Source organism: Scomber scombrus, chromosome 15 (assembly GCF_963691925.1).
Source record: "Scomber scombrus chromosome 15, fScoSco1.1, whole genome shotgun sequence".
In the NCBI taxonomy this organism is placed as follows: Eukaryota; Metazoa; Chordata; class Actinopteri; order Scombriformes; family Scombridae; genus Scomber; species Scomber scombrus.
The window spans coordinates 15,446,000-15,569,757 of NC_084984.1; the positions used below are offsets into that span (position 1 = coordinate 15,446,000).

A 123,758-nucleotide genomic window follows, 5' to 3' on the forward strand; every position below is an offset into this window, starting at 1 on the left:
TGACTAATAAATCAAAATTGTGACACAGAAAGTCAAAACTCTGAGATCATAAAACAAGATTATTGTGTCATAGCATAATTTTGTATTTTCATCATGTCAAACTTTTCATCTTTTTTTTGTTTGTTTTTGGCACAAATGGGTTTCCATACATTATCAGAATACTTCATAAATGGTACTGTGAGATCACCGAATTTGGGTCAGTAGAGTTTTCAGCTATATAATATTCTTAAATAATTGTTAAAAAGACACTAGATAATAGATAAGATTTGTTGTCATAGAAGAAGTTATTATTAGAATAACTAACTTAGAAAAACACCAATTAACACTTAAAATGTCCTTATATCTGCTTTCAAATGCATTATAGTGTGTGTTATAATAATTTAATAAGTAAGTAATTCTGTAAAAGTGTTACCATTGCAGGTTTAAGCTGATTACTGAGTCAAAATTATGACATAATAATAATTATGAGATAAGAAGTCAATACTATCTGTGTGTAAATCAACTGTTTTAGTTAGAAAAACACCAATTAACACTTAAAATGTGCTTATATCTGCTTTCAAATGCACTGTAGTGTGTTATAAACCATATTTTCTCTTCAGGTATGTGAAGGCTGACGAGGAGGCGGACAGGAGCGGAGAAGGAATAAGCGGATAATCTAAAAGAGAGTAAATCAGCACTGGGAGAGAGGTACAGGTGGATGGAGGGAAGGGGCGGTGTTTAAAGGAGTCTGAAGATATTTTTGGGATCCTGGTCGTCCTCCTGCAGTCTGCACACACACCTCGCTCTTCTCTCTCTCTTCTCTGTCTCTCTACAACCTGAACAACAGACGATTAACTCCCAACGCTTCACCGAACCAACACAGCAAAGAGGGGCTTATCAGTTATTATTATTTTATTATAAAAAAAAGGAAACTGGACAAACCTCCTTTTAGCCCTCGTCACACCTGGACAACATCTGTCCTCCTCGCCTCCACCTTCACCTCCACCTCCACCTCCATTTACCCGTTTTACTTCTCCTCAAACATAAAAGTTATTGTTACTTCTACTCTTCTTATTATGGCTGCAGTCTGTCGTTGTGCTCTTTCAACTTTGTACAGTATATTTATTAGTCGTTTTAAAACCCCTCTTTTCTTTCTTTCTTTCTGGTATCTTCTTTCTTCGTTCTTGCTTCTTTTTTTCACATTTATGACGAGCATGACTCCTCCTATAACTGTATTCTTATTAGCAAGTGGCTTGTTTCTGCACGACCAATTAAAAAAGGCTGCCTGTGTGAAATGAAACATACAGTTAAGTACCACGTGTCTCTACAAAAGACAGAGAGAAAGAGAGAGAGAGACCAAGTGGGTGTATGTAATTATCGGTTTTGTCATTCAGTGAAGCTTTTTAATTGTTTGTTTTTTGTTTTTGTTTCTCTGGAGTGTAGTTGACCTCCTCATGAACCGACGCCTCCGTGTTTTTCCTCCGGACCCTCTTGAGCCGTGCGAAAAAAAACCCCATGCAGCATGCTAAAAGACCTTACTGTCGTTCTTAATTGATTCTCCTTCTATGTACTGAACATTGCAAGTTAACTACTGAAAATGATGACAATGGTTTGAAATCATAGTATCATGCTGTTAATGTAACATTTTTCCAGTTTCATCGTGGTGACTTGACTACAATTATGCTGTAGATGGTATTTAATTGCATGATATTCCAAGTTAATACATTGGTAAGTTGGGTGTTATCGTGCGTTTTATTGATTTTTCTCTTTTTTGGACTGAGCTGCTGGTGAAATATAATCTATTGCCTCTTTTTTCCGGGCTTTGTAAGTGCATAAACTATTTTTTTTGTATTAATAATTAATATGATAGTGTAGTATAATGAGGATGCTGTTGAGGATAATGACAGAATATGCCTTTTTTTGGATCCAGATCAGATTTAAAATTGCACAAGAAAAATCCAAGATCCTAATCAATCAGTTTTATTTTATGTTTTTTTTTTTTAAAGGTGTTTGGGGCTTAATTTAGATTATCATTATTTCAAAGTGCAGCGTTTTTACTTCACACTTCTGAAGGAAAGATACAAAAATGCTTTGTATTTCCCAAAAATAAAAAGTTAATTGGTTATCAGGGATGTAAGCCAGCTCTTACATACAGACCAAAAAAGTCACTTTTTTCTTTTCTTTTAACATTTTATTTATTCAGTTAATGGTTCAGTTATTCTTTGTACATTTTATCCCAAAACATAGAGGTCTCAACTTTTCATGAGCTAAGTCAAATTTGTGATTTCACATTATAATTCAACATCTTTCTTCATTGTGTATTTAGCCTAAGGAAAGAGATGTATTTCTAAACCCATAAAGGGCTAATCCTTAAGTTTATCTGAAAAATGTTAAATCACCAAATCTGGAAAAACATGGTTTTAATGGGACCATCAATTCTGCATCCTGCTACAAATACAAATCTGGTGGCGAAATAATACATCTTTTATTTATTTATGTAGTTATTTATTGAATGTAAACTCCCTGATTTCCTTAAATCTTCAGATTCTTAGAAAGAAAAGATTAGATATTTATTTTATAGATTGATATAAAAATATAACCTTAGTGTCTAATTGGTGTAAACTTCAGGTCAGTAACAATCTGTGCAGTACAACAATCTGTCCTCAAGAGGGTGCCAACATCCAACAGCAAAAAAAAAAAACATACACATATATCTGAGTCAGTTTAAGGGTTCAAAATACAAACATGATCAGTGCTGGTGTCTGCATGGAGGGTGGGTGGGTGTGTGTGTGTGTAGGGGGGGGGGGGGGGGGTATGGGTAAGGGGGGGGGGGGGGGGGGAGGGACCTCCTGAACACGATAAGCAGAGTGTAAGAGGACAGAGATAAGACAAACCAGGCCTTGCAGTTACTTCTTTTCAATCAACTTTTGCTTTGGTTCAGTTTGCAGAACTCTTAACACAAAATGCTTCACAATGCCTCAAAACATCTGTATTAAATTATATCATAACTATGCATTCAAGTATTGTGCATGTATAACCCTAAACCCTAATCCATAATGATACATAACAGTAATTTCTTAACCCTTACATACTGTCCAGGGTCAAATTTACCCTTTTTTAACATTTAATAGCAGTAGAAACACCCTAAATACTTTTTCCATTTTAGCCTAAAATATGAGGACTTCTCATAACGTGACAGTGTACACAAAAATGGAAATATTGCAGCTGATATACATATTTTTGTAGATCCACATTTATTCAATTTTGCATTCCTCATCTTTAATGTAATTCATTGAAATTGTGATCATGTTTTATGTAACATTGGACCATTATAAAGTATGATTGTAAACGTTTTTTCTCCATTGACATAAAAACTGAAAAATGTGTTATAGAAGCTAATAATGAAGGGATATCGTGAAGGGTTTGAATATGAACAGTATGTAAGGGTTAACCTATATAGTAGTGTAAGCAAAACAAGGAACAAATAATAAAACAGTATCACAATTAAACAGTGATGTTTTAATGATGACACAGACAGTTCCTCAATAAATGAACAACTAAGTAATTGCAATACTACTAGTGCATATAGACAAATACAGAAACCAGCCTGCTGTTACTGATTATTGAGTAATATGAGCTGTCTGTACTGTGAAGACTGAGTGTGTGATTCAGTGTTTTGCATTACGATTTGCATTTTGTGATTTAATTATTAAATATTAAGAGTTTTGCTCATTAAAACTGAACCAAAGTAGTCGTCAAATATCACAAGTCACCTGTTCTTCTTCTACAAAGGAGCCGGTTCTTTCGTCACACCCATAAACATGGATTATTATACGACTGACACTCTGTGTCAGTCTGACATTGATACATTGTGTTGTTTTTTTGTTTTTTTATACCTTACATGCCATTGAATCTCCTGTATGGCATGAAGCCTTCCTGTCCTCATTCAAACACTAAAAGTATCAGTACTTTAAATAGGATTACTGATCTAATAGAGTCATTGTCCCATTTGGCAACCGCTCCACGTCTACTTAATTAGCATGTGGCAGAATAAGTGTAAGGATGTAGGCTACAACTGCGTTTAGAAGAGCCTCTTTTCCTCAGTTTGATCAGGAGATGATGGACGATGATGCTACTGCGTGTGAAACAATGCATTTCTGATTCTGATTTCTTTTATATTAATATTATACCGATGATGATGATGATGATGATTTCTCTGGTGTGCATTCCAAGTCTTATCAATATAAAAAAAAAGATGTGATCAGATGTACTCAGTGTGTGAACCAATAAAATGAACAATGCAGAGAGCACTTTACTCCTCACTCTCTCTTATCTTGGCTGATGTCCACAGAACTTAGTGTGAATTATTTGTTTATGTGGGTGGGTATCAGTCTGCCTAATGATTTTATTGGTTATTTAATGCACATGTTGATCCTGTCGAGCTGCAATCAGGCTGTAAGAATTAACCAAAGGGCAGAGTTTAACCAGAGGGAGTAGAAACAGCTGAAGTAGCTCAGAAACAGGAAGTGGGGGAGGGGCAGGATTCGATAATAGGAATCATTGGGTCTTGATCCCAGTACTGGTAAAATGGTTATCGACTGAAGAAAAGGAGTCGTGCAGCTGTTCGATCACCCAGAAGAAATCGCTTGAAAAGGTTTGATAGTGATGAAAGGGAAGTTTGTTCATTTACTCTTTACATAAGCAGTCACAGGACAAAGGTCGATATATATTGCTTTGTTTGAGGTGGTGCATGAAGTACATCTGGCACTGAACCAGAGGATATAAATGTACCTGTTGTATAAGTGCACAAATTCTTCTTTGACTGTGTGTGAGTGTTTTTAAAGAGAGGGGCAGCAAGAAAAACTTTAAACATCTCTCGCCCCAATAACAAACAGACTTGGTAACATTAGAAGGCCTTAAACAGTAGCCTATAAACACTGAATTTAAGAAACTACAGTGGTTGGCCAAACTGACTTAATAGGCATTGTCATATGAATACCAAGGCTTACTCAGCAGTCTAACCAGTATCAATGTTTAACTGGTTTAACTAGCCTTCATAGTAGGAAACAATCAATCAATCAGTCTTCATGTGTATAGCGCCAAAGTCATCTCAAGGTACTTTACACATAGAGCAGGTCTAAACCGTACTCTTCAGGTTTAATTTTAAAGAGACCCAACATTCCCACATGAGCAGCACTTGGCGACAGTGGCAAGAAAACACTCCCTTTTAACAGGACAGGACACAGGACGCGCCCTTTACTGGTTCCACTTTCACATTTCAAACAGGCAATTTACTGTTTCAATTAGCTGCTCATCCTCCACACCTGCAAATATTTCACGTGGGGTGCCCCGAGGCTTTGTTTTAGGTCTACGTCTTTTCAGCCTTTACATGCTCCCATTAGGAAGAATCATACAAACTCATAACATCTATGCAGATGATACTCAAATCTACCTCTGCTTTAATTCCCCAAATCAGGCCGATGTCACATGATTACAAAACTGTCTCCATGATATTAAAGACTGGTTGGCTCATAACATCCTTCAGTTAAATAAGGGACAAAACAGAGATCATACTCTTCGGACCCCCTGCATCATACCACTGTCATTGACAGTGATCTAAATTTCAACAAAGAGGTGAATTCCATTGTTAGGTCCAGCTTCTTCCAACTCAGAACCATCTCCATCTGACCAAGAAAGAGTCATTCGTGCACTAATATCATCCAGGTTGGACTAGAATAATTTGCTCTAGTTCGGCATCTCTCAAGCTACTATTTCCCATTAACAACTGATCCAGAACGCTGCTGCCTGGTTATTAACAATCACCCCCATCCTCGCATCATTACACGGACTCCCCCTTCATCCCTCCATGGTCTTGACCCCACATACAGTAAACAATTTTTCAGTAAATATATTTCCAATGAGGCTATTCACATGAAATTGTTACCAGACTTTGGTATTAACTCAAGAAATCAAAACATTAAAGTACATAAATGAAGTTATGTGTAATAACTTCATTTATTTTAAAGGTTCACAGATGTGCAAATATAAGATAATACGATTTTAAGTTATATAATGTGAGAAGCATATTATTTCCACTACTGATAAAAAAAAAAACAGAAGTACCGTTGCTGGAGTTTTCTGTGTCACATTGTTAAATATTAGTTGGTGCAGAGCAACATCAAATATCATTGGATATATTAAAATGAAGCAATTCACAAGTGAGTTATGAAGTAAAAAGTGAAAGTGAAAGTTAATTAAATTTGGATGACTCAGGAATCCCAATATAGAATATATTCATAAAATATTTTGATTAAATACTTTATTATAAGTGAAAGTAACACTCTGACTGAGTCCATTCTGCATACATACCATTTTAATACTTAATTGTTCCTGATAATACAGTTCTTTTACTTTTAACAGTATTTTTACAATGTTGTTTTGCTACTTTCCTCCTCACAGATCTAACTTAACAGGTTTACAGGTCAAAGAGGACACAGTGAATGTAAGTGGCTGCCTAAACTGGGGTAGTGTAAATGTCTTTTTTTATTGCTGTCTTTAGCATCAGAAAGAATTCATTAGCATCACCAACCAAACTGTGCTCCCTAAAGACAAACTACATTAACACACATCAACATAAAAATAAGTGCCAGCAGGATGTGGGCATACAGAACCTAACTTCATTGGGGACAAATGAATCTAAATGAGCAGCATTCAAGATATAAAAGCAGTAGTCACAGTTACTGAGGGGTAGCACAAAATAAGTACAATTAAGAATGATTTTGAAGTGCTTTTGTTGAGTATTTTCCACATTGTAATTCATGAGACATGAGAAAAAATCCTACAGCTTTCACTTCATTCTCATGTTTTACACCACTACTAATTTGTTCATAGTAATATTGTAATCTAGTTGATTTAAATGTAATGTTTCCTTGAGAACTATAAATCTAGATTTCATTATGTGACACATTAATGTATCATTCCAGCAGGGGGGGTTGATGTTTACTTCTTTATTACAGGTAAAGGTGAAGCATTTATATGCAGTATATAAACAGTAGTTGTGAGTAGATATAAGGCCATTTTGTGTGTATGTATGTATTAATTAATAATTATAACTTGTCATATGAAGCATGCATACAAATACACAATCAATGTTTGATTTGATTGATTGATTGATTGATTTCACGGTATAACACAGCTGTAATCATATTTAATTATATATATGATTGATTGATTGATGAGTTATAATTGTTGTTGTTGACAAGTATATTAAATAACATTTTAATATATAATTCTATCTATTAAAATCATAAAGAAAAGAGAAAGGGTTTATTAAAAGTTAAAAGTAAAAACTAGGTTAAATTAAATTAAAACTACTTTATTATGTGTTATACCTTAAATTAGTTGTTTAAACATCACTTATAAACAGTGAATTAGGACAGTGGTTTAGGGGTAAAGAGCTCTGAGTTCAGGTTTGCAGAGTTCTGCTGATGCAACAGCGCTGACGTCATACCCGGCGTGACGCAGATCAGCACCAGAGGTGATTAGACAGTGACCGCGCGCGCGACTCAGCTGCTGCTGCCGCTGCTGCTGCACGCGCTGACTTATCACAAACCCACCCACACTCTCACACACACAAACACACAAACACACTCACACACAACGCATCCTGCTCGCGCTCAGGACAGGACGGTCTGCTCCTCGGTGAAGGTTTACCGGAGAGGAAACCGCAGAAAAGGTAACGACCTGGAAAACAAAAGGAAAACTTTTACTCAGTTAACTTTAAAGAGAGGAGGCATGTTTTACTTGTGTGACCGAAGCACGCGACACTGTTCCGTTTATAACAGTTTGTTGCGCTCGAGCGTGGACGGTTGGTATGTGTGTGTTACGGATCTTGTGGGGACATTATGTCATTGTGGGGACTCCTTTTGGGGGGCTCGGTCCCTACAATGTAACACATACAATTTTACAGTTAATTCTTTAAGGTTTAAGGTTAGAAAAAGGAGATTAAATATGTGTGTAGTGGTTGTTGTTAAGCTTAATGCAACGTCCCCTTAAATGTACATTGTGGGGACTCCTTTTTACTGTCAATACTTTAAAGATTATGGTTAGAAAAATGTGCAGTGGTTGTGGTTTAACTTACCAGAGAATGAATGCAAGTCAATGCCACGTTCCCTTAAGTGATAGTGAATTTGTGTGTTTGTGTTTTTGAGAGGCTTGGGTTTGGGTTACTGTACCCAAATTTTATGGATTTTGTGGGGACGTTATAATAACACAGGTACATTGTGGAGACTCCTTTTTGGGGCTCGGTCCCTACAAAGTATGTATACATGTTTACAGTTAATACTTTAAGGTTTAAGGTTAGAAAAAAGGGGATCACATGTGTGGTGGTTGTTGTTAAGCTTAACAGGGAATTAATGCAACGTCGCCTTAAGTGTACATTGTGGGGACGCTTTTTGGGGCTTGGTCCCTACAATGTAACGTATAAAATGTTACTGTTAATACTTTAAAGTTTAAGGTTAGAAAAGGGTTTAGGATCGGGGTCACATGTGCAGTTGTTGTTAAACTTGCAATGCCCAAATTCTTGTCAATGCCCACATTTTATGGATGTTGTGGGGACGTTATGTTAACACAAGTACATTGTGGGGACTCCTTTTGGGGCCAAAAAGTTAATTATTTAAGGTTTAATGTTAGAAAAAAGGGGATCACATGTGTAGTGGTTATTAAGGTTAACAGGGAAGAAATGCAACGCCCCTTACGTGATAGTGGAGTGTGTGTGAGTGTTTATGGGGGGCGTGGGTTTGGGTTACTGTACCCAAATTTTATGGACCTTCCTTGACTCACTACATGCTATATTTAGGATGTACAGGACCTACTGTACTGAGTTTTATCATCTGACCTGGACATACTGGTAACAAAGATAAAGTTACGACACAAAGTGTGTTCATATCATTTAAGATAAGGTTATGTTTTATATTTTTATATCTAGTACGCATCAAAACTCAACAACAAATTAATCCAACTAACAAGCATTGTCTTTGTAGCCAACTCTGGTTTATTCCTCTATGCCACAAAGCTCCATTGTGTTCCAAAAACACATCAATGAGCCACACCATTGCACTGGTTGATATGTTTACCATCCTTCATTATTACTATCATGGGCACTGTTATTTATTTAGATTTTATCTGCTGCTGAAAGTACTCCCATAGAGTGCCCTACTTACACCTGTTAAGAGTAATGCTTACTCAAAGCTGCAGTGCCCAGTTGTAAGAAATATTTTAGTCTTCTTTAGAAATGAAAGTGAAAGAAGATGAGTTAGTAGGAACCAGCTGAAACAATTAATCAATTAGTTGATTGACAGAAAATACATTCGGCAACTATTTTAATAATGGTTTAATTGTTTAAGTTAGTTTAGGCTTAAGGAAATTGTGATTAGCATTTTTCACTAATATTTCACTGTTAGACACAGACATTAGGGGATTTGTTAACCATGACAAAAATATAAAATGTCTTCAGTATTTGCTCACACTGATGAAGTACAGTGTTTCTGATTGACAGAATTTACATTCTGTCTAAACAGTATCCAGACGACAAACAGTGGACGTGGAGCCGGATCTGTGAGGAATCCAGCCTCACCGGTTCATCCACACAGGAGGGGACGCTTCTGAGAAGCCTGGAGGGTTTCCTTGTCCAGGACACTTCTGCTGCATTCTTCTTCAAGGAAGGGAGGGGGGTGAGGAGCTGTGGCTGATCTGCAGCCATGCATCGCTTAAGGACTACAGTTTCAAGGCTTCGGCCTTTAACGGCTGCACAGACAGCACAGAGCCTCTCACAACCTAGGACATTGGGGGTCGAAGGGGGCTTAAGGACGTTTCAGCCCGCAAGGCGCCAGACCACATCTGTGGTGGCTGAGCCTTTTCTTAATGGCACCAGCTCAAACTATGTAGAGGAGATGTACTATGCATGGTTGGAGAATCCCAGGAATGTGCACAAGGTACAGATCATCTTCAAATTGCCTTCAGGCCTTCATGCTAATTCACCTAATTAAAGCAGGCTCAGAGCTCCCGCATAATGGATGTTATGTTAATTAATGTGATGTCCTTTCCCAAACCTTTTCCATTGAATTTGTGTCACTTTACCCTGAGTGCCCCTCACCTTCTTTCTGAGAACCTGAAAACATAAAAGAAATAGTTCTCAACGGTAACAGATACCTGTTCAAAATGTAACAGGGTAAAGGTTGCACAAATAGACACTATTGATACTTTTGTGTGGATTTTGTGTGTGCTTGTTTGAATAGGAGCGCACCTCAGCAGCAGAGCGTTAGAGATAAAAAGTGAATGACATATAGCACAGTGAACAGAGGTGGTGCTCATAGCATTGAGAAGTTCAGTTTTAAAGCTGAAAGTCTCTCTCCAGACACAGACTGCTCTGGATAATCCATACCTGCTCCTGTGTGTTTGTAGCTGTATATGTATCAGTGAGGGGCTCAGTGGAAGCTGATAAAGATGCAGACTGATTGCTTTAGATGGAAAATGCATTGTTATATGCATTGTAATATTTCAGAGAAGGAAAACATTGCACACGTTTTCAGAGTCTCTCACTATGACCTCCTGCAGCTGATAAATAATACTTATTCATACATACTATACTGTTTCTTATTAATTGAATCTTTTTAAAAGTTGTAACCCATGCTGCCCAGTAATTGTTTGGGCCACACTCATTTCTCATGACTTGCAAGAGCTACCTTTTTGTAGTCTTTAACTTTTTGGCCTAAATTCACCTCCAAACAGTAATTGTACTTTAAGTAAGGGCTCTATTTCTAAATACTGAAAAGGTCCATAATTAAACGGTCAGAATAGTGGTTATAAGTTATGTACCGCCCTGCTGAGTGCACATCCTTGATTGTTTGCAAACAGGAAACTTATCAATAGGATTCATTAGGAGTTACAGTAGCAGTAAACTAATCATTAGTTGCAGTCCTATATAAATTACTTGCTCCATTTCAACCCACTACAACAGTAAAATCTTGCTTTTGCATTATTATATGTCCCAGCAATGGTATTTTTTCCTTAAAGAGGTGTTAAAAAAAGGTTTTAAAGGTCACTAAATGTGTTCTTAAAAATGTGCTGACACCCTGAGGATACCTCTATTATAGCACTGCTTATTATAGCTTTAACACAGTGCTAACATATAATATTAAGATGCCATAGCACAAATTTACCACAGTAAGTACTTTAATGGGAACAAGTCGGGTTTACAGCCACAGTTTGGAGATAACTTCAACTAATGACCCGATTCTTTTTTCTTTTTTTATTTCTTTTGACAATCAGAACAACACTGAATAGGTCTTTTGAATTCAATCTTGTGATTAAAAACCAGCATTTACAAACAAATCACTAGAAAGCCTGATTAAAACCCAGGTTGCCAAACTTGTCTCGAACTTTAAACTTTGCTTTCGGTAAGGGCCAAGTGGAACAACATCAGATTTACTATCAGTAAGCTGATAAACATCATTAAGTGGATTAACCCGGAAACGCTTGGACACAGGCTTTCACATTTTAGAGCTGTCATAAAAATTTTAAAATATTTTTTTTTGTAGAAGATTAAAGGTTTAGGATGTTGTAAATGATCCAACACCTGTTTAAAGACTTTATAGTTTTTGCAAGGTTTTGTTCAGTAGTGTCTTTCGTAATCACAAACCTCCTGCAGTCATTGTTTACTGCTAACGAGTTGTGTTATAAGTGGTGTTAACAGTGGTGTGGTCAAAGCCTCCTCTGTGTTATGTCACATCCCTACCTTCCCTGTAAGCTGGTATCCCAGCTTCGTTTAAGCTGTGACAGCTTCTCACCGCTGTAAGCCAATTACTCTTCTCTGCCGTTAAGGTCAAACACGCGGTTATGAGTGTTTGTAATGACATGACCGACTGAAGACTGAAATATCTCAACAACTATTGGCTGGATTATCTTTTCTTTCTTTTTTTTTACATTTTAATGATCCCCATAGAATGAATTATATTGACTTTGGTGATGCCTTGATTTTTCCTCTAGGGCCACCCTGAGGTTGACCTTTTTGTTTATGAGTGAAATATCTTGACAATTATTAGATGGATTGATGTGACATTTGCTACAGATATTAGGCTGCGTTCAGACTGCAGGCAAATCTGATTCAAATCTGATTCCTTCTCAAATCCAATTTTAGGCGTGACTGTCCACACTGTTTTTAGCAAGTGTCCAAATGGGATTTGGCTCTGTTCAGACTGGGCCACATTAATGACCAATCTGACAGGTTGCTGTGGCAACGTCGTCGGACTGTAGGCGTCATCTAGCGTGTATTGTGTGATGCCATATAATTGCGACAGCAACAACAAACCCTCGAGCTTCGCTTGAACGGAGCCATCTCCCCAAAAATGAATTAAGAATTTGGTTTCGTCCTCTGTCCAAGGACTGATGTTTTCGACGTCCTCCATTGCCTCCATTGATATCATCTAGCAACAACAACTCAAATAAGTGCGGGTCTGGTGTCGCATAGAGTGATGTAGAGTAGCGTAGAGACGTAGAGAGACGTCACGGACAGTCAAATCCGATTTGAGTGTTTGGAGCTGTTCAGACTCAGGCACATCTGTCCAAATGCGATTTGAAACTACCTCCCAAAGGTGGTTTAGATCTGGTTTGCAAAAATCAGATTTCATGTGATTTATGACTGTTCAGACTTCATAAGAGCCACCTGGTTCCAATCTAGATTGGCTAAAAATCTGATTTTGGCTTTCAGTCTGCCTTAAATACATTGAGAGGATAGATTCTAATGACTTTGGTGATCCTCTGATTTTTATTTTAGTATCAATAGCAGGTCAACGTTTTCAATTATTCTTTGAATAGCTTAACATCTATCAGGTGGATTGGCACAAAATATATCAATCAATCAATCAATCAATCAATCAATCTTTATTTATATATTGCCAAATCACAACAAAAGTCATCTCAAGGCACTTTACTCTAATTTAATTATCAATATCATTAATTATTAATTAGAGACCCAACATTCCCACATAGACATTCATGGTTACAGATAAATGATGAATCCCAATGTTACCATTAGGTTGACATTTTTGTTTTTGTTTTATTAAATGGATTAGATACAATTAGATAGATTGTTATAAAACGTGTTACTAGCATTCAAGGTCCCCAAAAGATAAATTCTAATAACTTTGGTGAACCTTTAACTTTTCATGTTGCCCCATCATCAGGTCAAAATTTCAGTTTATGACCCAATTCCCTGCAGAAATAATGACCTCCCCATCGGCCTCAAATGTAGTTTGTGTTCAGTGCTAATTAGGAAATGCTAGCATGATAACACACCAGACTAAGATGGTGAATACGGTAAATAATATGCCACCTTCAGGGTTTCCCACCTTAGGAATTTGCATGTGACAACTCTGTAAAGGTTGTATGATAACTGAGTTAGTAGTATGAGGGTTTAACATAGTGCGCATGGACAAAATTATATTATATGCATTGTATTTGGCTTTTATTACATTGAACGATGGACTTTGGCTGACATGAGGCATCCATGTTTGCTCAGTTTTCAGGCACTTGCGTATTTTCTGTTTTATGTCAGATATATTACAGCTTTTCATGTCAGAAAGTCAATTTGGTGTAATTATGACTTGGAGGTTGATATAATGACTATTTACAAACTGAAAACTCTTAATTGTAATAACTTTGATAAGACACAAACAGCATTACACATTCATGGGATTTAACATTTGACTCGGTGTGACCCAGTTTCCTTACTGGAGCTGAACTACTAAAGCATGATAGTATTTGTTTAAACATATTGAGTAAGTTGTCTCTTCCCTTTCTCTTCTCACCTCCAGTCGTGGGATATATTTTTCCGTAACGCTAACGCCGGGGCTCCACCTGGTGCAGCTTACCAGAGCCCTCCACCTCTTAATGGGACCACTCAGGGACTGGCCAGTGTCCAGGCACTGGTGGGGTCTCAGCCCAATGTGGGGAAGCTGGTGGAGGATCATCTTGCAGTCCAGACACTGATACGAGCATACCAGGTAAACTACAAACACTATGTCTCACAGAAAATGCTTGTTGTGTCATTATTTTAGTGTTAACTTTTTAATTTGTGCGATTCCACACCATCTATACTTTTTTCTGATTGTGACATTTTTCAGAGGGACTGTAGTGCAACCAACCACTCCCTGACATTTATGTTCAGGCCTCTGCTATCAGCACAAGATAATTGAACCACTAAATGATAAGGAGATAAAAAACAACAACCTGAGAATAGTCTGACTTTGCAGTTTACTGTTGGGAAAAGATTTTTCAAGCTTTTTTAGGCTGCACTGGTTGGTCGGATCAGACTTTACTGAGAAAGTAATTGTGATTTGGTTTATTTCACGACTATAAGTGATTTATGGAAGCATTAGATGACATATATGGAATGAAGTCCAGTGATGAAATTTGATCTAAAGCAATGATTTAGATAGAGGGCCATAATTATGTAGGGTTTTTGTTTTGTTTTATATGAGTTTGTCTGCTCTATGACATAATAATGTAGCTATATAACTATAGTTATAACTACAGCTACAGACAGATTATTTTCCTATTAAATGTGGTGAAGTAAATATTTAAATATTCCAGTAAAGTACAAGTTCTTATTATACTACAAATACTGTGCTTATTATAATAAATTCAGTACTTGTAGACATACTTTCCACCATTGCTCAGGTAGCCTACAGCTCTCATGTCGTTTGTTTACTTAACTTATTCTTTATTGGACACTGGACTTAAATCAAAACACTACTGTCCAACAGTGGTTCCTTTTTTTGCAGCTTTTTCACAACCTTTGACCTACATGTGTGTCCAGGATTTGGCTCACATGTGTAGACATATGTTAGGAAATCTTACAGGAAATGGTCAGCAGTTTCCAAGCGACAGACAGACATGAATCTGACAAAGACTGATGACAGACCTGTTAAAGCATAGTCACATATACACTGAGTTGTATTGCCCTGTGCGTAGGTACGAGGGCATCACATAGCGAAGTTGGACCCCCTGGACATCAGCTGTGTAGACTTTGATGATGCACCGTGCACCGTTGGTTTCCAGAATGTCGGTGAGAAATACGAACCTGCTACGTGTCTACTAACGATTTCCTCTCTGTTCCCTTTTCGTCCTTCCATACTTCCTACCATCCTTACTTACTCTTTGGTTTGTCCCACTGGTTTTATTTTATCCCTTCCTTTTTATTACTCCTTTGTTGTCTCCCCACCTTTTATTTTCTCCGTCCCGTGACACACCCAAAACCTCCCACATCATTATCTTGAGTGATCCCCCCTACCATCGGCCTTCCACCTCTTGCCCCCGTTTCCCCCCTAAATATACTGTAGGTCCGCGGTCACCACGTGGCTCAGCTGGACCCTCTGGGCATCACGGATGCCGACCTGAAGCCCACACCTACTGATATCATCACTTCCCACACTGAACTGGGTGAGAAGAGTAGGATAGCAGAGACAGAGAGAAATTAGGAGTTATGAGAAAGAATTTCCCTTATGAACTCCCAAATTTAACAACCCTTATCTGCCTATTAGGGCTGCACAATTAGTTGAAATATGATCACAATCTTGTCAACATGTGACAGTGTCTGCAGGAATAGTGGGGGGAAAGACATCAGGGTAAAATAGAGCTGCGACAACAATGGATTAGTCGATAAAGAGAAAATGAATCAGCAATTGTAATTTTGAGTCATTTTATAAGAAGAAAATGAAGAAAAAAGGCCCAAATTCTCTGGTTACAGATCTTCCAACCTGTAGCTTGTCTTTGTTTTATATCTTAAACTGAATATCTTTAGGTTAGACAAAACAAAACATTTGAAGATGTCACTTTGGGCTTTGAGAAACTGGGATAGATGGGGTTTTTTTGTACTGTTCTCTGATGTTTTATGGACCGAATGATGAAAATAATTAAGAAAAAGCTTCTTAATAAATGTATTTATCCCCAGTTGGAACAAAAACACACAGTGGCTGTGTGGAACTGATTTCAAAGATAATGATGACAGTAAAGAGCACCTTCATTATTTTGCAAGTGAAAGTAATATTGTAAAGTCACAAAAAGCCAGAAAATCTGTCACCCAACCCCTCAAACATGAAGTTAGAGTGTCTTTAACTTCTGTACTGTGATATACTCCCAGTGAAACAGAAACGTTATTCATGTCACATTGGCTAAGTGAGTAGTGTCCTCCATTCCTCACTGTGCACTTCCTGAGTGGAGACTGCAGAAGAATTAAAGGTAAATAACTCTGTCCCCAAACATAATGGCAGTCTGTGTTTTTACAGAAGAGTAGCCCCCACTCTCCAATCCCAGCCCCCGCCCCACGTCTACATTATTATGCTATTATATTATCATTATATCAGTGGTATAAAATGATCTTCAAATGTAAATAATATAGTCTAATAAAGTAGTTATCATGACAGGTCTACATTGTAAACAACTTTAGTATAAAGTCAAGAGGTTGTCATATGTACCACGACGAGCATTCCTGCAAATGTCACCCAGTGTAGCGGTGTGGCTCATTGACGTGTTTTTAGTAGTTTTTGGACAACAATAGAGGTCTACGGCACAGAGGATTAAGATATATCAGGCTTTAAATACACACATAATACTTGTAAGTAGATCAGTTCATTGGTTGTTGTTGATCCTGTTACGACTCCTCCTGTTCTCCTATTGTCAACATGAGATTTGTTGACAATAATCAAATTTTAAAAAAAACACAGACACTGAGAGTGTTGCTTGTTTAGCAAACAGACCCTACTGGTTTGCCTGATTGCAACAAATCCCTTTTGGCTGGTGTTTATCTTCCTCTACTACAATTTGCATTTTCTAATTAACTAGATCTTTAATTCATCATACAGATAAAAAGATAAAACTATATACATTTCTTTATTTTAAAGGCTCTGCTGATTTGGCCACTTTGGATAGTTCTTAACAAATGATTAACATGCAGACTTAAGAGATAATTATAGTGGAAGAACGGTTTGTTAATGATTTACCAACATGTATAATGTCATATTTTATGGCTAACTTACGAGAATGTCGCTGAGACATCTCAACATCTAGATTAATCAAACACTTAGCTAGTAAGAGACAGCAAGTTATCAGCCAAAATCTGATGAGTAAAAATGGTTTTATTGATGACTTATTACTTATTATCTCTAAATTATTGATAAAATGCTCATTATTATATAACACTTTGGGAAGTATGCATTATAAGAAAGTAGTGCCTTTTATTTATTCATTATCGTTTTATTTATGTCTCATTATATTGAACCATTTTACTATTAATAAATACATTTTTCACTTTTGGTCTTCCCACATGTGTATCCTTATCGGCACATATTGCATTATAAGTTAGGGTTTCTGAAGATAAGACAACATGCTTTATGATTGTTAGTTTCAGAGCTGTTGTTGCTACAGATACATTTAGAAACACACCTCATTTCGAAACATGTAGCCTATGGTTCACTCAGTTCCCCGTTCCTCCTCTGTGACACCTAAACATGGACTTGTCAGTTTTGTCACGATTGTGCAAAGAGGTGTAATGAATTGGAAAGAGTGTGTGTGTGTGTGTGTGTGCGTGTGTGTGTGTGTGCATGTGCTTGCTGTGGTTTGTTATGCACGCCTACAGCAAACTGTCATTGTGCCAAATGAAAAGGACGGGCCTCTGACTTCAAAAACAGGTGATTGTTATGAGCTGTAATAGGATGTTTCCACAGTTAATAGCGGCATTGTTGTAGTTTCACCGAGTTCTGCTTTGTCCCGGTGGAGCTGAGTGTCACCGAGGTCAAACAGTGGGTCAGTGCCATACGTTTAGGTTTCGAAGCGGCCTAAAAGAATATGTGAGAAGCTCTGCAATTCTTAACTAGTGTATGTTTGTGTTTTTCTGTGCCACCAGAGCTCTCTCATTATAAAGTACATCTGTGTAATCTGACTGCTAGAGGTAGGACAAGAGACCCTATAACTCTGCTCCTTCTCCACTGGTGTACTGCCCATTAATATTAAAGCTCTAAGGGTTTTCTTTGGGTCTGTTTCCTCCTGGTGAAGTTCAATTTTTAAAACCAGTTTCCTTTGGTTCATCCTTAGCTTTAAAGAGTTATAGTGTTTGTGTTGTCTCATGGTGTAGTCTCCTAGCCAGCATGTCCATGTGGGCCCCACATAGGTTACATGCAGGCTACATGGGTACTGAGTTGGCATGGGCTTGAACTGGGCAGATTTTGCGGGTCCCACATGGTTTCAGTAACATGGACCCCAAATGTGACTGTATGAGCCCCATAAGGGATGTAAGTGGGCTAGGCAGGCATGGGCATAAACAGGACAAATTGTATGGGCCCCATATTGTTTCGGAAACATGTGAAGCCCATATGGGTGGCTAAATGAGCCCAATTTAAGGTCCATTCTGATCCCAATTAGATCCCATATGGGCAAACATAAGAGGTAGGGCTGGGCAATTAATCGAAAAATAATCGAAACCGACCTTTAGAAACTCTAATCGACTTAATCTTGCTCATGTCAATTAATCATGGTGTTCACTCTTGCCATGACAGTAAAGGTTGCATATCTTTAAGGAATTTGAAAACTTGTCTCCAGTGATCATTTTAACCCAAACCATGATCTTTACATAGTTCTAATCAAGTAAACTAGACATTAACCACAGCGTCACACCTTAAAATATCATTATTTTCACTCCCTAAAGATACTCATGTGTGAGGGCAGCAGTGTAAAATACAAAACAAAAGAAACTGTGAAAATACATAATTGTTCGTCAAGGGTGGAGATAATCGTTCATTAATCATAATCGAGGTTAAAAGTTCAAATAATCGTGATTTTTGCCATAATCGCCCAGCCCTGATATGAGGCCTACACGGGTCTCACCATGTTGGGCCCCACCTGAAACCCAATCAGCACCTACTTGAAGCCCATATGGGCAAACACAGGTGGGGTCACCATGGAAACTGTGGACAAATCCACTTGGGACCCATATTTGCAGCCCAAATTGAACCCTTATGGGGCCCACATGGACAGACTGGCTGGGGTATTTCCCATAATTTCAGACACTTCACATTGCTGGTCATCAATTTAACTTAAAAAGGATGCACATCTGAAAGTGCCTTATATTTGTCCTCCCCACTCCTTGAGCAAAACATCCGGGCTGACACTGTGTATTGGACGATAAGCGACCTGCAGGGTGATACTGCTGTCAGGCTAACCTTTGCTCAGCAGTCGGTCAAACAGTGAGGACTTATCTAGGCTTATCTGTGCCTTCTTCATTATAATGTTAATGTGATTAGATTGCAGGCAGACACTACTTGATTACTGTGTTGTATGCTCTTTTTCTTTGAACCATCAAAGAAAAACAAGTTCTGTGTTTTTATATGCAGGGCGGTTCACAAAAGGTGGAGGGGGGGGGGGGTGGAAAGTCTAAAGAACCCTTATGTAACACAGAGAGCTGACTCTGGCATATTGGATTGAAACCCCTCCACCCCTCCACCTCTGTCCAGAGCACAGCGCCCTGCACTAATTTGCTGACAGAAATGTACAAACACTGACATGCATACTGTTTCATTGTCTTATCTCTGTTTGGTGCAACCAGGATGTCACATGACGTAACTTTAGATAAACACAAGCAGCCCTTTAATGTCGACCGCCCCTCTGAATCCAGCCCACCAGTTCAATCCTGTTCGATTGTTTGTTTGCTTTTCAGTCAGAAGCCGATTAATCTTTTCTCATTGATGTTTACATGCACAAAATATTCCAATTTATTGCCCTTCTGCCAAAAAAGATAATATCTACTCAATTTCAGAATTTCTGGTGTTAGCTAATTCAAGTCAATACTGTTAACGTCATCAACTCACAAAGTCAGAGATTAGCAGACAAATTTAGCACAAAATACACAGACATATTTTTGAGCTGCAACTGAAAAGCTACAAATGTCTGAAAGATGCCCAAGATGAAGTCTTCAAAGCTTCAAAGCCCAAAGATATTCAATTTGTGACGACATTAGATAAAGAATCAAGAAAAACTGAGGGGTTAGTACAAGGGAATACTAATTTAAGATTCCAGCTAACAATTATTTTCATTGTTTATCTGTTGGTTATTTTCGCAATTAATCGATCAGTTGTTTGGTCTATAAAATGTCAGCAATGGTCACTACTACCGAAACCCTAAAACCTAAAATGTCTTGTTTTGTCCCATTTAACAGTCCACAACCCAAAGATATCCAGTTTACAGTCACAGACGACTTAAGAAACCATAAAATATTCACATTTAAGAAACTAGAATCAGAGAATTTGGATCAGTTTTTTCTCAAAAAAATGACTCATAACAATTCATTGATTATAAAAGTAGTTAGCGATTAATTTTCTGTCTACTAGCAACTAGTTTTATAATGAAGTCAAGTCGTTTGAAGATGTCACTCTCGACTCTTAAGACAAAATACAACAGGCATTTTTTCACAATTTCATGATATTTTACAAACCAAACAATTAATTTATTGATTACTTGAGAAAATAATTAGAAGAATAACCGATAATGAAAACAATTGTTAGTTGCAGCCTTAATTTAAACAGACAGAAGAAAGATGGTTTGAAGTTGCATTATTGGAGATTCATGATAGATAGATAGATGGATGGATGGACGGACGGACGGACGGACGGACGGACGGACGGACGGACGCATAGATAAATAGATAGATAGATAGATAGATAGATAGATAGATAGATAGATAGATAGATAGATAGATAGATAGATAGATAGATACAAAAAATCACTCAAATTTGATCCATTTTTAGACACAAAGTAGCTCAAAACTGTCACAAATGTATTGTTTCTTGTACACAATGATGTGTATATGACATTCAAAAGATACACAAGTTATTAACAAGCAATAACAAACCCTGACATGTAAGAGTAGAGTAGATTATTAAGGTGTAATTTGGGTAAATAACCCAACAGTAAAATAAAAAATAACACTGAAACTGGGTCAAAATAGTCCCTTTGTTGTCATTGTAAATAAAATACATTGCGTCCCAGTACAGTATGCTGCATCGATTCTGTCCGTTTGTTTTTTAATCTTTCATTTTATGGAATGGCTACACTAAATTCCCAGAGTGCACCTTTAACCCTCCTGTTGTCCCGAGTCAAGGAAGGAAGGGAGGAAGGAGAGAGGAAGGAAGGAAGGGAGGAAGAAGGAAGGAAAGGAGGGAGGAAGGAAGGAAGGAATGGAGGAAGGAAGAAGGAAGGAAAAGAGGGGGTGAGGAAGGAAAGAAGGAAGGAAACGAGGGAGTAAGAAGGAAGGAAAGGAGGGAGGAAGGAAGGAAGGAAGGAAACTAGGAAGAAAGAAGGAAAGGAGGGATGAAGGAAGGAAAGGAGGGGGTGAGGAAGGAAGGGAGGAGGGAAGGAAGGAAAGGAGGAAGAAGGAAGGAAAGGAGGGATGAAGGAAGGAAAGGAGGGGTTGAGGGAGCAAGAAGGAAGGAAAGGAGGGAGGAAGGAAGAAGGAAGGAAAGGAGGAACAGTCAAAACAGACGGGGTCAATTTGACCCGGGACGACACAAAGGTTAATACTGATGTTAAAAAATGTACATTTACATTATACGCCACTGTGTCGCTCAAAAATACAAAAAATAGTCAGGAGCTCAAACCTCACTGTACGATGAGTAAACTGATCTTTATGTATAAGTAGGTGGAGTGCCTTTAAAATGATAAAAGTACATAGATTGATGTCTGTGTTCCTGCCTGCAGCATTTTAGGACTAAAAGTAATCTACCAGAACAGACAGCTGCACCGGGAGTTAAAGTAGTGAGGATGAAATTAAAGCAGGGATCACAGTTTCCTGGAAATCTTGATTTTTTTTCCCTCAGTTATATGTCAATCTCATGCTCTCATTTTTCTTTTTTTCCTCCTGTTCTGCCCTATTTTCCGCCTCTCTTCAACCCCCTGATTACCCCCCCTCACATTGGCCTGGTTTTCATGTCTGTGCTTGTTTTTTCTTCCGCCCCTCGTGTTAATGTGGTTTCAACAGGTTTATACGGGCTGGCTGAATCAGACCTAGACAAAGTGTTCAGGCTTCCCACCACCACTTTTATCGGCGGGAACGAGAGTGCTTTGCCTCTCAGGGAGATCATACGACGCCTTGAGGTAAAAATTCTTTAAAATAGGTCAGTGGTGAAAAAAACATCTATCCCATTAAACACCAAAATCTAACTTCATGATTTATTTACTACATATAATAAAAAATATTGATTTCAAAGAATTAAAAACAGAAATATATGTATTCAGTAACATGTTAAATATTAAAAAATGAGGAAAAAACCCTCCTGAGCAAAATAAATAACAGTAATTTAATGACACATTTTTTCTCAGTAACTGTAACAGATTACACTTATTTATTTATTTTCTAATTAAATTAAGTAATGCCATCACATGTAACTAGTTACTCCCCAACACGAGGATGTTTTCTCCTCATAACAAGAAACTTTGCAATTTTTTATTTAATTTTTTTTGCTGTAGTGGAGAATAATAATTGTTCTATACATCTTAATATACATTTCCCCTTTATTTTTATTTCATATAATACTGTTTATCTTGTCTTGAGTTATTAGAATAGGTGTTTGTAAAAGCTTTTAGTGTCTGCTTTATTTATACAGCACCTCTTTCATACAGGTTAATGTAGTTCAAAGTGCTTCACAGTTGATTGACAAGCTGATAATAAAACAGAACTAGCGACAACATGATGAAAAGGAATAAAAAAACGATGAGGGAACAAATTAAAAAAGAAAAAACTGAGACCAGTGCACGCAACAGAAAATAAGGATGATAAAAATGTTTAAGAGATTTAAATAAGTAAGTAAAATAAATAAGAGAAAAATATAAAAATAGAGTAAGAAATTCATGTATAGTATATATAGGTAAAGTATATGTAGGTAAAAGTCACAAATCAAATCTTCAAATAGATAGAACTCATTTTTGGCCTATCTATACACACTTTAATCTGCCCGTTTTTCTCCTCCAGGCATCGTACTGTCAGCACATCGGAGTGGAGTTCATGTTCATTAATGACGTGGAGCAGTGCCAGTGGATCAGACAGAAGTTTGAGACGCCTGGAGTCATGCAGTTCAGTCTGGAGGAGAAGAAGACTCTGCTGGCCAGAATGATCCGATCCACCAGGTCTGTCTGAGTTTCCTCACATTCCTTAACACACCTCTGTAATTACCTGGAAGTAAAAAAGTACCTGGAGGGTGAATCTGTGTGTGGAGAGGGTGAGGAGGAGGGGGGTTTTTAAGATGTTCTGAGGCCTCAATGTGAAGCAACAGCGCCACCGTGTGTTCACAGGTTTGAAGAGTTTCTGCAGAGGAAGTGGTCATCGGAGAAACGTTTCGGTCTGGAGGGATGCGAGTCGCTGATCCCGGCACTCAAAACCATCATCGACAAATCCAGCCAAAGCGGAGTGGAGAGCGTTATCATGGGAATGCCTCACAGGTACAATATGTGGCTGGATTTACACCGCTACTCATAACCAGACCCAAACAGACTCTGCAGACTTTTCTTGGGGTCTGATTTACTAAAGGTCTGCGTGTGTAAAAACGTGTGCGAACTTGACATCACCCGCAATAAATGTGCAAGCTGATCTACTAACACAGCGCACTGAGGTTTGCGTCTTTCAAATGTGCAAGATAGTACATTCTGTCCATTTAGTATGTTTGCCATAATGAATATGTAATATGAGGCGTTTTAACCCCAGTGTGCAAGATACAGGGAGGAAAAATGCTAATATGTTATTTAGCACACGCATTGAGATTTACCAAACCTGAAGGTATTTTTGCTGACGCTAACTGCGTCTATAAATAATACCTTTTGAAGGGCAGATATTAACCGGCTGTTACCATGGAAACAAGGATATGGATGCATAATGACAGAATACACACAGGACGGATTTTTTCCACCCGTGTTAATAATTTTGGAGTGGAATATTGTTGGTTTTACTAACAGCATTGACTTTGTCACAAATACTCTCCCATATGTGGGTTTTTCTGGTAATATTTGTTTTTGTTATAACTCAATATATTAGTTAACCTCTTCCACTAGAACCTGATTACATTTAATTTTGCGCTTGCAGCTTTCTGCTCGTCCAAACTCTCCATTCAGACACAAAACCCTCATTTAAATCCTGCTGTCTGCACCTATTGCACCTGTTTTCATTTACACAGTTATTCTTAGTAGATCACCCGCAAAACGCACGCAAACGAAATGCCTTCAATTTAGTACCCACTATTTGGGATCTTAATAAATCAGGCCCTTAGAGTTTTCAGCTGTGATCCAGAATGAACATTTAGTTTTTATTGTAATGTGATAGATAACATGCATTTTAGATAAGAAAGATAGTTTTCAGTGAATTGAAGCTCAGCCACATTGTTCTAGGAATGAAATCAAGTTTTTGCCCACTGATATAAAACCATATATCTCTTCCTGTCTCTCTCTGTTAGCTTTTTTTATATGTCCATATGTCACAATTGATTGGGTAAACTTTTATAAATGCCTCTGAGCACATTATGAGCAAACATTTGAGAATATTTGACAGGAAGAGACAAAATCATGTTAGAAAAAAGATTTATGACATATTTGGCATATAATAGAGAGATAAATAAGCAATTAACAAAGAGGCACAGGATTGAAAGTGGGAAAAAGTAATTTTCATTTCACTGGGTCTTAGTAGTAGCATCTTTATTGGTGGAAAATCTCCGAAAATGTGCAGGAGTGTCACTGGGTGCAGATTCTGTGTGGTTCTGCTCATGACAGAGCCAGTTCCTTCAATTTTACTCTGTTAGAGCTGAGACGTTCTCCAAAACCTGATGTTTGTCTTTCCCTCTCTCGTCTCTTCAGAGGGAGGCTCAATGTGCTCGCAAATGTGATCCGGAAAGATCTGGACCAGATCTTCTGCCAGTTCGACTCTAAACTAGAAGCTGCAGATGAGGTTTGAACATTTAAAGTAAAATACATGTTGAAAATCATGAAAATGTAATAGCAAGTCTTTCCTATTGGTTAATCTGTCAGTGGTTTGCTAAATGCTCCACTATGTTCACCAGCTAGTCCACAGCTAACTGTGTCTGATAGCAGGAAGTGTACAGTGGCTTTTTTTTTTTTACAGCTTTTACTCTGAAAACGGCGCTATGAGAGCGCTGAGAGTGAAGCAGAACAGTAAAGTTGCAGCTGGACAGCTAAACAATGAGCTGAAACTCACTATTAGGCTTTTTGTGGCTTTCTCCTACATAATCAAGCTCAACCGGTTCACAATTGCTTATCTGTAAATGTGCTATTATGTGTGCTTGTCTAAATGAGGTTGCTTTATTGTCTATATTCAGGGTTCTGGTGATGTGAAATATCACTTGGGGATGTATCACAAGAGGATGAACCGGGTCAGCAACAGGGAGATCTCGATGTCGCTCATGGCGAACCCGTCCCACCTGGAAGCCGTGGACCCAGTGGTGCAGGGGAAGACCAAAGCTGAGCAGTTCTACTGCGGAGACAACGAGGGCAAGAGGGTGCGCTGATTTATCATTCTAACCTAGATCTAGCTGTGCGGAGCTAAGGATGGCACTTTGATCCAGACTGAAATATCTCAATAATAACTGTTGGATGGATTTATGAACATTTGCACAGATATTTATGGTTCACAAAGGATGAATCCCCCCCGACTTTAGTGATACTCTGACCTTTCTTTTAGCACTAGCAGTTTTCTTTTATTCAGTGAAATATCTTAATATCTTTTCCTCTAGCTACCAGCAGGTTTACGTGTTTGGTTTTGGTTGAAACATCTTAATAACTACGAGGGTGGATTGAAATTAAATTTGGCACAAACATTCATGGAGGATGAACAACGACAACTAAAACGGTGTTAATGTGAGTATCATACATGTAACCTAATTATTGATTTTCCAGGTGATGTCTGTCCTGATTCACGGCGATGCTGCGTTTGCTGGTCAGGGTATCGTGTACGAGACGTTCCACCTGTCCGACCTGCCGTCCTACACCACCTACGGCACCATACATGTGGTGGTCAACAACCAGGTACAAACCTGTAGGATTCATGGCTTCCCTAAGCAAAAAGTAGTATACTTGAAGTTCATTTTATTAAGTATGCTTGAGTGTAAGTATAAGTATAGCAAGTATACTACGGACCATTTACTTTTAGTGTACTAGAAAGTATACTAATTTAATACCTCTTCGGACTAAATTGGAACATTTTTAAGTTTACAAAAGTACACTTTCAAGTATATAACAAGTACACTCATCTATATACTACTAGTGTACTAGGTATATACTTCTAGTCCACATGTTAGTTTATTGAAGTATACTTAAAGTATAGCACAAGTACACTCTTCTATATACTGCCATTGTACTAGTTATATACTATATGATCTTGAACATAAGTTTATAACGGGTAATACCTCAAAGCAAATGTGTGTAGTGAAAAACATTTTTATTCTGCTAAATTAAATGTAAGCACAAGTCAATGACTTGACCTTATTCTGTACTTGGATCAAGATATACTAAGTATTAGTACTTTGTGGCAGAAAGAAGTAAAAAGTATACTAAAGTACAAGTAGAAGCTTTAGTATTAAAGTATAAGCGTAAGTCTTAGTATTAATGTACTTAGTCTCAGACTTTTCTTTATACTTTTCAGTATAAGCCAAGTATACTTCACTATACTATTCTTAAGTATATAAAATATAGTATATAAAAAGTAAACTTCAAGTATACTGCCTCCGTTTTAGTATAAAATAAGTATACTCATAGTACACTTGAATAAACTACTTTTTACTAAGGGTTGTATCGATTTCTTTATCCATAAATGAAATTCCTTTCCTTTACTGTGAGCACTTTTACTTTCATTCACACAGATCGGCTTCACCACTGATCCCAGGATGGCGCGTTCGTCTCCGTATCCAACAGACGTAGCTCGGGTGGTCAACGCTCCCATCTTTCACGTCAATGCCGATGACCCGGAGGCTGTGATGTACGTGTGTAACGTAGCAGCCGAATGGAGGAACACCTTCCATAAAGACGTGGTTGTAGATCTGGTGAGTGTGTAGGAGTTTTAACTAACATGGTCACTACTGTGGCTATAGAAGCTAAGAGTGTCAGGTTTTAGCAAAAGCTTAAATTAATTAATAATTGTTCATAACCATCCATCCATTTTCTGCTGCCTATTCAGTCCAGATGGCATTAATTTAATCAATGATATCATGAGAAAATACTTTAACCCTCCTGTTGTCCTCGAGTCAAGGAAGGAAGGGAGAGAGGAAGGAGGGGAGGAAAGGAAAAGAAAGAGGGAAGGGAGGCAGGAAAGAACGGAAGGAAGGAAGGACGGAGGAAATAAGGAAGGAAGGAAAGTAGGAGGGAGGGAGGAAAGAAGGAAGGAGGGAGTGAGGGAGAAAGGAAAAGAGGAAGGGAGGAAAGTAGGAAGGTAGGGGGGAGGAAAGAAAGAGAGAAGGAGGAAGGGAGGAAGGAAGGGAGGAAGGAAAGGAAAGAAGGAAGGAGGGAAGGAAAGAAGGAGGGAGGGAGGAAGGAAGGACAGACGGAAGGAATGAAGGGAGAAAAGAAAGAACAGTCAAAACAGACGGGGTCAATTTGACTCGGGAGGACGACACGAAGGATAAATACTGTTGAGAAGTACTTATAAAAAATGTTCTAGTTCTGGTTTTCCAACATACTTTTCCTACTTTGGCAGGTATAATTGTGAAATAGACATTCAGTTTTATTGTATGTGGTGTTAAAAATGTCTCAAAAGGCCTTTAATTTAATTTTGTGAAACCCTGTAGACACTGAATGTGTGGAAATTAGCAGATGCTGTTAATTTAATCAATGATATCATGAGTACTGTTAAATACTGCTGGGAAGTACTAAAGAAATGTTCTAGTTCTGGCTTTCTAACATACTTTTCTTACTTTGGCTGGTATAATTGTGGAATAGGCATTAAATTGTATTCTATGTGATGTTAAAAAGGTCTCAACCAATCTTAAATTTAACTTTGTAAAACCCTGTAGACACTGAATTTGTGGGAATTAGCAAACTATAGATCTGCATCTAAGGAAACTAAGCAATACAATTCAGAGTGACATCAATGTTTTACATAATAATGAATAAAAATGCAATATCAGCATGTGAAATCAAAGAAATTAAACACAAAAAAACACATTTTCTTGATTGTGTCAATGAGAGAGAAGAATATCTAAACATTTGCCTCTCCCCTTTCAGGTGTGTTACAGGCGAAACGGCCACAACGAGATGGACGAGCCCATGTTCACACAGCCGCTGATGTACAAGCAGATCAAGAAGCAGAAAGGCGTCCTGCAGAAGTTTGCAGAAAAAGTCATCGCAGAGGGAGTCGTCACAGTTCAGGACTACGAGGTAAAGCAAACTTACTTACAATATAAGTGAATGAATAACGAGGACCAAGAAAAGGCCTTCGATGTTAAGCTGTTATCAGATTAATTTGCTTTGTGGTTCTTCAGATGCACCAAAATGCAAACAGGAATGTGCACAGGGAATTTAACCCTGCTGTCGTCCTCCCGGGTCAAATTGACCCCATCTCTTTTGACTGTTCCTTCTTTCCTTCCTTCCTCCCTCTTTCTTTAATTTTTCCTTCGTTCTTCCCCTCCTTCCCTCTTTCTTTGCTCCCTCCTCCTTCCATACTTCTTTCCTCGCTTCCTCACTTCCTTCCTTCCTTCCTTCCTCCCTTCCTTCTCTCCTTACTTCCTTCCTCTTTTCCTCCCTCCCTCCCTCCTTACTCATTTCCTTCCTCATTCCTTCCTTCTTCTTTCCTTCCTTCCTTCCTGCCTTTTTTCCTTCCTTCCTGCCTTCCTCCTGTCCCTCCTTCTACATTTCCTTCCTCCCTTCCTTCTTTCCTCCCTTCCTTCCTTCCTTCCTTCCTTCCTTCCTTCCTTCCTTCCTACCTTCCTTACTCATTTCCTTCCTCCCTTCCTTCTCTCCTTCCTTCCCTCTTCTTGTCCTCCCTCCCTCCTTACTCCTTTCCTTCCTCATTCCTTCCTTCCTTCCTTCCTTCCTTCCTTCCTTCCTTCCTTCCTCCTGTCCTTCCTTGACCTGAGGACAACAAGAGGTTTAAAGCTCCTGATTTAGTTCCTGCGATTTTGTGATCTATATCATACAGTATTTAGACATGTACCACGACTTAAAAATACAGACAACGGGGGTAATATATTACTTTGAAGTCATTTATTGTGTATTGTTAAATGCCATATAAACTCGCTGAATTGACCTGCTCCATTAGGATTTTCTCTTTAACATACCTAACGTACATCTATCTCTTGCAGGAGGAAGTCGCAAGGTACGATAAAATCTGTGAGGAAGCTTACACTCGCTCCAAAGATGAGAAGATCCTTCACATCAAACACTGGCTGGACTCACCTTGGCCTGGTAAGAGCTTCTGTTTCCATCTGTCTGTGTGTTTTAAAAAAGGCCATGAGGACAAAAATTAAATCAAAAGTAAAACATGATTAAAAAAACACGACTATGAAGAACTAATGAGCCAAAATGATGATAGTCAAAATTATGAAATATGAATATAAATTGTGATAAATTGTGAATTGAGATATTAAGTCAATTAGTATGAGATACTAAGTTAAAATGATGATACAAATTGTAATATGTAGTCAAAAACTAATATATACTATTCTCTGAAAATGTAGATACTTTGTTAAAATTATTATATACTTGTACTTTGATATACTTGATACTTGATCACAATTGAGAGATATTTAATCAAAATTATTAGATACTTAGCCAAAATGATGATAGTCGAAATTTTGTCAGAATGATGAGATACCCAGTGAGATATATTGTGAGATATTATGTCATTATTATAAGATACTTTGTGAAAATGATGATAAAAACTGCGATATGTAGTCAAAAAGTATGATATACTATTCTCTGAAAATGTAGATACTTTGTTAAAATTATTATATACTTGTACTTTGATATACTTTTAAAAAATTGCGATACTTGATCACAATTGAGAGATATTTAATCAAAATTATTAGATAGTCAAAATTTTGTCAGAATGATGACATACCCAGTAAAATATTTAGTGAGATATTACGTCATTATTATAAGATAGTTTGTTAAAATTGTGAGATACTAACTTCAAACTGTCAGATACTTTGTCAAAATGATGATATAAAAAATGATGATACTTGATCAAAATTGAGAAATACTTTGTCAAACTTTGTCAGAATGATGAGATACCCAGTCAAAGGGAGATATAAATTGTGAAATTGTCAGATACTAAATTAAAATTGTGAGATACCTAGTCAGAATTGTGATACTCAGTCAAAACTGTGAGATACTAGCCTCAAACTGACAGATACTAAGTTAAAGTTATTCAGTCAAAATTATGATATGCTGTACTTTGAAAATTAAGATACTTTGTCAAAATACATATATATGTACTTGGTCACAATTGTAAGATATTTAAACAAAATTATGAGATAATTTCTCAAAATTATACGATACTAAATCAAAATTATGAGATTATCAATCACAAATTACAAAATGTATGATACAGTCAGAGTTTTGATAATATTATATAAATTAATCTAATAATCTCATAATCCTGACATTTCAAGTGTATTTTTACTTGAATCTTACATCACCTGGCAGATATGGGCTTCATTAGTAAAGTTTTTGGTGTGTTTGCATGTTGACAGATTTCTTCACACTGGAGGGTCAGCCCAAAAGCATGAGCTGCCCGTCTACCGGCATCAGTGAAGAAGAGCTCGGCCATATTGGAAAAATTGCTTCCTCTGTGCCGGTGGAAGACTTCACCATACATGGAGGTACTGTCCTCTCTCTTCCTTATTATTAATGAATATTCTCTTCAATTTCACATCTGTAAACCTTCCACCTGTGTTCATGTTTTAGGTTTAAGTCGCATCTTAAAGGGCCGTGCGAACATGGTGAGCCAGCGAGTGTGTGACTGGGCTCTCGGGGAATATATGGCCTTTGGCTCTCTGCTCAAAGAAGGGATCCATGTACGACTCAGTGGACAAGATGTGGAGAGGGGAACCTTCAGGTACGACCAAGTTCAACAAAATTAACTTCTTAACCCTCCTGTTGTCCTCGAGTCAAGGAAGGGGAGGAAGAAGGAAGGAAGGGAGGGATGAAGAAGGAAGGAAGGAAGGAAAGGAGGAAGAAGGAAGGAAAGGATGGAGGAAGGAAGGAAGGAAGGAGGGAAGGGAGGAAGAAGGAAGGAAGGGAGGGAGGAAGGATGGAAGAAGGAAGGATGGAAGGGAGGAAGAAGGAAGGAAGGAAAGGAGGGAGGGAGGAAGAAGGAAAGAAGGAGGGAAGGAAGGAAGGAAAGGAAAGAAGGAAGGAAGGACTGAGGGAGAAGGGAAAAGAGGAAGGGAGGAAGGAATGAAAGAAGGAAGGGAGGAAGAAGGAAGGAAGAAGGAAGGAAAGGAGGGAGGAAAGGAACGAAGGAAGGAAGGACAGTGGGAGAGAGGAAGGGAGGAAAGGAACGAAGGAAGGAAGGACAGTGGGAGAGAGGAAGGGAGGAAGGAAGGAAAGAAGGACATAGGAAAGAAGGAAGTGAGGAAGGTAGGGGGGAGGAAAGAAAGAGAGAAGGAGGGAGGGATTAAGGAAATGAAGGAAGGAGGGAAGGACAGAAGGAAGGGAACTTCTCCATGTTCACAATCTTCTCTACTTCTGTAATTTGCTTCACAGCCATCGACATCATGTTCTCCATGACCAGAACGTTGATAAGAGGATCTGCATCCCGATGAACCACATCTCCCTAAATCAGGCTCTGTACACCGTCTGCAACAGCTCTCTGTCTGAGTATGGAGTACTAGGTGAGAAGCATGCACACACAAATAACGTCTTCAAATGATCAGTTTGTAAGATTTTTAGCCACTTTCAGATCTGCACCGCATTACACGAAGCTAGTAGTAATTTAAAGAGGATGAATCATGCACATCTCCAGCTCTATATTTATATTCTGGGGCTCTACTGGAATGTCTTTGCATGATTTCCAGTTTAAAAAGTCCTTATTTATCTTCTACTTGTCCTTTATGCAGCCCCTCAGTTCAAAATGCCCAACAATTTGATGGTTACAGCTACTCAAATGTCAGGATTTGCTGCTTTTTTCTTTCATAAATGATAGTAAACTGAATATTTTTGGATTTTGGACTGTTGATCTTTTGAAGACGTCATCATGAAATTACACATTTTCATGATTTTTCTGACATTTTGTAGACACAACATACAATAGTGAAAATAATCATTAGTATTATTGTTTCTTAGGCTGCATTCAGACTGCAGGCAAATCTGATTCCTTCTCAAATCCGATTTTTAGGGTTGACTGTCCACACTGTTTTTAGTGTGTCCAAATGGGATTTGGCTCTGTTCAGACTGGGCCATATTAATGACCAATCTGACAGGTTGCTGTGGCAACGTCGTCGGAGCGGAGGCGTAATCCAGCGTGTATTGTGTGATGTCATAGAATTGCGACATCAACAACAAACCCTCGAGCTTCGCTTGAACAGAGCCATCTCCCCAAAGATTAATTAAGAATTTGGTTTGGTCCTCTGTCCAAGGACTGATGTTTTCGACGTCCTCCATTGCCTCCATTGATATCAGCTAGCAACAACAACTGGAATAAGCGCGGGTCTGGTGTCGTATAGAGTAACGTAGCGTAGAGACGTAGAGAGACGTCACGGACAGTCAAAACCGATTTGAGTGTTTGGAGCTATTCAGACTCAGACACATCTGTCCAAATGCGATTTGAAACTACCTCCCAAAGGTGGTTTCCATCTGGTTTGCAAAATTCGGATTTTATGTGATTTATGACTGTTCAGACTTCATAAGAGCCATCTGGTTCCAATCTAGATTGGCTAAAAATCGGATTTTGGCTTGCAGTGTGAACGCAGCCTTCATGTCTATTCTCTCTCTTCTGTGTGCAGGTTTTGAGTTAGGCTTTGCCATGGCCAGTCCCAACGCTCTGATTCTGTGGGAAGCCCAGTTTGGAGACTTTAACAACACGGCTCAGTGCATCATCGACCAGTTCATCAGCTCAGGCCAGGCCAAGTGGGTCCGACAGAACGGGATCGTGATGCTGCTTCCTCACGGCATGGAGGGAATGGTAGGAACTGAGAAACCTGATCTGCCATTTTCTGCATCTGTCTTAATTTCTCAGTCTGAAAGATCTTAGTGAACTGATGCTGTAACGGCAGCTTGTTGTTAGTGGTTAAATAATATTAAAATAGACCTTTTAGTTATAGAGCACATTTTAAAACAGCAGGTTTTGACCGGAAGAAGCTCAGTCAGCTTTAGATTGTTATTGAGAACCTGGATTAGAGAGAAGTAAATAATTGGAGGATATGATGGGTCTAATATCAACTGACATGCTGCTGAATTAGTGATGTGTATGAGCCCATGTTTTCATGTTTGCTTAACCAGAATAAAGAACTGAATATTCACTAAATAGATAATGCGTCAAAACTAATTTTCAATATTCATAACAAACAACAAGCTTTAACTGCACAAACTTGTATTTATTTAAATGTTAATCAGCCTTAATTTCTTTACAGAAACACATTAATTAAAAGAAAAAATCTTATAGGCTTACAGACCCCTAAAAATATAACAGCATGGATTTTGTTTCGCTGAGCAGATCCTTTACAATCATGTTAGCAATGAGAGACGTAATGTTAGTTTTTTCTCTGAGACTTTTGTCACACTTCCGAGGAGCTGTAACAAATGTTGATGTACTTGTTTAGTGATGAGCGTCAGGTCCGTCTCCCTCAGTAACCGTCACAGCAGACAAGATTTTCCTTTACTTTCTGTAAGTTTTTCCATGCTGGACTTTTGTGTGTCTTCGTCTGCATCATGTTTCCTCCAGTCAGCTAGCAGGATAACTTACTACCGAGTCAAAGTAGCCGAGGGCAGCAGTAAAAATTCACTGTGTGTCAGACTCTACTTCAACACAAGGTGGAGGTGGTTTACAGAAGCTTAGAGCTCCCCCTAGTGGCTGAAAGTGAGAATTGCTCTCCAGTAGCTGTTAATGAACCCTTCATACTAGACTACACAGCTCCTCTTGATAGTTTTTCAAATAAAAAACTAACGACCAAGAAAAGTTCTCCCAAACGAATCCTAAAATACATTTCACTGGAAACACGTGAAGGAAGGCCAATACAGCAGTTATGTGGTCTTTATTCATGATACCAGTGAGTCTTGCTGCTGCATGTGAGAGGCACCGGGTCTTCAAAAGAAAAGCTTTAATTTTTGCTTTCGGCCTTATGTGAAAAAAAGCTACTGCCTGTGACAGAATTAGTTTAACCCTCCTGTTGTCCTCAAGTCAAGGAAGGAAGGAAGGAAGGAAGGGAGGAAGAAGGAAGGAAAGGAAGGAGGAAGGAACGAAGGAAAGGAGGGAGGGAGGAAGGAAGGAAGGGAGGAAGGAAGGAAGAAGGAAGGAAAGGAAGAAGGAAGGGAGGGAGGAAAAAGGAAGGAAAGGAGGGAGGGAGGGAGGAAGGAAGAAGGAAGGAAAGGAAGGAAGAAGGAAGGGAGGAAAAGAGGAAGAAAGAAGGAAGGAAAGGAGGGAGAAAGGAAGGAGGGAAGGAAGGAAGGGAGGAAGGAATGAAGGACGGAGGAAAGAAGGAAGGAAGGAAAAAAGGGTAATGGAGGAAGGAAAGAAGGAAGGGAGGAAAGAGAGAGGAAGGAAAGAAAGAGAGAAGGAGGGAGGGAGGAAGGACAATTTTAACACAGTCAAAGATGACATCCAGGTCTTTAAAACTAAATTAAGTGAGTGTGTAGATGAGATTATTAAATATAGTCGATTCTTGATTGCTTTTCCATTTTCTCTCCTTCTCTCAGGGTCCAGAGCACTCGTCTGCCCGCCCTGAAAGGTTCCTACAGATGTGCAACGACGACCCTGATGTTTTCCCTGTGAGTTAGTGTCAGAAACAGTGGATCCATGTGTCTGCTTAAGGGATGCACGACAATATCGGGTTTGGCTTTTGAAATTGGTGTCCATGTGGTTTAGTCAAATTTAAAGGGGTTAAAATGTGAAAATAAACGTATGAATAACTTGCACACATTCTTTTTTTGTGGACCCAGCATCAAATTTCTGCTTTTAATCTATTTTGAGAGAATATATTAGAGGATTATGGCAAAAATGTCTAAGTGGTGTAACCATAAAAACTTTGTACCAAATAATTCAACTTGCTTAAAAACAGTAAATTCTCAATAAAACACCATATCAACTACTTTGGCATGATCTTACATTATAACTTTTTATATTAAATAAAGGTAATGGTTCTAAATAATTGTTCTAATGCAATTGTTCTAAATATTACATTTCATCTGGGGAATCATGGAGATCAGGAAACATTTACATGTTTTAAATTAAGTAATTATTAGTATAAGTCCACTTAAATACACTGTAGGTGGATAAAATATTTAATATTGATCATTCTTTTGTGGTTACACCATTTGACATTTTCAGGAGCATTCAGTCTTACTTTTGGTAAAAAAAAAAAATGGTGCAAATGTCATTTCAAATTACATAAAACCAACACAAATACAAAATGTACATTTTAACAAACCTGATGCTGCTTTTAAAACTATTTTTGAATTGTTCATCTTGCCAACCCTTATTAGTCACTGACCCATCAGCAAAAAATCCGCTATCCTGCATCCCTTGTCTGCCTTCTTTTGAGTGATTACCTGCTAATGTGATATTATACACAAAGAAGTATTTTCTTACTTTCCTCTAATTTTCAAAACTGCATCTTTGTCAGAAAATGTCAGAGGACTTTGCAATGCGTCAGCTGTACGACTGTAACTGGATCGTCGTCAACTGCTCGACTCCTGCAAACTACTACCACGTTCTCCGCAGACAGATCCAGCAGCCCTTCAGGAAGCCAGTGGGTGACACACATGAACTGTTACTCACAACACACACACACAATAATTACAGGTTCAAATCACTGAACTTGGTTTTTGCATTCTGTTTATCTCCAGCTGATAGTTTTTACTCCCAAGTCGCTGTTGCGCCACCCTGAGGCCAAGTCCAGCTTTGATGAAATGCTGCCAGGTGAGTACTGGCAGAAAAAACATAGTAGTAGCAGTAAATTCAGGATGAAAAGAGTAAAAACTCAAAAAGTAAATCTCTCCTCTTCTCCTGTAGGAACCCACTTCAAGCGTATGATCCCAGATGACGGTCCTCCAGCCGTCAACCCAGAGAAGGTGAAGAGAATTGTTTTCTGCTCCGGCAAAATCTACTACGAGCTTACCCGCGAACGCAAGAACAGAGGCATGGACGATACCGTAGCTGTGGTCCGCATCGAACAGGTAACGTCAGAGTAAAGGTGCTGTGTGATCCAAGGCATGTGCAACCCTCCTATTGTCATTGGGTCAATTTTGACCTGGGAGATAACAGGAGTTCACTAAAAGATGAGGCATACTTTTGATGCATTAGGACAAAAGTTGCACGATTGGCAGGAAGACAACAAGAGGGTTAACCCTGCTGTTGTCCTCCCGGGTCAAATTGACCCCATCTCTTTTGACTGTTCCTTCTTTCCTTCCTTCCTCCCTCTTTCTTTAATTTTTCCTTCATTCTTCCCCTCCTTCCCACTTTCTTTGCTCCCTCCTCCTTCCATACTTCTTTCCTCACTTTCTTCATTCCTTCCTTCTCTCCTTACTTCCTTCCTCTTTTTCTCCCTCCCTCCCTCCTTACTCCTTTCTTTCCTTCCTTCCTCCCTCCTTACTCCTTTCCTTCCTTCCTTCCTTCATCCTTCCTTACTCCTTTCCTTCCTTCCTCCCTCCTTACTCCTTTCCTTCCTCCCTTCCTTCTCTCCTTACTTCCTTCCTCCCTTCCTTCTCTCCTTACTTCCTTCCTCTTTTCCACCTTCCCTTCCTTCCTCCCTCCCACCCTCCTTACTCCTTTCCTTTCCTTCCTTCCTTCCTTCCTTCCTTCCTTCCTTCCTTCCTTCCTTCCTTCCTCTTGTCCTTCTGTGACCTGAGGACAACAGGAGGGTTAAAACAAAATAGCCCAAATATGGAATAAACGAAAGTATTGATACAAATGTCAAAATATGGAGTAAAATGTAGGTCCTATTGACTCAAACTGCAGTGTCACTGCCAGTCACTTGTTGGGTTCCAGTTTTAAGTCTTAACAGCTTACTCTCTCCTTTGTAGTTGTCACCGTTCCCCTTTGACCTGGTGAAAGCAGAGACGGAGCGTTATTCGAATGCTGATCTGGTGTGGTGTCAGGAAGAACACAAGAACCAGGGCTACTACGACTACGTCAAGCCTCGCATCCGCACCACCATCAACCACTCCCAGCCAGTTTGGTAAGTTGTTCTGGTTCATGGGAAGGTTGGCAAGATGAGCAATTCAAAAATATCTTTGAAAATAGTTTTAAAAGAAGCATCAGGCTTAATAATATATACATTTAGTATTTTTGTCATTTGAAATGACATTTGCACCATTTTTTACCAAAAGTAAGACTGAATGTGCCCAGAAATGTCAAATGGTGTAACCACAAAAGAATGATAAATATTAAATATTTTATCCACCTACAGTGTATTAAGTGGACTTATACAAGTAATTACTTCATTTAAAAAATGTTTTGGAGTATTCCTTCATTTAAAATTTTAAACATTTTGTCAATATTGAGCAGGACATATCTTAAAAAAAACATTTGTTTCTATATAATAATAAAAATGTGTTTTTAAAAAAGTGTTAAGTTGCAAAAGTGAATTATATGTATTCCACATTTAAATTCAAACTTATTTTCTTGTATATAATCTGATTTTCATGAAAAAATACTGGTTATACCAATTGGACACTTGGTTCATCACGTCATTGACTCATATGCTAATGTGTGTGTGTGTGTGTGTGTGTGTGTGTGTGTGTGTGTGTGTGTGTGTGTGTGTGTGTGTGTGTGTGTGTGTGTGTGTGTGTGTGTTTGCAGGTATGCTGGCCGTGAGCCTGCCTCAGCTCCAGCCACTGGGAACAAACAAACTCACCTCATGGAGCTGCAGCGTTTACTGGACAATGCATTCGGTCTGGACGCATTCTCAGGAAAACTGTAACAAGTCTTCTGCTCCTCCATCCTCTTATCCACACACACAGCGAGACTTCAGTGGAGCAAACAGGCTTCCCCCCCGTTTGCCTACAACCTTTTTGCATTGACGTGTTTTTCCTCAATATTCACATATCAGGCCTGTTAACAGGTGAAGTTTTCAAACAATGCGCGCAATGACTTCCAACTCTGTTAGCATGTAGACCTCAAGTTCAATATTCTGGGCACAGATACAAATAAAATGTGTATGAAAAAATGCATTGAATGTATGAATTTATATGATAAGTAATTTGTAATACAAAGAGTTTTAGCCTTTAGGTTTAATTTGCTTTTAGACAGTAACTTGCTCTTCTCTGAAAATCCAGATTACTAATAAAATACTGTATGCAATCACTTGATAATTACAAAAAAACCCACCTACAAGCACCTCTGAAGTTCACTAATTAGCATGTTAGTTTATGTTGCGTTCATGACGTTCTGTCAGATGAACCTTATCGACTGGAGGACGTTCATCTGACAACTCAGGATGATAACTGAGTAGGTCGTATGAGGGTTTAAAATACTGTGGATTGAGAAAAATTATATCATAAGCATTGAAGCTGGAGTGCAGGACATTGTTCTCCCCCTTGTGGGAGTGAGAGTAATTACAAAAACAGTCAGTCCAATGTCATTTGGAAAGTCTAGAAGAGATTAAATTATTTTATCCTCATTCAAAGCCAACTGGAAATTAGTGCTCTGTATGCATTAACCTGTCCAGATGTTAAACCAGACACCAGATTACAATCTATTTACTGTGAAAGGTTTATCTGGCAGTCGTAGGCTTAATCAGCATTGTGTGAATTCGTGTGGCAATGACGTTTCACTCTGCAGGTTTAAACTTTAAATTTAATTACACTGAATGATGGGCAACGTCCAAGAAGAGGAATCCTGCCTCTGTTGCTCTTCCTGAGGTTTCTTCCATTTTCTCCCATTAAAGGGTTTTTCCTTATCCGAATCGAGGGTCTAAGGTTAGTGGAGGTTGTGTTGCTGCACAGATTGTAAACCCCCCCCCCCCCCCCCCATGAGGTAAACTTGTGATTGATGATATGGGGTTTTATGAATAAAATTGACTCGCCAACTCGGATATATCAGAGCTTTCAGAATAATCACAGTTTCCTAGTTGCAGTTATGACTTGAATATTGACCTGGACCCTTTTTACAAATGAGAAACTCTTTCTTACATTATCTCCTCCTATATGACATGACTGTGGCATTAAAAACCTTACCAAAAAAAAGTTATTTCTGACTTTCTACGGATTCCCCAAAGTTTGGAAAAGTAAAAAAGTCAACTTGTCTACACGACTTAAATTACTTGTAAGATTTGTTTTAACCTTTATGTCGTCCTCCCGGGTCAAATTGACCCGTCTGTTTTGACTGTTCCTTCTTTCCTTCTTTCCTTCCTTCCTTCCTTCCGTCTGTCCTTCCTCACTCCCTCCTTCTCTCCTTCCTCTCCCTTTCCTCCTTTCCTTCCTCCATCCCCCTTTCTTCCTTCCTTCTGTCCTTCCTTCCTCCCTCCTTCTGTCCTTCCCTCCTTCTCTTTCTTTCCTCTGTCCTTTCTTCCTTTCCTTCCTTCTTTCCTTTCCTCCCTTCCTTCTTTCCTCCCTCCCTCCTTCCCTTCCTTCCTTCTTCCTCCCTTCCTTCCTTGACTCGAGGACAACAGGAGGGTTAAGTAATCTTAACTCTTTGGTCTTTGAGGGCTTTTTACTTTAGTGGGCTGTAGAGGTGCAGGTAGGATGATTGTTATAAACAAACATAGGCAGAGCTAGGCTAGCTACTTCCTTCTGCTTCTGGTCTTTTTGCTAAGCTAACCATCCTCTTCTTATTTAATTCAAATAAGCATATTTCCAAAAAAAATGTCATTTTTCTTTTAAAACTGGTTTTGAATGTTTATGTCAAACAATATTTCTTAAAAGTGTGATATTGACCACATAATATAATATAAGCAGCAACCTGCGAAGTATTATAACCTGATATTGGTGAGAAGAAGAAAACAAATCTCATTTCATTTTAAATATTTGGTTTGGGTAAAAATCGCTGAGTGGTTGAAATTAGGAATAGTATGGATATTTTTAAGCTCTTTTTTTAATATGTCTGAGTTAGCTCAAAATTTTAAAAGTGAGGCTTGTTGGAAACTTTATGCCCACCTTCTGTTTCAGCAGAAGCAAACAGAAAAGAGAAACAGATCAACATATTTCTGCACTTTTTTTTTTAACAGTCGCGTTAAAGTGACCCGTAGTTGTTATCTGCACGTATTCAGAGAGAGACCAATTGTTTCAGACTTCACATATATCTACATTTAATCACAGACTCACATTCACTCACCGTCCTGCTGCATCAATGTAGAGGTCTCAGTTTGTGCCAAATGTGTAACAGATTACTTGAAATTAAAGTTTCATCTGAATAGAAATCATACCATGCAATGGTCGTTACTTATGCAAAGACATGATGATGATGAGATTCCTCAGCTCCTCTGAATTGAACAATGTATTTATTTTCATATAGTGTTGTATGTTTTATTGTTTACAGAAAATAAAGATTATAGTTCCTGTTGCACAGTGATGCTGGAGTTTTTATTATTTTTTATCCAATAACACATCTGACAAAGTTGTCAATGCTGTAGAGTAGTAGTCATTTTTTAATCAACTCTGGTGTAACAGCCAGACATTTCACTTAACCCTCCTGTTGTCCTCGAGTCAAGGAAGGAAGGGAGGAAGAAGGAAGGAAGGGAAGGAGAGAGGAAGGAAGGATGGAAGGGAGGAAGAAGGAAGGAAAGGAGGAAGGGAGGAAGAAGGAAGGAAAGGAGGGAGGGAGGAAGGAAGGGAGGAAAGGAGGAATGAAGGGAGGGAGGAAAGAAGGAAGGACGGAGGGAGGGAGAAAGTAAAAGAGGGAGGAAGGAAGGAAAGAAGGACAGAGGAAAGAAGGAAGGGAGGAAGGTAGGGGGGAGGAAAGAAAGAGACAGAGGGAGGGAGGGAGGGAGGAAGGAAAGGAGGGAAGGAATGAAGGAGGGAGGAAGGAAAGGAAGGAAGGAATGAGGGAAGGAAAGAGGGAGGGAGGAAGGAAGGACAGACGGAAGGGAGGAAAGAAGGTACAGTCAAAACAGACGAGGTCAAGCAAGCAATAAAAACATATAACAGATGATTGGTTTAATTTCAATAAACTTTTTTTGTTTGACAGTTTCAATTTCATTGAAGAGTTTTTCTTTTCCAGACAAGAAAATATAGACATTACAAAAACATTATGACACATTCATCTTGGTTGATTTTGGAAAAACTAGTGTATAAAAGAATCCAGGAACACTTGAACTTGTACAATATCATGTATAATCCATAGACTGTATATAAGAAATGTACGTAACATCCGTGACGTCACCCATTGGTTTGTGGACTGCAGCTGGGAAGCCAATAGTTTCGGATCTGAGCAGCGCCATCTTGAAAATTTCAGGTGCATGCCAGGAAAAATAAAAACACTGATTGTACTTGGGGCATCATCAGGAGGAGCAAGAGGCGCCCTCCTGAACCTGTGAACCAATCAACCTGTTACTTCCGCGTTGGCCTCATTTCAGAGGACCGGAACTCCCCACTTGGTATAATCACCAGGTTAGTTTATGGTAAAGAAAAAATAATAATTCAACTAATATGACACTTTTAGATTATACTGATAGAACTGATAATAAGGAGTATGCAACAGGTATGTTTTTAGAGCTTTTGAAAGCATGTGACAGTGTTAACCATGCTGTGTTGCTGTCAAAAAATGTATACGGTAGGTATGGCTTTTACAGGAATCTAAGTAGCTCACTAACTGCTCTTAGTAGTAGAAAAAATGTTTTTTTAAAGGTTGGGAGTCAAAAAGAAAAAATAATGCAGTATGGTGTACCACAAGGATCCATATTAGGACATTTACTATTAGAAATATAAACATTATCTCACTCTATGCAGATGACACCAACCTTTCCATTTCAAATAGAGATTTGCATCAGAGAACTAAATCAGGATCTTCTGAATTACTTCATAGTTTCAAACAAATAATTAGTCATTAAATGTCAAAAAGAGTCTAATTTCATGTTATTTGCAGAAAATAAGAATTGTGATTTTTTTTTTTTTTTGAAAATTGACATTTATATTGATAATGAAGGAATAAAGTTTCATCAACATGTATTTTGATTGATGATATTTTTTAACATATTGTAATATTGTATGGGAATGTACTTTCTGCAGATGTATTTATTAGATTAGCAACTTTTTCAAAGCTGTTGTATCAAGTGCACCTCTTTTTTTAACTGTAGTTTATTAGTTCTTCACATCTGTACATTTGTCTTTAAAGTGAGACATAGGAAATGCATATTTGCCTTACAGTTTTAGATCTTATTGTTTAATATTTCACATTATCAAAATGACTAGACATCGTCCTGACATATACATTTAATTATCCAAAAGAAAAAAGACATAGAAATGCCCTGCTGTCAAAAACATTTGACTTGGAACAATAATGATTACGCTTTGTAACATTACAGTGTAATTTTTGAACATTAATATTTAAAATGTATTAGTGATTTTGTACATTTGCATTTCACCTTTTTGTCTTTTGGGTGTGTTTTTTTTCATATAAGCCATAACAACCTCACACATATATTTTTGTTTCCTTCATGTGTTTTGTCTAAAAAAAAAAAAGAGCAGTGAGTGTGTTATATATTTTTTGTTTTATGGTTTTCTTCTCAAGTGAGATATTTCTACAACTGAACATCAATCAAAGATAAGGCAGTAAACGATAGAAATACAATATTATCCATTATTACAATTACAGGTCAGAAAAGTGCATTAAAGGTGAATTCTTCTGAATTTCCACATCAAAGTGTGTTACCATGTCTTCTCAAAGCACAAATCAAAACAAAAAAAAGTTACAGTATATAACATATTAACCAAAAGCCTCAATTTTGATTTAATTGAAGGAGGAGGCAAACAGAAAAGCCTTTATTTAAAAAGGAGGAATGATTTCAGAGAGGAAAACCTCTGTCAGTGTTCATATGGAAACCTGATTGCTGGTTGAAGATAGACTTAAAAAAAGAAATTGTGAACCTCTCCTTCAATTCCAGCTGGGAACACTTCTCCTCCTCCTTACATAAAATAGACGATTAAGTAGCAACTTCTTCATTTCTGTGATTTAAACATTCCTGTGTTTCATTGCAAAGTCAGAAATCATACGTGGACATTTTTCGGTCCTCACAGCTGACTCCGGGAATGTCCTAAAGTGTTCCTGATGAACTCAAACAGGTCTGTGGGAGATCCACCAGAGCACTTCTGAACGGCACAGAAGTCCTTCAGAAGTCCGTACAGCTTCCCTGTGAAGGCCGTTTGAACATTAATCAATCAATCAATCAATCAATCAATCAATCAATCAATCTTTAATTATAATGCGTCAAATCACAACAAAAGTTATCTCTGTTCCCCCTAGAGAGACATAGAGAGTCTAGACCAAACTCTTTAACCCTGCTGTTGTCCTCCCGGGTCAAATTGACCCCATCTCTTTTCACTGTTCCTTCTTTCCTTCCTTCCTCCTTCTTTCTTTAATTTTTCCTTCGCTCTTCCCCTCCTTCCCTCTTTCTTTGCTCCCTCCTCCTTCCATACTTCTTTCCTCACTTCCTTCCCTCCTTACTCCTTTCCTTCCTTCTTTCCTCCCTCCCTCCTTACTCCTTTCCTTCCTTCCTTCTTTCCTTCTGTCCTTCCTTGACCTGAGGACAACAGGAGGGTTAATTTAATTTAAAGAGACCCAACATGAGCAAGCACTTGGTGATAGCAGCAAGGTAAAACACCTTTAATCAAACCAAAGTTCAGAAATTCAGTTCAGAAACATTCAACATCTACTGTTCGTTTCTGTTCGATACTCACCGACCGTCGTCTTCTCTTTGACCAGCAGGTGGTGGATCTGCTTCAGGCCTTGCTCCAGGTCTTCATCCCCAAATGTAAAGAAGGCCACTCCCCTGTTGGCCTTTGCTGCTGCCATCAACTGGATCACGGCTGCACAGGTGCAGAAAGCAAAGGCAAAGTGTTGCATAGTCTATTATTTGTCCTTCGGTGACGTTTCAGTGACATAGATGAATGGATGGAAGAAGTAGAAGAAGAGTTATACCTTTGAGATGTGGGTCTCCATTGAAGGCTCCACAGCCCCATTTCCCTGTGGCGATGTCCGGCTCGTTAGGTCCAATACTTTGAAATCCACAGTATGCCTTCAAGCACACAATAAATAATAATGTAAAAAAGAAAACCAGACAACCAGCATTTTTCATTTTATTGCACTACCAATAAAAAAAAAAACTCACAAAACAATACTAGGACTGCAAAGAGCAATTCATTATAGATTAACCTGATGATTAATTTCTTGATTATATGATTGTTGTATGGTGCATCAGTGTTTCCCAAAACCCAAGATGACATCCTCAAATGTTTTGTTTTGTCCACAGCCCAAAATGTTCAGTTTACTGTCATAGAGAGACTAAAGCTGCGTTCAGACTGCAGGCAAATCTGATTCAAATCTGATTCCTTCTCAAATCCGATTTGGCTCTGTTCTAACTGGGCCACATTAATGACCAATCTGACAGGTTGCTGTGGAAACGTCGTCGGAGCGGAGGCGTCATTTAGCGTGTATTGTGTGATGTCATATAATTGCAACAGCAACAACAAACCCTCAAGCTTCGCTTGAACGGAGCCATCTCCCCAAAGATGAATTAAGAATTTGGTTTGGTCCTCTGTCCAAGGACTGATGTTTCCGACGTCCTCCATTGCCTCCATTGATATCAGCTAGCAACAACAACTGGAATAAGCGCGGGTCTGGTGTCGCATAGAGTAACGTAGCGTAGTGACGTACAGAGATGTCACGGACAGTCAAATCCAATTTGACTGTTTGGAGCTGTTCAGACTCAGACACATCTGTCCAAATGCGATTTGAAACTACCTCCCAAAGGTGGTTTAGATCTGGTTTGCAAAAATCGGATTTCATGTGATTTATAACTGTTCAGACTTCATAAGAGCCATCTGGTTCCAATCTAGATTGGCTAAAAATCGGATTTGGCTTGCAGTGTGAACGTAGCGTAAAGAACTTGGAATCAGACAATTTAACTGATTATCAAAATTGCTGCTTGTTAATTTTCTGTCTATTGACTTACTAATCTTTGCAGCTTTTAACAATTCACACAATCACATTATAGCAGAAATACTCCAGACATTCTGCATGTGTTGAATATATGCACTGGTGAAATATATTCAGTCATGCAGAATGAATAATATAAAATAAAAAGTTAAAGCTGAGAAACTGGATATGATTTAGAATTTTTATATTAAGGTTTGTAGTGAGTATTTGCTACTTTTGCTATTTTCAATAAATGTCCCAGATGTGCAATCATTTGCAGATGATTTGTTGTATAATGTATAAAAGATCAACGACTGTTTATGTCACATCTAAAAAGTTATTCTGTCCTTGTGTACTTTTGTTAGTTTTGCTTTCTGTGTTTCCCCTTCCTTGGTTGATTGCCTCATGTGTTTCACCTGTCTTGTTTCACCCACCTGTCTCCTGTTTCGTTATTACCACATCATGTCTATATAGGTTTTGGTTTTCAGTTCAGTCTTGGTCCGAGTCTCTGTGTTATTTTGCCTGTGTTCATTCACCCTGTGGTTATTTGTAAGTTTTTCTTGTGTGTTGGCAATAAAATGCATTATCCAGACTCTGTCAGCCTGCAGTCTGCATTTGGGTCCACCTGCTCCACAAACCGTGACAGAAGACTCGGAACAACTATGGCCCAGGCGGGGAGTTTCGGTCCTCTGAAATGAAGCCAACGCGGAAATAACGTAAAACTGCATTCTATCAAAAGGCCACCAGGGGGCGACCGTTTTGGTGTCAAAAGGACTTCCGTCTCTATACAAGTCAATGGAGAATTCACCAACTTCTCACTTGATTTCTAACCTCAGTAAACGTTTTCAAAATGTGTTTATGGTCTCAATCGCTAGTTTAAAGCCTTCTTCAATGCAGTATGTTCATTTGTGAAATTTTGGCCTCTCTGATTTTATATTTGACGATAAAGCAGGATATGCATTAGGGCGTGGCTATGTCGTGATTGACAGGTTGATTGGTTCACAGGTTCTGGAGAGCCCCTCATGCCCCTTCCTGATGCCTCTGAGCAGCGGTCCACAAACCAATGGGTGACGTCACGGATGTTACGTCCATTTCTTATATACAGTCTATGCTATGGACCCAGCTTACCTCCGTGGTAGTTTGATGTACATTGGCTCTGTAGATTTTGACTTGCTACTTATTTTTTTTCCTGCTAATCCTGACTACGTTCTCTGTTTCCAGTTCCTGCCTTTGCTTGCTTCCCGCCCGGACTCATCCAATCCACAATCATTAAAGACTTTATTTTGCAACTACTTCTCGGGTCCTTTTGTCTGCACCGTGGGTCCAGCTCTTGTTAACCATGACAGTTTAGATAAAATGAGATATAAACACCAGTCTGTTTTCTGTGGTCTACGTCTGGATGTATGGAGTATTTAACCCTACTTTTGTCCTCGAGTCAAGGGAGGAAAGGAGGAAGGGAGGGAGGAAAGGAAAGAAGGAAGGTAGGAGGGAGGGAGGAAGGAAATAAGGGAGGGAGGGAGGAAGGAAGGGGGAGGGAGGGAGAAAGGAAAGGGAGGAAGGAAGGAAAGAAGGAAGGGAGGAAGGTAGGAGGGAGGAAAGAAAGAGAAGGAGGGAGGGAGGAAAGAAGGAAGGAAGAAAGGGGGATGAGGAAGGAAGGGAGGAAAGAGAGAAGGAGGGAGGGAGGGAGGACAGACGGAAGGAAGGGAGGAAAGAAGGAACAGTCAAAACAGACGGGGTCAATTTGACCCGGGAGGATGACACAAAGATTTAACACTTCACCATTACTACCTCCAAATAAGGTCATTCTTCACTCATCTCTGCCTCTAGTGGTTATTAAACTGTGTAGTAGAAATGTTTTACTAGATGTCATAAAGTAATAAAGTACATAAACCAACCAATGAAAACTGCTAAACCCTTTCTGACCTCCTAACAAATGAGACAAATCAGTCAATTCTACCAAGTGTCTTTTCTGAGTTAACAATAGTCACTGTGCAGCCGTCTTCACCAGAGGTTCAGCACATTGACACAAAACATTTCTCACAACTTTAAATAAGACGCTATGCTGATTAAAGTTAACTGAAGTCATGTAGTTTGTACACGGGTCACTTGGTATCTACTCTAAGAGGAAACCAGTCTGACTGTCTGCAAAAAGCACATCATATCTCCACCTGACCTCGGTTAACTCAGGATGCAGCCCATCTTATCAAAACAGCTGCTAACACGAGCCAACCTCAGCAGGCGGAGAGACGAACCACTCTGAAACACTCAGGTCATGACCCCAGGATAGAAAAAGGACCAGAGAATGACACCCATTTCCCACTTTTCCTTTTTATATATGTTCATTTAATACACGTGACTGAAAATGCATTTTCAAAATTGTCTTATTTCTTAAAGACCGTGTAAAGTGAATTCACCTTGTTCAGCTCCCGTGTAACGTTGATCATTTTAAACTGCTCTTTTCTGTGTTTGTAGTGCTGAGCGTCGATGGCGAGGATCTGCCGTTGCAGCCGAGACCAGTCGTCCCTAAAAGGACCCAAATCACATCTCTGAGAACCACAATAAATAAATTCAATCATAAAATACACACATAAAGAACATGTGCGTACCTTTGGAGGGTTTCTTCATGAGGTCCGGTCCACTCAAAGCTGTCACCATAGCCGCTGTAACTGCTATACTGCTGAGAGCCTGAAAGACAGAGATATTACACAGTAAAGCTGGTGTCATTTTATATTTTTCTCTAAATAATCAATCCCATAAAAAGACCAAAACCAACAATGTGTTGATCCGTCCCTGAATACTTTCTGACATCCCTACTGTGTCTCTCAACTCCAATCCCAATGATTCCCACTGAAGATGTAAATCTTTACAAACAGCTTATACATTTTACAGTAAGTTTAATTTTTAAAATGCTTAATTTTCTAAAACAGCTGGTCACTGTAGGTTTTACCCAAAAAAGGGAAAATAGTGTACAATTTTCAGCGGCAGATGAATCTACATTTGGTGCTAGTATTTCTGGCAGCAGGATTGTGTGTGTGTGTGTGTGTGTGTGTGTGTGTGTGTGTGTGTGTGTGTGTGTGTGTGTGTGTGTGTGTGTGTGTGTGTGTGTGTGTTAATAGTTTTTGGACAATAACGGAGGGTTACGGCACAAAGGAATAAGGCTGTAAACCAAAATCCGATTTTTAGCCAATCTAGATTGGAACCAGGTGGCTCTTATGAAGTCTGAACAGATAAATCACATGAAATCCGATTTTTGCAAACCAGATGGAAACCACCTTTGGGAGGTAGTTTCAAATCACATTTGGACAGATGTGTCTGAGTCTGAACAGCTCCAAACACTCAAATCAGATTTGACTGTCCGTGACGTCTCTCTACGTCTCTACTCTAAGTCACTCTATGCGACACCAGACCCGCGCTTATTCCAGTTGTTGTTGCTAGCTGATATCAATGGAGGCAATGGAGGAAGTCAAAAACTTCAGTCCATGGACAGAGGACCAAACCAAACTCTTAATTCATCTTTGGGGAGCTGGCTCCGTTCAAGTGAAGCTTGAGGGTTTGTTGTTGCTATCGCTGTCGCAATTATATGACATCACACAATACACGCTCCGACGACGTTGCCACAGCAACCTGTCAGATTGGTCATTAATGTGGCCCAGTCTGAACAGAGCCAAATCCGATTTGGACACTTGCTAAAAGCAGTGTGGACAGTCAGGCCTAAAAATCGGATTTGAAAAGGAATCAGATCTGAATCAGATTTGCCTGCCGTCTGAACGCAGCCTAAGATATATCAGACATTTCTTGTTAATAAATAACCTAATTTTGGTTAATTAAGCAATTATTTAAACATTCAATGCACTGACTTATCCATTAATCAATCATTTCATCTCAACCTGTAATGATCAGACACTCTCTGTCTCCGAGTTTCTCTGTGAAGAGGCGGGAAACGATCAGCTCGGGGTTTATGAGGAAGAGGATCTCTTCCTGCACCAGACCGGAGCCCAGCACACCTCCACCGATCCAACTGGAGGCAAAATCCACCTGCACACACAAGAAGAGTCAGAAGTCCCAAACTCTGGACTGAAGCTGCTGATCATCGTTGCTTCGGCTCAGTTCTTACCTGTAACATGCCTGTTCCTTCGGTCTCGATGTCGCCTTTTGATGACACGTAAAGTTTAGGCATCATCTCCTCACATCTACGATATGCACACAACAACAGAAAAGACTCAGAGAAGATTCATTCACACTATTCTTTTCTAGTCCAGGGGTTAAATTAATATCTCAATATAAATAAGAACTACCATGAAATGTGGCCCAGATATTCATGCTCCTGTTAGGATGAACTGGAATCATCTTGGTGATCCTTTCATTTTTCATCAGCACCATCTAATCAAACTTTAAATTGTCCAATACTTTGGTGTGTCACCATATCTGATGACTAATGACATTCACATCAGCTGTACTTCCTCAGGTCGGGCCGTCCTGGCTTTATGATTGTTGCCGTAGAGACGGCGCTAAAGTAAACCGTCTTATAGCGATGTTGTGGCGAGGGACAAGTTGCCTGAATAACTTCTCCTTCAGACTTCTGTATCTCCTGGAGTTTTTGCCTGGAGTCTCCTGATTTACTAAAGGTCTGCGTGTGTAAAAACGTGTGCAAACTTGACATCACCCGCAAAAAATGTGCAAGCTGATCTACTAACGCAGCGCACTGAGGTTTGCGTCTTACAACTGCAAGATAATACGCACTGTCCATTTAGTACGTTTACCATAATGAATATGTAATATGAGGCGTTTCAACCCCAGTGTGCAAAATACAGTGAGGAGAAAATGCTAATATTTTATTTAGCACACGCATTGTGATTTACCAAACCTGAAGGTAATTTTTCTGATGCTAACTGCATCTATAAATAATACTTTTTGAAGGGCAGGTATTAACCGGCTGTGACTATGGAGACGAGGAGATGGAGGCACAATGACAGAATACACACAGGTCGGAGTTTTTCCACCCGTGTTAATATTTTGGAGTGGAATATTTTTGGTTTTACTAACAGCATTGACTTTGTCACAAATACTCTCCCATATGTGGGTTTTTCTGGTAATATTAGTTTTTGTTATAACTCAATATATTCGTTAACCTCTTCCACTAGAACCTGATCACATTTCATTTTGCGCTTGAAGCTTTCTGCTCGTCCAAACTCTCCATTCAGACACAAAACCTTCATTTAAATACTGCTGTCTGCACCTGTTTTCATTTACACAGTTATTCTTAGTAGATCACCTGCAAAACGCACGCAAACGAAACGCGCAATCTACTGCACTGTGCACGCAATTTAGTACCCACTATTTGGGATCTGGGTAAATCAGGCCCTCTGAGTTGACAAGCTCAAGATTTTTTCTGTAACACCTGCTTAACAAAACCATGTTAGCCTTCATCATTTTGACATGATGTTGGAAACATCATCAAGTTAGATGAAATAACCATATACACACATATATATATATATAACTTTTACAGCAACAAGCTAAATAATAAGTACAGCCTCCCAAAGCAACATTTTATAGTTTGTTGATTATAATTGACTTTCTTGTCTGAAGCACTTTGTAATTTGGTTTTTGAAAACTAATCTATAAATGAAGATTATTATTAAAATCGTTATAACCTTCTCCAGTCAGGTATGTCTGTGTCACTGAGGCATCTCCTCTCAAACGTCACCAGTCCTCCTTTTGGTTTAGTTTCTGCAACGATATTATCAACCAACAGTCACAGATTTACACTGACGCAACCAAATCACAGGAAGGAGAGAAGAGATTTAGCAGTGACTTACTCTCATCTGTCACCACTTTGAAGTAATGCATGATGGCCCTCAGCTTCTCTTTCTTCCTGTCTGACCAGCTCCAGAACAGACTGCGTGCAGAATGAGAATCAGAATTAACTCACATCCAAGAACACGCGATGCAGAGATTATTAACGGGTTAAAGTCTTTCGCCCAAACCTGCTGAAGTTAATGGTGGGGTAGTTGTGGTACTCTGATTTGGGAGTGGAGGTGTTGCGGTGAGGGAAAGTGCAGAAAAAGGCGTTAGCTAGCAGGCACGCTATCTGAAGCTGCGACAGAGTGATGGATGCTGTTTGTCCTCCTTGAAGCAGCGGGACGACCTGAGAACGTAGAAACAAGCGTCATCAAGATCACCACTGATATGAGGGTCAGTGATAAATAAGGGGTTGGCAAGTTGAGCAATTTAAAATGTCAAATGGTGTAACCACAAAAGAATAATAAATATTTTATCCACCTAGAGAGAAAGAGAGTGAGGAAGAAAAGATAGAAAAAGGATGATAGAAAAGAAAGAAAGAAAAATGAGGAAAGAAAAAGGAGGAAAGAAAGAAAGAAAAAGGACAAAGAAAGAAAGAAAGAAAGAAGTTAATCATAGTTTATTTTCACATTTTAACCCCTTTAAATTTGACTAAACCACATGGACACAAAAACCCCTCATTGACCCAAATAAATAAACGCTATGTTCACTAGCTCCATTAAGTTTCATACCTTCCTCAGAATGTGCTGCAGCTTCAGGGCCAAATCTGCGATCTTAGGGAACAGCTTGGGGTAGTAGTTTTCTGTTTTCGGGACAACCTGGAAAGGATTATATATAAATAAATAAATTACTATAGCGCATCACAGCGCTGAAGATGCAATTATTTAACCATCCCGTTGTCCTTGCGTCAAGGAAGTAAGGAATGATGGAAGGAATGATGGAAGGAAGGAAGGAAGGAAGGAAGGGAGGATGGAAGGAAGGAAGGAAGGAAGGAAGGAAAGATGGAAGGATGGAAGGAAGGAAGGAAGGAAGGAACGAAAGGAAAGAAGGAAGGGAGGAAGGATGGAAGGAAGAAGGAAGGAAGGAAAGATGGAAGGGAGGAAGGAAGGAATAAAAGGAGGGAGGAAGGAAGGAAGGAAGGAAGGAAGGAGGGAGGAAGGGCAGAAGGAAGGGAGGAAAGAAGGAACAGTCAAAACAGACAGGGTCAATTTGACCCGGGAGGACGACACAAAGGTTAAAGCGACCACATGAACACTCACCTTAACAAAAGTGGAGAGAGCATCAAAAGTCCACTTGTCTTTATACTTCTGGTTATATTTGATGATAGCTTCCTAGTGAGAGCGTTTGAAAGAGTTGAACATTTCACATTTCTTTGAAGGCAGATTAAACAGTTCAGTAATGTGTAAATGAGATATTATATTCATAGCTGTTAACATACCGCCACATCTTCCACGTCCAATGATGTTTTCTTGGCCAGGGGAGCCAGATGATAGGTGATCACTTTCCACCTCGGCACTAGGGAGGATTGCTATCAGAGGAGAAGATTCATTCAGTAAAAAATCTTCTCAGTCACTTTAACCCTCCTGTTGTCCTCGAGTCAAGGAAGGAAAGGAGGAAGGGCTGAAGAAGGAAGGAAAGGAGGGAGGAAGGAAGGGAGGAAAGAAAAGAAGGAAGAGAGGAAGGAAGGAAGGAAGGGAGGGAGGGAGGAAGAAGGAAGGAAAGGAGGGAGGAAGGAAGGAAGAAGGAAGGAAAGGAGGTAGGAAGGGAGGAAGAAGGAAGGAAAGGAGGGAGGTAGAGAGGGAGGAAGGAAAAAGGAAGGAAAGGAGGGAGGAAGGAAGGAAAGAAGGGAGAGAGGATGAAGGAAGGAAAGGAGGGAGGGAGGAAGGAAAAAGGAAAGAAAGGAGGGAGGAAGGAAGGAAGGAAGGGAAGGAAGGAAAGGAGGGAGGAAGGGAGGAAGAAGGAAGGAAAGGAGGGAGGAAGGAAGGGAGGAAGAAGGGAGGAAGGAAGGAAATAAGGACATAGGAAAGAACGAAGGGAGGAAGGTAGGGGGGAGGAAAGAAAGAGAGAAGGAGGGAGGGAGGAAAGAAGGAAGGGTGGAAGGAAAGGAAGGAAGGAGGGAGGGAAGGAAAGAAAGAAGGAGGGAGGAAGGAAAGGAAGGAAGGACGGAGGAAATAAGGAAGGAATTAAGGTAGGAGGGAGGGAGAAAAGAAGGAAGGAGGGAGGGAGGGAGGGAGAAAGGAAAAGAGGAAGGGAGGAAGGAAGGAAATAAGGACAGAGGAAAGAACGAAGGGAGGAAGGTAGGGGGGAGGAAAGTAAGAGAGAAGGAGGGACGGAGGAAAGAAGGAAGGGTGGAAGGAAAGGAAGGAAGGAGGGAGGGAAGGAAAGAAGGAGGGAGGGATGGAGGAAGGAAATAAGGAAGGGAGCAAAGAGAGAGGAAGGAAAGAAAGAGAGAAGGAGGGAGGGAGGAAGGACAGATGGAAGGAAGGGAGGAAATAAGGAACAGTCAAAACAGACAGGGTCAATTTGACCCGGGAGGACGACACAAATGTTAAATCTGCAATGACATTTTTGGCCACTTGGGGGCAGCAGAAATAAGAAGTAAACTCTGACATATCATCAGCTTTTAAGTTGGTATGTTGATGTTTATTTCTACATCCAGCAGTTACTGATTAACATTATCATTCATTAGGAGTCGTGTTTCTGTCCACCTGCTGAATATAGGTCCAATATTCACTCTCTTTTAGCTGTTTTTACTCTTTATCAACTCCTGAGGGAAATATCTAAATGCTCCACTATGTTCTCCAGCTAGTCTACAGCTAACTGTGTCTGTTTGCTGTTTGTTCCTGAGTAGGTAGAGTACATCAACTATTTGGCTTCATGGCTTCCAACACACCTGGAAGAATCCACCCTTGGCCGTCATGAGACTGTGAGAGGAGTCTGGCATCTTCACCAGGTTACTGTTCCATATGTCTCTCCCCGTCTGGGCCACAACTTTTCTCTCACGGTTAAAAATAGGCACCTGGGTAAAAAATAAATTGATCAATAGTTATATTCAACAACTGATTTAAGTTAAAAGTACCAACACCTTTATTTAAAAATACTCCATTACAAGTAAAAGTCCTGGACTCCAACTAGTAAAAGTACTGCAGTATTATGAGTGATGTAGTATGCAGTATTACAGTAAAAGTACTGCAGTATTATGAGTGATGTAGTATGCAGTATTACAGTAAAAGTACTGAAGTATTATGAGTAATCGAGCATTTTTACATTATTATGTTGGTACTTTTATCTAGATGAAGAGTACTTCTCCCACTTCTGTTATACCTCTCAGATGAATGTGGTGGAGTAGAAGCATTAAATAGAAATACTCAAGTGAAGTATAAGTACTTTAACCCTGCTGTCGTCCTCCCAGGTCAAATTGACCACATCTCTTTTGACTGTTCCTTCTTTCCTTCCTTCCTCCCTCTTTCTCAAATTTTTCCTTCGTTCTTCCCCTCCTTACCTCTTTCTTTCCTCACTGCCTTCCATCCTTCCTTCCTTACATCCTTCCTCCTTTCCGTCCTCCCTCCCTCATTCCTGCTTTCCTTCTTTCCTTCCTTCCTTCCTCCTTTCCTTCCTCCCTCCATCCTGATTCCTTTCCTTCTTTCCTTCCTTCCTTCCTTCCTTCCTTCCTTCCTTCCTCCTTTCCTTCCTTCCTTCCTTCCTTCCTCCTTTCCTTCCTCTCTTCCTTCTCTCCTTACTTCCTTCCTCTTTCCTTCCTTCCTATTTTCCTCCTTTCCTCCCTCCCTCCCTCCCTCCCTTCCTTCCTTCCTTCCTTCCTTCCTTCCTCCCTCCCTCCCTCCCTCCCTCCCTCCCTCCCTCCCTCCCTTCCTTCCTTCCTTCCTTCCTTTCTTCCTTCCTTCCTTCCTTCTCTCTTCCTCCTCACTCCTTTCCTTCCTTCCTTCCTTCCTCCTTTCCTCCCTCCCTCCCTCCCTCCCTCCCTCCCTCCTTACTCCTTTCCTGTCCTTCCTTCCTTCCTTCCTCCTTTCCTCTCTCCCTCCCTCCTTACTCCTTTCCCTTCTTTCCTCCCTTCCTCCTGTCCTTTCTTGACCTGAGGACAACAGAAGGGTTAAGTGTTGTACTTGAGTATTTTCCACCTTTAGGAGACAGACAGAACTTACATCTATGAGGACAATGTGTGTGCTGCTGTAGGTCAGTGGTCCCATCTTGCTGTGATGCTGTCTAAGTCGCTTCAGATCTCTCAGCTCACAACATGATGATGATGATGATAATGACGATGATGATGATGAAGCACCGTCCTGCTTCTGTGATTGCCCCGGTTCATTCCGTTCTCCAGGTCGACCCTTCACATCCCCGTTACCAGAAGGTCTGGAGGAGGAAGAGGAGGAGGCAGAGCAGGTGGGGCAGCTGGCTTTACTTGTGCTTTCTTTGCTGTTGTTCTCTTTTTCATCCTTATTGTTCTCCTTGTTACTGTTTTCGGAGGCATGATCAAATTGCATAAGGTCTTTCACCTGATCACTGTTGTTGCGATGTGAGCCGGCCATCTCTGGAGGATTCAGAGACAGAGCATTAAAGGACAAGTTCACAGTATTTCAAGTGTGTATTAAACCAGCAGTAGGGTGTCCGTATGAACAGTGAAAGAGGTTTTCATTCCTCCGGTTCATACTGACTATTAAAAGATCTCCTTCAAATGTGCTTTAAAAGTAAGGTGATGGAGGACAAAATCCACAGTGTGACACATTTACAGTCTTTTTAGACAAATTTCCTCTTAGTGTTTCCCTGTTGAGCTGTGGTGGAAGTATAGTAACAAAAAGAGGGACTTTAGCACTAAAAAAAGACAGAAAATGGTAGTAAGTAGCTATCAAAATCTCCCAGAGCTCAAGTTGACACATTTAAATGAAGTCTACAATCAAAAGATATTCAGTTTAAATATCACACAAGATCATAGAAGAAGAAGAAAAGCTTCAAACTGAACCTGGAGACAAGAAAAGAACTAAAAACAATTAATTAATTTATGTGTAAAATGTTGCTTATTAATGTCCCGTTGATGGAAAAACCAATAATAAATCCTTTAATCTCTATGTGTTTGTAACTTTATCTTCCTGTACTTGCATTTTAACTGTATAGACCAACTAAATGCATTTAAAAGTAGATGATTAGCTTCTATTGAGCTTCATCAGTCTGAGTTAGTCATATCAAGTGATATCTGACACATTTACAGTCTTTTTAGCATCAAATTCCCTCTTGGTGTTTCCCTGTTGAGCTGTGGTGGAAGTATAGTAACAGAAAGACTTTGCTACTAAAAACACTGTTACGTTGAAACATAGAAGATGAAGATTTCACTCATTTAGACGCTGAAGCTTCATATTAGCTTCAGATCAACTTTTAAATACTTTTTTTTTGCACAGAAGGAGGACTGTGGATTTAGTCCTCCATCACTTCCATTGTAAGTGCGTTATGAAGGGATCTTCTAATGGTCAGTATGAACAGGAGGAATGATTACAGCAAGAAAAAACAGCTTTAATGTTCATTTTCGGCTCCTGACTGGTATGATTGTTACTTTCGGGTGATTAGACACAAATGAAAACATGCTTATAAATATCATATTCCATTTCTGCCAATCCCTCTTATTTTTACACACTGGTCCTTTAAGAAAACAGGGTGACTACAAACCAAGATCGTTTACACCGGGCCCCAAATCACTACATCCGCCCCTGCATAAAGGATCTGCGTATTCTTCTACCACTGCCAAGCTGTTCATTGTTCAACTTTTTTTTTTAAACAGCGAGTATTTAAAAGCAACAAATAAAGAGTTTAACACTTTAAACAACTCAGGATAGACTCTGGCATCGAGGTTTGGCCTAGAAAACCTCCGCCTTACAGTAAAAAACACATTACAATCATTACGCACAGATCAGCCTGCGTAATGAAACTCAAGAGTTACACACCTGGACTATAAACACTCACCGTTCAATTAAAGACCTGTGTGATGCCGGCTAGGTTGAGATTTAACAGGATTATCGTGAAATACGACGCTCATCGATGAAAACGCAGCTGAGACGCCAAAACACTGAGACTGAAGTTTACTTTCACTTTTAGTAGAAAGTGAAACTTAAAAGAGTGAAGCTTGTTCAGTGGTTAAAAAAACAACATTTATACAGACTTAACCCTCCTACCTGCTGATATGAAAACTGATAAGCGACCTCATCGATATTTTATTATCATTATTACATCATTAGTTTACACATTGTTGCACCAGACACCTTTTTAAAAAAAATACGTTTATGTCGATACTTTTATACTCTATTCATTACTTCATTACTTACTTAATGATGTCATTACTGGGTTCATAACCTTTAATTCACCGTGTTTTAACAGCTGCACAGAAGCTTATATAATTATTATATTATTATAGTCAGTTTTAGAAGAAATACTCACATCCTTTACTTTGAGAAACTCTCCAGACATGTACATAAAATATCTTCTTTGAATGAGCATTTGTATCTTTTTTTACTACAAAAAAAAGGTTTAATGATCTTGTTAAAATCCTTAAAATCACATCTCAATGCAGTGTAATTAAATTTACAGTACAGTAAATGTACTTAGTTACATTCCACCACTGATTGGAGAACAATAATGAGGAAAAAATGATTGTAATAAAATGGAAAAGGTACAGTTAAAAAATATCTTTATAACAGACTTTGGTGTCCTTTAACACTCTGACAAACACAAAACACACAGTTCAATAATGAGAACAGCTAACCGGACTAAATCTACATCCAAATGTAAAGAATAATAATTAGCCTTAATAAGACAAACATTTTTTTTTAAATTGCTATTAAGTGAATTATTAAATAACACTGACACACAATAACTTTGAAATGTGCTCACATGCAGCAGGAAGATTCATAAAAGTCTTTATAACAGAGATAAAACAATGAATAAATCAAAATTACACTATGATCCTTGTTTATAAAGAGACCCAACAAATACTAAAACTGAATTTATATTGGTTCAACATAAAACTGCTTGTAGAGTTTAAATTAACATTTCGGATTTTTAAACACAAGATGGCAGCAGTGAGCAAGAAATTATTCATATCTACAAAACCACCACAATTCATAACCTCTGTTCCTCCTCACATTATGATATAATAGTTGTTCTGAATGATAGATAAACATGAATAATAGCCTAATAATAAATTGAAAGTGTACTTAATGAAAAATTAAACCCCCTGACTGGTGTATTGTTATATATGACATCATCATGACAAACCCTTTACTGACATACAAGTACCAACACCTTAATTTAAAAAATACTTCATCACAAGTAAAAGTCCATTACAACTTACAATTAAGTAAAAGTACTGCAGTATTTTGAGTGATGTAGTATGCAGTATTACAGTAAAAGTACTGCAGTATTATGAGCGATGTAGTATGCAGTATTACAGTAAAAGTACTGCAGTATTTTGAGTGATGTAGTATGCAGTATTACAGTAAAAGTACTGCAGTATTATGAGTGATGTAGTATGCAGTATTACAGTAAAAGTACTGCAGTATTATGAGTGATGTAGTATGCAGTATTGCAGTAAAAGTACTGCAGTATTATGAGTGATGTAGTATGCAGTATTACAGTAAAAGTACTGCAGTATTATGAGTGATGTAGTATGCAGTATTGCAGTAAAAGTACTGCAGTATTATGAGTGATGTAGTATGCAGTATTACAGTAAAAGTACTGCAGTATTATGAGTGATGTAGTATGCTGTATTGCAGTAAAAGTACTGCAGTATTATGAGTGATGTAGTATGCAGTATTGCAGTAAAAGTACTGCAGTATTATGAGCGATGTAGTATGCAATATTACAGTAAAAGTAGTGGTTTGGTCCCTCTGACTGATATATTATTATATATGACATCATTAGATTATTAATAGTGAAGCATCAGTGTTAAAGCAGCATGTTACTGTTGTAGCTAGTTTACACTACTTTATATACAGTTAGCTAGTTTAGTCCAGTGGTTCCCAACCTAGGGGTGGGGCCCCTCCAAAGGGTCAGCAAATAAATGTGATTCAATTAAATTCAAATGTATTTGTGTAGCACCATCTCATACAAAACTTTACATTAAAACCAATAAACTCATTTCAGAAAATACTAAAGTTTAGTTTAATTTTGAGAGTCTAAGTTAAAGCAGGCAAACTGTTTCATCCTTTATTATACTACTGAATGTCGTATCATATTATTTAGTATTTAGTATTTAGTATTTAATTTTTTAGTATATTGTTCTTTGATGTTTTTGTGTATTAAGCTGCTGGACCCTAAATTTCCCCAAGGGGATCAATAAAGTTTACATCTATCTATCTATCTATCTATCTATCTATCTATCTATCTATCTATCTATCTATCTATCTATCTATCTATCTATCTATCTATCTATCTATCTATCTATCTATCTATCTATCTATCTATCTATCTATCTATCTATCTATCTATCGCCAGACTTTGAAAGTGCTTTTGGCACACAGAGCAGATTTCCACCTTGTGACCGGAGAGACCTGCTGCGGTTATAGACTGACAGCATGTCTGGGATGTTCTGTGGAGCCAGACCAACAAGTGCTTCGTAAACCAAAAAGGAGGATTTTGAATTTTTGGAAACAAACAGGAAGCCAGTGAAGGTTTCAGAGGACTGGAATGACGTTGTCTGATCTTTTTGTCCTGTTGGAACTTGACAGGCTGAGTTATGGATGAATTATAATCTGTGGTTTTCTTTAGAAGACCAACAAACAGATTTGCAGTAATCCAGCCTGCTCATGACAAATACATGCATGAGTTTCTGTGAGTCACATTTAGAAAGAAAGCCGCTGATACTGGAATCTTTCTGAGTTGGAAAACGTTGGTGATGCTGTAAATACAATCCTTATAGCTGGTTACATCATTCGTGGTCACACCTGGGTTTTTAATTAGTGATCTGGACTCAAGGTACTCGCTTTTATGGGCTTTAGCACCTACAACCAAAACCTCAGTTTTCTCCTTGTTCCACTGGAGGAAGTTTGCTGCCAACCAACCAAGTGATTGATTTAATGATGATTAATGGGAGAGGGAGGAAGAAAAAACAAAGTCCTGCTACACACATTTGTTGCCCTGTTTGGGACTTTTGTCTAATCTTTACTTTTTGGGTGGAATATTGGCTCATTTAACTTCTTTGGGCCTTAAATGTGATAAAGGCCTCCGACTTGGCACTGATTTTGTGTACACTGTAAAAAATATTATTGTAATTTCACAGTAAATTACTGGCTAATAATTGCAGTAAATCCACAGTGGTATACTGTTTCTACAGCAAACCAGACACAATATTACCATGAAAATACAGTATTTTAATGTAAAATTACAATAAGATACTATAATCGTTACCTGGGATTAGTGTAAATTCACAAAAATTGACAATAATATCACAGCAACGTATTGTCTTTTCATGTTAACCACAAAAATACTGTAAAGCGACAACATTTTATGGCTAAATTACTGTATGGTGCTATACCCTAATCACAGTAATTACATGTAATTACCGTTAAATTCAAATTCACTGCAGCCTACTGTAAAATTCAGAATAATTACAAGCCATACAGTGCAGAAGTGTGATTATAGTTGTTTGTTATGAGAATTTACTGGTCAAATCTTCATAAACGCATTGTACTTTATAAACTTAAGTTGTGTTTTTCATGTGAAATCTTCTTCAGAAGGGTAAATTATATATTTGAATAAATGTAGTGGAGTATTAAAGTATAAATATTGCCCTCTGAAATGTTGTAAAGTAGATGGAAATGCTCAAGAAATGTAAAAGTGTTTTGCCATTTATGTTTTTTTGAGGGGTGCATTTTGTTTAACCTTTGTGTCGTCCTCCCGGGTCAAATTGACCCCGTTTGTTTTGACTTTTCCTTCTTTCCTTCTTTCCTTCTGTCCTTCTTTTCTTCCCTCCTTCCTTTCTTCCTTCCTTTCCTACCTCCCTTTCATTCTGTCCTTCTTTCCTCCCTCCCTCCTTCTGTTTCTTTCCTCCCTCCTACCTTCCTTCCTTCCTCCCTTCCTTCCACCCTCCTTTCCTTCCTTCTTCCTCCCTTCCATCCTTCCTTCCTTCTTCCTCCCTTCCAACCTCCTTTCCTTCTTTCTTCCTCCCTCCTTTCTTTCCTTCTTCCTCCCTTCCTTCCTCCTTTCCTTCCTTCTCCCTCCCTTGTTCCCTCCTTTCCTTCCTTCTTCCTCCCTTCCATCCTTCCTTCCTTCTTCCTCCTTCCTTTCCTTCCTTCTTCTTCCCTTCCTTCCTCCTTTGCTTCCTTCTTCCTCCCTTCCTAACTTCCTTCCTTGACTCGAGGACAACAGGAAGGCTATTATTGTTGTTTTTTGTAAAATACTCACTTTAAATGTAGTGATTGGTCATGTGACGTTTATTTATCGTTATGTGTGGATACCTGTGGTACTAGGAAGGAAGGCGAGAAGGAAGGAAGAAAGGGGGATGGAGGAAGGAAAGAAGGAGGGGGGAAGGAAGGAAGGAAGGTTAAATTGTACTTAAATGCAGTTCTTGAGTAAACATACTCAATGACTTTCCACTATACATGCTGGAAGTCTATCTGGGGGGTTTACAGTAACAGCAGAGAGCTCCGGTCCAGCTGTTCCAGATGTTAGGATCAACGCATCTGACGCGAGGATTCAGCGGAGGAGTCTCGAACATTTCATTTACACGGTTCGCGTTCAATCTGCCGAGATCAGAACAGAAGTGAACGCTGAGTCCGTGGCACCAGATGGTCGTAGGAGTAGCACGTTAAAAAGATGAAACTCAAAGGTCTAAGGACAGGAGGATGATTGGAGTTCATGCTAATTACGACAAACTGCTCTCGATCGACGAATCAAGAGTAAAAATACTCCGTGCTGTCAGAGCGGCAGAGCAGAGGGGTCACGCAGATGGCTGAGCTGGAAATATAAATCCATGGAGAATTTTATGGAAAAGGAATCATCTGCCAGAGAGAGGCGGAGGAAATATTCAGATCTTTTGCTTTAATAATAGTATCAATACAATGCAGTAAAAATACTCAATTACAAGTAAAGTCCTGCAAATTAATTTAAATAAAAGTATGCAGTGTATGTGTTATTCTATAATATCAAGTATTACTGATGTATAATTGTGTAATTTTACTGTTGTATTTTGTTTAATTGGAGCCAATTTTACTATTTTATGTTCTGTTTTACTATTTCAATCTACCCCAGAGTATTACATTGTATACATGTATCCTGAGTTTTATTTATTTATTTATAATTAATAAAAAAATATTTGTTTAATCTGGCTTTTAATTTATTCTTATCTTGGCTTAATTGGTATTATTTTTAATGTTTTATTACATTTTCATTTTTGTAATTATTATTATTATTATTATTATTATTATTATTATTATTAGGTATTATTTTTTAATGTTTTATTACATTATCATGTTTTATTTATTATCATATTATTATTATTAGTGTTATTATTATTAATAATGATAAGTACACTAAATTTAATATGTAAAATGTTATTGGAGTAAGTACAAAATTGCCCTCTGAACTGTAGTGGAGTGGAAGTATATAGGTGCAGAAAATGGTATCACTCAAAAATGTACTTAAGTAGACTAGTTAAGTTTTATCTTAATGAACAATTTTGAGAATTTTTAATAATTTCAGTCATTTTACGAACAAACAACAAATAAAAGGAGACATCAGCTCGGGTTTTAGGAAACTTTAATGGAACATTTTTTTTATTATTTTGTGTCATTTTATAGACTAAATGATTAATCGATAATAAAATGATCATTAGTTTCAGTCCTATACTTGAGTAAATGAACCTTATACATTGATGGAAGGGTGAAAATTAGGATTTGTACGGTTTGTAGTAACTCGAAAGCAAACGTTGTCATGTGCTCTGATGATGACAGTCATGTGTGTGGCGATTCCCAGCAGCTTCTTGTATCTACAGTGTGGCCGTCATGATGAGTGTGTGTTAGGTCAGGAAACAGCGGTTTATGTTTGCTTGAGCAATAAAAAGGGTGGAGGACCTCACTCACTCCCTCACTCCCTCACTCCCTCACTCCCTCACTCACTCACTCACTCGCTCACACACTCAGTCATCCTGCGTCTGAGTGTTATTCTGGGTCAGCCATTTCCCAGGAATGCTGTGGCTCTTGCCAAAGAGGAGTCACTACAATGGAATGCACACATATCACTGCAGAAACACAAGGATGACTTAAAAAGGCCTGAAAGTGAGGAGACAGGGACTGTGTTACCGTGTGTGTCTCTCTGGTGTGTAACTGTGGCAAAGCAACACACACACGCATAGTCTCCTCTCTGCAGCACTTTGAGGCATGAATATTCAAATATAACACCTACACATATGATATAGGTGCGTGCAATATGGTTAACCATCTGTCTTGATTCTACATAACATTCCCATGTGCATAATAAATCGGATGAGAAGAACATTTCTAGTGATTTCTTTCCTTGCCCTTTTCTTTAACCCCCCTGTTGTCCTCGAGTCAAGGAAGGAAAGGAGGAAGAAGGACGGAAGGGAGGGAGGAGGGAAGGATGGAAGGGAGGGAGGAAGGAAGGATGGAAGGGAGGAAGAAGGAAGGAAAGGAGGAAGGAAGGGAGGACGAAGGAAGGAAAGGAGGGAGGAAGGAAGGAAGGATGGAAGATAGGAAGGAAAGGAGGTAGGAAGGAAGGGAGGAAGGAAATGAGGGAGGAAGGAAGAAAGGAAGAAGGAAGGAAGAAAAGTAGGGAGGAAGGAGGGAAGGAAGGAAGGAAAGAAAGAAGGAAGGAAGGACGGAGGAAAGAAGGAAGGAAAGAAGGTAGGAGGGAGGGAGAAAAGAAGGAAGGAGGGAGGAAGGGAGGAAGGAAGGAAAGAAGGAAAGGAGGAAGGAAAGAAGGAAGGAAGAAAGGGGGATGGAGGAAGGAAAGAAGGAAGGGAGGAAAGAGAGAGGAAGGAAAGAAAGAGAGAAGGACAGACGGAAGGAAGGAAGGAAGGAAGGAAAGAAGGAACAGTCAAAACAGACGGGGTCAATTTATGGAAGTAGTAGGTAATGGGTTTACTGTGTTATATTTATTATAGATATAGATATATATATATATATATATATATATATATATATATATATATATATAGAGTGCTTCCTCTTGGAGTATTACATGTTTTATTGAGTAACAAAAACAAACCCTTTATATCAAAGTGAAAACAGATCTAATTAATTAATTATGTAGATTACTGTTCACCACCTGTTCTACTTGTAAAATTTAGATTTAAAAAAGCAATTATAGTTGTGAAATAAATGTAGTGGAGTGGAAGTACAAATTAGCATAAATTGTAAATACTCTTACAGTCGATGATTTTCTACATTTTTCTTATAGTCGACAAATCTCATGTGCAGAGCCAAACTAACAACTAATTAAAGCCTTAACCCTCCTGTCGTCCTCCCGGGTCAAATTGACCCCGTCTGTTTTGACTGTTCCTTCTTTCGTCCCTTCCTTCCTTCCATCTGTCCTTCCTTCCTCCCTCCCTCCTTCTCTCTGTCTTTCCTTCCTCTCTCTTTCCTCCCTTCCTTCTTTCCTTCCTCCATCCCTCTTTCCTCCTTCCTTCTGTCCTTCTTGCCTTCCCTCCTTGCTTCCTTCCTTCCTTTCTACCTTTCCTTCCTTCCTCCCTCCCTCCTTCTCTCTTTCTTTCCTCCCCCCTACCTTCCTCCCTTCCTTCTTTCCTTCCATCCTCCCTTCCTCTTTTCCTTTCCCTTCCTCTCCTTCCTTCTTTCCTCCCTCCCTTCCTTCTTTCCTCTGTCCTTCCTTCCTTCCTTTCCTTCCTCGCTTCCTTCTTTCCTTTCCTTTCCTCCCTTCCTTCCTCCCTCCTGTCCTTCCTTTCTTCCTTCCCTCCTTCCTTCCTCCCTCCTTTCCTTCCTTCTTCCTCCCTTCCTTGACTCGAGGACAACAGGAGGGTTAAATATTTAATCCTGCTGGGCTGTAGACCTCTGTTGTTGCCCAAAAACTACTAAACCTGCACTTAGTGACTTGTTCCTTCATTGTGAACAATTTGGTCATGTTGGTTTGTTTAGAAGCGGCTCCAAAGACTAATTACAGATCACATTTTCAGTCTCCGGAGAGCAGTTCTGTGTGAGGTTAGTGCTACATATCACAGCCTCTTGACTTTGTACTGAAGCTCTTTGAGAAGTTTACACTGTAGTGCAAAGTACATGCTCAGTATCATCTGCCTTATACAGAACTTCTCTCCAGAGACTGAACACATGATCGCTGTTATTAGTCTTTTGGAGCCGTTTCTAAGCAAAATAACACAACCAATGAAGGAACATGTCACCCAGTGCATGTTTTTAATAGTTTTGGGCAACAACAGAGGAATAACACATATCAGACTTTGACTATACACACATAAGCAGATGAATTCATTATTGGTTTGACTCCAAACACAAGATCTGTTGCCAATAAGAAAGACTCATCCTTTAATATGTGTTTGCAGAATTTGTATTATTTTGGTATTATTTTTAATGTTTCATTACATTATCATTTATTTATAATAATAATAATAATAATAATAATAATTGGTATTATTTGTAATGTTTTATTACATTATCATTTATTATAATGTATATGTCTGTGTGGGAGACAACAATAATAATAATAATAATAATAATAATAATAATAATAATTAAAAAAAAAAAAACAATAATAATAATAATAATAATAATAATAACAACAATGTAAAATTTTAATCTGTAAGTAAATCTGTTAAATAATGTTAAAAAATGGAGGTTTAAGGGCATCTTGACCATTTAATGTGCAGTTGTTTCCAACTCATTCACGTGGATTTACACATCAATTATTTTTATTTATCTACCACATGATGAAAGTTAAAATATCTGCTGTGAATTATTATTTTCTCTGACCTGTATGCACATAACTCTTCTTTTCAGGAGCTCATTATATACACTTTAAACAATATATACATTTAGAAAAAAGCATAGAAACTCAGCCTTAACATTTCCCCCCCCAACAATATCTTTATTATTTACTTCATAACAGTTTAACACACATAACCACAAGAACATAATACTCCCACACACACCCATGCAGAACATATCTGTCTCCCCCCCACCCACCTATAAACAAGATATAAAGATTAAACAAAGTGCAAAAAACCCCAGAGGAACAAAGTAAATGAGAGAAAGGAAAAACTTAAATGCATACACACATACATAACTACATATACGCTGCGTTGAGGACAATATTAGGTTGAATTGGTATCAGCTTCATCCCTTAATCAGGTAAAATAAGTAAAATGCCTGTGGATTATGGATGTGTGGAGTCTGTTAAATAGCTCAAATCAGCTCAATCTCAACCAGCTACAGGTGCATTACATTTTAATGCATCAATACACAATAATTCACATTAAAGATATTAAACACGGAGCCATCAAAGTCTCTCTCAAATGATGAGTTTGAGCTTTAACCTGAGCACACAAGATAAAAAAAGATTTTAAAAATGTGTAATCTTTTAGGACTTTCTGGATTAATTTAACACTCTTAAGAGAGAGAGGCAATTCTGCATTATAAATACTCTACGTTTGACACTTTTAAGGACGCCTCCAGATATATTTTAAGACATTTTTTTTTTTTAAATGGGCTGCTTGGATTAATAATATGGCTTTTTCCATAAAAACTGCATATGTTCGTCTTTTATCTTCCTCCACTACCTCCGTTGAAAACACAGCAGATACAGTATGAGCCCCACGTTATTAAATCTGTGAGTGCAGTCAGCTTTGCTTTGCTTTCTTTTTACTCCCACTACTCCTCACTTGTTCCCTCTTTGTCTCCTTAAAACCCTCCCCGTCTCCTTGCTTTTCTTTTCTCTTTCTCTCTCACTCTTTCTCTCTATCTCTCTCTCTCTCTTTTCCTTCCTGGAGGTCAGATTGTTGCAGCAGTGATGGTTGTTCAGCCTCTTGAGTCAAAGCAGGGTCAACATTTCACCGGCATGCACCACCCTCCTCTCAGGTTTTATGTGTAGTTATGTGGCGGAGGAGTCAGTTACTCCATCCTGTGACATTGTGAAATGACTGCAGTACGTAGGAATTGTGTGTACTGGTGTGTGTGTGTGTGTATCTGTGTGTGTGTGTGTGATTGTACTATGCGGCAGGTCGTGGGGGAGGAAGCAGCAAGACAGCAGCAGCAGCAGCAGTGTGTGTGGAGTGGAGAGGTGGTGGTGGTGGTGGTGCTGGGAAGGAGGGAGGGAGGAAGAGGAGGAGGGAGGAGGAGGAGGAGGAGGGGGGGTGATATGGATAGTGTAGAGAAAAATGAAGAAATGGGAAATCTCGGCACCTGTTTCCAGGGCAACAGAGGTCTGAAAAACACAGGCAGGTTGGACTTTTTATTCTCCATGCTGCACTGCCCCTCTGGCAAGATACTGCAGACACCTCTAATGACTCCAAAAAACACTCGGCTTGTCCTGCTGCTCTAAAACACTACCTGGCTTCAAGTGACACAGACACTGACATTACCTCTGTGTGTGTGTGTGCATGCATATGTGTGTGCGTGTGTGATTTTTTTGTGGGTGGGCGGCACCAACATACATGTGTAAGTGTTGCAGGCGACATGTGCTTCCATGCATAAAGGCTTTTTATGAGAGGAAATCACAGACCCATATGTATGCATGCACGGATCATACGTGATCTTTCACAGGTGACGTCATTCCAGATGCCCCCCCCCAGACACACACACACACACACACACACACACACACACACACACACACACACACACACACACACACACACACACTCAGATCTCTCTCTCTCTCTCTCTCTCCTCCACTTATTCTAAAATGATCTGCTGCTCTGGTCTGCAGTCAGTCAGCCGCCTGACTTGTAGGAGGAGGGACAGGAAAATGCCTTTCTCTCTGTGTGGGAGACATTAGCCCTGTGATCTCATGAATATATTATTATAGAGAGGGTCATATTGTGCAATGAGGAAGGTGTACTGAGCGTTGCCAGGTCATGTATGCATGTATGAAAAAAACAACAACACAAAAACAGCCTGCAACAGTGTTTGGCTGGTAGTTTTAGTCAAGCTTGCTCATAGTTATATTATTAGTTTAACATTTGAGTTGGTTTTATAATTATATTAAAGTGTCAGATAGTGTATTTAACTCCTTTTTTTTAGTGCTGCTGCTGCTGTGTGAAGAGGAAAACAACAGGAGGAGAACATGTTAGTGAGACATAGTGTGCATTAAGTAACACAGCTCGACTACACGGCTATCAAGCAGCCTCGTCTTGTCTTGGTGGAGGAGGAGGAGGTGGTGGAGGTGGTTGTGGTTGCTAATAGCTTGCCTGACTGCGACACTGGCGAGCTAAATGTGGCTAAAGCTCACATAACTGTCTGCAACAATCAAGCAGCTTCTCCCGTCGTCGTCTGGACAGCTGGAGCCTGGAGCACCGAGAGAGAGAGAGAGACAGAGAGAGAGAGAGAGGGGAGAAAAGAGAGGAGAGTAAAGGTAAGGTGGAGAGAGGAGAAGAGCTGGTTGGAAAAGCTTGAACCGGTGTTTTTGGGTGTTTTTTTTTTACCCTCCTTGTTACCGTGTTTATAGTATACTCAGTGTAATGTTGCAGCTAAGTTAGCCTCGGTGGCTAACAGTGCTCAAGCCTCAGCGTTGTGTTAAAGAGCCTCCACACTGCTCCACTGGATATATATCATAATACACTTTAAAAACGCTGCAAAGGTTAGCGACACACTTAATGCACGTTATTCCTCAATATCGTATTATTAATATGCAACTAATGTATGCGTTTAAATCGTTTAACAGCAGCCATTTAACTATCATATTATCTGCGTTTATGATATAAAAAGAAATAAGGGAGAGAGAAGCAGCTCAGACAGGTAGGTGGAAGAAAACTATTCTTATATTTTACTTTATTATTAACACACACACGTACATACACACTCACACACATGTATATACACACACACACACACACACACACACACACACACACACACACACACACACACACACACACACACACTGAGAGAAAGATAGAGAGAGAGAAAAGAGGATGGACTCCTCCACAGCTTTGCTGAAATGCTTTGTTCTGCTCTGCTGCATGTTTTTGTTTTGCTGCAAGATAGTGTGCAGATATTTTTTTGTCCATGCTATAAGTATTGCATGTAAAAAAATATGTTTAAAAGATCACTGTATTATCATGCAAATCCTACCATTAGTAGCTGAACTATAGGTATGTGATTGCCTGTGTCTGTGTGTGTGTTGCAGCTTTGTTGGAGTCTGCAGAAATAATATAAAAAAATCTGCTGAAACTTTGCAAGGAAAAATAGTTTAAATGCAGATCTAATGTAGTATTTATAATATTTTGTCCACCCCATTAATTTACACAAGGGGGGTAAAATATTAGGAACACTTTTCAATATAATGTTTTGTGTTGTTGTTGCAAGATAGTGTGCAGATATTTTTCCCATGCTGCAGTTTTTGCATGTAGAAAATATGTTTAAAAAAATAGTTTCGTGCAAATCCAACTATTAATAGCTGAACTATAGTAAGATGATTGCCTGTGTATGTGTGTGTTGCAGTTTTGTTGGATTCTGCATAAGAAATAATATCAATCTGCTAAAACTTTGCAAGGAAACAGAGTTTAAATGCATATCTATGTCTCTTAGATTGATATTTTTGTAAATTCATGACCTCCTCCTGATGAAATTGATTGCTAGAGTGCAAGAACTTTTTGTTTTGTTTTAAATAGATGGAGAATTTTTTATTAGGTACTCCTGTGCATTGTAATGCAATCCAATACAACAGCTCTACCTTAAGTTATATCTTTAAAAAAAGCTTATACATGTTCCAGTTTTTGTTAATATTGTCAGAAAAGTTGAGAATTCACCCCAATGTTTATTATTGAGGTTGTAGTGGGTGCTGGTGGTGTATTAGGGTGCATTATATTGAATGGTGTTCCTAATATTGTGTCCACCCCATTAACTTACACAAGAGGGGTAAAATATAAGGAGCACTTTTCAATATAATGTTTTGTGTTGTTGCTGCAAGATAGTGTGCACACATTTTTCCATGCTGCGATTATTCCAGGTAAAAAAAATACAATAAATCACGATATGATCAAGATTATATCCTGCAAATCCTACATTTAGTAGGTACACCTGTGCATCTAATGCAATCCAATACAACAGCTTTGCCTTAAGCTATACCTTAAAAAAGCTTATACATGTTCAGTATATAGAGAGCTGTTGTATTGGGTTGCATTAGATTGCACAGGTGTATCTAATAAAGTAGCCGCTGAGTGTTTAATATCAGGTATACTGGGCATCTTTTCCACAATCACTACTAACAAACACCATCAGAGCTGAAACTGACAGGGAGGACGAAGGTGAACATTACAATTAAACACCTGTAAGTTGCTTAAGTGGGTATATGGCTTCTGTTATATGCATATTGTTCCTTCTACCTGTGGCGCTTATTTATCCATTTAAATCGTTTCTGGATGGGTTGCAGAGTCTTAAGAGACGTCTGCCTTCTCTACAATAAAACTGGATGGCACTTCGTTTGTGGTGCCTAAAGTGGGCAGTTGTGGCCTAAAGGTTAGAGAGGCAAGCTTGTGACCGGAGGGTTATTGGACCAAATACCTCAATATCGATATTGCATCAGTATTGTAGGGATGACTATCGGTGCTTTCACAAAATATTTACACAATGAGATGTTTGATGAATATGTGGATATAATGACAAAGTGGGTAAAAGGTAAATAATAGAACAGCTCGAACAGTTTTGTAAGAAATACATAAAATTACATAATGTTATTGTAATGCCGCCTTTAAAACCAAGAATATACAACACTTATGCCATATCACCAAAATCCAAATTCTAACACGATATCCAGTCTCATATCACAATATTGATATAATATTGATTTATTGCCCAGCCATACGGACCGGCAGCTAAAAGTGAAGAAGCAGCACTTGTCCCTCCCTCATTACCAGCCACTGAGGTGCCATTGAGCAAGGCACATAAACCCCCAACTGCTCCAGTGGAGCTGCACCAGTTACCAGCAGATCAGACTGTGGTTGTAATGGGAAGCTTCCAGGTGTAAATGGGATCAGGGCTAACCCTAACCCTCTCAGTGAATTTCCTCTGAACTACTCAAGATAATCATGTAGTTTCATGTAGGAACTGTTTTAATTTCTACTAAACTACACCTGCCAACCATCTCACCATGCAGAAGAAAACTTTTAATTCAAGGGCCACATAAATCCCAATTAGATCTCAAGTGACCAGTAAAACCATTGCATTGTAACCCATTACTAATAATACATAGGGTATAATATATATAATACAACTTTACTATAATAAACCTCCAGAAAAAGATAAGTAGTCCCAACCATGCATAACATTTTAGCAGCTATAGTGTCAAGTGTCAATTGTATGTTTATCACTGTAAGAGATACTGATGAACATGTCCAAACCCATCAAGGCAAATGTATCCTTCAAATCTGAATCAATTATCTCAAGCTGGAGGCCTCGACTGTGAATGATGAGTGTGTTTTATTGAAAAAAATGGAATTACTTTCATACTTTGCAAAGTTATCCAGTGGGCAGGATTGGACCCCTTAGTGGGCCATATGTTTGACACCCCCTATCGATATCGTGATATTTTATAGATATAGTCTTAGATTTTCAATATCGCGATATGGGCAGAATCAAATATCCCAATAAGTTTGACCAAATACCTCAATCAATATTTTGACAATGTTGCAGGGATGACTATCAGTGCTTTTTGATAAATAATCATCAGTAATGTGGATATAATGACTAAGTGGATAAATACAGATAATAGAACATTCTGTCAAAATATTGATATCGAGGTATTTGGTCAAAAAATATTGTGATATTTGATTCTGAAGTGTCCCTTTTTTAAATATAGAAAGTCCTCTTCAGAGTAGTCAAACATTCTGTCTCTTTTGGACCAGTAGAAAGCTTCTTCTTCCTCCTCTAAAAACAGTGATATTCACAGTAATGATGGTAGTAGAAATAGTCTGCAGTATATTATCAGCATGGTGTCATAAAAAAACGAATAAAAAAAAGATTTGCATGCTTTGAAATATCAGATTATGAGAGAAATGATGACATCTTCAGCGACTACATTCCTTATGCAGGTAGAGTTGGTTGATTTTAACATGCTTGGTTAGTTGCATTGCAGTGTTTTTGTCTTCTTCTTCTTCTTTTTTAAATTTAAGGTTAGTCAGTATCTGTTTTTCCCTTTGGCCCTGACCTCCTGAATGTATCATGGGTACAATAACATGTTGTCTTGGCTCGTGGCCAGGCTGAGTTAGTGTTTATATGAGGAGACAGAGAGCAGTCTTAGAATAAAGAAGGTGGTAAAAGTTAAAAGTTCATTTAATGCTTCCACAGCAGAGTGAAAGTGTCTCGGCTTGTTTTTGGACACTTTTTAAAAAGCTATTAGGTTCGATTTCAAGACATTTTTTATAGATCAGGCGAAAACCGATACTCAGGATTACTTTCATTATCAGTAATCAGCTGATTGTTCTATTGCTTTGAGTCTCAGGCGATGTCTTCAGAAGTTTTAATGTGTCTGACCAACAGTTAAAAACTCCACATGTTCAATTCACAGTGACGTAAAAAAGACAATTCTCACATCCGAGAAGCTGAAACATGCTGGATTATTTTCCTTAAAACAAAAGTTGTTGTTGTCTTCCTGCAACTTCTTCCAGTTTGACTGTTTATAAAGCATAAAATATCAATTCTGTGTCATATTTTAGGAAATCAGGGTCACAATAGGCCTCATTTAAATGAAATTATACCTAATTTTTTGGTTAAAATTAAGCATATATTATGAATTATTTTATATACAAGATCAGAGGATTATCACAGACTGGTATATGTAAAGGTTTAGTCATAATACTGATCAGATTTTTTAATGGCGGTATATAATTACACCCTATTGTCAAAATTGACCAGACAACAACAGGTGGGTTAAATGATTAATTCTCTGATGATCCACTAATACATTACAGCTCCATATCAAACATATAGAGGTATATATAGGGTAAATTATGTTATGTTTTTGTGTCCATGTGGTTTAGTCAAATTTAAAGGGGTTAAAATGTGAAAATAAACGAATGAATAACTTGCACACATTCTTTTTTTGTGGACCCAGCATCAAATTTCTGCTTTTAATCCATTTTGAGAGAATATATTAGAGGATTATGGCAAAAATGTCTAAGTGGTGTAACCATAAAAACTTTGTACCAAATAATTCAACTTGCTTAAAAACAGTAAATTCTCAATAAAACACCATATCAACTATTTTGGCATGATCTTACATTATAACTTTTTTAATTAAATAAAGGTAATGAAATACAATTGTTCTAAATATTACATTTAATCTTGGGAATCATGGAGATCAGGAACCATTTACATGTTTTAAAATGAAGTCATTATTAGTATAAGTCCACTTAAATACACTGTAGGTGGATAAAATATGTAATATTTATCATTCTTTTGTGGTTACTTCTTTCTTTCCTTTTTTTTCTTTCTTTCTTTCTTTCTTTCTTTCTTCTTTCCTTCTTCATCCTCTTCCTCCTTTATTTTTAGTTTTCTCCTACTTCTTGTTCATTCTTTCTTTCTCTTTCTTTCCTTCTTCTCTTCCTTCTTTCTTTCTTTCTTTCTTTCTCCTCTTCCTCCTTTCTTTCTTTCCTTCTTCATCCTCTTCCTCCTTTCTTTCTTTCTTTTCCTTTCTTTCTTTCTCCATCTTCATGTTCGTTCTTTCTTTCTTTCTTTCCTCCTTTCTTTCTTTCTCTTCCTTGATTATCTTTCTTTCTTCCTCCAACTTCATGTTCTTTCTTTCTTTCTTTCTTTCTTTCTTAGGTGGATAAAATATGTAATATGTATCATTCTTTTGTGGTTACACCATTTGACATTTTCAGGAGCATTCAGTCTTACTTTTGGTAAAAAATGGTGCAAATGTCATTTCAAATTATATAAAACCAACAAAAATACAAAATGTACATTTTAACAAACCTGATGCTGCTTTTAAAACTATTTGTCACTGACCCATAAAATATTATTTGAATAAAATAAAAGATTTTATGTTGATTTCTGGCTTTCAGACGCCTCTTATCGATGCTGTGAGCTGAATGAAATGTGAGGTTAATATAAATGTGAGCTGGCTTCGTTCTGTGTCTCGATCACACTAATCGAGCACCTGTAGCGCCACACGCTTCATGCCAGCACTCGTTTAGTGTAATCGCTCCCTTTAGACCCTTTTTTTTTTTTTTTATCAGACTGACTTCACAGTTTCAGGTGTGAGACAGTCTTGTGTTCCTCGCTGTAATATTACCTTTCCTCTTCCTTTTTCCTCTCTGACATTCGCCTGCTTGCTGCTCTTTTGTATTTAAGAGGCTATTGGTAATCTCTGATCCAATTCAGACTTTTAATTAGAGGTTTAATAAAGAAAGGTGCGGCGCAGGTCAGCTTGTGTTAAAGCAGCAGCCAGAAAGAGTTTGTCAGGCGAGCGACGGCGGCCTTCCTCAATCATTTATTTATTCAGAAAAACACTTTTTAATTCATTTTCCAGACAAATATTGTGAATAGATGTCAGCAGTTAAGCACTTTACTAACATTTACTTTGTGTTTTATTGAAAGTTCTGTGTCAAATAAGTTGAGTCTGTATTTAAGTATATAACAGGACTGAATTTATAATGATTATTTTTTTGATTAACAGACTATTTGGTGTTTAAAAATCAGAGAAATTAGTGGAAAATAACCTCTAAGACTTCCTCAAATCCAACAGTTTAAACCCAAATATTTTCATTTTTCTATCACATAAGACAAATAAGTCGCGTCAGTATTAAACAATCAATATCAGGGCTCTAACTAATCATTACATTCTTCATTAACAGACTGTTTTAGTGTGTAAAAATGTGTGAAATTGGTGGAAAATGACCATCACAACTTCCTTAAAGTCCTTGGTTATATCTTCAATTGTTAAACAGTTTAAACTGAAATATATTAATTCTTATATCACATAAGACCAGGCGGGGAGTTCCGGTCCTCTGAAATGATGCCAACGCGGAAGTAACTTAAAACTGCATTCTATCAAAAGGCCACCAGGGGGCGACCGTTTTGGTGTCAAATTGAATATTTCGGGGGTTTTTTAGACCGTTGGTTAAACAAGAATAATGTAATATTTAATTTACTAAATGATTAACAGTAAAAACAACAGGCAGATTAATCAGTAGTGACGATAGTGATGAGTACCACACCCTTCTTACTCAGCAAACACAGAACTTTAGCACATTTCTTTTTTTGACCTAAATGATTGTATTTAAGATAACAGTGTGTTTCCTCAACGGCTCTTACAGTTTCCTCCTGTTTGAATCTGATAAGATGATGCACAAAGACACATTTGTATTTTCCAGCAGTAACGAGTTGGATTACATTGTTCTCAGATACGAGCCGATGCAGAGTCAGACGTCACTGTTGTTGTCAGAGTATTGATAAAAGACGCATTCAGGAATCAGCTGCTGAAAGATTAATCCATCACCAGGAAATTAATCTGCAGCTACTTTTTGAAAGTCAAATAAGCATTGTAGTCTTTTATTTTTAAGCAGAAATCTGGTGTGAGAATTTGAAGCTTTTCTACCTAATAATAATAATAATAATAATAATAATAGATAGATAGATAGATATATACTTTATTTGTCTTGGACTCCAAAGTGCTGAGACAATCTGCCGCCATAGTTAGAAAAGAAAAGTATAAAAAAACTAAAGTTGCACATTTGCACAACATTAATACAATATAAATAACAGAATTGCACATTTGCCCGACAAATACATAAACAAGTACATAGATAGATAGGCAAGAAAAAGTTGCACATTTGCACAACAATAAATAATACAAAGCAACCTATTAAAATAAACTGAATATCTTTGGATTTTGAACTATTTGTGAGATTTGTGGATGTTTCTTTTAACCCTCCTGTTGTTCTCCTGGGTCAATTTTGACAGGCGATAACTCAAAAATGAGGTATAGTTTCATTTAAATGAGGCCTTGACCATAATTACCAGTTGAAGTTGGCTATAATGGTCTAACACATAAAACATGTATACCAGTCTGTGATGATCCATCAACATATTTAGTTATATATGTAGTATTTAGTTAAATTAATTCATAATTTCTGCTTAATTTTAACTAAAAAATGAGGTATAGTTTCATTTAAATGAGGCCTATTGACCGTACTTTCTATAAATATGTATAAAACCTGTGGTAATAAGTTGGAATGAAGTTGGCTATAATGGTTTAACACAGTATGATTGATAATTTAAACCTTATACTTTATAAACAGTCAAACCAGACCGGGTCAATATAGACTGGAGAGGACAAACATTGCTGGAGGACAACAGGAGGGTTAAACATTATGTTAGTTTTAATGGTTTTAATGGTACATCCCCAAAAAGTTGTCTCTAAGAAATTAACCATCCTGTTGTCCTCAAGTCAATTTTGACAGGCGATAACTCAAAAATGAGGTATAGTTTCATTTAAATGAGGCCTATTGACCATAAATACCAAAAAAATATGTATAAAATCTGTGGTATAAATTAGAATGAAGTTGGCTAAAAAGGTCTAACACAGAATTAGGTGATAATTTATATCAGTCTGTGATGATCCATCGACATATTTAGTTATATATGTAGTATGTAGTTAAATTAATTCATAGTTTCTGCTTAATTTCAACTCAAAAATTAGGTATAGTTTCATTTAAATGAGGCCTATTGACCCTAATTTCTATAAATATGTGTAAAACCTGTGGTAATAAGTTGGAATGAAGTTGGCTATAATGGTTTAACACAGTATGATTGATAATTTATACCTTAGGTGTGATTATTTACCGCCATAAATAAATCTGAAATGGTTTCAAAACTGCATAATGACTAAACTTTGACATACACCAGTCTGTCATACTCCTCTGATCTTAAATGTAGTTAAAATAATTAATAACGTCTGCTTAATTTTAACTCAAAAATGAGATATAATTTCATTTAAATGAGGCCTATTGACCATAATTCCTATTAATATGTGTAAAACCTGTGGTAATAAGTTGGAATAAAGCTGGCTTGAAAAGGTCTAACACAGAATTAGGTGATAATTTATATCTTATACTTTATAAATAGACAAATTAAACCAAGGAGGACAAAAGCTGACCGGAAGACAACACAAGGGTTAAGCTTTTTTTTTTTTTTGTATTTTCGGACATTTTATAGACAAAAAAACGTATCAAGACAATAATCAATAATGAAAATAATGTTTAATTGTAGCACTAGATGCTGTTTTCTAATAATATTCCCTCAGGGCTCAAAATCAACACCTTACACCTGCTGAATATGTGGTCAAATCTGATAGATTAGCTTCAACCATGAGCCAAAAAAACAGTGATAATCTATGAAGTTGCTGGTAAGGTTTAAATAATCAGGAATTATTTGAATTGGACTTCTGTATGACTTCTGTTTCCTTTTGAATTATAGCACAAAATCCTGATGAGAGCTTCAACTAACAGACTATTTCAATCATATAATCATCTGCTGATTATTTTTTCAATGAATCAATCACTTGATCTCCAGAATAAAGAAGACGATGCGTTCAAATGTCTCCAAAAATACTCAGACGTTTGAGAAACTGGAACCAATAAAAGATTTTGCCAGAATTAATCAATTATAGAAAAATAGCAGCTGATTAATCGTCATGTCAGACTTGATTAATCCGACCGTGAGTTATTATTATAACACAAAAGATTTAAAACATGAGATCTCAATAAGTGGATGACAGGAAACAAAAAGGAGGGAATTAAAAAGAGAGCGTTGATTAATTAACGCGATGGACCGACAGCTAATCAATAATGTAAAGTGTGTTTGTTAATCATCTCTACCTCACGTTACTGACTAGCTGCCAATCTCTCTTTCTTTCTCTCTCCCTCTCTCTTTCTTTCTCTCTCTCTCCCTCTTTCTCCCTCTCTCTCTCTATCTCTCTCTTGCTTTCTCTCTCTTTTTCTCTTTCTTCTTTCTCTCTCTCTTTCTCTCTCCCTCTCTCTCTCTGTCTCTCTCTCTCTCTTTCTTTCTTCTTTCTCTCTCTTTCTTTCTCTTTCTTTCTTTCTCCTTCTCTCTCTTTCTCCTTCTCTCTCTCTCTTTCTCTATCACTGTCTTTCTCTCTCTCGCTCTTTCTTTCTCTCTCTCTTTCTTTCTCTCTCTCTCTTTCTTTCTCTCTTTCTCTTTCTTTCTTTTTTCTCTCTCTTCTTTCTCTCTCTATCTTTCTCTTTCTCTCTCTCTTCCCCTCAGGCTCTTCAAACACACTTCACATTAATAGTTTCATACATACTTGAACATTAATAGCTCTCCGGTTTAATTGATGATCAGTTTTAATTGAATTAGATTTTTTTGGCTCGGCTGCTTTAAAACGAATCTTTAGAGAATACAGTACATATATATATTTAGATTAGAGGTTATAACTTGTTGTCTACTGTTTATATGTAATTAATAAGCTTTATTTTACTGTGTCACAGCTGTCCGAGAACAGTATTTCTTTTCTTTTTTATTGGTGCCAGAGCATTAAAAAAAAGAAAAATATAATAAAATAATGTTGTAATAATAGTTAGAGGTGGAAGTTAGTTGATTGACAGAAAATGCAATGATTTTTATAGTATTTTATAAATTTTTTTGTTATTTCGTGCACAAAAATGTCAAAAATATGCTGATTTATTTATTGTTATTTATTTAAATGTTTGTCCTGTTGGTCTGACAAAACAAGACATTTGATGTTATTAAGGAAACTATTACTGGCATATTTCACAATTTTCTGACATTTTACAGACAAATAATCAGCATATTAATAGATAATGAAAATAATCATAAGTTAAAGCCCTCTTAATGATCAAAGAATATTAAAAATACATGATAATATCAGTAATATATGTATGAAGTTGTGTGTGTGTGTGTGTGTGTGTGTGTGTGTGTGTGTGTGTGTTTTTAAAACTGAAAGAGAAGTAACTAACGATTTATTTTATTATTATTAATTTTTTTTTTTTATTAAGCTGTTTGTTCTATAAAATAATAAACGTACATAGGGATCAGTGTTTCTCAAAGCTCAAGATGACTCCTTAAATGTCTCATTTTGTCCACAACACAAATATATTCATAGTTCATTGTCATATAGGACGAAAAAAAAACATTCATATTTGAGAAACTGGAATCAGAGAAATGTAACTTTTTTTTCTTTAAAGATGACTAATTGATTTTCAAAATAGCTGGTGACTAATTTTCTGTCCACTGACTTATTGTTGCAGCCCTGAAGAGAAGGATTACTAAACCAAAGAAACAACTAAAATAAGTGAAACTGGTATAAAATCAGGATCAGGAACCATTTCAGTTATTTAAAAAAAAAAGTCCACTTAAATACACTGTAGGTGGATAAAATATTTAATATTTATTATTCTTTTTTTGGTTATACCATCCCAAATATTACTATTCTAGTCTAACACAGATGTTACTAGATTTAAATGTGGTGCTTGTTGGATAAACTTGAACCCTCTCTGCTCTTCCTCTTCGTGTGCTTTTAAAACCAGAGAGAGAGAGAGAGAGATAGAGAGAGAGAGATGAGGGTAAAGAAAAAGGTCAGAGGAGGCTCGGGTCAAAAGAGGCGACGAGAGTTACGAGAGAACAACGTGTTTAAATCATTCCTCTGCAGGTACAGTTTGTACTGATGGAGACAGACATCTTCTACAGCCCCCCCCTTCCTCTCTCCTCCTCCTCTCCTCCGTCTTTGTGTGCTTTAGCTGCTCAGCTGTGATGGAAGTTACGAGATGCTGTCTGGAGGCTGACGACGCCTTTTGATAGGAGGGAATTTAGGTATTGCGGTCATGTGATCCCCTTCCCCTCCTCTTCCTCACAAGATGTGGGGTGTCTGACCCAAATCTGCAAAGAGAGATGAATATATATATTTTTTTTTAAGATGGGGAGGGGGAGGGGGGAGGGTGGGGGGGGGGGGGGAAGGGTAACCCGTCTGATAAAGAAAATCATTAGTGAGAGGAGGAGGAGGAGGATGGAGAGGAAGGAGACATGCAGAGGTGTTTTTTTTATTAAATGAACCAAATCGCTAGAACAAGATGATTCCTCTCCTCTCTCTGCAGCGAACAAGTGTGTGTGTGTGCATGCATGTGTGTGTGTGTGTGTGTGTGTGCGCGCTTGAGCTTGATTTCTAAGTCGGGTGTGCTGAAAAGAAGAAGAAGAAGAGTCTGCTGCCTCTTCACATCTCTGTTCTCTTAAATTCCTTTTGAAATCAGCAAGCTAAATTTAGCTCCCAGCACCCCTCCCCCCCCCCCCCCCCCCCCCCCCACCTTCCTCCTCCTCCTCCTCCTCTGAGCGGTATCAGAGCTACAGCAGTCAGTGATAGGCTAACGTTTTGATGTGCACAGTCCACACACACACACACACCCAGATTAAAGCGAGTGGCTCTGAGTGGGAGGGCGCTGTGTCTTTGTGCACACAGTGTGGGCTTTAGTGATGATAAATTGTTGCTGTGCAGCAAATGAGCTATGAGTAACCAGCTTTTTTATGTGTCTGTCTCTCTTTCTCTGTCTCTCTTTCTCTTTCTCTTTCTCTCAGGGCTGCCACTTGAGGACAGTAGGGGCTCTCTAATGATCCCCACGTTCATCCGATGAACCCCCTCAACTCCATGAAACCCTCCCTGCCTCCCACTCCACAAAGGTACACGCATGTTTTACTGTCCTCAGGTGAACCATGTGACTCCCATCCTCACCTCCACCTGTTCTGGCCGCCAGCATATTACTTAATGCTTTGTAGTGCTCCCCCCCCCCCCCCCAGGGGCCTAAATCACAATGCAAGGTTAAACTGTCTTTTTAATCTGTTGTGAAATGACAACAAGTCAAGTAAATGTCAGCTTTATAGTTGAGTTTCAGTTCATTGTTTAGCTGCCTGGCTGCAACTTTGCTGTTTCGGTTCACTCTCAGCACTCTCGTTTGCCACTGTCCACAATTTTCAAAATCACTTTATTGTTGTTGTGTAATAAATACAATGCCGAAAACAGAATTTAAGATATATGGGGCAATGAGGTTTTTTTGTGTCCATGTGGTTTAGTCAAATTTAAAGGGGTTAACATGTGAAAATAATCATATGAATAACTTGCACACACTCTTTTTTTGTGGACCCAGCATCAAATTTCTGCTTTTAATCCATTGTGAGAGAATATATTAGAGGATTATGGTAAAAAATGTCTAAGTGGTGTAACCATAACAACTTTGTACCAAATAATTCAACTTGCTTAAAAACAGTACATTCTCAATAAAACACCAAATCAACTAGTTTGGCATGATCTTATATTATAACTTTTTATATTCTAATAATATAATATGTTATTTTTTAAATATTACATTTAATCTGGGGAATCATGGAGATCAGGAAACATTTACATTATTTAAATGAAGTCATTATTAGTATTAGTCCACTTAAATACACTGTAGGTGATAAAATATTAAATATTTATCATTCTTTTGTGGTTACACAATTTGACATTTTCAGGAGCATTCAGTCTTTTGGTTAAAAAAAATGGTGTAAATATAATTTCAAATGACAAAACCAACAAAAATACAAAATGTACATTTTAACAAACCTGATGCTGCTTTTAAAACTATTTTTTAAACATATATTCTGAATTGCTCATCTTTCCGACCCTTATTTGTCAATGACTGATATACATAAAAGAAAGATTTATCATACACACATTCATCATAAATTTGTTGACATACACATAATTACCAACATATGCTTAGTTAAAAATGAGATGGACCACAATATGTATAGAATTAGCAGATAAATAATAGTGCACAAGAATGTTGTTTGATTTGGTGTGCAGTTGATTATAGTGAGTCTGATTTCAGAGCAGAGATCAGTGTGATGATGGATTTGGGATAGAAACTGTTCTTTAATCTTGTAGTGCGAGCTTTAATGGCTCTGTACAGCTCATTTTTTATACCTTCATACCTGACATTTCACCAGGGTATGTGATGGTATATTTTGTTAAAAAAAAGAAGGAAATCATTGTACCATTTTATGTCATTATGTAGTGATGATGCACAGTTCAGGGTTTCTTAATACTTGCAACCCACCTAACCTGCTATGAGAGCCAATTGACATAACCCAACCCACAAATATATGCATTATCCACCCAAACCCGACCCAACAGCTGTGCAAAAAAAAAAAAACCCATTATGAATATGGGCTTTTAGGTGGGAGTCCAAAGCAAAAATACAGAGATAAAACAATCAACACTGTGTCTTATTGTTCATTTGGTACCACAATGAGAGAAACAGCTGAATAAATGGCCATTGGATGAATATCAGCTCGAACAATGAAAAGTCTTGTTGGTTTCATTAACCGCAAATATAACAAGACCAAAATATCTCAAGTTTTGGCTAAAGTTTTCTGTCTCTGAATGGCTGCTTCTGTAGTCTTCACCACTCTGCCGTTGCAACCCACATTGTAGTTGCATGCTGCCTTCAAGTGCTCCTTGTATACTCCAGTTTTACTCAGAGTCTGTTGTTTTGACAGTATTGAAAGTCATAGCTAAATATTGTGATACAGCCCAAGCCCTACTGTACACTACCTTCTCAGCTCCAAACAACAAACAGACACAGTTATCTGTAGACTAGCTGGTGAACATAGTGGAGCATGTAGATATTTCCCTCAGGAGTTGGTAGAGAGTAAAAACAGAGCTAAAAGAGAGTGAATATTGGACTTTACATTCAGCAGGTAGGCAGAAACATGACTCAGAATGAATGATAATGTTGATCAACTTAAAAATATGTCAGAGTTTTTGTTGTTTCTGCTGCCACCAAGAGGCCAAAAAATAATCGATTGCAGGATAAACTTGGTGGCTTCAGACCCTTTTAAAGTGTGCTCAGACAGAATGTGAAGCAAATTTAAGCCTTAAGCCTCATTCTGGCGTATTTGACCACCGACCTGTTTGTTTATCTGCCCCAAACAGCTGAAGCACCAACTGTACAGAAGCAGTAAACTTTCACTTAAAGTCCTTGTAAAGAAAGAATAAATATGTGTTCTGAGTTTGACATACCACAGAAAAGTGTGTTGTTAATCACCCTGCCAAATTTGAATGATTAAAAAAATCGCCAAATATATGAAATTTGGTTTCAATGTTGTGTAAAAATCCACCTCTTTCTCTGCTCCCAAACGCTGTGGGAGTGCCCGCCAAGTCCGCTGAAACCCCGCCCCCTACCAAGTGTCACCTGTCAATCAAAGTCACCATCTCTACCAACATGGACGCTAGGTCTGAGAGCTTTCTGCTGCTAACTCAGCTGCTAGCTCGGCGGCTAACTCGGCTGCTAGCTCGGCGGCTAACTCGGCTGCTAGCTCGGCGGCTCACTCAGCTAACTGGCTACCTGTAGACTGTATTAGTAGTGTGCGCTGAATGTACAGCAGCAGGGGCGGGTTTATGCTCCGGTGTGTAACCGTGCTATTGGTTAACCGCCGCGTTACGTTATTCTCATTTTCAGACCCGCCCATTAAATCCAGACACAGAAATCTTGAAACATAGTTTGTGAAGCCTAGCTCCACAATTCAAATCTAAATGGTTGAAATGCTTTTTACACCTTTTTTAGAAGTACATTTATGACCTATTTAATGTGTTTAGAAGAAAATGTCTGAATTCACTTTACACAGTCTGTAACTGATCTCAGGACTCAGCAGATCACCCTAAATCATGAAGTATATTCATACGGTTGAGTTAAAAGTCAGAAAAGACCGTTGTTGTTAATGTCCTTTGATACTTTGAAGTACTAGTAGGAACATGAATTTAACTTTTTAGGGTGTTTTCAAACGTGTAGATTGTTTGCTGTGGTCTCAATCAGTGGATTTGTTGGAAAACGTGGTTAAGTTTCTTTAATGCATCACTAAAAGCCAGGTGAGAACATGTTTGGGATAAGAGCAAGAACATAACCACAGGAAGACGGTCCTGAAGAAGGTCCGATCTGCCCAAATATCCAGAAGACATCAAACTTTCTTGTTAGTCCTGCTTGGACCTCGATTCACTCTCCGTCTAGCTGCTAGGTGTTTGCATGTATTGCTTACATTCATCCTCTTTCCATCATGCTAAGATGTCTATAAGAGCCACTTAGCTAAAACTCGGAGCCTTGTAGTCTGTCAGATGGAGATCGGATCATGTTCCCACCACAAACGGGACTACTCAAGAGACCACTTGGTATAAAAGGTCTCTGTGTGGTTGTTTAGACCCGCACTCGAGTATGATTTGCTGTGTTCAGATCTGCCCAAATGAATCTTACAAAGGAGGAAAACCAACCAGAGTCCAATTCAGCTCAGGACTTAACTACACAGGTCCCCATAGGGTCCTTATTGTATCGACCTCTGATATTTATACCCCTTGCTTCTGCTCTTGAGTTTTTGATCAGCGGTTATGTCTTTATCGGTGTTACAACCAATCATTTAAGAGCAGAGTGCACGGCCACAGTGTCATATAAACCTGTCTGCTGTCGCCGGATAAAAGCTGGATAATTTTCAATTTCGACGACACACAGACAGCCTCCTGTCATCTGCAGACACCGGCCATTCATCGAACCTAAACTGCCTGTAGAGAGGAGACGGTAATAGCGTATAGATTTTTTTTTGGATGTGTGAAGAGAAGATGAGAAAATGATTATGTGAACACTTACAGCACTGTGCTCTGATAGTCTTTTATTATATTCTAGTTGAGGGGAAACACAATAATCACAGGTCCTTACTTAAAAAGAAATAACCAGGACACCAAAAACAGTTTGTAATAACCTTTTATATTAATAAAACGTTATAGAAAATGAACCAAAACAATGAAATTTAATGTTTATTTGAAGTTTGAGAGAAGATCTTTCATCTGATCTTGCTTTTCCGGGTTTATTCATGCAAATTACCGTAAAGTGGAATCACCCCTTTGTTTGATATTTAAAGGACATAGCTGGTGATTTTTCTATATTTTGATTATTCAACAGCAAACAAGTATATCCAAAGCCTCATATATCTTATTCATCTGTGCTGTAAACACATCAGTGAGACGGTCTGTCACAATTACTTCTTTTGTTGGATGATATATTGTCTCAGAAATAATCGCGATAAACGGTATTATTGTCATTTAAAGATCATTTTATACCACTGATATGATGATATGACTGATTAAAATGGGATTGGAGAATGGGTGCAAACCATAGACTGTATATAAGAAATGGACGTAACATCAGTGACGTCACCCATTGGTTTGTGGACTGCTGCTCGGAGGCCAATAGTATCGGATCTGAGCAGCGCCATCTTGAAAATTTCAGGTGCATGCGGGGAAAAATAAAAACACGGATTCTACTTATATGGGCATCAGGAGGGGCATGAGGCGCCCTCCTGAACCTGTGAACCAATCAACCTGTCAATCACGACGTAGCCACGCCCTAATGCATACCCTGCTTTATCGTCAAATATAAAATCAGTGAAGCCAAAATTTCACAAATGAACATCATAATGCATTGGCTTTAAACTAGCGATTGAGACCATAAACACATTTTGAAAATGTTTACTGAGGTTAGAAATCAAGTGAGAAGTTGGTGAATTCTCCATTGACTTGTATAGAGACGGAAGTCCTTTTGACACCAAAATGGTCGCCCCCTGGTGGCATTTTGATAGAATGCAGTTTTTAAGTTACTTCCGCGTTGGCATCATTTTAGAGGACTGGAACTCCCCGCCTGGGCTCAAACACAGACTGCCATTACGGTTGGGGACAGAGTTATTTAACTTTTTAATTCTTCTGCAGTCTCCAGTCAGGACGAGCACAGTGAGGAATGGAGGACACTACTCACTTAGCCAATGTGACATGAATAGACTCTTAGCTGCTAATGTGAAGTGTGACAATACTGAGGTCAAGTCCATATATAGACATGATGATGTTGATAATTACGTAGATAATTATTGTGACAGGCCTATCAATGAGTCACACCACTGCACTGGGTGACAAGTCCCTTCATTATGAAGCGTTTGGTCACGTTAGTTTGTTTAGAAACGGCTCCAAAGACTAATTACCGTGATCATGTTTTCAGTCTCCAGAGAGTAGTTCTGTGTAATGCATGACAACACTGAGCTTGAGCTTGTTGTTGCATTGTACATTTCTACAAACAACTTCAGTACAAACATTCAAGAGATGTCAGATTGAGCCATTTCGCAGCGTTGAGATTTGTACCATGTTGTGTATAAATTCAAAACAGCGTTAATTAGGGTTGGGCAATTAATCGAAACCGACATTTAGAAACTCTAATCGACTTAATCTTGCTCATGTCAATTAATCGTGGTGTTCACTGTTGCCATGACAGTAAAGGTTGCATATCTTTAAGGAATTTGAAAACTTGTCTCCAGTGATCATTTTAACCCAAACCATGATCTTTTCATAGTTCTAATCAAGTAAACTAGACATTAACCACAGCGTCACACCTTAAAACAGCATTATTTTCACTCCCTAAAGATACTCATGTGTGAGGGCAGCAGTGTAAAATACAAAACAAAAGAAACTGTGAAAATACATAATTGTTCATCAAGGGTGGAGATAACCGTTCATTAATCGTAATCGAGGTTAAAAGTTCAATTAATCGTAAATTCATTTAGATTTTTGCCACAATCGCCCAGCCCTAGCGTTAATTCGTGAGTGCATGGGTCAGTGGTGCAAGAGCTAAACCTGTAGTTGAAGATCTAAAATGGAAAATAAGTGTTTGCTGTAGCGCCTCCATCTGGCCAATGCATGCATCCTGCTTTATTTGAGGGAGAGCAGAAGAGCAGGAAATGGTTGCTCTGCAGGTCTCTGTTTAAATAACAAAGCTCATAGGGGGAAAAAAAGAGGAATGAACCAACAGTCAACTTCAGACTTTCAAACTGTGCAGGTAATCGATCGTTGGATTAGGTTTTACACAAGCCGAGATGTTCGTTAACTGACTGCAGCCACAAAGCCTGACGACTGCTCTGTTTCCCTCCAAAAAGCACTGAAAGAGAGAGACGTGTTGCCAACTCAGTGTCATAACAAACCGCCTCAGAAAATGTAGCCGATTATTTTTAAGAAGAAGGTGAAAAAAAGAGAGATAAGAAACAACTGGCTAAATTTGATCTTATATTTTTTTTTAAGATAAGATAACATGAAATAACACTTGAATGATTCATGGTGGGAAAAACGTTGATTCAGCAGCACAAGAAGAAACAAAGATTTTTAAAAAAAGGATGGAGCAAGCAGAGGAAAAAAATCTAAAAAAGGGTAAAACTACCCATAAATCAAAATAACATTAAAGACAGTACAATTGAGACATTCAGAACAAACTGTACAACAAATTAAAACAAGACATTATATGCTTAATGTCTGTAGTGCAGTTCTGATGAACAAGGTAACAAAGTGGGTGGTATAATATTAATATCATTATTATTATTTGAATGAGCATAATTATATTTGTTCAGTTTGTTATTTATCATTATTATCATTAGCTGCAGTTCTGTATACATTTTAACCCATTAAAACAGTAAAATCCTGCTTTTGCATTATTGCTTTATATTATTAGCGATGGTATTATTTTTCCCCATAAAGAGGTTTTTAAAAAAGGTATTTAAAAAATGTGCAGATACTCTCAAATGTGCATTTATTTTGTTGTGGAAAGAGTTTACAATATCCTCTGTGAAGGTCTTTTAAAAAGCTTTAAATCTGATTTCAAATACATTGTATATAGTAATTACATAATGATAAGTATCTGCAACAGCAATAATAATAATAATTAAAACTGCAAGCAGTGTCGAAGGGCCCTCGCACCCCCCCGTTTACCCCCCCAATTGTAACGCTGTACGTGCACGTCGGTGCGTGCGGCGGTCGCAGGGCTGTCAAAACTGGCATGTAGATGTCTTTGCTCCTGTGCCTTTAATTGAACATTGTGTGCAGCGGTTAATGTCTCCACTAGATGGCAGTCTAAGACCAGAAATTTGTGGTCACATGACCCGACGTTAGGGGGCGCTAGCGAGTCCCCTTACCACACTTGTGTCCAATCACATTAAATTAAATAAATTTTCACCAGCTGTGACGTGTGTGCAGAATTTCATGAGTTTTCATGTACGTTCAAGCCGCCAAAAATGCGATTCATTTGGCGGCATAAGAACGTGAAAAATAGGAATAATAAGAATCCTGGCAAAAGCAATAGGTCCCTCACTGACTTGTCAGTGCTCGGGCCCTAATAATTGTGGTAAAAACTGGCAGCAAATTGTGACCAAAACATCAGTTGTTGTGGTTACGGTTTCAATGCAGTGTGACAGTGAAGCCATCGTGGTAGTTTTTCTGTTGGGGAAATGGTTTACAAGCAGGAAGCAGAGGGTAACCTCAACTGTCACATGAATAAACCATGCTGAAGCTGAATTAGCTCATTAGCTCGATAAGGTAAATTATGTACCTATGACCTTTTTACACAACGCCGTCTCTGTGTTACTGCTGTACTAACGAGGTTTAATAACGAGGGAATAATTTGAACTGGGGTCCGTGATATTTTGATGCCAAGCAGTTATTGATGCGCTGTGATGATGAATGCTCTCCTGAACCTTCCTACAACCATTGCGGTAACTCTCTCGGTTTTCATGTCCCTCTCTTTTTCTGCAGCAGTGACGGCCCCTTCCTAAATGACCCAGTCTCCTGGCAACCAGGCACCAATCAGCACCCAGGATCTCTCTCTGTAGTAACCACAGTGTGGGGCGTGACCAATCCCACACACAGCCAGGTAACACATGACTCAATACCATGGGACTTTTTTCTCTCTTCTCATTTAAAAATTTTTTAATGTCCTCTTTTTTTCGTGTGCTGTAACTACACAAATCCACTTACAACAGAAACATGAGAGGAGGAGAAGAAGCTATTTATTCTGCATCTGAGAACAGAAAATCTATTAAATATCAAACTGCTATGAATTTAAATTTGGCATTAAGAGAAATATTTTTACAGTCCTTTACTCAGACTCTATTAATATATATTTCTTCACTTAAGAGTCAAACTGAAATTCAATTTTATGTTTCTTTTACTACAGCAAACATCTCCACTCCCTGTGTGTGTGTGTGTGTGTGTGTGTGTGTGTGTGTGTGTGTGTGTGTGTGTGTGTGTGTGTGTGTGTGTGTGTGTGTGTGTGTGTGTGTGTGTGTGTGTGTGTGTGTGTGTGTGTGTGTGTGTGTGTGTGTTGTTCTCCTTTGTGGAAAAATCTGACAATTATATTTATAAGGGCTGCACCAATTCGTTGAGTCATCATTGTGTCTATAAAATGTTATAAAAAAACTGGTTATATTCTCCCAGAGTCAAAAATTGTGTTTTTAAATGTCTTATTTTGTCTGAACAACAGTGCATCACCCAAAGATATTCAGTTTACTATCATATATGACAAAGAAAATGTATTAAATCATCACATTTAAGCAAATTTTTGGCACATTGGCTTAAAAAAAACAACAATAATAGCCTATTAATTTTCAAGTTTATTTATTTCAAGCTTATTTTATATAAATATATGAAGCACAGGCTGGTATATGTTAAACCATCCTGCTACTCAACACACAACACATCAGCTTTCTCCTGCTAACATTCGCTTTCTTATCTAATAAATATAAGCACGTCTTGTCCTGTAATTACACTGCTGACATTAACAGTGAGCATGCTACCTAGATAATTAGCTGCAAGTGTCTATTCTTCCTTTTTAACCTTTGTGTCGTCCTCCCGGGTCAAATTGACCCCGTCTGTTTTGACAGTTCCTTCTTTCCTCCCTTCCTCCCCCTACCGTCCTCCCTTCCTTCTTCCTTCCTTTCCTTCCTCTCTTCCATCCTTCCTTCCTTCCTCCTTTCCTTCCTTCTTCCTCCCTTCCATCCTTCCTTCATTCTTCCTCCCTTCCTTCCTCCTTTCCTTCCTTCTTCCTCCTTTCCTTCTTCCTTTCTTTCCTTCTTTCTCCCTTCCTTCCTCCTTTCCTTCCTTCTTCCTCCCTTCCATCCTTCCCTCCTTCTTCCTCCCTTCCTTCCTTCCTCCTTTCCTTCCTTCTTTCTCCCTTCCTTCCTCCTTTCCTTCCTTCTTTCTTCCATCCTCCCTTCCTTCCTTGACTCGAGGACAACAGGAGGGTTAATAATAAAAAGTGATCAATAAACATCTAAAACACACTCTAACAATACTTTTGCCTGCCATAATAGATGATTAAATGTGATTTTATTGGGCCTTTAAATATACTGTAGGTCTAAATTGGCTCCTGGAGAGATACTGTTTATAACACTTCTGGAGAAACTCTTTGTTTCTGGAGAAACTCTTTGTCGCAAGGTTGGACAACTTCATTGGAAAACATGGGCTGCTTATAGATAATCAGTACGGCTTCAGATCGAACAGATCAACTTCCATGGCCTTAATGAATCTAGTAGAAGAGTTAACGAGCTCAATTGACAATAAGAATTATGCGGTAGGTGTTTTTATCGATTTGAAAAAAGCGTTCGACACAATTAATCATGATATCCTAATACAAAAACTAGAAAGGTATGGGATCAGAGGGGTAGGGCTACAGTGGTTAAGAAGTTACATTGAAAACAGAAAACAGTTTGTGCAGGTGCAGGATACAAAATCGTCTCTTTTAAGTATCACTTGTGGGGTACCACAGGGGTCGATTTTGGGACCAAAACTTTTCATATTGTACATAAATGACATATGCAATGTTTCCAAAATATTTAAATATGTAATGTTTGCTGATGATACAAATATTTTTTGTATAGGTGAGAATCTTCAGCAGCTGTTAGAGACTGACGCAGCAGAATTGGGGAAGCTAAAGTTGTGGTTCGATGCAAATAAATTATCATTAAATATAAAAAAAAACAAATTCATGGTGTTTGGGAATACGAATAAACAACTGAATACTTCGATTGAATTAATGATTGATAGTGTTAAATTGGAAAGAGTAAATGAGAGCACATTTTTAGGAGTAATTATCGACCATAACTTTAGCTGGAAACCACATATCAAATATATTAGGTCTAAATTAATGCGCTCGGTAGGGATTCTCTGCAAAACAAGGTATATATTAAATAATAAGTCATTACAAACACTGTATTGTACACTTGTGTTACCATATCTGACTTATTGTGTTGAAGTATGGGGAAACACCTACAGAAGCAACCTACAGCCAATATACAATATGCAAAAGAGAGCAATAAGAATAGTGAACAAAGCAGGTTATTATGATCACACCAATGCAATATTCATAAAATCACAGACACTGAAATTTTGGGATCTAGTAGAGTTCAAAACCGCACAAATTCTGTATAAAGCACATTATAAATTACTTCCTGGCCATATACAAAAAAACTTTAGTGATAGAGAAGGGGGATACGATTTAAGAGGGAGATGGAATTTTAAACAACCAATTGTTCACACTACTCTGAAAAGCATGTGTGTATATGTCTGTGGGGTGAAGCTGTGGAACAAGTTAACTGATGAAATCAAAAAAAGTAAAAATCTGTTGCAATTTAAAAATAAGTTAAAAAAATTTATTTTGGAAAGATACAGTCTTGACGGTGGGGAATGATTTTTGGGATTAATGTTAAATATTTATTTTGCTTGATATTTGCTGAGTATGTACATGTAGGTGTGTGTATATGTGTGTAGATGGCATGTATGCTTGTTTGTTTATGTATAGGTAATGTATATACATATATTAACATGTATGGTTTAAAGGTTAGGGCATCAATAAGCTTGTAGCTTCAGCCCTGACCCTTTCGATCAGCCATGCAGCCCTGTTAGAGGGATGTGTTACTGTTTTCTTTTTTGTGGTTTTCTTTTTTTTTTTTTTTTGCTGATCGAAATAAAATAAACTCAAACTCAAACTCAACATTTATAATACACACATTTAAAAAAGAAAAACAGTAACCACATTATTAAAAACCATTGGTGGCAGTTAGTGTGAAGTAATTTGTGTAACTGTGTCTAGAGCAGTCTGTCAGTCTTACACACACACACACACACACACACACACACACACACACACACACACACACACACACACACACACACCATTACTACTGAGAACATTTTGCATTTTATGGTTCTGAGTGTCATAAAACAGGAAAACCGGTCTCTTTTCAAATGAGAATGACATTATTTTTTACACCTGTTAAAGTAAAGTGTGACTCTGAATCTGACTGTGAATCGTGCCCTTTACTTCTGTTTCTCTCACACCACTCTTTCTCTGATTGACTAATACCTCTTACTCGTCACTTATGTGGTTCATATGACTGTTTGCTGTGTTAACACCTCTCTCTCCCTCTCTCTCTCTTCTCTCTCTCTCTCTCTCTCTCTCTCTCTCTCTCTCTCTCTCTCTCTCTCTCCGTCTCCTTTATCTCCTTTATCTCTGTCTCTCTGCTGTTGTTGCATAGGTGTACTGTGCACCCATGGGTCCGGGTGAGAGCTCTGGCAGTCATATGATGCCTGGTGGAAGCCCGGGTATGGGCGGCGGTATGGGCTCCCAGTTTATGGGCCAGCAGTCGTATGGAGACGCCATGTCGAAAGGATACGGCCAACCAGTCATGTACGGCCGGCCCAGCGCTGCTTACAACCCAGCCTCAGCCTACGGTGGAAGGTACACTTCATGCATTTCTGCTCTTTATACATTACAGCTGCAAAATTAATACAACTCAGCATGTTTTAGAGGTACAGTGGAGTAGATTTAGAACTTCTAATCTTCCATATCTACTGCAAATCCTCATTTAAAAGCATAATTTTTGAATAATAGCAAAGCGATGGCAGAGTCTCAAATGATAAAAGCAAGAAAAACTGCAGCTCCCAAAGCAAGTAGATTTAATATGATACAACAGTGACTTTTTGAGCTCAATACTCTTCTTCAGACTCTCATTAAGCTGGAAAAGTCACAAGTAGTATCCTATTAAATCTGCCTGCAGTGTGAGGACTTTGTTCTTGCTTTTGTACATTTGTTATTAGGTCTAACACCTGCTTTCTTACTCCGGATGTGCGCGTCTACCACAAACTTTTTTTAAGAAGCTCAAATAATATCAGAGAGAGAGAGAGAGAGAGAGAGAAAACTCAACACTTCTTGGTGTTTTCCCACAATAGGTTTGTTTATAATAAGTCTCAGGACATCATTAAGGTTATTAACTTGTTATTTTTATATTTATTTTACAAGTTAATATCTTGTTCACATGAGATATTATCTTGTTGGCATAAGATAATATCTTGTGGTTATTTATTTTTAAAATGGCACAAGTAAATATCTTGTGTGCATGAGATTCTAGTCTTATGCAAAACAGCAAGATAGTGTTTAGTGAAAACAAGACATCATCTGTCAGGAATCTTTATAAAGGGAAGGTTGTGTTTAGTTTCATTCATGGTACCAAAACATTGTGTAGGAAAAAAGTGAAACGCCTGACATGAATCTTGGTGTCCTGATTGTATGTGTGCTGTTAAAATCAAGGATTTGAGGATTATTGTTGTCATTATGTAGATACATGAGAGATAGTACAAGAATACCGTCAGATCCTAGTGATTGTTTGTATTGACGTGTAAAAACTAAAGGCTTTCTGGCTTCTTTCTACCAGTTAATGAGGTAAAGGCTTTGGAGCAGGTGTGTCTCTTACCAGGGTAGATAGTTTATTATAGTAAAGTCATGCAATGGTTTTACTGGTCCCACTCACTTGAGATCAAATTGGACTGCAGCATGTGGCTCCTAAACTAAAAAGCTTTAAAGCATTTGACAAATTACAGTATATGTAGGAATGCATGTGATAAATTGTGCTAAAACATCAAATAATGACAAAAAAAATTATCTATCTATTATCTATATTTTGATATTGAACATTTCCTGTTGTAGTCGTAATTATGAGAATTTGCTGCTTTACTTTTGCTCGTGTGATAATAAACTGAGTATTGGTTGAAAATACTCAATTAAAAAAAAAAAAAAATTTAAAGGCATCAGTTAAGTTTTTCTATACAAAGATACATTAAAAGAACAGTATATCAAACAGAATAATAATAATAATACATTAGGGTATCATCAGTAATGCATCCACAATCTAGAAATTCCACTATTTTTCTTCTTTACATAAATTAAACTCAGCTATGATTCACAATAATAATACACAAAACACGTGAAGCAAGTACTTATAAAGGTGAAAAGTGCACAATGAACTCACTTGGGTGTTTTCCTTTTGTTCTGTTTGGGATGATGTGAAGGGAAAAGGGGAGTCACAGGCCTGATGGGAGGAGTCACATAACCTAGACATGAGTGACAGTCTATGCAGGTTGTAGGTGGGAGAGAGATCTACAACATTTAATTGATTAATTAGGGGGAAAACACTGATATTGCTCCCTTATTAGACCTTTTTTGTTAATAAGTTAATGCAGCTAAACTGGTTTATAACTCTACATTTGACCCAGAAAATGAGTAAAAACACAAAAATAGGAGCAACAAACATTAACCGATGACATTTCTAAGAGCTGAATCATAACTTAACATTTATCTAAAGCATACCTGTTGATGCTCCTGTCATTATGAATTAAAATAAATGCATAATAAATAAAGATAATTGAACAGTTTTAGTATATTTTTGATGTGTCACTTTTACTGTTTATCACATGCAGCTTTGTGCCGCTGCTGTGGGGGTTTCTTTTGCGTCAACATATGTCAGCGTGGCTGCTCTCACCCACTGCTCTGACTCATGCTCACGACAAGAAAAACACACACACACACACACACACACACAGAGTCAGTTCACCAAGTTCACAGCCCACTCATCTCCCCATCATCTTCTCCCTCTTCCCTACAGTTACTCTGGTAACAGTGGAGGTGCCGGTCTTGGCGTTCGTCCTCCCTCAGACTTCACGCAGGCCGCCGCCGCCGCTGTTGCCGCCGCCGCTGCCACGGCAACTGCCACCGCCACGGCAACAGTTGCAGCAATACAGGAGAAACAGAACCAGGAGATGAACTACGGACAGGTGAATGCACGTCTCTCTGCAGAGGGCAGCGCTGTCTCTTTTTAACCACAGAGTCATCTCAGAACTGTCCAAATCAATTTAATTTTTTTAGGATCTTTGTGTTATAATTTAGTAATTCAGAGACCGAAAACAGCAGTGTGTCAAAATGAAAATAGTCTGCGGTACGGCTAAGACAGTGTAATACGATCCAGGAAGTCTAGCTGGAGAATTAATCAGTTGATCGACTAATTGTTGCAGCTCTGATCACACACATGTTGCCCTCTGTCTGATTTTCTGAATAACTGAGAACATAAAGAAACATCTGCATACAAAATTTAGCTGCAAGTTTATTTATTATACATTAATATATTATATAAGTGCTAAAATGATCAAAAGTATTAAGGAAGTTATTTCAGAGATCTACAGAATTCAGTTTAGAGCGACCAGCAGAGGCAGCAGATACATAATTTACATTTTTCTTATGAATTTATGATGATAAGTTAATTAAAAGTGTCTGTCCCCATTACACATATAACTTTATAATGTTTACACATTATGAATCAGTAGTTAAAAGTGCAAAATTTGGTTTGTAGGAGAATTCTGCTGAGTGTGAAAGACAATTAACAACATGAGATAGAAATTTAACCAGTTAAAATTATTCTAAATATATAAATGTGCCTGTAAACTTTTGTGTGAACTACCACTATATAGATAGATAGATGTTGGTTTACAGAAGCCACACTTAAGAAAGCCACAGGTAGCATCACATAGAAACACATCTCTGACTATTCAATGGTAAAAACTAAAAACAAAAAAATGTATTACTAAAAATACCCAGAAGTTGCACTAATAAAACAAATATAAGTATAAATATGTAATAAATAATAATAAAATACTAGGTGTGCAAAGAAATTCCCTGCAGTATCTAACATATATAGTTTTGATATATTGAAGCATTCAAGTTAATCAAGACAAGGTATTATCTATATTTTACAAAACTGAAAAATGACTTTAAGCTTCTTTATTTGAAGTCTTAGTTTTAAATAAGAACTTTTAAACTCATGAGTCAAATTTCAGGATCATTTCTTGACACTTGACTTGTTAAATATTTACTGCGTCCCTGGTTTGTTGTGATGTTTGGTTGCAGGACTGTAGGAAAGGGGGGGGGTGTAAAAGCAGAAGCTGCCTGCACATATTCACCACACATGTTTCTTATTAACAGCAGAGACATCACATAATTTAACGTCTCTCTCTCTCTCTCTCCAGACTGTTTACACTATAGACTACTTATTTACATAATGAGAGTCACTGCAGAAGCCAAACACTGTTATCATTAATAATGTTTCCTATGGAAGAGCTGCAAAAACACAATTCCAGCTCAAAAAAAGAAAAAGTAAAGACGTGCTGAACAAGATAAAACCTATTAAAGTTCAGAATTTTTTTAAAATACATTTCTACATCTTAACTGTGAAGATAAAGAGCCTCCATTTTTCCTCCTCTGCCAGCCTCCGTGTACTCTATGAACCGTTTGCTTTTGTTTTCACACACTGCTGTCGTGCTTCCCTTTCCCCCCTCCGTCAGATGGGTGGAGCATCCTCTTACAGCACCCAGTTCCTGTCTCATTCGGGCCCCCGCGGCCCCCCTGGGATGAACCCTGCTGGTGGGATGGTCTCTTCCAGGCCCGGACCTCCGCCTTCCACCGCCGGCTTGTATCCATCTCACCCCGCCCAGACGCAGAAGATGCCCCAGCACGTAGGCTATCCGGGCGGGCAGCAGGGCCTCAAACGGCCTTTCCACTCAGAAGTCAGTGTGGAGACACCCCCCCCCCACACTTTGATCCAGACTGAAACATCTGAACGCTATGAAATGTAACACAGACATTTGTGATTCCCTGATGACTCCCCTTAGCAAAAAGTAGTATACTTGAAGTTCATTTTATTAAGTATGCTTGAGTGTAAGTATAAGTATAGCAAGTATACTACGGACCATGTACTTGTAGTGTACTAGAAAGTATACTAATTTAATACCTCTTCGGACTAAATTGGAACATTTTTAAGTTTATAAAAGTATACTTTTGTGCCTTGTATATACCTAGTGTACTAGGTATATACTTCTAGTCCACATTTTAGTTTATTGAAGTATACTTAAAGTATAGCACAAGTCCACTCTTCTATATACTGCCATTGTACTAGTTATATACTATATGATCTTGAACATATAAGTTTATAACAGGGGTAATACCTCAAAGCAAATGTGTGTAGTGAAAAACATTTTTATTCTGCTAAATTAAATGTAAGCATGAGTCAATGACTTGACCTTATTCTGCACTTGGATCAAGATATACTAAGTATTAGTACTTTGTGGCAGAAAGAAGTAAAAAGTATACTAAAGTACAAGTAGAAGCTTTAGTATTAAAGTATAAGTGTAAGTCTTAGTGTTAATGTACTTAGACTTTTCTTTATACTTTTCAGTATAAGCCAAGTATACTTCACTATACTATTCTTAAGTATATAAAATATAGTATATAAAAAGTAAACTTCAAGTATACTGCCTCAGTTTTAGTATAAAATAAGTATACTCGTAGTACACTTGAATAAACTACTTTTTGCTAAGGGAAATCCTACAGACTTTGGTGCTTCCCTATTTTCCCTCTAGCACAACCAGCAGGTTGAATGTTGTGTTTTTTGGATTCCCATTAAATTTGGCTCAAACATTTATGTTCCCTTCAGGATGAATTGTACTAAGTTTGATGATACTTTTCACCTCTCTAGACAAGACTGTAAACTCTACGTCCTGTTCAGTATTGATTGATTAAATAGTCTTCAAATGTCCAAAATTGTCAAAAAAACTGTCCAAAACCCAAATTTTACATTGTATTACACACAGATTTTCATTTTACTATCATGCAACAAATCCTCACATTTGAGGAACTGAAACTGTAATTTAACCTAATTTCTTTAAAAAAAAAAAAAAAAGTGACTAATTATTCTCCGGCACTGCTGTAATAAGGTTTATTGCTTTTATTGAGGGAAATAAAAACATATATAATTATAAAATTTTTACTCAACTAAGTGGTTAACAGCTCTACTTTCATGACTCTTTTATATTTTTAATATAAGTTATTTTGTTATAGACAAGTTGTTTTTGTCTATAAAATGTCAGAAAATAGTGAAAAATACCCATTAAAATCCCCCAGGGTGAGAGGTGATGTCTTCAAATGTCGTGTTTTGTTCAAAAAACTGTCCAAAACCCACATTTTATATTATATTATTAGATTTTGGATATCGTAATATCGCGATATGTCACCAGAGTTTCTTTTCCTGCTTTTAAATGCTGCATTACAGTAAAATATATAATTTGCTGAACTTACCAGACTGTTCTAGCTGATCTGTTATTTACTTTTTCATTATGTCCACATTACTGATGATTATTTATCAAAGATTTCTTGGTGTAAATGTTTTGTGAAAGCATCAACAGTCATCTCTACAATATTGTTGTTATATCGATATCGAGGTATTTGGTCTAAAATATCGTGATATTTGATTTTGTCCATATCGCCCAGCCCTAATTATACTTATTTTATCATTATATTTGAAAAAGAAAATAATTAAATCATCACATTTGAGTAAGTGAAACTGTAATTTAGCACAATTAATTTAGAAGAATAATAAAAACAATTATAAAATGTTTACATAAAGTAATATAATGGTTGCATTCTGTTTGTGTGGAGGGTTTTCTTTCATTAACGGACTCCTCCGTCTCTTCCAGGGTTTCCCGGTGCAGCAGTACGGTTCTGGTGGGATGTCTGGTTACCCTAACCAGCCTCTGCAGTACCCCCCCGGGCCCCAGCAGCGATGCCCCCCCTCACCCTCTTACCCCTCCAGCCGGATGCCTCTCATGGGGCAATACGCTCACTCTGGATCACACAACCCGGCACAGTTCCCCCCCGGAGCTGGACAGCCCAACCCGCCTCAGTATTATAAGGTGATGATGAGACACACCGCCTGATTTAATTACATCCAACCATTCTTCCTTCCTTCCTCCGAGTCATCTGTCCTTCCTTCCTTCCTTCCTTCCATCTGTCCTTTCTTCCTTCCTTCATCTGTCCTTCCTTCCTTCCTTCCTTCCTTCCTTCCTTCCTTCCTTCCTTCCATCTGTCCTTCCTTCCTTCATCTGTCCTTCCTTCCTCCCTTCCTTCCTTCCTTCCTTCCTTCCTTCGTCCCTTCCTTCCTTCCTTCCTTCCTTCCTTCCTTCCTTCCTCCCTTCCTTCCTTACTCCTTCCTTCCTTCCTTCCTTCCTTCCTTCTTTCCTTCCTTCCGCCTGATTAATTACATCCAACCAATACTGCATCATTCAGAGATCAATCAGCCGATAAAGATCCTTTAAATTCTGTTATCAAACATTTGTACCTGTGAGTTTGTAAATGACAGTTAGAGCTTGGTATTGTTTAAAAAATGACTATACCAGCACCAACCCAAGTCCCCTTAAAGTGATCCTGATACCAGCTGAGTTCTTCATTAGATACCCATCATTCTGTTACCCGGTGTAACAGCCGTGTAGTGTAGTCACACTTTAGAGCAGGGGGGTCAAACATGAGGCCCGTGGGCCAGAACCGGTCCGTCGAGGGATCCAATCCGGCCCGCTTTCCTTCCTGTCTTTTTTTTCCTTTTTTTCCTTCCTTCCTTCCTTCCTTCCTTCCTTCCTTCCTTCTGTCCTTCCTTCCTTCCATCTGTCCTTCCTTCCTTCCCTCCTTCCTTCCATCTGTCCTTCCTCCCTTCCTTCCTTATTTCCCTCCTGCTTTGGAGCGTTTAGGAGGCATCTTGGCTGCTGAACTGCTAAGCGCGTTAAACTCAACTTCAACACGACTTCACAACCACAGACGGGTTGTAGCTGCTGTGGCAGTGGACCAATCACATGTCGCATTAAATCCAAGAACGCTTGCTGTTGATTGGCTGTGAGCAAGTTCGTACAAATAGTCACATTTTCTGGCTCTGGGTGAGAAAAGGATCGATTGCAGGTATCGTTTGACGGGAGACGTTTTGATACTACTTCGATTTATTTCAGTCGATACCTTAAAAGATATCGAGTACTGATACCCAGCCCTAACTACATTATATTATACGACACTATATATATAGTATGTCTATCCAGAAAGTCACAAATGAGGGCAGCCATCCTTTATTCATGTCATTATTGGCATTTTGTGTTACTGTAAATGGTTTTGTCTATAAAATGTGAGAAAATTGTTAAAAATATAATATAATTTCTGGACATGGTGATGTTTTCACATGATCGACAGTCTAAAAGTTAACTTTACAGTCACATACGACAAAGAAAAGCTTAATATTCTCATGTTTAATAAGCTGCAACTATCACATCTTTTGGCATTTTTGCTTAATTAATGACTAAATTGATCATTGAATTATTTAATTAGTTGCTGAATAAAACAAAACTCAACTTTTTGGAAGCTTGCCAATTTTAAAGTTTATCATATATTATATTCTTTTAATAATCTGGTTGTCCATCCCTTCCCTGCACCTTCTTTTATTGTGTGTTTTTTTTAATCAACACCAAAAATGTGAGACAACAAGTCATCAAACAGGTTTTATTTAGCTTCCTTGTTCCTCCTGAAAGTTGTGCAGCCTCTCGCAGGCACAGAGATCTGGTTTCTCCTCTGGACAGTCTTTTGGGTCCAGATGGACGGATCATTAGCCCGAGTGTCATGTTTCCTGTCTGTGTTCTCCAGTCGGAGCCATTCAACGGCCAGGGCAGCCTGCCGTCTGGAGGAGCGGGAGGATACAATGCCTTCACACAGGCTGCAGTCAGCGGGGTAAGTCACTTAAACTTAGGAGCTTTTTTAACCTTAGTGTCGTCCTCCCGGGTCAAATTGACCCCGTCTGTTTTGACTGTTCCTTCTTTCCTCCCTTCCTTCCTTCCTTCCTTCCTTCCTTCCTTCCTTCTGTCCTTCCTCCCTCCCTCCTTCTCTCGGTCTTTCCTTCCTCTCTCTTTCCTCCCTTCCTTTTTCCTTCCTCCATCCCCCTTTCTTCCTTCCTTCTGTCCTTTCCTTCCTCCCTTCCTCCTTCCCTCCCTCTTTCTTTCCTTCCCTCCATCCTTCCCTTCCTCCCTTCCTCCTTCTCTCTTTCTTTCCTTCCCCTACCTTCCTCCCTTCCTTCTTTCCTGTCTTTCTTTCCTTCCTTCCTCCCTCCCTCCTTCCTTCTTTCCTCCCTCCCTCCCTCCTACCTTCCTTCTTTCCTCCGTCCTTCCTTCCTTCCCTCCTTCCTTGTTTCCTCCCTCCCTCCCTCCTACCTTCCTTCTTTCCTCCGTCCTTCCTTCCTTCCTCCCTTCTTCCTTCCTTACTTCCTCCCTCCCTCCTTTCCTTCCTTCCTTCCTTCCTTCCTTCCTTGACTCGAGGACAACAGGAGGTTTAAAGAGGATTGGATCTGATTTTGTGAGATACTTTCTAAGGATTTGTTGTGAACGCTGCTCGTCTTCGTGTTGCGTCTCTCCAGCCAGGTCGGGGCGGGGTGATGCCAGGGTATCCCAGCTCGCCGATGGGAGGGAATCCAACGCCTCCGATGACACCCGGGACTTCCATACCTCCCTACCTTTCCCCAGGACAGGACACAAAACCCCCCTACCTGCCGCCGGACACCAAACCCAACATCAGCACCCAGCAGGCCTCTACAGGTGAGACTGAAAGCTGCAGCGCACACACACACACAGAGACGCACGCACGCACACACACACACGCACACACACACACACACACACACTCTCTCGCTCACTCACTTACTCACTCACTCGCTCTCTCGCTCTCTCTCACACACACACACACACACACACACACTCACTCACTCACTCACTCACTCACTCACTCACTCACTCACTCACTCACTCACTTTCTCACTCTCTCACTCACTCACTCACTCACTCACACAGAGGTTACAAAACCAGAAAGAAGATGCTCAGTCATATGCTGTGATGTGGCGATATGAGATTCTTTTCTAATAAACTAGGAACTTAAAATAACCTTTTTAAACTTCTCTGTTTGTGTTTCCACTGCATCGACAGATATGATGACTGGTTAAGAAAAACACACAAAAACAGCATTTAAAATAATATAACAATATAATATAACAAGTGGGCCAACTAAACCTAAACTTATAATTTTTAATTTTAGGAGGTGGGAATGTGTGTACTGGTAATTTTCATTGCAATTTTGCAGAACTTTGTGAATTCTGTTATTGGTTTTAATTTATTGTATGACTACGGGCGGAAAATAGCAACTTGTTAAAACCCGGTGCAATGCATCTCTCTTTATTTTATACAAGACTAATGTTTTTATTGCACATTGTCCCCATTTAAATAAAATAAAAATTACGAATTACACACAAATTGCCGCACCCTTTCTATAAAATGCCTTAAAAGTGAAATTACACAGACAGTTTATAGAAGATCTGTATAAAATTTAGAGGCCTGCAAACTGTTTTGTGCATCAGACATTCATCCACTGCAGGTTTGAAAGGTGTGTTCAGCTAAATAGTTGTTTTTTGAGACACATGGAGTATCTAAATGAACAGCAGCACCACTGTTCTTCATGTAAGATTTAACTACAGTTTAACAACCACCTTTCAAACCTGCATGGGCGAGTTTTTGATACCCAAAGACATCTTTTGGGTATTTTAATTAGAGTTTTACTTTGATGACTGCAGCAAACTCTCTCCAAACTGAGCAGAAGACACAAAAACAGAAAAAGAAGATGCTCAGTCATATGTTGTGATGTGGCGATATGAGATCAAGGAACTTAAAATAACCTTTAAACTTGATGATGATGATGATGATGATGATGATGATGATGATGATGTTAAAAAGCTTCCTTTTTCTTTACTGCTGCGTAACGCTGATGTTTGAAAGGATAATAGTGACAGACGCTGACAGACTCAGGAAGCATTGAATGAGGATAATTAGACTTTAAATGCATGCACCTTGATCTGTGTCCACTTCTAAAAACACTAAATTGATATTTGAATTTTCTTTTTCCTCTTTTTCTTTTGTCCTTTTGCTCATTTTGGCTGCTTTTACCCATTTTATGGTCTCTCAAGTTTGATCAGTTTAGCCTTTTTCATATACTGTATTTACCCTGTATAGTGGATTTATTTACTGAAGGTATTTGATTTGCATGTGACAAATATAAACCTTGCACCTCAATTCAATGAAAAGGAGAAAAACACAGTTACCACAGTTTTGTTATTAAGCTACCAAACTTTCTCTTCACCTCACTTTCTTAACCATGTTGGAAAGCCGACAACAACACCTTGTTTTTAACATTAATAACACTAATTAATGTCCATCTCTTGTTCTAATATTGATACTCGTGGCTCCCAGTATTTGCTTATTTTGTGGATTAAGAAATATACAAATATAGGAGCTGTTTTTTTACCAATCAGCCATTTTCAGTCCCACAAAATCTGCTCCAATAGTTTTCTAGTAGTAGGAACTTAATTTACACCTGGAGCAAAATTTAGTCCATGCATGTCTTAAGAAAGCCTTAAAAATCATTTAGTTTAAAGTACTTACTCACCTAATATCGCCTGTCTTTCTCCTTCAAAATATGAGTCATCAGCAAGGCATTGACAGTATATGTTACTTTATACCTCTGCAGACTTGTGGCTCTTGTTTCAGGTGTAACTGAGGGCTGAAGCAGGTAGTATAGAAAGCTTCTCCTCTGTTTACTGCAGCTTGGTTTTGCATCACTTTGCACAAACCAGATAGAAACTGTGATCTTAACCCTCCTGTTGTCCTCGAGTCAAGGGAGGAAGAAAGAAAGAAAGGAGGGAAGAAGGAAGGAAGGAAGACGGAAGGAAAGGAGGGAGGGAGGAAGGAAGGGAGGAGGAAGGAAGGGAGGAAGAATGAAGGAAAGGAGGGAGGAAGGAAGATGGAAGGAAAAGAGAGAGGAAGAAGGAAAGAAAGAAGGAAAGAAAAGAGGGAGGAAGGAAAGGAGGAAGAAGGAAAGAAGGGAGGAAGAATAAGGAAGGAAAGGAGGGAGGAAGGAAGGAAGATGGAAGGAAGGGAGGAAAGGAAAAGAGGAAGGGAGGGAGGAAGGAAAGAGAGAAGGAGGGAGGGAGGAAGAAAGGGGGATGAAGGGAGGAAAGAGAGAGGAAGGAAAGAAAGAGAGAAGGAGGGAGGGAGGAAGGAAGCAAGGAAAGAAGGAACAGTCAAAAGGAGCTTTTTGATTTGCATTCTCCTCCTACGCACCTGCCATTATTCATGTGTGCAGAGAATTAACCCTCCTGTTGTCCTCGAGTCAAGGAATGAAGGAAAGGAGGGAGGAAGGAAGGAAGAAAGGAGGGAAGGAAGGAATGAAGGAGGAATGACGGGAGGAAAGGAAGGAAGGACGGGAGGAAATGAAGGAAGGAAGGACAGAGGAAATAAGGAAGGAAGGTAGGAGGGAGGAAAGAAAGAGAGAGAGGGAGGGAGGGAGGATAGAAGTAAGGAAGAAAGGGGGATGAGGAAGGAAAGGAAGGATGGAGGGAAGGAAAGAAGGAAGTAAGAAAGGGACGGAGGAAGGAAAGAAGGAGGGAAGGAAAGAAGGAAGGAAGAAAGGGGGAGAAAAAGGAAGGGAGGAAAGAAATAAAGAGAGAAGGAAAGAAGGATCAGTCAAAACAGACGGGGTCAATTTGACCCAGGAGGACAACACGAAGGTTAAGAGCCAAAACTTTAAATAAATGAATTTTGTAATTTGTAACTTTTTTGCTTTTTATTCGTTTTCCTTTCTTCTTGCATCTCAGACACATACACACATATAAACATACTCGTATTCACATATATATGCGCACTATACCCACTACTATTTATACAGCATGCTTCTTTGTGTACTACATATTTGTTTTTACACGGACACACACGTCTAAACTGAAAAACATAAAGATTCTGCACTTAGAAAAAAGGGGAATCATTTTAAATTGGAGGGAATGACTTTACTATTACTATACTATACTATACTATAACTATACTATTACTATACTATACTATACCATTTATACAACATCGGGTCACATAGGTCAGCCATTTTGACCAATTTACTTCAAAAATATCAGCTTGGTTTCATAATTTTTTTAACCCTTAAACAGGCAACATAAACCAGGACATACATACATATATATACATGTTTTATATCTTAATAGGGGCAATGTATAAAACTCATAAAAATCCAAAAATATACAAAATATTTCTAAGATTATTTGTCGAAATTAGATAACTAGTAAACATCAAAGTAAATAAAAATTTGCATACTTTAAGCCACTGTGATTGTGAAACAGGTGTTAAATTGCTTGTACGTGTTGTTAAAGTGTCTTTAATCTAACTCAGTGAACCCTGCACTAACTTTCGATTCCATCTGATCGCAAACACAGATTAAATTCCTGAGTTTCTCAAAGAGAGATCCTGCAGGTTTGAAAACTCGCTTTAAAAGTCGTCTCTCTCTCTCTCTCTCGCTCTCTCTCCCTCCCTCCCTTCGCTCTCTCTCTCTTTCTCTCTCTTTCTCCCTCTTTCTCTCTCCCTCTTTCACTCTCCCTCTCTCTCTATCTCCCTCCCTCTCTCTCTTTCTCTACCTCTATCTCTCTCGCTCTCCCTCCCTCTCTCTCTTTCTCTCTCTCTCTACCTCTCTTTTCTCTCTCTCACTACCCCTCTCTCTCTCTCTACCTCTCTCTCTCTTTCCTGTTTCTCAGGTAACCCTAGCGACGACCTGCGGCTCACTTTCCCGGTACGTGACGGCGTCGTGTTAGAGCCGTTCAGACTGGAGCACAACTTGGCCGTCAGTAATCACGCCTTCCAGCTGAGAGACTCTGTGTATAAAACGCTCATGTTGAGGTAAAAAACAAGAGATGTGACCTCTTCATAACTTCCATAGTAACATAATAATGTGGCTGCCTGTGTGTGTGTGTGTGTGTGTGTGTGTGTGTGCGTGTGTGTGTGCGTGTGCGTGTGCGTGTGCGTGTGCGTGGGTGTGTGTGGGTGTGCAGGGGCAGCAGAGCTCTCACTGTTTGCCCTTCCTGAGTGATAAAGACACAAATTGGAAGAAAAACATGTGAGGAATGTTTGATAACCCCACCCAGCCCTGAGAGCTGATAGCTGTGTGTTATCGCCCCCTTCAGGCCGGATCTGGAGCTGCAGTTTAAGTGTTACCACCACGAGGACAGACAGATGAACACTAACTGGCCCGCATCTGTACAAGTAAGCAGCATCATCCCTTCTTTTCTTTTACTTTAGAGCTTAATGCTTTAGTCTAGCTGGTGTTTCTGCTTGTTAACCCTTTACATACTGTTCATATTCTGACTCATAATTAGTCTCTACACTAATTCACATTCATTCATCCTTCTGTTTGATTAAAAGACACTCACCATCACTATTTTATGATCCATGACATGTCGAATTTGTACATTTGCATGTGTATCAGCTGCACAAATTTTTGTGTATTGTGGGTCACTTTAGAAGAAGTCCAGCTAAAAAAAATGTTTTAAAATTGTTTTTTAGTACAGCTCTCAGTATGTAAGGGTTAATGAGTTATTATAGTCATTTTGAGGCATTTTTGAGACTTATTTTTATTGTTTTAGTCCTCAATAAGGCTCATTTTTAAAAGTAAACTCAAAACTTACCTGTTCAGCCTGGCTTTGGTTAAGAAGATATGATAAGATATTCTTTTATTAGTCCCACGATGTGGAAATTCACAGTATTTCAGCAGCAAAGTGGACAGTAAAAAAATAAAAAGAGAAATAACAATAAATAATAAGTACACAAGCAATAAAAACAATAGTAGTACAAAAATAAAAAGTTTTTCTTAGTTTAAAATTTTGTAATAGTTTTTTTACTCTAAATTTTACAATTGTTTTCTCTTATTTTCTCTTATTTTTTATTTATTTTAAATGTATTTATTTTTACTTCTAAAGTAAATCTCTAAATGTTTTCATAATCCTTTTTTTTCTTTGTAATTTGTTCTTCGTTTTTTCTCATTTATTTTATCTAATATTTTTATTATAGATCTTAAATCTTTTTATTTTTAATTTATCATTTTTTATTATTTTCTCTTGCATGCATTGGTCTCAGTTCCTCTTCTTCATGTTGTCACTTGTTCTGTTTAATTATCAGCTTGTCAATCAGCTGTGAAACTACACTATCAATCAACTAACCAGAATGAAAGCTGCTATATAAATGATATACAGTTTAATTGATAGTGTTAAAGGTACATGTTGTAAAGCTTTTTGAAATAATCTCTTACTGTAACTTTGAAAGCAGCAGCTGGATGAAAAGTTAAAAAAAACTGTAAAAGCATAAAATCAATTAAATGTTATTTCTGTCTCTCTTCTCTGTACTAGGTGAGTGTTAATGCCACTCCTTTGTCTATCGAGAGAGGCGACAACAAAACCTCCCACAAGCCCCTGTACCTAAAGCAGGTGTGTCAACCAGGACGTAACACTGTGCAGATCACAGTAACGGCCTGCTGCTGTGTAAGTAAACTTAAAACGACTCCTCACTGACTCTGTTTGTGGTTTAAGGGTCAGTAATGCTTTTTTTGTGTCCATGTGGTTTAGTTTAAATTTAAAGGGTTAAAATTTGAAAATAAACGTATGAATAACTTGCACACATTCTTATTTTGTGGACCCAGCATCAAATTTCTGCTTTTAATCCATTTTGAGAGAATATATTAGAGGATTATGGCAAAAATGTCTAAGTGGTGTAACCATAAAAACTTTGTACCAAATAATTCAACTTGCTTAAAAACAGTAAATTCTCAATAAAACACCATATCAACTAGTTTGGCATGATCTTACATTATAACTTTTTATATTAAATAAAGGTAATGGAATACAATTGTTCTAAATATTACATTTCATCTGGGGAATCATGGAGATCAGGAAACATTTATATATTTTAAATGAAGTAATTATTAGTATAAGTCCACTTAAATACACTGTAGATGGATAAAATATTTATTATGTATCATTCTTTTGTGGTTACACCATTTGACATTTTCAGGAGCGTTCAGTCTTACTTTTGGTAAGAAATGGTGCAAATGTCATTTCAAATGATATAAAACCAACACAAATACTAAATGTACATTTTAACAAACCTGATGCTGCTTTTAAAACTAGTTTTAAAGATATTTTTGAATTTCTCATCTTGCCAACCCTTATTTATCACTGAGCCTTACAGCCAACTACAAAGCAACATGTTTAGTGTCCTACACTAAATTAATAAAATCCCGTTTAAATGTGTTTTTTTCCCTCCTGTCTGTCCCCCAGTCGCACCTGTTTGTGTTACAGCTGGTCCACCGGCCGTCGGTCAGGTCTGTCCTGCAGGGTTTGATGAAGAAGAGACTGCTGCCGGCCGAGCACTGCATCACCAAGAGTGAGTTTAAATCCAGCATTTTAATTTAAGAGAGTGACATTTTTAAACACGGCTGCTTCCTGAAGTGGAGCCTTCAGGACGGGCAGAAGCCTTGACAAGATTTGTTCATTTTTTTTAAGTGAATGGATAAATGTCATAATTAGTTTAATATGCTGTTACACTGCAGTTAATAACATGACAGCTCATAATAATACAACTTTTATGCAGCTGAGTTTTCCTGTCTGAACTCATCAGAGTAAGAGATGGAAAATATCTGTTTCTGTAGATCAAAGAAAAGCTGATAAAGTCTCGGCTCACAGCTCAGACTGAGATAACAAACTTAAGCTGACAAAAGAATTATATCATCCTGCTTATTATCAGTATGGACTGCTGTCCTCTAGGAGGCGCTGCAGGTCTCTGTCCTCCAAAACAACCAGGTTTATAGCAGCTTTCATACATAAAATGCAGCTCAAAGTTACGTTAGTTAAGTTTAAATAGTGAAACAAAACAAATAAGCAGTGATTTATGGCAAAATAGAAATTATAGAAATAGAAATTTAAAAAACACAACATACACACACATATTTTCCATGCATTTTTTTTTTTTCTTTCTTCCTTTTTTTTCTTCTTTTTAAAAAAAACTTTCCTCTTTCAGGCATACAACAAACAATAAATATCTAACCTTAGAATGGGAGTAGGATGAAGCAATGAACTTTTCTAGTCCTACCAGAGCTGTTCACAAGTCATTTTTTACAAGTCCAAGTCAAGTCTCAAGTCTTTGAGCTAGAGTCCAAGTCAAGTCTCAAGTCTTTGAGGGTCAAGTCCAAGTCAAGTCTCAAGTCTCTGGTCACGAGTCCGAGTCAAGTGTCAAGTCTCTCGCCAACACTAAATCAAATTCAAATTCTGACCTTAGAGCTGTACAATCCTTCATCCTGATCAGTTAGCCTTGCGAGCACCTGCCCATGTCTGTTTTTGTGGTGTTTTAACTGTCTGCTGTCACTGAAGTTTGTATGTATGTATCTGTTTGTATGTTGAGATGCCCTCTCCTGAAACTGTAACCAAATCTACCTTCGGCTATTATCTTGACCTAGACCTTGATATAGGACAGTATGAAAATGTATCAATTGTAGGTTCACTATAGAGAATCTACTGCAATGTGATGTGAAGAAACATACACTAAGAATTATTTCAATTCCATAACTGCATTTTCTTCAACCATAAAATAATTATTTTAACAATGTTCTAAAATACAACAAAATGAACAAAACATGAACATCACAGAAACACTGCAGTTTAACACTGTGGTACAGACAGATGTTCATTATTTTTTTCTCCAAGCTGCCTTTTATCTGCTGCTTAACACAACACACAGCAGGGAATGTGTGGGGATATTATAAAATATATATATATATATATATAAAATGACCATAGTTAACGCAACGTTGTGTTTTTTAATAATTAGTAGCGGAGCCACTAAGTTAGTGGCACTAAATAACGGAGTTGCAGTGGTTTCCTGTCTGAGCTTTCAAAATAAAACCTTTGCTATTGTGCGCTTCTTATTATTATTAACAAACAAATTTGGGGCTTGTCAATTACAGGAGAAATGACGGGAGGGCGGCGGGAGATGGGTTCGAAATATGGGAGAACCAGGGAAAAACGGGAGTGTGAAGGCATTGTATCCAAACGTAATGATCTGAGGCACTCCTGCTGAACTTGTCGCACTCGCCATTGTCAATGTCTGATACTGAAGATGCACGCTTCACACATGGCGCATGAGCGTGGCATGACGTTGGTGTTTACATCTAGCTCAGAGCCAGAGATCATACAAAAAGATGAATGACAGATAAATAATGAGAATAATAATAATAACATGAAATAAAAGTTGTTCGCGAGTCTCAAGCCTCGAGTCGAAGTCAAGTCTGAAGTCTTTTGAAGTCGAGTCCAAGTCGAGTCTGAAGTCACAGTTTAGTGAGACTTAAGTGCAACTCGAGTCAGAGTCGCGAGTCCGAGTCCCCAGCTCTGAGTCTTACCCCTTTTTTTACCCTTTTTAAAAAAATATATATATATTTTTAGACTCTATCAGTCACTTCCAAGCTAAAGAAGAGAACAAAAAAAACTAAAACAAAGAGAATAAAGAACATACAAACAAAACAAAACAAAGTCACATTTGAAGCAATAAAATAAGAGTGAATAAGTACAGCAAGTAAAATCCAACAGCATAGATGAAAAAATATATATTAAAGCAAATATAAGAAGAGGTAAAAGTTAAAAAGCACAAGATAAAAAAATAGATTAACTAAAAGCTTTGTGGTTAAGTTATGTTTTAAGTTTAGTTACATTTTTAAAAATGTCCACAGGGGTACATTTTTCATCGAGTGGTGAGATATTTATGTATAGATGGATATTATTGAAAGATATTACATAGATAGATAGTAAGACAAAGCAGTTTTATTTATATAGCGCATTTCATACACAATGGCAACTCAATGTGCTTTAAAATAAAACAAACATTTGACAGTAAGAATTGGAAATAAAACAACATAAAAAACATGCAATTTGAGAAATAAAAATAAAACCCAATAATAGCATAAACACTAATAATAAAAAAATAAAAACAAAGTACAGAAAAATAGAAAGAGAGAGAAATAAAATACTAGAATAGAGCATTAAATATAAGGTTGCAGCATAAAATAATTATATATATTCTATAGATATTAATGTTTCCTTTCTTATCTTCGTCTGTTTCAGTAAAGAGGAATTTCAGCAGCGGGACGATTCCCGGGACCCCCGGACTAAACGGAGAGGACGGAGTCGAGCAGACGGCCATCAAAGTTTCTCTCAAGTGTCCGATCACGTTCAGACGAATCCAGCTGCCGGCCAGAGGTCACGACTGCAGGCACATACAGGTGAGACACACACGCACACACACACACACACACACACACACACACACACACACACACACTCTATAACATCTGTTCCTGCATGTTGATTCTCTCGTACTGATTTCTCTATTTCACAGTGTTTCGATTTGGAGTCGTACCTGCAGCTTAATTGTGAAAGAGGAACCTGGAGATGTCCTGTCTGCAAGTATGTTTCAGGGATTTGTTGCACCTTTTTAAACCCTTTTCATAGAATATGTAACTTTACTGGCTTCACCTACATGTTAAAGTGATGGATCCTTATCAGTCTGTTGCATAAATGTTCATTGCAACCTTATTAAGTTGCAGGACAGGAAGCTGAAAACAGTGATAGGTTGAGAAGTAATGATATGATGGAAGACGGAGAATGTTTTAACTGTTTGCTCATAGGTTGAATCAGTGAAGGATTGTTTTATTAATGGATTTGTAAGCACTTGATATCTTGTACATGTAGAGAATTTTGCTGAGCAAAGAATGAGCAGACGTTAAGTTGACAGTCCGTATTTACTGGCATCCTGTGTGTGTGTGTGTAAGCATTCAGCCAGAGCAGCTTCTGTTTTATTAATATTATTTTCCCTAGTCGGATAGATATAGATATAAGTATAGATATAGATAGCCACAGAATTAACCCTTACATACTGTTCGAGTCAAATTTGACAGCTGTGAAAAACCCCCAAATGTTGTTCTTTCATCCTGAAAATGCACATTAATGAAAATATTGTGCATGATATTGTGTGATAGTAGCTGTTTAGTGGTGTAAAACCTAAAAAAAATACTCTCTCTGCTCTCTGAAACATGAATCAAGGTTTAATCACACGTTTATTGATCAGTCAGATATATTACAGATGCTGTGGTTCAACATTTGGTATGAGGGGAACAAACTGCGAAGGTGTAGAATATGAACAGTATGTAAAGGGTTAAAAAATATATATATACAGTAGTGTGCAAATGATTCAGGTGAAAGTAAAGTGAGGATGCTTTATAAAATAATGCCATAAGTAAGTGTTATTTTGCAGTTAACTTGATACAAAGTTCAGTAAACAGCAGAAACTTAAATCAGTATTTTGGTGTGAGAAGCTTTGCCTTTAAAACAGCAACAGTTCTCCTCAGTACACCTGCACACAGTCTCATATCTGAGGAAACCTGCAGAATGAAAATACATTTTTAATCTAGGAGTGCCTTCATAGTTTATTAGATTGCTTTTATTTCTGCACAGGAGATGACAATAGAATAATAAACTAATAATGCAGATCTATATGTGTGTTGTAGTCTTTTTAATGAATCTAATGGTAATTAAACAAATACTAGTTCAGATTGACTTTAATGTTTTTTCAGGCTCTTCTGCGACATTTATGTTCATGTTAAATGATTGTTGTGTTTGCAACTCTCCTTTGCACAGAATTCACCAGTTTTCTCGTCTCGTTCACAGTAAAACAGCTTTGCTGGAGGGGCTGGAGGTGGACCAGTACATGCTCGGGATTCTCGTTTACATCCAGAAGTAAGAGAGTGAATCCGATGTGATCTGTTTCTATCTCTCTTTAGTTGATGTTCAGGTTCTTTATTAAAAAAAGTTATTCTCCTCTTTCCTGCAGTTCGGACTACGAGGAGATCACCATCGACCCGGTGTGTGGCTGGAGGCCGGTGCCCGTTAAACCCGACCTGCACATAAAAGAGGAGCCGGACGGTCCGGTGCTGAAGCGCTGCCGCACCGTCAGCCCGAGTCACATGGTCCTGCCCAACGTGATGGAGATGATCGCCGCTCTGGGGCCGGCGTCTTCTCCTTACCAGAGTCTGACAGCAGGGGGCAGAAACACCCCCGACTACAACCGGCCAGGTAGGACTGAGGAGGGAAACTCGCAGTGTCTTATTTCATGTTTCCTTGCCTGATCCGGCCGTGTGTCAAGTCTCTTATTTCTGCTCCGAGGAAACACGACAGCAGCCTCCATAGAAGTCTTTTAAAAGTCGATACACCTCCTTTATTTATTGATTGGCTGCCGCAGCTAATCGGACTGATCATCTCTGCAGTGGAGATGGATTAAAGATTAAACTCAAGTGTATCGCTCCCAGGTTTTATATTTTATTAGTTTTCTGATGATCTCATACATACGACGGAGTATTAGGGTCAGGCAAAAACAAAAAACAAAAAGCCAAGCAAAAAAAAGAGTATGACATCAACTTACTGCAGAGGCTTGCGCTTGACCACAGTACTGCAGGATCAAACCAAGTTAGTAGAGCGACTGACTGCCAGCAGCTGGAGTGTTAACGTATTTGGAGTGTGATGGTGATTTTTTATTCGTAACTGATAAATGTATCATACCAATAACGTAAAGCCTTTATTAATATGATTTCATTCTCTTTTTTTTTTTTTGCTTTTTTTTTTTCTTGTGCTGGACTTTTTTGCACCAGTTTCTGCACAGATCGAGAAGTGTCCGCTCACTTATTAATATTAAACTCTTATATCTGCCAGCTAGTGAGACTGAGACTGATCTTGAAACTGTTTAATTCACTTTTTAAAGAACTTACGGGACTTACCAATACCAATTTTAGAGTGGAAACATTCACAGATAACAGATATGGTGGCCGATATATAATGAATTTCAATATTTATGTAAGAGACAAAAACTTTGGGTTTGAAGCCATGTTTTCTGAGGCTTTAAGAAGTTGTCTTTTGAGTGTTACAAGGAGTACAAAATACACAAATTATAGATTAATTGCATCATAAAAGAGACTTGATGAACAATTTGATCAGTAAAAACCAAAAAAGCAAGAATAGACAAACTATATCTAAAGGAGATAAAATCTGTTATATAAAATAGTGTGTGTGTATGTATCTATACACACACATACAGTACACTGTCATACTATCAGGCTCATTCAGTGACCCAGAACGATGTTTCTAAGACTCCTCTCCTCCCCCAGTGTGTGTCTTATTATTAAACTCCACAGCTGGAAGCTCTTTCTCTCCACGCTGCACTGCTCACCATAATACAAGAGAGTGCACTGACCTGTTTTATGAGCTGACTGTTATATTTCTGTAATGTTTGTTTTGTGCCTGCAGGGAGTCAGCAGGGCTTCTCCAGCCAATCAGGATTCACAGACTTCCCCAACACTCCCGGCACTCCGACGCTGGGAGAGTACTCCTCCTCTGGACCTCCTCCTCCTCTCTCCTACCAGTCTGATCAGGTTAGACCCAACGCCTCCAAACACCTGCAAACACCTGCAAACACCTGGAGACACCTGCAGACACCTCCAAACACCTGCAAACACTTCCTAACACCTCCAAACACCTGCAAACACCTTCAGACGCCTCCAAACGCCTGCAAACACCTGCAAACATCTGCAAACACCTTCAGACACATGCAAACACCTCCAAACACCTGCAAACACCTGCAAACGCCTCCAAACACCTTCAGACACCTCCAAACACCTGCAAACCTGTCTTACATCAACATCCATGTCCACACAGAGGGACTTGTCCTTTTTCTCGCTGTCGCCTCTGGCTGCAGTCACAAAGATGCTTCTCGCAGCCTTTTCTCTTGTGCACTCAGGACATTTTCTTTACTGGTTGAGTGAACATCGATGTCAGCCGCAGTCTGAAAAGGCAGCGAGCTCTCCTCACACACAGACCCAGAGCTGAAAGGATCTGTTACGTAAATAAACTGTAGATTATTTAGACTCAGTTGCACACACACATACATTGTCCTGCTGCCAGAAATACTGATTAGAGCATCAAATGTGGATTTATCTGCAGCTGAAAACCCTGACCATACGTTACTGTTACATTATGCTGACTAAACATTGTAACTGTGAGCTGTAAGTGCATCCTCACTTCACTAATAAGCCTGCTGCAGATTTCCATCAGTATCAGTTTGTGTTGAAGACGTTTAAAAAAAAAAAAAAAAGAAGAAAGTGTGCATTTATCCCAAAAGATGAAAACAGTAGGTGAGGAAATGTTTGCTAAAGTTGTCAGATCAGCAGAAATGTTAGTGTAAAGTTAACTTTTAAACTCCTTTTCATGACATTATTTCTGTAAATGGATAAAAAAAAGTAACATCCTGACTCATAATATTAAAAGTCAACCGTCACTCTGACCATGAACAGCCTAGTTTCATATTTTAAATGTTAAAACAGTGTTTTAATGCTGCTGCTGCAAAAACCTTTGAGTGGTTCTTCACTAAAGATAAATGCAGTTTCTGAGTTCTGACTGTTTAATACCTATAAAAGAGTTTAAAGTAGTTGTTAAGTATTCCTCTCAGGCTTTTTGATTGACAAGCAGAGATTTCACCACATTTCTCCTAAAATTTGCATTGTTTTTATTAGCTTTCTTTTCTTTTATTATCATTATTTTTTATCTTATTGATGTTATTAATCTGTTTCTTTTGCCTTTTAATCAATTTTTTAACCTAGTTTTAGTCTAGCTTTATCTCTTTTATTTAATTTTTACTTTTGTTTTGTCTTTTTTTAATCTATTTTAACCTAGTATTTTTTCCCCTCTAACTTTTAATAAACTTTTCTCTTATTCTCTCTGACTTTTATTTATTTATTTATTTTTTCTTAGTCATTTTACTTTAAATGTTTCTATTTTTTTTTAAAATCATTCTCACTTTCTCTTGTGTGCATTGGTCTCATTGTTCTTTGTTTGTTGTCACTTGATCTTGTCTTATTATCAGCTTGTCAATCAAACAGTAAAAGACTTTAAACAACATTTACCTGAATGAAAGCTGCTGTATAAATAAAGTTTGATTGATTGATATGAAACTCACAGACTTTAAAGGAGGCGTTTACTTAGCGTTACTCAGCACTGACTGTCTGTTCCTTCTGTCTTGTGAGTTGAGTTGAGAGCCTTTAACTGAACCTGAAGTCGACAACCATTAGAACCACTAAAACTGTCGCACGCAGCTGCTCGGCTTCCTGTCAAAGTGTCCGTCCTCCTCCGCTGTCACACACTTCTGACGCTCAGCCTGATAATTCAACTCAAATGTCAAAATGTCATAAATTAAATCCTCTCCGTCTCTCAGGCGCCTCACTCAGGCCGGCTCGAACACTCCCACAGCCTCCTGCAGCAGCACGGCTCCGGTGTCCATGGTAACCAGAGCCTCGGTGACGCCGGCAGCCCGCTCCCGTCGAGGAACGCCAACTCCCAGAATTCCCGGCTGCAGCCCGAAGGCGCCTTCGGTCTGGGAGGCCCAGGAGCACCCGGAGGAGACGGAGCCGATCATTCATTAGATGTGAGTAGAGGCCTGTTGATGCCACATGTTCGAGTTACGAGAGATGATATCAACTTTTTATTATATATATACTATTATAATTAATTTGAATCATATTAATAATATTATAATTAGTATTATAGTGTATATATAAATACATAATAAATATAAATACAAATACAAAATAGAGAGAATACAAATACAAAATAGAGAGAATACAAATACAAAATTACAGCAAATAATAAAATAAAATAATAAAATAAGACATTTTGTAAAAATATGTTAAAATGATACTAATTAAAAGCCAAATTAAATAAATAAGTTTTCAGCTGTTGTTTAAAAATGTTCACTGAGCTCACTTCTCTTATAGCTTTAGGTAGAGTATTACATAATTTTGGAGCATAATTGATAAACGTGCGTCATTCTTCACACTTTTTTACTCTTCTGTTGGCTCTTATTGTTATAAATAAATAAAATAAAAAAATACATTTAGCTGAATACAAGCCGAGCTAGTCCAATAACTCATAACAGAGAACACCAAACTTTTAACTCTTTACATAATGTTTATATTCAGACTCATAATTAGTCTCTACAGTTGTCTGTTATTTTTTCTATATAAAGTGGACAAGATTATTGTCTTGAATCAGTTGATCCGCTGGTTGTATTTAGATGTGCGTCCAGAGAGATGTAAGTTTAAGTTATGTTGACCACAAATGCATTTAATTTTTGGGCTGTTACCTGTTAGAGTCAGGTTTATATCTTGTGTTAATAAGAGTGTGTTGCTAATGATTAGAGGTGCTCATTATCAATGGTAATGATACGAACGGTCATTTATTTTATATTTGTGGCACTGACCGTCTCTTTTCTTTCTTATCTATATGTGATATACACATAATTCTGGTGATTGTGTATTTTGTTATTAATGGTTATTATTATTTCTGTTTATTCCAGAACCACACACACACACACCTGCACAACCTGTAATGGTCACTTTGCAATGGTCACTGTTTAATTAAAGCGCCAGCGTTGGATTAACCGTTTCATCCTTGTCTTGGGGGAACCTTGAGGACTGCGTTCTAACAGACGCACATTTTGCGATTACACACAGACAGAGAAGCCAGATAGCTTTCCATGAGACACTATATTACAAAAAATGTGTATCAGATGTATTTTTATTTCCATTTTTGTATATTTGGGGTCAAATTTAGGAAAAGTCCAGCTAAAATAAACGTGTATATGATGATTTTACAGCTCTTAACCCTCCTGTTGACCTCGAGTCAACGAAGGAAGGAAGGGAGGGAGGGAGGAAGGAAGGAAGGAAGGAAAGGAGGGAGGAAGGAAGGAAGAAGGGAAGGAAGGAAGGACAGGAGGGAGGAAGGAAGGGAGGAAAGGAAAGGAAAGAAGGAAGGGAGGAAGGAAAGGAAAGGAAGGGAGGAAGGACGGAGGACAGAAGGAAGGAAGGAGGGAGGGAGAAAGGAAAAGAGGAAAGAAGGAAAGAGGAAAGAAGGAAGGGGGATGGAGGAAGGGAAGAAGGAAGGGAGGAAAGAGGGAGGAAGGAAAGAAATAGAAAAGGAGGGAGGGAGGACAGACAGAAGGAAGGAAGCAAGGAAGGAGGGGAGGGAGGAAAGAAGGTCAACAGTCAACAGTCAATTTGACCCGAGAGGACGACACGAAGGTTGAACATTATGTAAAAGGGGTTTAAAACTAAAAACTAATTTCTCTCCCTCTGTTTTTTTTCCCGTTTTTTGGCTGTCATCAAGCTTCTTCCTGAGCTGACCAACCCGGACGAGCTGCTGTCGTACCTCGGCCCCCCCGATCTCCCCAACAACAGCAGCGACGACCTGCTGTCGCTGTTCGAGAACAACTGAAACAAACCTTCAGCTCTCTCTCTCTCTCTCTCTCTGCCCGTCTCTCTCCTGTCCGTTTCTGTCGTTCGCTGTAGTCCTCGCCCAGACAGCACAGCAGTGTGTGTGTGTGTGTGTGTGTGTGTGTGTGTGTGTGTGTGTGTGTGTGTGTGTGTGTGTGTGTGTGTGTGTGTGTGTGTGTGTGTGTGTGTGTGTGTGTGTGTGTGTGTGTGTGTATTTTTTGTGTGTGTGTATTTTTTGTGTGTGTTTTGTCTTGTTTTTGACGTTTTTCTCCTGCTGTACCTTGAGCTCGAGGTTTAAGAAGGAACTCTTTTTCTGTTGAGTATGAAGAATATTTCAGCACACAGACACTGACTCTGCAGACCAGCATATTTTTAAACTATAGCACAAATCACAGGCTGAAGGATCTGTATTCATACGTTTCTGCAGGTTTTTGAGGGTGTTTTTTAAGGAGGTAATGGACACATTTAAACTGTGGTTCCCAAACTTTTCCCCCTTTTTTATTGCAGATATTAACACACTTTCACACACATCCTCTCCTGTGACTGCTGCATATTGTAGTATTAAATCAGATTATTTATCGGGTATCATTTAACCCCCAAAATGAGAGTGAAACAAGTCTCTGTTATTAACCCTAACATACTGTTCGGGGTCAGATTTTACCCATTTTTTTTACATCTGAAAACTGTAAAAATATGTTTTTCTTCTAGACTGACATTTGATGCATTCCCCTAATGTGACCCAGAACATACAAAAACCCATATTTATCAAAACATTCAAAAAACACATTTAATATAATATATAATAGTTTTATTCTCCTGTTTTATGAAACATTGGACCATAATATAGAGTTTTTATATAGTGTAAAATTAATTAATTAAAAAAACTAAACTCTCCTTACTCTCTGAAAGCTTCATTAAGAATTAATCAAGTTTATTTGAATGATTTGTAGTTCAGAAGTTTGGTATAAAGACTTAATTACGTGAGGAAATACTGTGAAGGGTTAAGATATGAACAGTATGTGAAGAACACAAGAAAGGTATTAGATGAAGTAGGTGCTTTAGTAACTAAATTGGTAAAGAGAAAAGATCTGTTGGATTTAGCTTGTCTGGATCACATCGTATGTAGTTCTTTTAGACTACCTGTTGTAAAGTCGAGAACATAGAAAAGTCCCGATGAGTTCAAGATGTGTGAAACAAAACTCAGACTGAAGTTGGTTTAAATAATCAGCAGCTGGACACAAGAGTTTCCCAACAATCTGCTTCTTTTTGAGCAGTCACAGTAGATTCACTGTGTGCTTTAAGCTTACTTTACAGTCCTTTTAACAAACTTCTCCATGTTTCACTCGTACCTTTAATTAACCTCCTGTGACCCGAGCTTTTATTCGGTATGCTTATTTTAAAATCTCTCCTAGATATTTGGCATTAGAAGAACCTGATGCGTATAAAAAACTAAGCATTGTATTTGAACAGGAGGGAGGACAATAGGTTTATTTTACTGTATAACACAATTAATTCAGCTATTTTCTTATATTTACACCAACGATAATAAAGTCCCAATGTCCTCAAACATCCTGATTAGCAGTGTCGTAGCTTGTTGCTAAATTTAGTCAAATTTGTATCAAACTACAAACAATATTAAGCAAAAATAAACAAGCTTCAACCATAAAGTTTAGTAAGGTTTTATACCTGCTCTACTTTTATCTTTACTGCCATCTGGTTTCTACAATAATTAATATAATGTGCTTTTACGACCACTAGGTGGCTACAAAAAACGCGTTCAGGAACGAGGTCAATTAAAGGTAAAAGACAATGGATTTATTTTACTGTATAACACAATTAATTCACCAGTGTATAAAACTCTATTTTCTTACATTTACACCAACGATAATAAAATCCCAACGTCCTCAAGCAGTTTCGTAGCTTGTTGCTAAACTACAAAAATGAATGTAATGTGCTTTTACGACCACTAGGTGGCTAAAAAAAAAAAAGGCGTTAAGGAACGAGGTCAATAAAAGTAAAAGTTAAGCAAAATTAAGTTCAAGGTCCAGCAAACCCAAAATGTAATGTCCCTCATATGAGAACCTTAAAAGTTTGGGAACCACAGAAATAAGGCTGCTGAAGTTCTATATTTATCTTATTGTCACCAAATCTTATAAAAACACTAAAACCAACAGTGTGTGAGTCCTAAGCTTAAAAAACATCTCACAAATATATAGTTTAATTTTCAGAAAAAGGGTTGATTTTAACTTCCTAAAACAGCTGATAACTTTTTTAGCACATGTTACTCAAATAAGTGGAAATTATGCATTTGTTGGGGACTATTTTTAGAGGCGGATTAATCTACATTTTGTGCTCTATAGTGAATATTTCTAACACAAATAAGATATCATACTGTTGGTTTTGTTCTTTTTTATCAAATTTGTTGATGATAATAAAAACAGAATTTCACCAGACTTAAAAACTTTAATATATGAAATAATTATGTAAGATAAGGGCGAGTAAAACGGGGTCAAATGTTTATTTCTTTCTGCTCGGTGAGGTGACAGAAAAAGTAAAAACACATTAAACATAAAGGTCGGCCTATGTGAAGGCGGGGTCCACACGTGTACAGTTAGACATGTTTAATACATGAAGCTGGGAGGGCGCTGAGGTTCATCGTGTCTCCGAAATCCTTCAGCACTGTGAAATGTATAAAATCTTTTTTTTTTTAAACAAAACAAACTCCCATCTTTCCCTCTGTTTTTTTTTGTTTTTTTTATTTTTTTACCCTCTTTCGGGGGTTTTTCAAGCATATTGTAAATGAGTACAGCTGTGTGTCGTGGCATTTTCTGCCATTTGAAAGCTATTAGTATGTTTTTAAATATGTTTGACATGTATAACCCATCATGACACAGGTTTATGTACTGTATAATCAGCTGTTTTCATTAGAGAACGTGTGTGTATCAAATGAATTGTTAATCATGGTAATTTTAATGTTATTAGTTGGATAATGGATCATCGTTGGCACTGTATACATACTGTATGTTAGACAAATTATGAAGCAATTGTAAAAAAAAAAAAAAAAAAAAAAACGGAAAAAAAGAAGGAAGAAGTGAGAATCTGAGATCATACAAATGTGTGACAAAAAGAGTCAGCTGACATTAATGCAGTTAAAGATGCCGAGTTGAAATTATTCACTTTTACCACTTTTTGAAAGCTGACGACTTTTCTATGAATGATTTTGCGACTGAACCCTTTGTGGTCCATCATTGCCTTGACGAGGCAACAAATAAATAATGTTCTTTGCCAATTGAACAACACAATGTTATATTTGGAAATTATGGACTATTTAACTGCAAAATTTGCTAGAAGATGATACAGAAAAGAAGTTTTTTAAATATGTAAACTATTCGACATATTTTGTAACACATTGTAATTGCCATTATTTTCTATTTATTTTTTAATCATAATCGTCATTGTACCTACAGTTACTTTGTCCCTTTCCTGAAACTCTGAATCAGAATTAAAAATCACTTTATTTGATGAAAAGAGTTTGTTTTTTAAGGCTCTGAAGGTGTTTAATAGTCAGTGTTGGGGAGTAACTAGTTATATAGTTACATCATTTAATTATAAATGAAATGATTACTGTTACTGATGAAAATGTTGATTACAAAGGAGGTTACATCTGAAGTCAGACCTTTAAGATTTTACTCAGGAGGGTTTTTTCCTCATTTTTTAAATATTTAACATGTCACTGAATACATATATATTGCTGTTTTTAAATTCTTTGAAATCAATATTTTTTATTATATTTAGTAAATAAATCATGACGTGGCTTATTTGGAGCACACATGGGCTTAAATGGAGTCACAGTACCAATTAAACCCACTTTATTCATCAAATATCTTTATTTTATATTCCAAAATCTACAGTGCATCCAGAAAGTATTCACACACCTTCACTTTCCCTACATTGTTATGTTCCAGCCTTATTCCAAAATGGATTTAAAAAAAAAAAAGTTTCCCTCATCAATCTACAGACAATAACCCATAATGACAAAGCAAAAGGCCTTAGACATTTTTGCTAATTTATAAAAAAAAAAAAAAATAAAAAAACTGAATTATCACATGTACATAAGTATCACTCCCTTTACTCAGTACTTTGTTGAGGCACCTTTGGCATCGATTACAGTCTTCTTGGGCATGAAGCTACAAGCTCGGCACACCTGTATTTGGGGTATTTCTCCCATTCATCTCTGCAGATCCTCTCAAGCTCTGTCAGGTTAGATGGTCAGGTTGGTCAGGTTAGCTATTTTCAGCTCTTTCCAGAGATCCTGACTAGTCTCCCAGTTCCTGCCCAACAACATAATGCTGCCACCACCATGCTTCACCGTAGGGATGCTATTAGCTAGCTGATGAGAGGTGCTTGGTTTCCTCCAGACGTGACGCTTGGCATTCAGGCCATAGAATCTTGTTTCTCATAGTCCGAGAGTCCTTTAGGTGTCTTCTGGCAAACACCAAGCAGGCTGTTCATGAGCCTTTTACTGAGTAGGAGCTTCTGTCTGGCCGCTCTACCATAAAGGACTGATTGGTGGAGAGCTGCAGAGATGGTTGTTCTTCTGGAAGGTTCTCTCATCTCCACAGAGGAACGCTGGAGCTCTGTCAGATTGACGGTCGGGTTCTTGGACTCCTCCCTGACCGAGGCCCTTCTAACGCCATGGCTCAGTTTGGCGTCCAGCTCTAGGAAGAGTCCTGCTGGTTCCTAACTTCTCCCATTTATGAATGATGGAGACCACTGTGCTCTTCGGGACCTTCAATGCTGCAGAAATGTTTTGTACCCTTCTTCAGATCTGTACCTCAATACAATCCTGTCTCTGAGGTCTACAGACAATTCCTTTGACTTCATGTCTTGGTTTCTGCTCTGACCTATAGACAGGTGTGTGCCTTTCCTAATCATGTCCAATCAATTGAATTTACTACAGGTGGACTCCAATCAAGTTGTAGAAACATCTCAAGGATGATCAGTGGAAACAGGATAACTAGTAATCTGTAAGCTATTACATTTCCAAAGTAACCTTCACAACCCTGATAATAAATGTAGTGGAGTAAATGTAAACTAACATATGGATATATTCGAGTTTAGCACTAAAATGATGCTTCAGGACTA

General features: G+C 38.2%; 3 protein-coding genes across 5 annotated transcripts; 2 read left to right on the forward strand and 1 right to left on the reverse strand.

Annotated features, from left to right (window-relative positions):
- The first annotated feature begins 7,621 nt into the window (after positions 1-7,621).
- Positions 7,622-40,735, forward strand: ogdhb (oxoglutarate dehydrogenase b). 2 transcript variants are annotated; one of them, XM_062434501.1, is made up of 23 exons: positions 7,622-7,714; positions 9,558-9,971; positions 13,851-14,039; positions 15,010-15,103; positions 22,061-22,176; positions 23,051-23,205; positions 23,371-23,517; positions 24,919-25,009; positions 25,398-25,577; positions 25,975-26,103; positions 26,937-27,116; positions 28,294-28,446; positions 29,370-29,472; positions 30,762-30,890; positions 30,976-31,126; positions 31,777-31,904; positions 33,015-33,193; positions 34,924-34,995; positions 35,850-35,975; positions 36,073-36,145; positions 36,239-36,402; positions 37,249-37,403; positions 38,027-40,735. In XM_062434501.1, the coding sequence occupies exons 2-23, from the start codon at positions 9,738-9,740 to the stop codon at positions 38,145-38,147; spliced, it is 3,069 nt and encodes a 1,022-aa protein (XP_062290485.1). In that variant the 5' UTR covers positions 7,622-7,714; positions 9,558-9,737; the 3' UTR covers positions 38,148-40,735. The 2 variants fall into 2 exon arrangements, with proteins under 2 accessions (XP_062290485.1, XP_062290486.1); XM_062434502.1 differs by lacking the exons at positions 37,249-37,403; positions 38,027-40,735 and adding an exon at positions 36,494-36,695 and having other exon boundaries at positions 36,239-36,456.
- A 1,743-nt stretch (positions 40,736-42,478) lies between these two features.
- On the reverse strand, positions 42,479-57,196 carry pargl (poly (ADP-ribose) glycohydrolase, like). The gene is made up of 16 exons (XM_062434513.1): positions 57,065-57,196; positions 55,258-55,643; positions 53,991-54,116; positions 52,536-52,625; positions 52,357-52,428; positions 51,829-51,915; positions 51,283-51,443; positions 51,115-51,194; positions 50,950-51,025; positions 49,410-49,485; positions 49,183-49,330; positions 47,902-47,980; positions 47,710-47,818; positions 44,300-44,396; positions 44,059-44,187; positions 42,479-43,511 (listed from the first exon to the last, which is right to left on the reverse strand). The coding sequence occupies exons 2-16, from the start codon at positions 55,639-55,641 to the stop codon at positions 43,393-43,395; spliced, it is 1,833 nt and encodes a 610-aa protein (XP_062290497.1). The 5' UTR covers positions 55,642-55,643; positions 57,065-57,196; the 3' UTR covers positions 42,479-43,392.
- Positions 57,197-68,148: 10,952 nt separating this feature from the next.
- On the forward strand, positions 68,149-118,735 carry zmiz2 (zinc finger, MIZ-type containing 2). Of its 2 annotated transcripts, none has more exons than XM_062434509.1 (20): positions 68,149-68,652; positions 80,842-80,943; positions 88,907-89,024; positions 92,686-92,888; positions 95,089-95,257; positions 96,818-97,039; positions 99,005-99,220; positions 100,983-101,066; positions 101,746-101,923; positions 105,964-106,105; positions 106,390-106,468; positions 107,608-107,739; positions 108,535-108,640; positions 111,367-111,524; positions 111,641-111,708; positions 112,969-113,037; positions 113,132-113,373; positions 114,598-114,722; positions 116,558-116,767; positions 118,507-118,735. In XM_062434509.1, exons 2-20 carry the CDS (start codon positions 80,894-80,896, stop codon positions 118,612-118,614), a joined length of 2,679 nt encoding a protein of 892 aa, XP_062290493.1. In that variant the 5' UTR covers positions 68,149-68,652; positions 80,842-80,893; the 3' UTR covers positions 118,615-118,735. The 2 variants fall into 2 exon arrangements, with proteins under 2 accessions (XP_062290493.1, XP_062290492.1); XM_062434508.1 differs by having other exon boundaries at positions 68,149-68,647.
- Positions 118,736-123,758: the final 5,023 nt, after the last annotated feature.

Coding starts and splice junctions, on each gene's coding strand:
- ogdhb (XM_062434501.1), top strand. CDS start 9,738: ATGCATCGCTTAAGGACTACAGTTTCAAGGCTTCGGCCTTTAACGGCT. Junction 31,127..31,776: donor GTGGAGAGGGGAACCTTCAG/GTACGACCAAGT, acceptor TTTGCTTCACAG/CCATCGACATCATGTTCTCC. Junction 34,996..35,849: donor ACGACCCTGATGTTTTCCCT/GTGAGTTAGTGT, acceptor CATCTTTGTCAG/AAAATGTCAGAGGACTTTGC.
- pargl (XM_062434513.1), bottom strand. CDS start 55,641: ATGGCCGGCTCACATCGCAACAACAGTGATCAGGTGAAAGACCTTATG. Junction 47,981..49,182: donor AGAGTGTCTGATCATTACAG/GTTGAGATGAAA, acceptor TCTGTCTTTCAG/GCTCTCAGCAGTATAGCAGT. Junction 44,188..44,299: donor TGGAGACCCACATCTCAAAG/GTATAACTCTTC, acceptor GCACCTGTGCAG/CCGTGATCCAGTTGATGGCA.
- zmiz2 (XM_062434509.1), top strand. CDS start 80,894: ATGAACCCCCTCAACTCCATGAAACCCTCCCTGCCTCCCACTCCACAA. Junction 80,944..88,906: donor CTGCCTCCCACTCCACAAAG/GTACACGCATGT, acceptor CTTTTTCTGCAG/CAGTGACGGCCCCTTCCTAA. Junction 113,038..113,131: donor ATTCTCGTTTACATCCAGAA/GTAAGAGAGTGA, acceptor TCTTTCCTGCAG/TTCGGACTACGAGGAGATCA.